The sequence below is a fragment of the Xyrauchen texanus genome, chromosome 45 (genome assembly GCF_025860055.1).
Source record: "Xyrauchen texanus isolate HMW12.3.18 chromosome 45, RBS_HiC_50CHRs, whole genome shotgun sequence".
In the NCBI taxonomy this organism is placed as follows: Eukaryota; Metazoa; Chordata; class Actinopteri; order Cypriniformes; family Catostomidae; genus Xyrauchen; species Xyrauchen texanus.
In genome coordinates this window covers 13,643,108-13,787,286 of record NC_068320.1, presented here as the reverse complement: position 1 = coordinate 13,787,286, position 144,179 = coordinate 13,643,108, and the positions used below count along the sequence as shown (strand labels likewise).

General features: G+C 38.2%; 5 protein-coding genes across 14 annotated transcripts in view; 3 read left to right on the top strand and 2 right to left on the bottom strand.

Annotated features, from left to right (window-relative positions):
- Window positions 1-842, bottom strand: part of LOC127637408 (transcription factor SOX-5-like) — a 257,911-nt gene extending 257,069 nt beyond the window's left edge. For 2 of the 3 annotated variants that reach the window (XM_052118443.1, XM_052118445.1), the window contains exon 1: window positions 513-672. The gene's annotated coding sequence lies outside the window, so the exon portion shown is untranslated. Of the gene's footprint in view, window positions 1-512; window positions 673-761 lie in introns of those variants that run through there. The other variant, XM_052118444.1, reaches the window with a different exon arrangement.
- A 30,244-nt stretch (window positions 843-31,086) lies between these two features.
- Window positions 31,087-40,256, top strand: LOC127637469 (dynein axonemal intermediate chain 7-like). Its single transcript, XM_052118558.1, has 16 exons — window positions 31,087-31,102; window positions 31,632-31,649; window positions 31,769-31,850; window positions 32,308-32,399; window positions 32,820-32,924; window positions 33,058-33,195; window positions 33,332-33,466; window positions 34,921-35,024; window positions 35,207-35,498; window positions 35,594-35,711; window positions 38,157-38,320; window positions 38,408-38,591; window positions 38,864-39,078; window positions 39,264-39,422; window positions 39,777-39,890; window positions 39,979-40,256. Exons 1-16 carry the CDS (start codon window positions 31,100-31,102, stop codon window positions 40,252-40,254), a joined length of 2,199 nt encoding a protein of 732 aa, XP_051974518.1. The 5' UTR covers window positions 31,087-31,099; the 3' UTR covers window positions 40,255-40,256.
- Window positions 40,257-41,978: 1,722 nt separating this feature from the next.
- Window positions 41,979-84,245, bottom strand: LOC127637468 (inositol 1,4,5-triphosphate receptor associated 2-like). Its single transcript, XM_052118557.1, has 37 exons — window positions 83,624-84,245; window positions 83,082-83,192; window positions 81,113-81,293; window positions 79,933-79,991; window positions 79,754-79,829; window positions 78,622-78,780; window positions 78,305-78,422; window positions 77,389-77,439; window positions 77,141-77,218; window positions 76,998-77,054; window positions 76,033-76,092; window positions 75,881-75,945; window positions 75,682-75,775; window positions 73,530-73,667; window positions 73,260-73,361; window positions 72,177-72,328; window positions 71,382-71,493; window positions 70,149-70,464; window positions 66,249-66,301; window positions 65,542-65,629; window positions 63,879-64,035; window positions 63,393-63,474; window positions 57,418-57,464; window positions 56,892-56,959; window positions 56,567-56,766; window positions 55,233-55,311; window positions 52,429-52,489; window positions 52,282-52,309; window positions 51,293-51,433; window positions 50,533-50,667; window positions 50,272-50,419; window positions 47,049-47,092; window positions 46,886-46,954; window positions 46,742-46,794; window positions 46,229-46,315; window positions 45,931-46,047; window positions 41,979-42,237 (listed from the first exon to the last, which is right to left on the bottom strand). Exons 1-37 carry the CDS (start codon window positions 84,219-84,221, stop codon window positions 41,985-41,987), a joined length of 4,437 nt encoding a protein of 1,478 aa, XP_051974517.1. The 5' UTR covers window positions 84,222-84,245; the 3' UTR covers window positions 41,979-41,984.
- A 2,635-nt stretch (window positions 84,246-86,880) lies between these two features.
- LOC127637710 (branched-chain-amino-acid aminotransferase, cytosolic-like) lies at window positions 86,881-103,048 on the top strand. 8 transcript variants are annotated; one of them, XM_052118933.1, is made up of 14 exons: window positions 86,927-86,943; window positions 87,691-87,735; window positions 88,127-88,233; window positions 92,493-92,825; window positions 94,251-94,451; window positions 96,710-96,820; window positions 97,089-97,208; window positions 97,670-97,830; window positions 98,253-98,395; window positions 99,586-99,671; window positions 99,752-99,892; window positions 100,850-100,924; window positions 102,597-102,663; window positions 102,869-103,048. In XM_052118933.1, the coding sequence occupies exons 5-13, from the start codon at window positions 94,341-94,343 to the stop codon at window positions 102,633-102,635; spliced, it is 987 nt and encodes a 328-aa protein (XP_051974893.1). In that variant the 5' UTR covers window positions 86,927-86,943; window positions 87,691-87,735; window positions 88,127-88,233; window positions 92,493-92,825; window positions 94,251-94,340; the 3' UTR covers window positions 102,636-102,663; window positions 102,869-103,048. The 8 variants fall into 8 exon arrangements, with proteins under 8 accessions (XP_051974891.1, XP_051974893.1, XP_051974899.1 ...); XM_052118934.1 differs by lacking the exon at window positions 86,927-86,943 and adding an exon at window positions 87,312-87,557; XM_052118939.1 differs by lacking the exon at window positions 92,493-92,825.
- A 9,599-nt stretch (window positions 103,049-112,647) lies between these two features.
- Window positions 112,648-140,819, top strand: LOC127637477 (insulin-like growth factor I, adult form). The gene is made up of 5 exons (XM_052118567.1): window positions 112,648-112,891; window positions 114,418-114,577; window positions 132,301-132,482; window positions 133,146-133,181; window positions 135,909-140,819. The coding sequence occupies exons 1-5, from the start codon at window positions 112,838-112,840 to the stop codon at window positions 135,966-135,968; spliced, it is 492 nt and encodes a 163-aa protein (XP_051974527.1). The 5' UTR covers window positions 112,648-112,837; the 3' UTR covers window positions 135,969-140,819.
- The last annotated feature ends 3,360 nt before the right edge of the window (window positions 140,820-144,179 follow it).

The window sequence follows — 144,179 nt, the reverse complement described above, 5'->3', positions numbered from 1 at the left end:
TGCATTTAAAAGAAACAACTGAGTCATAGCTATAACAGAATTTCCTGCTCTTGTTAAAACATCAGCAAGTTATTTTTAAAATACTTGAAGGTTTAGCCTACTAAATAGAAGCATTCCTTGTGCAATTTCTGGTTAAATAAACCAAACTTTTAGCTATATATGCATATTCAAAATATAAACATTCGATTAAAGAAAGCACTCTATAATTCGAAAAGGTGCTGTTGAAATATGGTTAAACTGACAGCATTTGAATTGAGCTATGCTGTGGACTAGCACAGTACTTGAAGGTAGGAATGGATGTAGTAGCTGTTGATTGGACGGGAACGCGCTCTAATCCCCGCTGGATTACTATGCCGATGGAATGGGAAAATATCCCTATAGTGGAATGAGAACCCTCGGGGAGCTCAAGCCCCATCCGACGCCTCCAGCGCTGCCCGTTTACAACAGGCTGTCATGCGATCGCAGTTTCCCCGCGCGCTAACTTAAAGTCAATGTGATGTCAAATTACTCACCTAATGTTGTATATACCGCGTCGTCCACGTGTCTCGACGGGAAACGACCCTCAGTGCCGGAGAGGTGAAAAGGGTCGAGATGTTTTATTGGGGGTTGATTTGCGCTGGTCTCTCAAGGACGAGGTGAAATCCCAGGGCTGGTCACACACAAACAACAACGCCAGAGCAAATTACAAAAGGCACAGACTTGGGGGAGGAGAAGTCAATTTGTTTCGTGTTCACAACCAGCTCTGATCCTAGAGCAGTTACCTTAGCGCCAATACTCTGTTGAGCAAAACAAATGTGTCAAAACTGGACAATATAAATCCAACAAACTAGGCTTGCCTATCCGCATATTAACATGTGCGCGCGCTCTACCTGAGGCGCATCGCGAGCTACAGGCGACAAGACACTACGTGTATATTTCACGAGCTGTCAGACTATAAGCATATAAGTGTTTCCAATCGTTGAGTGAGTTTCTCATTCAGGGAATGTGGTTGTAAGAACATTTCCAGACTATGCTACAAGTATAGGCTACCGCGCGCGAGACGGGCATTTTTTTTAAACTTGAGTGTCATTTTTTGACACACTTTATTATTTATTCACTGTTCTCTAATCAGAGCGAGCCCCTCCAGGTGCCTTTTAACAGCGCATGCAGCGCGAGCGCTTTCTAAATGTCAAGAGCAATAACCGGGTTGTCTTCTCGGGAGCAATGCTAGTTTATCTAGGTACAAATTGCTATAATCCGGGCTAAATACTGTTTGGATGGGAGGTAATTTATTATACCTGAGCTGGGATGCGGACGTGTGAATCGCGCGCCTCAAAACTATGCGCGCGGGGTGCGCTCGTCGCGTGACCCGTTTCCTTTTCTTACTTTTTTTTTTTTTTAATGCACCTGTCAAGTCACGCGCCGGGTTAGAGGCATCTCTTTTACACAACACACGCGTGCTTGGAAAAGTCCTTTAAAGTACATACACTTTGTATTTGCTTACAAGCAAATATTAGAGTAAACATGAAACAACTATTGCAGTTAGGCTAGTTATCCAGAATAATTGACCAATGTCTTTTGAATTTAATTGTTTTATTTAACATTATAAACAAAACAATAATTGAACAATGTCTTCTGAATTTAATTGTTTTATTTAACATTATAAACAAAACAGAGTAATTGACACATCAGTGCATTTTCGGAAATATTCACTTAACTTTCATTGCTTGCAAATCTGCAGATGTTTTGTTCCTTACATGTAATTTGCTGTTCATGCTACTCATTTGATCTCATCTATCCACACAAATATCCGTGGTTTATTTAATAAGGTCTACATTTAATGCAATTCATTTATAAGTGAAAAATTTAATTTCATGGAGCTTTGGTCAGCTCTATTCAATTATTTATTTATTTTTTTCATTGTCTTTGTGTTCTTGTTATGTCTGAGATTATCTATGGGCTCTTATTGTGTTTAGGGTCTAAATAAACGTTATTTGCTTTATTTAGTTCTTCATGGATGACTTTGTTTTAACTATAACTGCATAAAGCATCTGTCTTCTCAAAAGAGAGAGATACTTTCTCGATGATATGAGTATAAGTTTGTTGAAGTGGGTTATCTGTCAAAAGTGTGTCTCCATGCACGCCACAGAACCCGCACTAAGTGAAAAGGCTTCTTTCAAACAAAAATGTATAAAATCAATTAATACAAAACACTTTTATATGTTTTAGATAATGCAGCATGTTTGCTGTACCCAAAGTCCTCAATTAATTCAAGTCAATCTGACAATTTCAACAAACAAATAAAAGGGGGTCAAAGTAATGAACTTGAACTCAAAACAGTTTAGATTATGAGGAGAAAGTTGTGCATAGAACTTAATTGAATAACTGAACGTCTAGTAAAAGTGGACATTTCAATCAACCACCGTTGCTAAAAGCTGAACAAAAATGTATGTTTTTGTTTGTTTTGTAAGTTGTCATGAAAGCACTGGTTGTTGATATTTGCCAGTAGAAATGAAATTGCTGTTATTGTTCAATGTTCTTAGATGAACACGAAAGTCAAGGTTTAGAAAATAAAGTAAAGGGAGCAAGCATAATTGAGGTATTTTTATTATGTTGTAGGTTCACAAAATAAGAATAAGAGAGGCTGTTTCTAAGTATATTGTTAAGGGCAATTATTCAGGTTGAAATCACGGAACCATGTGACAGTTTATTTAATGCAAATAGGGCTAATGCTACTAATGGATGTCACATGTTCTAGTTTACATCTTAGTTTATTGCAGCATATAAAAAAAGTATGCTCAATCTTTACAAATGTCTACATTTGAAGATGGGAAATGGCAAAACATATTGCATTCTGAAATTTCTCTTATAGCTACCATTATTAAGACATATCTAAGCAGCAATATATTATCCTATATTATATTATACAACACGCATGTGCATTTGTAAGGCAGGAAGGTACAGAAAGAATGGTAACTCACATTTAGAAGCTTGAATGGATATTTTTATACAGACTTCATTGCTCAAAAATTAGCATAGCTGACCTCTAGCGGTGGATAAGTATTATTGCAGGTAGTGAATAGTTATTCTCTCTCTCTCTCTCTCTCTCTCTCTCTCTCATGAAACATGGATCCGTCTGTTCTATTCCAAGAAAAAGAATGAAGGAAGCAGTTTTAAAAAGGTACATAAAGTTATGCATCCTGTGTCCTGTTCATGCTCAACCATATCAGCGTTTTCCATCCGAGAAAATGCATGGAATTAATTCCTCAATTTCTTAGGTCACTGACACCCACGATTCATTCCCTTTACTCTTTCCTGTGAAAGTCAGAATAAAAATTCAGGATGGTGATGTAATCTAAAACCACCTACCTTTATGAATAAATAAATAAAATATATGAATCAATAGCCTATAAATAACACAAAAAAGGTTAGAAATAAGTTTTCCTAAAGGCCTATTAGAAACAACTGTTCCTGCACAAAAAGGCCAGTTCAGGTTCTCCTAGTAAGTGAATGCTGGAAATTAACACATTTTGTCTCATATTGTTATAAATGCCCCTGCTGAAATGTTCATTTTGGGTTCATTATTGGATGTTTCACATTATTTGTTCTGGTTTAAAGTCTTTTGGGTTTTGGGACCTACATTTGTCTTCACAGAAGATGGGAATTTGGTAATCTTCCAGACCGCCTTTCTTCTATATCTAAATAGCCTATCTGTGTTATAGGCACAGTGATTAATGCTGAAGGGATTTAGAGAGGAGGATACAAATGCAGACAGCTTCTCATCAGCCAATATCAAACAGCCAAGGAGATGTTTAATATATGGGTGTATTTGGTCTCCAGCTTACAGCTGTCTGCTTAAAGCTTTATTACTAAAGAATCATTTGGAGGGGGTAGAAAGCATCTCTTGATAGAGTGAGTGACTAATAACTAAAGCTGTCATCAAGCGCAAAAAATGCGTGCTCTCTCTCACACACACACACACACACACACAGGGCGAGTGACAAGACCACTATGTGCGCACAACAGACAAGTCAAAACCTGACATATTTTAGCTGGCGGTGGGATAAAACTCAATCAACCTAAACTGTCTTTGTGGGTGCAGGCTCAAGCATATGCAAACTTAAAATTTTCACCCAAAAAGGAAAATTCTGTCATGATTTGTCATCTAAATCTCATGTTTTCATCTGCAGTTAACAAAAGCAGAAGTTTAGCAGAATATCCGAGCTGCATTCTTCTGTATCAAGACAGTGGATTCAGTGCAAAAAAATCCAAGTCTTTTGAAAGCATAGCTTTGTGCAAGGAAAAAAATACAATTGTATTCGATATTTACTTATAAATCTTGCCTGATTGTCATAGTCACCAGTCACTTTCACTGTATGGAAAACAGCAAACTGGATATTCTGCTGTAAAGGACTACTTTTGTGTTCTAGAGAACACATATATGTTCAACAACTTGAGGGTGAGTAAATAATGAGAATTTTGATTTAGGCATGAACTATTCCTTTAAGGTGATCTCACACAAATAATAACAAAAACAAACATTGTCCAGGCAGTGTAGAGTATTTAGTCCTGATTGTCATCAACTGATCAGAAATGAACTAGAAGTGTGCAAATGCCACCACTAAACCAATACCTCACCTCTCCAGGTAAAACAGCAGCCACACAGCCCTATGTGCTGCATCAGGGAGCAGCAGACGCAGAGAGACAGATTGTGTGAGAGTTCTGTCTAATCCCCATAAGCATCATGGCAGCAGCTGCCCTGTATAGAAAGGGGGGCTGAGGGGGGTTACAGTTTGCAATAGAGAAGCACACTCTTCTCCAGGCGCATCGCATTCGGTCTTGTTCTGAACAAATGCATGTGATTTAGCATTGACCTCAAGGCTACTGCACACTGGGAACAGTAGAATACAACTTTATCTGGAGAATCATCTGGACCGTACTATATACTTACATAGTACAGCAGTAAGGATTATGTATATAGCATATAGCAGTAATGATTTTGATCCAATACAATAGGGTAAAATAGAGGTATGATAGATTTCGGGTATCTTAGGTCAAGGGTTTTTTAAACTGTTTAAAGACAAGGACACACAAATATGATAATCCTCTTGCAAGGGACCCCCTTCCTAAAACATAAAGGCAGTAATATATTTTCATGTACACATGAAGTTACTGTTTACAAGCAAACTTCCAGGTTCTTTTGACACAGCAGAAAAGAACTGCTGTCAAAGGGTGCTTCGATCAAATTGAGCTCAAAATGCCCAAAAAGTGTTGTTTGTGAGTTGAAACACCCCATTCCCTACAGATTATTGGAGATTTGTGCTGCTTTATATTTCTATCAGGATTGTTGGATCCAAAAAAACACATAATTTATGATCACCTACATTGTTATTGCATCTGTTCAAATAAAACCCAATTCCCCCGCAGACCCTTTTGGTGGATTTGAACTTTTTGGTGTCTTTAATTTCCAAAGTGCATTTGCTGTGGCAGATATGAGGTAAAATATGATCCAACAATGATCTTATACAACCATCTAACGGGACGAGCAGGACCCTTTCTCCAACACCACCACAGCACATAGGCTACTGTTTGTGAAAGGACACGTGAATAAAAGTAATGTAATACTTCTAAAATCATGTCTTTGCATTTTTTTGACTGTAGTAAGCAACGCGTTTAATCGAAAGCAAATGTTATTAAGTTTAAATATTCAATATGATGATATATGAAGTAGAACATTATTATTTACTGTATGCAGACCAATAATTTAAGCAGTTAAGATGCATATTGCATGCATCATGGTGGTTTTCATTTTTACTTGTCACATAAAAGTGTGTTAAACGAGTGAGGATGTGTATTCATCAACTTACCACATGACTTTATCATTCAGGCCTACTGAACCAAGTTACAAAGTTAACACTTCACAATGGGGTTCATGAACAAACAATGAACAATATATGTTTTACAGCACTTATTAATGTTAATACAAATACAAATTGTCATTGTTAGTTCACGTTAGATAATAGTGCATTAACTAATGTTAACATGTACAACCTTTGAAGCTTTAACCAAGATTACTAAATGTTGTACAAGTATTGTTCATTGTTAGTTCACGTTAACTAATGTTGTTAATGTTAACAAATGGGACCTTATTGTAAATTGTTACCATTAAAACTTGTTTTGCCCATTGTTCAGAAAACACTGACATGTATTTCTTAACTGTAAAAAGTAGATGTCCCTTTATAATAATTTGTATCAATTTTGACAAACATTATATAATACTTAAAATATTACTAAAACTGCATCGCTGCTCATATCCTCCATTGATATCTGCTGCTCAAAAGAACCCAGAAGCTCGGTTGCCTGCAGTTTGATGTCAGGGTAATTTCATCAATAAAGATCCATTCATACGGTGTAAGAAAAATTGTATGTTATGAATATATAATATTATAAAACTTTTATACTGTCTCTCTATTGTACTGAAGACAAAATAAATTATTATATGGAAAATATTTACATATTTACTCTTCATTAAGATGAGTGTGTTTCTTTTTAGAGTAAAGTTACATTTATAAACAAAGTTCAAATGAAATTTTATAGAAACCAATTGGAACCTGAATAAAACAGTGATGTTAAATTTGGTAAATGCTTAGCTTTTTCAATATATTCTTTTTTTTCTTTTTTCCTGTGCATCCCCCATCAGCCCCTTGCGGCCTCCAAGTTTAAAAACCCATGTCGTAGGCTATGATCTGTCCTGTGACAGACAGTTTTGGCTCAACTATGCTCCGATTAAAACAAAATGTAATGTGGCATTTTTTTTTAACCCACATTTGGCTGGACAATCAAACCATTTTTAACAGTATTGCTGTAGTTTTTGTATGCCAGTTGATTTTATTTGGGGGAAAACATGAACTTTAGCTAAAAAAAAATTTTAATCAATTTTCTCTTAACATATTTTCTATCTTCAACTGATGAATGTTGTAGCAGCTCAACTTAATCTCAAAATGAACATCTTTTAGTCCCAAGCCAGTCTATCAACTGTTAATCTGCCAAACTTTCAAAGCATTGAAACTGACTTGCACATGACAATGGAATGGCTGGAACATAATGTGATTCTGTAAACATCTGATAACTTCCACCCGGTCTGATAAAGCGAAAAGGCCCAGATAAACAACCCTGTTTACGACCTGGGCTCGTTCTGGCCATGCTAGGCTTTTTTGTTGCATTCTGTTTTTGTTTGCACTCCTCGGCGCCGAGGTCTCGTCAATCTTTCACCATTCAAGCTGTTTAAAAGGTGGACGATATATGATTAAGCAAGGCATGGCAGACGGAGCTGAGGTCACACCATATCAGCCAGTGACAATGGCCATTGTTCATGCGTCCAACAGGAAGTGGCTCTGTGGGACTTCCTGCGACTGATACCTAGGACCGAGGCAGGCGAGATGGGGGTGGGGTGGTAGCCAGGCAGCCCATGGTTGATCACATTGTTCCAGGTAGTATCTCATAGTTACGTCGGTCCCTTGGGACCATGTGTTTTCCACCAAAGAGCCTCAGTCCCACAGCCTTAATTTAGAGCTGAATGCAGTCCAGTCGGAACCAACATATTCTCTCAGTATGAATGTGTCTACAGGCGAGTCAGAAAAACAAGAGGAGGACGCAAATACACAAACATGAATTCAGACAAGCTTTGCAATGTTCTGTCTGCCTCAACAGAACATCAGAATGTTCTCTGCGCACAAAAAATATTTGTCTACATCATTGTTTATGACGCTTGAAGGTTTGTGTTTTCATTTTCCTTTATGGTGAGAGTGTCTATACTATGAGAAAATATGGAAAGAAACAACTTTGATTATTCCTTTCAAAGGAATTTCTACATATACACTCTATATGTGTAACAAGGGAATAATGTTCCGCATTCTTCTTAAGTGATGAAGACCCTTTGACCGCTTAAGTGTGTTCTTTAACAGCCGAAAGGCTGTGACCCACAAAAACTGGGTTTTTGTTGGCACATTGCAGCTTTTACACCCACATTAGCTGCAGCATGCGGTTATTTGGCAGATCCACTTGAGAACAAATGTGAATTTTACAGAATAACCCCTCTGTCTAAAGCCATTCCAGAGGGCTATCACAGGGCTCCAAGACATATTTACTCGTATTCTTGCAGCGGGGCTCGTTTCTTCAAAAACTGCACCCTTTGTGGCATGCATTTTTCAATTAACCTTTAAAGGATGGAAGAGGATATAGACAATAGGACAAACAGTCTGTGTTGGCGGGCAGTGTTAGCAATGCGCGACAGATGTGCAGATGGAGTGTTACAGTAAAAGATCAAGGCACGAGAGGGGAGCTTTTATACACCATTCAAACGCTCTTTTTGCCTTTAAAAGTCCTCCAACCCAGATTCGGCACACCAGACCAACTGATATCCGGCGCTGGAGATTTAACGCTCAAGTGTGGCCATACTGACAGCAGTTTGTTCTCGAAAAAAGTGCAATCTTAATGAGAGGAATGAAGCACTTTGCTAAAAAAACACAAGTAGATGTGTTAGTGTCTGACAAAGGCCGTTTGAGGGAGACATTTTACCCCCACACCATCTACTGATGAAAACTGGTTACACACGCTCGCACGGAACTTAAAAATATCTCTAAATAGCCATTTGGCTGATTCATTCGACACAAAGAATGGAATATTTATCTGTCAAAACCATCCACATCTGATGATTACTCGTGAGTCACTCAGCTTTGACTATATATAGTATTGCATCTGACGTTTCCTAACATAAACATCCATTGGGTTTGTTTGTCATATCTCTAGTCTAAATGGGGGAGAGCTCTTATGAGGCAGCCTGTCCTTCTTCTCCCTTTGGGATAACTGCCAAGCACAGGGAACTAAATATGGCTGGCTGCAGTGACAGTAATTCAGTTATGGGTGTATTAAAATACAATCGGTGTGATTCACTTTGGAGTGCCTGAACTGAGCAAATCAGCATGATTCGCTTGTTCTCACGTGTTTTCACTTATAAACCCAGAGAATTCTAAATTGGTCTGAATGGCAATCAACATTTGTTTAAAGAGACAAAACTGAGCAAAGGTCTCAACAGCTCAGCTTGATTAAGAAATAATGCAGTATAAACATTCCCTATTTTATTGTATAGCAGGACAATTCCTCTTTAGTTTTATTTGTAACTGTATCTAGTTAATAAAAACAAAAATGCTTAGTTAACACTTCACATCTTCACTCTTGACTGACTGGGTGGAAAGCAGGTCCAAGAAGTTTTAAAATGATTATTTTTCATTAATTATTATTATTCTGGTGTTGTCATCCATCCAGTCTTTTTCATACAGGATGCTGAAAATTAACAGAGCACACTTATAGACGAGTCTTAATAAATTTGTCGCTGGTGGTTGCTTACTGATACAGGGGCCAGATTCACAAAACATTCTTATTAACTACCATTTCTTCTTATTTTTACTAATAAAAATATTTTAATATTTTTTATTCCTGAAAATAATCCTTTTCATATTGTTTTCTTAAAGGAATATTCCATGTTCAGTACAAGTTAAGCTCAAATGACAGCATTTGTGGCATTATGTTGATTACCACAAAAATGTATTTGGACTTGTCCCTCCATTTCTTAAAAAAAAAAAAAAATGCTGGGTTACAGTGAGGCACTTACAATGGAAGTGAATGGGGACAATCCATAAAAGTTAAAATATATATTTTTTCAAAAGTAGAGTTACAAGTCTGCAAATCTGGCCCCAGTTCTCCCCAAATCTCTTTGATATTCTTGTCCCTTCATATTGCTCATGTCCATGGGTGTAACTAAAGGGAAGGGCAGGGTGGGCAGCTGCCCTAGTGCCCAGGGTGAGAGGAGGCCCGCAACTGTTGACCAAAAGGAACCATAAAATGACTGCAGGCCCGATAGGTGACGATAAACGAACCAGGCACCCCAAGGAGTTGGTCCGACAGGCTTTTTTGCACTGGGGTCCGTAAGATCCAAGTTACATCACTGCTCACATCACTGTTTTAATGTAAGCCTGATTATTTGTGTTTAATTGTCCTCCAGACAAAAATTATACATCCGATTGCTTAGAAAGTAATAGCAGAGGCCTCCTAAATAAACAGCAGAATTTTATCATCTCAGTCTTATCATGTGCATAGCACAAACAGTGTTGGGCACTTTATGTGCTGAAATATCATACTTTGAATTAAGCGTTTTATTTCTATGAGCAATAATAATAGTGATGCGTGACTTAGGAAACACCATTAAAAAAGAAAATGTAAGCATGTGTTTTCTGTGTATTTTTGGGTTTAAGAGCATTAAACTATTCGCAACTAATCCAGTGGTGTGTGCGTATTTTACCTGATGTAAACTTTTTAGAAGTTTTGCTTCACCACCCATCTGTTCTGAATGAGCAATAGCTGCTTTTTGCCTCAGTGTATTAATAGTTAGTGTCAAGTAAGTGTAAGTGCCCTGTGAGGACGTGGAAATGTTGTGTCCTATGTTAGTCTTTGGCTGGGTCTCTGTGACTCAGGCAGACTGGTGTTGGGGGCATGGAGAGCTGCTGCAAAAGGCCGCCCAGTCCCTGAAAGAGCTCTTTGTGTGCCGCTCTAATTTCACAGGAAATGGCTGCCCTTTTTTGTCTCCTATGGGGAATATGTAACTGTGGTCACCTAATCAAACTTAACACAAGGAGAGAGAAGGAGAGGGGGATGGAGAGAAAGACAGAGTGAAACCGTCAACCCAGCAGTTACAGTTTAGCAAAACACAGACACACAATGGTTTGTTTATGTCTTTCTACAGCACTTTTTCTCTTTCTTAGCTTTCTTCTCCCTCTGTCTGTCCTACTTTCATAAATCCATCAATGATCACTGCATGCTGTTTTAATGGCATAGAAGATAGATATGCAGTCTTAATTTAAACATCAGGAAACACTGGGGAGGGTTTAAAACTTATCCACCCACCTACAAACACACACAAACACACTCTTATACATTTAAAGAAGACCGAAAGAGAGACTCCCTCTGATCCAAAGCAGATCCAGACATTCAGATTAACACCTGGCCAATCTAGAGAGAACGATCATATGAAAAAGAGGGGAAAGAGAGAGTTGAGGAATGAGTGGTCATGTGTAGCCAGACATTTCGATTTGCGGCATCAAGTCTGGTCCTCAACCTCAGCTTATTCTAGCTAAGTACTGCCTGGAAACCATTTGATGACATGTCAAGTGACAAACCATAGTTCGCTTTGTTTTTTATGTGCTGTTTAGCGGCAGACTAATCTAAAGGATTATTCCACAATAATAGATGGTGCAAAAAAGTATTTGAATAATGCCGCAGCAGTCTCTGTGAACAATTATATGGAAAATGCTGGAATCAGAATTTCTCCCTGTCCAAAAGTAATAAATACAGACTATTTCGGGGCCTGGGTTGCTCAGTGAGTAAAGACGCTGACTACCACCCCTGGAGCCACAAGTTAGAATCCAGGGCACGCTGAGTGACTCCAGCCAGGTCGCCTAAGCAACCAAATTGGCCCGGTTGCTAGGGAGGGTAGAGTCACATGGGGTAACCTCCTAATGGTCCCTATAATGAGGTTCACTTTCGGTGGGCCGTGTGGTTGAGTTGTGCGTGGATGCCGCAATTATTTAAAATGTATTTGTATTTTTTTGAAGTCCTCGTGTTGGCGTAGTGACTTGCATTAATCCGGGTGGCGGAGTACGAATCTCAGTTGCCTTCATGTCTGAAACAGTCAACCCGCGCATCTTGTCACTTGGCTTGTTGATTGCGTTACCATGGAAACATGGCATGTGGAGGCTTCACGCTATGTCACATGGCTTGTTGAGTGTGTTACCACGGAGACAAGAAAATGTTTTCCAGACCATTTCACACAGTGAAATATACAGAACAACATTAGAGTCCTGGCAATTGAAGATAAAAATGCTAAGGCAAAAGGAAAGCAAGATGCTTCTAAAGTCACAAAGAGAAAACCCTGACGCCCTTGAGTGAGCGACACCATAGGCACCCACAGAGTACACACTGGACAGATGTTTGTGAGAAACAACCCTTGAAAACATCATATATCACCAAGCCCTGGTAATTTAAGTATAAGGCACCTCTTCCGTACCCCATCCTAGCCGTGGCCTTGATCTGCTCCACTGTTCACTGCCTATGTGTTCGTCAACTCTCTTCTTCTAGAAGAATACTTTTCCTCTAATGGATAAAAGTACCAGGAAAGCTGTCTGAAACAGGGTTATGAGGGTCATTCTTCAAGCAATTAAATGCTTTTTATTTAAACAGCGATTATGGAAACATTCGCTATACACTAAGCCTTGTAAACCGATTCTTTAGAAACCTGCTGGCATTGACTACTTGTAAACACGGAGTCAAAATATTGTGGCATAAGGGTACAGAGGGCAATTACTCTATTAAGCTCACGAGAGGAAAAAGAGATGGAAAGAGAGGCAGAAAAAAATACACAGGAGTTATTGATGATTTCCTTGAAGAATAAAGTGGAGAAAGGATACAAGGGAATGAGAGTGGAAAGAAGTTTTGGGAAGAGATGACAGCAAGTCTGGAAAAAGGAAGCAAGAGGGAGAATGAGTGGTGGATGAGCAAATTCAAGAGGAGAGAAGAAAGTTGGTAGGATGGAGAGAGAGAACGAAGGAAACACAAAGTCCCACAGCTGCCTCGGGGCATTGTGCAAAATTGATTGAGTGGATGAGGGACCTCACACACACACAGAGCACCTGGGACTCCAATCTCAGACCTCTATCTATGCTTTTCACCCTCTATATAACTTTCCCTCCTTTAAAACAGCAATACAAGGCGAGAACTTTTAAGGCTCAGAACTTTTTATCAAAGTTGAAAAATGTGGTTCACCCAAAAATGCAAATTCTGCCATTATTTGCTTACCCTCATGCCATTCCAAACCCATACGCTGATATTTTTTTTCATCAAAAAATTTGAAGTTTTAAAGAATGTACATGTAACAGCCCTGTTGAATCAAGGAAATTCGGTCTCACAGATGCTGTCAGTTTATTGTCCTTAATACCTTCACAACACCATCAAAACACTGTAAGAGCTAGAACAGATGAATTAACATTACTGGAATTTGTAAATAATTCACATACATATAAATTAAACAAACAGAAGACTATATAGCAACAAAATTACGAGATTAATACAGTTAATTAATACTATTAATCTGTATGCGCGCTCTCTGTGCGTGAGTGATCTGTTCGTCTTTCCGGCATCGGCCTTTCAAAATAAAGGTCTCTATAGGTTAAATAACTAAGAGTGCAAAGTAAACTTCCAAAATATAATAAACACAATATTAAACTAATATTAAGAAATATAGAATTATGATAACATCAGAATAATATATTAATGCCCAAAACTAATTTAAATAACTGAGGGTTATTTACAGTACATGCTCCTCTTTTCCAAACAAAAACAGCAGTAGTGTAGTCTAGGGCATACACAGGCATCCGCTGTATGCCTACCTATATTTCTTCGGATTTTTCCCACCTAAAATAAGTGATGATACATATGGCTGCCAGATCAACGAGTGAATAGTTATTTTTATTGTTTTAAAAAGTGTACAGTGATTTTTTTCTAAATGCACACAGAGCAGCATTAGGCGGGAGCGCAACTGACGGCACAGGCAAGACAGACAGTCCGATTAAGCTAACCGATCATATTTTCTGTTTCAGTAAGGGACGGGACATTTACAGCCTCCAATGCTGATGCACAAGCATCCCTGGAGTAACCAAAATTTGCATTGTAAATGTATTTCCACACACACAACGGTTAGTTCCGGTCCTCGAATCTGATTGGACGAGAGACGTTCCATGAGCCCTGATGGTCTGACACCATCAGCACTCCTACGCTTCACATGCTGTTCTAAACTTAAGTGTAAGAGCAGTGCATATGTGTTAATAGCTACTGTGTATGTGTCCCTTACATGTATTTTTTATTTTCTTTTTTTTTTTACATATGTTAGCCAGCAGGTGGTGGAAAAAGATCATTTTTGTGTGTAATATGAGCCAATTAAGTCATTTGAAGTGATCCACATCAACCAGTGATTACATACAACAGCACACTGTGATTGCTTGTATTACTACTACATGACTACAAATAGAAAATAGATTAAAATGGCTTTAAACTAACAACTTCAGCATTACGGCTCATCACAGCTAAGACACACAACAGACAGATTAATTACAAAACTCAAAGTGCTTGCCTCTTACTGGAGTTTCCACATTGGAGCATAAAAAATGTTGGTACACATTCACTTCCATTGTGAGGACCTACAAAGCTGAAAGATTGTTCTTAAATGAAAGAAGAGAGAAAGTAATACACATCTGGGATGGCATGAGGGTGAGTAAAGTAGATCATTTTCATCTCTTTAAAGTGAACAAACAATGAACAATAGTTTTACAGGATCCATCAAGATTCCTTCATCTTGGTTAATGTTAATTTCTACAAATCCAAATTCCTTTTTAACATTAAAGTTGTATATATTAATATTAGTTGCAATGCAATATGAACTAACAATGTATTATAATATATACACATATATAGTTGATAAATTAACATTAACCAAGATTAATATATCATTGTTTATTGTTAGTTCATGACATCTAATGCATTAATTAACATTTATAAAACCTTATTGTAAAGCATTGCCATTTAAAAAAAAGTAGAAGTTAATTAGATTCATACACTATATTTTAAGTTTTCTGAAGTCATATAATAGTTTTATATGAGGAACATTATTTTTGTTAATAGTGTTCCCCTCACTAGCAGCAGTCTAAGCCAAAATTCTGTCAACATGGACCATCAGTTAAATAGACTTAAATGAGAAAGAAGGGAAAAAAAGCTGGTTCTTGATTCATTTCCTCTCCCCTTTCTCTGTACCCTTAAGTGTGGTGTGGCACACAATCAAATCCTTAACTTTGTCTCTTCACTGTCTCAATTAGTTTTTTGTGTAGACTTGATCAAACCATGTTCTCTACTGAGAGTGAGTTTCAGCAAAAACTCTTTCATAACTCTAATAGAGAGGTCAAACTGCTGCAAAACTATAGCATAAGAAGTCAGTTTGTTATCAGGGATATTGCAGTAAAAAAAATCTAGAGAGAATTTGCACTAAACAAACCTATTGACTGTGCCCTCTGCGACTGCTAGGCAATAAATCAGCGTAATGCTAACCCGAGGTTTGAATTCTTTAATTTCCCTCCAAAAAAAAATGGTTCTGATTAGATCACCACCTTGTTGGTCACTGCCACAATAAGCATTTGAATGAATGCTCTCTTTTAAAACACACAATAAATGTAGTTGACGTGTATATTCAGCATCACATGGCAGTTCTAGTGCTTAGCATTAGCAATTAGCAAGCTGTGTAGTCTCTATGCTTAATATGCACACAACGTGTCAGGTCATGTAAATGGTCTTCCTTCATCGGGGTATAGATTTTTGCCCATTACACTGATTTCACGTTGCATTTAAACACCTTTACCACCGTTCTTAGAGGCTTATCCAATGAGTGCAAGTGTTGTGTGCATGACTGTTTACATTTTTACATCAAAGTAGAGAATAACCAGATGAGTTTGAATCTTATTAAAACACAGTTGTCTTGCATAGTAGTTATCAGCATATTAGTGTGCATGTAAACTCACTCATTAACTCATCTGCACAATGAGAGAATGGGATCACGCTTCTGTGATGGTGTGTCCAGGCGCGCGATAATGCCCACTGGTTGAAATGTGCCATGACTCCTTGACTGACACAGCAATGGTTTGCTGGATGGCTGAGCTGGCACAGAGATGACCAATCTGAATCACACAAATACACAGAAAGAGAGAGACTAACACACAGTCACACAGTGTTTACACACCCACCTGCAGCAAAAGTGGCTGTGCTAAACCCCTGAAGAGGCTTACTCACCAGTGAGACTACTTTTCTTTCTTTCTCATCACAAGCTCATTCATTCAGCCAGATCACAGGCAGAGGTTCCCTGACATCCCCCTTCTCTCCTTGGCTCCTAAACCGAAACGGGTCCTCCATCTGTTGATGGAGGTGATTGGGAAGAAGGTGAAACGGCTACACTCTCAGGAAGGGCCAGGAATGTAGAGCCATACCAAGTCATCTGTAAGAGCAATCGGGGTCAGATATTAGAGTCATTTGGGTCACAGAGAAATGGCTCAACGCCCCATCAGACACCCAACTGTTTCAAGAGTGTACTTTTCCAGCAGCAAATACACCCTCTGAGCACTTTATTAGAAAAACCTGTACACCTACTTATTCATGTGATTATCTACTCAGCCAATCAGCAGCAGTTCAATGCATACAATCATGCAGATATGGATCAGGAGCTTCAGTTAATGTTCAGTCACCAGAATGGATAAAAAAAAATAAGATCTCAGTGATTTCGACCATTGATGATTGTTGGTGCCAGATGGACTGGTTTGAGTATTTCTGTAACTGCTGATATCCTGGGATTTTCACAAACAACTGTCTCTAGAGTTTACTCAGAATGGTGCCAAAAACATCCATTGAGCAGAAGTTCTGAGGACAGAAATCCCTTGTTGATGAGAGAGGTCAATGGTAAAATGGCCAGACTGGTTCGATCTGACAGAGAGGCTATGGTAACTCAGATAACCACTCTGTACAATTGTAGTGAGCAGAATAGCATCTCAAAATGCACAACACGTCCAACCTTGAGGTGAACGGGCTACAACAGCAGAAGACCCCAACTGGCACCAAAGTGTTCCTAATAAAGTGCTCAGTGAGTGTATATGCATTGAGGTATTGAAACACCACCAAAGCACTATACAATTGGGAGAAAGACTTCACTAATGGCATAAAGGTCATTATGGTACCAGTGGGTGAATTTTCAAAATTTTGTGTGTTTGTAAACACATCTATGTATCCAAGCAGTACTGAAGAAGAATGCTTTCAGACCAATTTCTGATGTGTGATCCAAAGAATATTCAAAGTAATTTTGTGTCCAGACAGAAGAAAAGAGTAAAAAGACGACAGGGTGGAAAACAAAAATCACCATAAATGTGACAGAGAATTTAAGTTGCTGTCCCTGACATGACTTTATGGAAAATGACTGAGGCATGATTCTTTTCCTACATTACTGCAAGGCTACGTTAAGCCTTTAAATGTGCAGAGAAAAAACAAATGTGCAAAAAAGGCTAAAACTTTCATAAAGGCAGATAATGTAAGGGAAGAGCGAATAAACACCGATCTAATGTCACAACAACGCAACACAAAACCGCGTCAGGGGTCCAAAGCCGCTCTTCGTCAAACCCTGTTATTTACTCATTTAACGCAACAGTGGAGGGGAGCGGCAGGAGATGATGATGATGATTTGCGATTTAATGATTTCATCACTGTATTAGGGGATTAAGACATCCATGGAAACAGATTAGTTCTACATCCATTTTCACTCTGACTGGCAGGGACCCAAAAAGCTCAGAGATGGAAATATGAAGAATGAGCCGTGTTGTGTGACAGATGGAACAGGAGTGAACTAATGACTGCCAGTTAGAGCACTACTGCCACCTGTTGGTGATGGGAGGAACATATCACTCACAGTCCCTGAGTTTAAGTCATACTGTAGTTCACCTCAAAAGGAAAATTATGTCATCATTTACTCACCCTTATGTTGTACATAGCTTGTAAAAGACATTTTGTAAAATGTTTAACCTGTTTTTTTTAAATGACTATCAAGCTCCATAAAGAACGAAGACCATAAAAGCACCATCAATGTAGTCCATATGACTTGTGCATTATATTGCAAGTTTTCTGGAGTCATACGATAACTTTTTTTGTGAGGAACAGATCTAAGTTTAAAGGGATAGTCCACCCAAAATGTTTAATTCTCTCATCATTTACTCACCCAAATGCCATCCAAGATGTTTATGACTTTCTTCTCTAGAACAAAAACGAAGATATTTAGAATAATATTTCAGCTCTGCAGGTCCAGACAATGCAAGTGAATGGTACCAAAAATTTGAACATAAAAGCAGCATAAAAGTAATCCATAAAACTCCAGTGGTTAAAACAGTCTTCAGAAGCGATATGATGGGTGTGGGTGAGAAACAGTACAATATTTAATCCCCTTTTGCTTTTGGTGATTTGCATTGTCTGTACATATCACCACCAACTGGACAGGGAGGAGAATGAGGACTTTCCTTTTGTTCCGCATGAGAACATGAGGTTGAGTAAATGATGACAGAATTTTCATTCATTGGTCAATTAATGTTTTTTAGATTTTAAGTCCTCTGCAACATAAAAAAACAGAATTACTCTTTAAATCCAACAGATACCCCTTTGGAATGGAAATAATTTAGCATGCATCGTACTCTCTAGACTATCAAGGTAATCCTAATAGTTCATTTGTGATCATTTTTACAAACACTTGTATTGAGCATTTTAACAAACCCAGATCAAATAATTAAAATGAGACCGCAAAGTGTTGAGGAAGTGAGGGAGCTGTTATTACTGTAAAATATCAAATAGTCAGTGCGGACTGCCTCTCTTCTCAATGCCACCAACTACAGGAATCTCCAGTCAATAAGTCTTTGCTTATGCAAGGTTTAAATTACAAGAGCATGGCCCTTCTTCTGCTCTTCCTGATAACATCAGCAATGTGGCGAGTAGAGTCAAATGCTCAAACACACTGGGGCTCAAAAGTAAATTAGTCGAGAAAACAAAGACAACATAAAAGGATAAGGAAAAGACAAATAGAAGACAAATTCTGCAAAGGAAATAAACAGCAACTTGGGCAAATTAAAGGGGGAAAACAGATGCAAACAGCAACAATGCAAAAGTGGCTGCAAGATCATTAGTTAGAATTTCAAATGGGAGAAACTTGAGATGACAGCAGCGCGCTTGTCAAATCAGATCATGGCCTAGCAGAGCGGAGAACCTCCCGGTGCTCGGAGCCAAAAGCAGGAGACAGCTCATCGCAAACCGTTTCCTGAGGACTCTGTGTATGTGTGTGTGTACACGTATTAGTGTATAAGTGTGTGTGTATATTTACTGCAGCGTGTAAGCTGTCTTCATCGCCTCTGATTACTGTGGCCCGCCTTTTTCCCGCCTGTCTGCCCTGAAATGTCACTCTCCCTCTAAATGAGAAGTGACAATTAAAACATTCTCTAAAGGCGCTCCAAATCAAGATGTAGCTGGAAAGGCTGGCGGAGTGCTGCTCACCACAGGGCCAGACCGAACTGTCTGATTTACCCCCCAGGCATGGCATCAGGGGTTAAAGTGATGATGGCCCTCATTAGGCACAGCACCAGTGGGTAAGACAGAGTAACACACCCTGTTAGGGCACTGGAGGGCAAGGAAGGAAACTAGAGAAGGCAGAACATGTGTCTTTAAGGGAAAGAGAGAGAATATTCAGGACTAGATGGACAGTGTTCTACACCAGACCATACTGCAGGCTAAAGAAAGACTGAGACAGAAAGTGAGAAAGACATTAAAGGCTTACAGTAGCTGTGTCTTTTGCCAAGTAGTGGGTCCCAAACCAAAAATGTGTTGCAGGTCTGACCTGATAGGGCAGCAGGGGAAAGCAATGCTAGATGCAAAAATTAACCATATAATAATGCATAATTAGGATAGCAACTTTAAAAGTGATGTAAAAACACTTCAGATATCTTTTGTTGATGTTGGACAGTCAACAAAGTCTGTGAGTCAAACAGCATGGTCTCATGAACATTATGTGACCGTGGCAACATTTTTGCTAAATGAAATATTGTGCCTCATTACACTTTTTGCTGCAGTTTCCCAGTGAAATGTATAAAAGTAAGTGAAATGGTGTTGTAATAAGACTAGGTTTTTAAGCTGAATATTATGGAGGTTTTAATGGGTAAAACGTGCCTCCTTAACCTAAAACTAACTAATAGTGATCTAAAATCAAATGAGAGGTATACACAAAACAAACATCCTTACCCTTTAACCAACACCTAAACCTAACCGATAGTGTCCATAAACAAAATGAGAAATGAAAAGCAGATGTTCTGAAGCAAACACTTAAATCTCATTTCGCTTCTATGACACTCTCATCTCACGTGTCAACTTGCGTGCTTGACTGGTTTGACTTGCAGTCTTCAAAATCCAATGTCCAACACTCTATTAGGTGAGTTACGACGGAAGCTAATCACATTGTGCGATTATCACAAGTGTGTAAATGTAGATGAGTCTGTAATATAAGCATTAAAATGTATTATTTTTAAAATAATGACTTTTAGTAAAAGTGTTTTGATATCATAACATAGCTGTGTGTGAGCAATAGTGCGAAAAATGTGTTTATAAAGTCATAATCATCCATTCAGAAAGTGAATAAATGCATAGTTGTTGTAGCACCTCTAGTGTTCATTCTTTTAACCAGGAAACTGCAACGAAACGTAACATTCGGCTCGTAAAAGTCAGTTCGCAAAAATATAGTTATAGTAAGTAACATCCATTCTTTCAGACTGAGTAACTCTATATATAAACACACTGATAAGTCACAACATTAAAACTACCTGCCTAATATTGTGTAGGTCCCCTTCATGTCGCTAAAACAGCGCCAACCCGCATCTCAGAATAGCATTGCTATTCTTCTCACCACAATTGTACAGAGCAGTTATCTGAGTTACTGTAGCCTTTCTGTCAGTTCAAACCAGTCTGGTCATTCTCTGTTGATCTCCCTCATCAACTAGGCATTTCTGTCCACAGAACTGTCGCTCACTGGATGTTTTTGGCACCATTCGGAGTACATTCTAGTGACTGTTGGGCATGAAAATCCCAGAATACTCAAACCAGCCCGTCTGGCACCAACAATCATGCCACGGTCGAAATCACGGTGATCAAATTTTGTTCCCCATTCTGATGGTTGTGTATATTCTTTTTTTTTTTTTTTTTCACATTTTAGAATAAAAGCAGTCATCAAATCTATGGAATAACAAGGCACTTAACTCCAGATTGCTCCAGGGGGATTGTCCCTGTAATAAGTGCACTGTAAGTTGCTTTGGATAAAAGCGTCTGCCAAATGCATAAAATGTAAAATGTAAATGTATAATGAAATAAATTAATATGAATTAAATTAATATTATATTTTTTTCTTCAAAACAAATTTCAATTATTTAAGCATATGCCTTCAGGTCAAAAGATTTTTAAGATCATGAGAAACATTTCAGTCAAGTTTTTCAAAAGTTTTGATCGACAGTGTGTGTGTGTGTATATATATATATATATATATATATATATATATATATATATATATATTATATATAGTATAATCTTAATAAAAACCATGAATCTGTATTTCTTTCAACAGATAACATTTTTAATTATTCTAACTACCATCTTTTTTTTTTTAACTCAAAATAAAGGGTTTACTGTATATCTTCTGTAAATGAATTGCACCATGATCCATTGGCAGTGTTTTGTGTGAAAAACAAACATATGTCAATAGTCTTGTTTATAATCAAAGGTAGGCGCTGTAAAGCTACTATACTCTACTGGGTCTTTTTTGACCCGAACAAAACTGAATTTTTGGTTTGGAATTTTCTCCTGAAACAGAAGGGTTAAATACAGGTTCACAGGTAAATCACCTTTCTGCTGTTGTTTATGTATTTATAATCACTGTTGGGTAATTATTCAAAAAAGTAATCCACTACAAATTACTTCTCTTAAATTTTAATCAGATTACTGACTTTACTGATTACTTCCAGGGAAAAGTGATCACATATTTACGTCATTTTTTTCCCCTCACTCAACAAATTAAAAATAAATGTCTATATTTCATACACATTTCTCCCTTACATTGACTCGATATGGGGCCCATCAGCTGTCACAGAACACCAATACACATGCTGTACATACATAATACATAATTTAGTTTAAAAATGTATTATACAATATTATTTTTGAAATATCTGTGACCCAAGTAATGTACTTAAAATTAACTACATTGAAAGTAAATGTAATCTGCTCATTTTTTTATCTTAATTTAAAATGTAATAAATTAAACTAGTTTGACTGAAAAGTAATTGTATTACAATACTAATTATTTTGTTATCAGATTACACCCAACACTGTTTATAATATAATTTCCTTCATTTTCCTGTTCAGCCTGTATTATATTAATACATTTGTATATTGTTGAGTCTATGCAGTTCATTGTGATATTGATACATTCAAATGCCTGATTCTAAGGAGATTTTTGTTTACGAATGATAAACAAAAATCTTTTTGGGTTGGTAGCAACTTGATGTCCAAAATAAAATCTGGGTCCTGACCTCTGAAAGAGCACAAAGATCCAGACCCCCACCCAACAGAGACTAAAGTTTAAGAAGCACAGCCAATGAGGGGCGGCCATGAGCAATCCATCTCTGATTTAACTCTTTAATTAGAACAGAGGTCAACGGTTTGATAGGTGTGAATAAAAGGGAGTTAAGTCAAGGTTTTATTGTTGTTGCACTGTGAAAGTGTAAGAAAAGTAACAAAATATAATTCCTATAGCGACCTTGGGGCATTGAGTGAGCAATATAGGCATTCAAATCCATAATATAGTGGCCACCAAAATTTATTATGACATTTTGGACACTAAAGTCACACTAAAAATGTCTGAATGTCATTGCATTCAAGAACAAAATATCAAACCAAGTAACATCTGCAAACAAATAATGCAAAACCTGTTTTTAGAATAAAATAACACATTTTCTTACATTTCTTTTAACCACCTGGTGTCAAGATGAGTTTCAGTGCATGTCTCAGTACATTTCCACTTAAACTTGTCATAATTATATACAAAATATTGTCTGTATCTTGTTAATATTTGAAACCTAACAAACGTTGTTCTGTTTTGATTATAAAATTGTACTTGTGCTATATTTCTTTCAAATAAATGCCACTTGGTATAATCTTTTGTTATATAATGCAAAGGCATGGATTCATTCTTAAGTGTAGCTTGAGTGTCAAATATATTTTGGGGCAACTGTATATGAAGAAAATAATCAACCTGACGTCCCATGCCCAAAAGGAGTATGCGCAACAACGAAACACAAGTTTCTGGATGCCGTCCACATTACATTGTTTAAGCCGAGATTTACAGGAGCATTTAGACGTCGAGTGCCCACTGGCTTGGCACTGTCAAGCACTTCCAGCTTCAATCTGATCTATTATGCTGATGACTTTGACTGCGTTCCAGAGCCTTCAGTGACTTCACACTCACACATCGAGCTGGCAGCCGACTCCATCACCTGCGCTGGTGAACACACCAACACTTTGTCACTCACTCACTCACACCTGATCCAAGTCCAAAATTCGTTTGTTCACACCATTTCTAGTTCACATTCTCTCCTCTAGTGTGCCAATTGAGAAATTATTTTGTCTCTGGAAATTAAAGGGATAGTTCACCAAAACATGACAGTTCTGGCCCAACAGCTTTTGTGATCCACAGAAGAAAGTCATATGTGTTTGGAACAGCATGAGGGTGAGTAAATGATGACAGAACTTTTTTTTTTTGGGACGAACTTTCCCTTTAAGTAAGAAAAGGTACACTTCTCTTCCTTTCAGGGATCTTACATGTGTGTATTTGTAAGAGAGGCATGAATGAATTAATGATGTCTAAAGTAAGTAGGGCATGTTATAATGATGAATGTGTGTGAAGTGTTTTCATAGGACAGTTGAGTGTGAGAGATTGGAGCTCAGCTTCAGCCCTGCAGCTTCTAAACTCTAAGAGACGCTCTCTAACAATCCCTCTCATATATCATTAGAATCCACAGTCCCAGCACTGTTCCCCCTCATCTCAGTGAGCTCTCTCTCTCTCTCTCTGTTCAGCACAGAAACACACCTAAAACATATAACGGATTTCCTACAAATTGCCTTAGGAAACTGAATGTTATTAACAAAAAGCAGAATAGTAAAGCAAAAGATAATTTAAAGGGATGGTTCTCCCCAAAAATTAAAATTTTGTTTAACCCCTAACCCAAACGTAAGCCCAATCCCTTACTCAAACCCTAAACCTAGCCATGATTTTCAAGGGATAGTTGACCCAAAAGTTCACCTCTCATATCATCTAAGATGTGAATGACTTTCTTTCTTCAGAAGAACACAAACAAAGATTTTTAGAAGAATATCTCTGCACTGTAGGTCCTTACAATGCAAGTGAATGGTGACCAGAACTTTGAAGAAGAGGTCTGCTCGGTATGGATTATTCAGACCCGCTACCACAAGATTCTGTACCTCTCCTGCAAAACTATGTCATATTTTGTCCCGCTCCCTCCCGCAACTTTCAAGTTTTGTCCCATTCCCACCGGCAAAAGCCCGCAGGTGAAGGCCGACCTGGTGTCATAGGCTATTTTTTCCAATTCCCAGCGGTAAAAAAAAAAAAAATGGAAAAAGAGAGAGAGAGAGAGAGAGAGAGAGAGAAAGAGCGAGTGTGTGTGAGAGAGAGAGAGAGAGAGAGAGAGAGAGAGAGAGAGAGACACACACACACATTTTGCAAACACATGGCCAAATATCTGATTTACCTGTGGTTGGTTTCAAAGTTTTGCATGTACCTTTCTTTAATAAAGCAGTAACAACAGTACTTAGGAATCTGCCTTCATACTCAGACATTTTGCCTCAGAGTGGTACTTTCCACCGCATGGAGCACGAGGAAGAATTTGTATGAATTAGCCACCAACCCTGTGCCTGTAAATCTTTTTCTTTTTTTTTTTTGCTCTTGCGCAATAGATGAACAACACAAATAAAATTCAGTACTTTAAAACATCAATTAAATTTGAGTAACTTTATTTTTAGATATTACAATTTTGCGGGACTACAGCAAGTAATTTTATTCCCCCAGTCCCCGTGCACACATCAGTGTCTTTCGCCCACACCCGCACTCTGTTGCGCCGCGTCCCACAGAAGTGCAGGTCTCCACTTTAAAGGACCAAAAAAGCATGTAAAGACAGCAGAAATGTAATCTATACAACTCGAGTGGTTAAATCAACATCTTCAGAAGCGATCCAATCACTTTTGCCCCAGTAGGTGATCATATGCCCAAAGAATGCAAATAGCCAAAAACGAAGAATAATGTGAAAGTTAAAGTGGAGATTAAACTAGTAAAAAAGGACTTGGATCTGTTTCTCATCCACACTTATCATATCGCTTCTGAAAATATGGATTTAGCCACAAGAGTTTTATGGATTACTTTTATGCTGCTTTTATCTGCTTTTTCAACCTACAGATTTCTGACCACCATTCACTTTGTATGGATCCGCAGAGCTGAAATATTCTTCTAAAAATTTTTGTTTGTGTTCTGCAGAATAACGAAAGTCATACACATCTGGCATGAAGGTGAATAAATGATGATAAAATTTCAATTATTGGGTGAACTATTCCATTAACAGGAAAATCACAAGAAAGAAAAAATAGAGGGGTTTTGAATGAGCATTCTTACAATTTAAGTTTAACCAAACTTGTTCACGGATATTTCCTTTCTTAAAATAAATTCTTAGATAGAAGGACAATATGGCTAACATTTGATGCCTGTATTGTATCGATTTGAATATATGCAAATGCATTACATGGCTTCATAAGAACCAGGGCCGTAGCTAATAGGGTGAAAGGTGGTAATGAAGGTGCCCATGGCTCTTGGGGGGGGCACAACAAATTTTAAACTGTATTTTATAATATGAAAGTGGCCCAGACCAATATACAGTCAGGAGGCCCAGAATTCCTTTCTATGGCCCTGCTTGGAACACTTTACTTTTATGGTACTTTATTGTCTTTTTGGAACTCGACAGCACCCATTCCCATTCACTTTCATAGAACGGAAAAGGGCACCCAAGCATGTTACTAAAAAGAAAGTCTAAGATGAAGAGTTTATGAAACATTATAAATGGAAGATGATCAAGATGAGAACAAGGTCCCTTGAAGGTCACCAACAGACCTCACAATCTTTTCTCTCCAGCACAGCAGGACAAAATATCCAAAGGCAAATCTGCAAACTCAACAACAGGAACAACAAAAGCAAAACATCCCCCGTTCACGACAGCCATGGAGACAAATCCAGTTATTTGTGTCTCATGTTGCAAATTTGTTCTAAAGGATGGAATAGGAAAATAAATAAGTGCCTGCAAATGGAAACAAAGGGATGCAATTTCTAATTAACATGAAAGAGAGACGAAGAGACGTATTTGTAAAACCATCTTTCATCCTTCTCTGCTCCTCATAACCGGCACATTTGTTTGTGCCCAAATGTTGTCTTTTAGAGGGAAGTGTGATTCTGTTTCGCCACCAAATTAAATGTCAACAGATTTAACATCGGCCCCAATCTCGCTTTTCTTTTTTTCTGGAGCATTTTGTCGATTTTATTGTTCATTAAGCTTTTTTTTTTTTCATTGCTTGTGCTCAAGCAGCTTTATTTGTCACATCTTAGCGTTGAAGATCACAAAAGCCTGGGACAATAATTGGGTTTAGTGTAATTACGAACCGGGCATAATAAGAGACTTGAAGGAAAATGTATGGCCCTATCCGCTCACTCGCTCTCTCTCTGGATAACCATTAATCCCACATTAGCCCTGTGCTGTCACTCAGAAAAAAAACAGCTTTACGAAAGATGGTATGATCAGATGACCTGACCAGAATGTCGGTAAGTTCAGCATACTGCCTGCACTGGCCCATAAACATCAGAGATAAAGAGACAGGGGGAAATGGAGGCAGACAATGACCAAGTCAAACACAAAGTCAGTAAGTAGTGATGCAAATAGCACATTCTATGCTGATCTGACCCTATAACATATCAAAGACATAGGGAGAATTCAGTTCACACTGCCTGCTACATCACTGCAGTTTAGACGCCACACCAGACTTTAAACGACAGTGATAATGAGAGACAAAGAGGTATCCATCCGAGCTAAAAGTCAATAGCGATGCAAATAACAGCTTCTGTATTGACTTTTGACCAGAGAACTATAAAGTGAAGGGGGTTGGCATCACAAAAGCCTAGACCAACTGGCTTGCTGTAGTTACAGCATTAAAAAGTTAAGAGTTTAAGAAACACATTTTTTTTTTTCAGTTACTATTTGAAACAACCAAGTAATATGCTCAATTTAGGGTTTTTATACACTTCATGCTGTGTGTCAATTAGAGTGTGAAAATTCTGGTACCACATCTGAATATCCGTGAGGTCCTTCAGCAGTCTGGACGCAAGAGGAAGGCTGCAAATAAGACAGAATTAATACACTGATCAGCCACAAAATTAAAACAACTGGCAGGTGAATATTAGGCAGCAAGTGAACAGTCAGTTCTTGAATTTCATGTGTTGGAAGCAGGAAAAATGGGCAAGCGTAAAGATCTGAGCGTCTTTGCAAGGGCCAAATTGTGATGGCTATACGACTAGGTCAGAGCCAAAACAGCAGGTCTTGTTGGGTTTTCCCCAGTATGTAGTGGTTAGTACCTACCAAAAGTGGTCCATGGAAGGACAAACAGTGAACCGGCAACAGCATCATGGGCGCTCAAGGGTCATTGATGCACGTGGGGAGCGAAGGATAGCCCATCTCCACCGAACCCATAGAAGAGCTACTGTAGAACAAATTGCTGAAAAATGTAATCCTGGCCATGGTAGAAAAATGTCAGAAAAAACAGAGCATCACAGCTTGCTGTGTATGGGGCTACGTAGCCTTAGACTGGTCAGAGTGCCCATGCTGACCCCTGTCCACCACCGAAAGCGCCTAATTAATATTAATGAGCACAACACCCTGCCAGGCAATCTACTTTCGACATGACGTGAGCAAAGAGAGAAGCCATCTTTGACTATAGTATGTTAATGTTGTTAAACAGATTTAAACATTTTATATTTTTGGTAACATTTAGTGAGTTTTAAATCTCTGAACTATTTTCAGTCAAACACTGAATGACCAATAATGTCTCATGTAAAACCACCAGCCAAAAAACTGAAGGGGACAGACATTCGGCATTTATTTCAAAGAGTCATGTGTGTGATATATTCTAATGTCAGGTAGTATACATCTTCTAAACAATGATACTGATCTTAGATTTTTGTATGTTTTTTTGCTTGGCTATTATACAAAATTTAGAAGAATGGTAATGGTGATGTTTGTGGTATCTATATTTTAGAAAAAAGTTAAGTTGTTCAAGTTAGATCACATTTGACACAGGCAGGGAGGGGGAGAGAGAGAGAGAGAGAGAGAGAGAGAGAGAGAGAGAGAGAGAGAATTGGCAGCAAAAAATATCAGCTTCTGCTGTAACTTACATTTTTGCCAGAGAACGTATGTTTCTGTGAAGCAAACTAAACGAAGATCATAAGAGACAGTATATTTTTTACAAATTACACATAACCTAAACATCAAGCTAACTGCAAGCCAAGCTAATATTCCATGGCAGTTAAAACTGTAGATCACAGCTTGGGACTGCCTAAGGCAGTAGTATTTTTCAAAAATTAAGAGGAGCTGGAGATAATATATCCAGCAGAAGTTAAATCAAACAAAGAAGAAGATGAAAGAGATGATCCTGAGTCCAATGTAACCTGCTCGTCTTCACTGATCATCCATCAGCCTGGCACAGCATTCTCATAACTGCCATGAACTGCAGCAGAAAAGGTAGCATCATTAAAGGTAGACAAATCACGCTGGGAGGCGAAAAAGAGATAAAGCTGACTATAAACTTATATCACAATGGTACAGTCATGGTCCAGGGGTCAGAACCCAGCATTGATGAATTGCATTATAAATTCATGAACTTTAAAATGGAGGTTCAGAAGTTAAAGAAAGATCCTTAGGTGAAGAGCAGAGTCCTGCTCCACAATAGTCACAAACAGAGCACTCAACTCAAGCACCCCTGTAACACACAGACACCTTGTCTTTCCTGCATCTACAAAGTTCAAGGCCTTGAGAGACAACATCGCTGAGCTGGAGCAGGACTACTTCCTGTTTTAAGTGGAAACTACCAACAACCTCTGCCAGCTCCAAAACAGACCAGACAACTCAGCACACAACAACTTCAACAGATCTGCATTTATATAACCCAATAACCCAAATTATTCAATTTGCTCTTAAAATAAGGACATTTTCCTGAGAATTGGAAAGAAAATCAAATCACTCCAATATTCATACAATGTGACAAATTTAGCCCAATCAACTCAAGGTTCATTGGATTCATGCCAAAACAGAGAACACTGATCACATCTACACACTGAACACACTTATACACAGACATGTCCACCAAATAAAACAAGGTAAAATATTAAGCTGCTTTATTGATTTAAAAAAAAACAAAAAGCATTTGATTAAGGCATGATGGATTGATCCGAAAACTGATCCAGAGTGGATTAGGGGAGAAGGTTTCTGATTTAATAAAGGACATGTACAAAGACAACAAATGCTACATTAAAATAAACAACAGACAAACTGATTATTTCAGCCAGAATATGAAGTTCAACAAGGCTGCAGCCTATGCCCAACATTATTTAATATTTATATCAATGAATTAGCCACAATACTTCAAAACTCATGTAGCTCTGGACTCACACTAGAGGGCAGAGAAATTAAATGCGTTCTGTATGTAAACGACCTGCTGCATCTATCACCTACTGAAGAGCATCTCAATTCTAGAAAATGACTGCAGTAATTGGGCATTGCCAATCAACATGGACAAGTCAAAAGTGTTAATTTTCAAAACTGAATGTATCAATTCAATTCAGGAAGGCAAAGCTAAGACAAATCAAAACAGAACCCTAGAAGAATACAAAATTAAGACAGAATATAAACTGGCACCATATCTGAACAAAATGAAAGACTACGTCACAGGAAGCTCCTTAAAAAGGATTGTGTGAGTGAGCACAGTTTGGCGGTAGAGACGGGTAGGCACAATCAGAACTGGAGACCCAGAGAGAACATACTGTGTTCACACTGCACTCAAGGAGTCATAGAGGATGAACCCCTCTTTCTCATTGAGTGCAATAAATATGAGAGCATTACAAACACACACACTTTACACTCATAGATCAGAGACATCCTGAATTCAACAGAATGAGTTATATAGAGAAACTCGCATGTGTTCTTGGAGAGAATGCTGAATGTATAGATTTAGCTTCTTGTCATAATGAGGGAGAGAGGGTGACCCCTAACTAAATACTGAATGTGTTGGTTTAATTTACTGTTACTCATTGTTCTCTGTAGATAATTTTCTTTAAATGTTTTAATAATTTTTTTATGATTACTATTACAGAATGCTTTGGCAACACTGTACATTGCATGCAGTCATGCCAATAAAGCTAATTTGCATTTGATGATGGATTGATAGAAGAGAGAGACAGACATACAGACACACAGATCTTTAAAATAATAAGCTTTAAAACTGAATTATCAGACAGGAAATTAACTACTCTACTTGTATTACATGCCTGAACATAATGGGCACTACATAGATTAAACCAGATTATATATATATTAAATCAGATTATATATATATATATATATATATATATATATATATATATATATATATATATATATATATATAACACACACACACACACACACACACTACGTTAGATAAATGCGTTATTGATGTTTCAATATGATTTCACTGTGCAATCCAGAGTACAATCACAACAATTTGCAGTTTGGTTTGGGATGAGGGTAACAGACAACAAACAGCATTTGGTCTTCAGTAAAATGTTTGAAATAGTGTTAGCTTGGCTTAGCATTAAAAAGTATTATGCGACCAAAATGTAGCACCCTAAATGAAGTAAAGGGAAAAAAAGCGGGTAAGTTTGTTTACCTTTGTAGACGTTTGGCAGTTTAATACACAGATGCAAACGTAGTTTATCTTTGGCGCCATCTTGTGTTAAAGATGCCATTGCAATCCTCAAAGCGTTGTTGATATTATAAGTGATCACAGAACGGCAATATTAACACGCTTTCATACAAGCTTACGTTTACACAACATAAATACTCAACTACTGCATCAAGACGGCGTATGGACTGTTTTTTCTTTTATTTGCTTGTTGCTTGTTAGGGTGTTTATTGTTGTATTGCGTACTCAAGCTTACGAGTACTCGTGCACATGCGCGGTTACGTTGCTATGGTGACAGGACGCCAGAGAGCTCGTGAACATGGTGAGTGAAGTTTCGCTAATGTTTCGAAGGACAAAAAAACAAATACTAATGCTAGTGAAATAACTTACATAACTGCACGTTTCTTAAATATAATAGCCAATATTTATATGGTTCCATTTTTAGTGGAATATTTATACAAGTATAAATGTCGAAAATGCATCAGTGTCGAGCAAAAATGTCACAATAGTTGGATATGCTGGAGCTATATGGGGGTACTTGACGCATAACATGTCTTTTGACAGATTTTTTTTTTTTAGATCAGCATCAAGGTTAAAATATTATATATAATATAGTATAATATATATTGTTAAAATTACAAAAATTAAATGTAGTCTCCCAATTAATATGAGGTCATAAAAGCTCCAAAGATAACAATTATAATTTCTGAAATGTTGTCTTTAATAGCTTTAGATTGAGTACAGCGACACACCACAGAATGTCAACCACCATGTTCAGTGTTTATCTGATTTATTATTTACCTTTGAGCTTGTTTCTTTCATCGTTTCTCTTTCATATCTATTTTTAATAGCCACCTAAGGAAAGAAAGGTATGATAATGCATAGAGGTTTGAAATTTACAGCTTTAAATGTATTATTATTATTATTCATTAAAAAAAAAGAATTTATTCATCTTTCATATAATAAATCATCTGCATTTTTAATCCAGTCTGCAAAAAATAAAGGCGGGGGCAAAGCTGAGAGGGAGAAAGTGCAGAGAGAGGCAGATGAACAAAGACTGAAAGACGAAGGTACCTGCACAAGAAAATTCTGTTATTATTCACTTATTTCATTTATTAGATTATTTTATCCAAACTTACAAATGAGTTACACTACAACTAATGAGATTTGGCATAGTGTCAATCATAATTTCCAACTACTCCATCAGATGTAAAGCTTTAAAGGTTCACCCAAAAATGTAACTGTGATATTTACTCACCCTCATGCTGTTCCAAACTTGTCTGACTGTATTTCTTCTGTGGAACATAGGTAGAGATAAAAGGAGATGACTGCCTTGTTCACCTTTCACTTTGCATCTTTTTCCATACAATACAATTGAATAGTGACTGTGGTTGTCATTCTGCCTAACAACTCTTTTGTGTTCCTACAGAAAATCCTCAGAGACTCATTCAAGTGTATTTCATTGATTAAACAACCCATTGTTTAATTGGCAATAAGTCTGCAAACAGTATTTTTTATCCTGTGCAGAGGAGGCACGCCTAATTGCTGAGCGTGAGGAGAATGAAAGGCTGGAGAGAGAGCAAAAAGAGCAAGAAAAACAACATCGACTTGAGTTAAAGGTCTGCGAAATGTTAGCTTTTGAATTAGTTCGGTTGTATTTGATTTTTAAAGGAATAGTTCACCAAAAAAGGAATATGATGTAGTCATTTACCCACCCTCTTATTGTTTCAAACCTATAAGACTTCCTTTCGTAGAACACAAAACGAGGTGTTAGGCAGAATGTTAGCCTCAGTCACCATTTACTTTTATTGCATTTTTTTGTTTTACACAATGCAAGTCAATAGTTAGTCACCTAACATTCTGCCTAACACCTCCTTTTGTGTTCCACAGAAGAAAGAAACATGAGGGTGTTTCTGAGTGAACCATCCCTTTAAGCATATGAGTAGCAGTAGTGCAAATTGAGCTGCTTGTACTGATGATTGTGTGTGGCATGTTCGAATGTGATGATTTATTGATGCCCGTCAATGTCTGTGTCACAGGACAGAGAGCGCAGGGAGGATGAGCTGAATGAACTGCGGCTTATTTTAGATGAGAATCAAACAGCGGTCGTCAAGTGGGAATCTGAGTGTAGGGAGAAAGCTAAGGTACAAGACTCACATAGCAGTCTGAAACCAGACTGAAATCAGTGTTGTGAGACAAATTGTGAGATTATTATTTGTTGTATTAATATTGAGGACCTGAAAGACTGGATTTTAAATTAATCTGTGATCTTGACAGTGGAATCGTTATATGCGTTGTGACGGCAGTCCAGACCCATCTGTGCAGCAAGATATCAATGCCTTCATCACTTTGTGGAGAGAGGACTCAGAAACCCAGATTCAGCAGATCTTGGAGAGCTGTGCTTTGGCTCTTCAGGTGAGACCAGCACTCTGGATATGTGATCAATATCCAGTTGATTAGTGAGAGGATCCTTTGTGAAAATTATAAGGGGTATTCTCTTTGAATGTGATGAGATACTTATTGACAACAGTTTTTGATTTCTTCTGAACAGCTGACAGATGAACTGGACTTTCTTATGAATGATGGTCCAGAGCCTTGTGTTGCTATGCAGTATCGAGAAACATTGCTGTCACTACAGAGTCTCATTCACTGGAAACTCAACCTAGCCACTGAGGAACTTCTAAAGGTGAGAGTTTTGCTGTCTCAGAGACCCAGAGACCCTTCCTGTCCAGCCAGGGTCCAAAATGTACATGCTTTAAAGTGGTCATGACATAGTCTGTTTTTATAATTGTGTTATCTTCTCTGAGGTCCAATGATAATTGTTTTTTGCACCAAAATGGAATAATTTATTAATAAATGATAATTTTACACCCTGTCTCTGGCCCTCTGTCTGAAACACTCGGTTTTGGCCTAAGCACCTCCTTTAAACTTCAGCGTAAATGCTTAATGTTATGAATGGCTAACATTGTGCAGCCCCTCGAATACAGCCATATTTGAATCTCAATCAGAAGCTCCACAACATTATAAAACAAAATATCTGGGTTTACACATAATGCACATCCAACACATTGCAATAGATTAAACTATTCACTCAAGCACAGCAGCACCACAAACTTTCAAACAGTCATGACAAATGAAATATTCACGAATGATTCGGTTTACTTATGGTTTGCGATCAATTCCAATAGTGTTTTTAACTGCCCCATTCTTCAATAAGTTCCTTTGCTAAGCTTGAATTGTATCATTACTGGTTTCACAAGCAATCCACGCTGATATAAGCCAAAAACATGCACATACATAGGGTCAAAGCCTGGTGAAACAAGATGAGCACACAAACAGTATCATCCTGCACTGAGGCGCACATAGCCAGAAACACATACAAATGGTCAAAGACATCCATCTAGTGTACGTTTACATACATCAACAATTAAAAATAGTGCAGATGGGCACAAGGAGGAGTCCAAGATGCATTTGTGCTCAAAACAGCAAGAACATCTCAACTGAATGAAACAGAATGAGGTCTCCTTTTCAGAGTTGTACCTTGCCACCGCATCTTTTAAAAGTGCCACGACATATGACAACGGTCAAAGACATCTGTCTAGTGCATGTTAGTATACAAAAATTATTCAAAAAAGTCCTGATGGGTTTCCTTTTGGTGTTTAAGAACAGATAGAAGGCCATTAGGCCCGTTTACCCTGCTCTTTCTCTCGGATTACGAACGAAGCACCAGTGGGTGGGGCCAAGGGTGCGATGATGTACATTAGGCGTTAATGGGCTCCCTAGTGATGTAGGGAAATTGTAAAATGAGGCATTTTTGCATCTTGGTTTCAATAAATGCTTTTATTGCATTGGGGATTAAGTTTTGAGTTATGAAATTCACAGTTTTTATAGTAAAATGACCTCTTAAATGTCAAAATATCAAGGATATAACCCCTTTAAATCGAATATCAAAATTTTATATCTGACCCTGTAAGTGGCATTCACGATTTACATCAAAAGACATACAAACTGCCTACAAACTAAAACATATTCTAACCATTAGCTGGTGAAGCAAAAAGTACATTTTGGATCCTGTATGCAGCTCAACTCTAATTTAACACAGATCGGATGTAATCTCTGTGGTTTTTGCTTTCCATCCAGCACGCAAATTCTCATTCTGACATTGAGACTGGCAACATGCAGACTGAAGTCAAAGATGAAAATGTCACTCTTTGTCTGTGGGCAAACCTCAACAAAAACCCCAGGTTGGTCAAATTGCATGTCTTAATTTATTACTTTATTGATGAAGCACTGATAGGAATAATCTCTGTTGGTTTATTCTTACACTGTCAAGAGTTCAGTTACGCTTTGGTGTTGGATTGCATAACCTCCCGGTTTTCCAATGTAAGATAATAAGATAAATATTCGACTTTCATGTGCACTGCAGGTTCAAAGGTTTCTGGTTCCAGGATTTGGGATTGGGCTTTGAGCTGCCCAAACCACTGGCTGTATGTGACATTGCTGTTCGGATCCTCCACACACGTTATGACCACCTGTCCCACCACAGTGAGCGAGCACAGATCCAGAGAAAGAGATCCATGTTGGGAGGTGCTGTCACTCCCCCATCTGAGAGCCCTGCAGCAGTGCAGGATGGGAATATGGAGGGAGAGGATGATGAAACAGAAATCCCAAAGCAGGTGGAAGAGGAGACTCGTTCGGTCAGATCAGAGGGCAGGAAGGTGATGACTATAGGTTTGATCGTGCATTTGAATGTTTTCTAGTGTGTTCTTAAGTTTATTATATATCAATATGTGTGTGCGTGTCTGTGGGTCAGAGCGCAGTAAGTGTGATCTCACTTGAGGAAAAGAAGAGTTCTTCTATCAAGCAATTAGAGGAAGGAGACAGTCAGATGGAGACCACCATGGAGAGAGTCAGCTCAGACGTAGAAGCTGGTTGGGTTATTCCTTTCCTTCATCTTCCTCCTCTTATTCCTATTAGGTCAAGGTTGAGCAGTTTACCACATAGACCCCATTTACACCTGGTATTAAAGGAATATTCAGAGTTGAATACAAGTTAAGCTCAATCAACAGCATTTGTGGCATAATATTGATTACCACAAAAATAATTTAAACTTGTCCCTCCTTTTCTTTAAAAAATATGGGTTACAGTGAGGCATTTACAATGGAAGTGAATACTCACTGTTTCAAAAGTATTGACACAAGACATGTTAACATGATTTGTGTAACAAAATCGCTTGCTAACCTTTTCTGTGTAAAGTTAGAGCCAATTTTACAACTTCGTTGCCATAAAGATGTTACACCATAAAACCTAAAACGACTGTAAAAACCACAATTTAAACAACTTTACAGCTTAAATAATACACAAGGTTTAACAGTAGAATTAATGTAAGTGTTTTTATAAAATTATAAGCTTCAGATTTCAGCCTTTAAACCCTCCAAAACTTATCACTATTCACTTCCATTGTAAGTGCCTCTCTGTAAAGAAATGTAAGGGCGAGTCAAAATAAATTTTTGTGGTAATCAATACTATGCTAAAAATGCTGTTGATCGGGGGCCTGGTAGCTCAGCGAGTAAAGATGCTGACTACCACCCCTGGAGTTCACGAGTTTGAATCCCCAGCATGCTGAGTGACTCCAGCCAGGTCTCCTAAGCAACCAAATTGGCCCAGTTCCTAGGGAAGGTAGAGTCACATGGGGTAACCTCGTGGTCGCCATAATGTGGTTCACTCTCGGTGGGGCACATGGTGAGTTGTGCATGGATGCGTGAAGCCTCCACACACGCTATGTCTCCGCGGTAACGCACTCAACAAGCCATGTGATAAGATGCGCAGATTGATGGTCTCAGACGTGGAGGCAACTGAGATTCATCCTCCACCACCCGGATTGAGACACTACGCCACCACGAGGACTTAGAGTGCATTGAGAATTGGCCATTCCAAATTGGGGAAAAAAAAGCATAATCATAATACTGTTGATCAAGCTTGACTTGTATTGAACCCAGAATATTCCTTAAGATGTGTCTCAGGCGACCCAATCAAAAGTGGTCAGGCGAGACACATTGCCATTTACAGCTGGTATTCACATGTGTCTCAAATGTTCACATGCTTCTTGTGTTTAGATTGCAAGGGGAGGGTATTTGATGTCATGATGATATACATCAGTCACTACGTCAGTGTATTACTGCGTGATGATGAATATGGATACAGAATGATCTCAAAAAGAACATTTTTACAAAATACAATTAATAAATGCACAGCACAATACACATTCACAAAATCTGATTCATAAATCCAAAATAAAATTAATAAATATACAAGCGAGGGCACAAAAAATTTCACACGTGACGATTTGCAACTGCAGATTCAACGAACCATAAATAAATATCTAAAATCTATCAACATTCACAAATGTTTTAATGCAAATTCTTTTTGTGCCCTTGTCTATTTATGAATTGTATTTTAAATGTATTAATCAGATTTTGTGAATCTGAATTGTGCTTTTTGAGATCATTCTGGCTCCATAGACAAAAAAAGTTTTAGACAAATAAAGTTAACAAAAAAAAAATGGTGCATCGTTTCTCCTTAATATCCTTGCATCTCAATTTAATCTAAGCACAAACATGACATTTTGAGCAGAATATTTTATTTTAGAATTTTATAATATGTTATTTTAGTGGAGTATCTGTATTAACACAAATTTAGATGATTTTCTGATTAGACGGTTATTTCCTTTTAAAAGCAAACATAACTGACTTCTTAATGGAGTGGTTGTTTGAAGTAGGCAGTGCTTGGCTGTTGTCCGGGACGTATCAGGACATATTAGCATTTTACACTTCAAGTGTGATCACATGCATTTTTGACTACCTACCTGTATTTTGCACTGGCCACTGATCAGTTCACCTAAAACACATCTTAATACCAGGAAAAATTTGGTAATAAAATATCAGTATGCAGTGCAGTATCATTTCCTTTGTAGGAGACGGAATGTTTTAATTAGTTATGATCATTAGGGAACATTTGTAGAATGCCCAATATACACATTAAAATGGATAGTTACAGCTCTAAAATCCAGTTGGTTGAGCCAATTTTGAAGCTGTTTAAAAATAGCCGGTCAACACATTAAATTGTAAATCAATGCACCAAGTCTACTGTATATCTACAATATCACCTACATTTAGTCTAATGTACAATATTACTTAGTGGAAAAATGTGTTATTATTATTATTATTATTGAGGAATTTAATTGTGAATTATTGGTCTCTTTTTCCATGTTGCTGTATGTGATATTATAGTCCAATAAGAATTGTGCCTTGGCTTGACTTGAAACACTGTTTTATTATATTCTGTAGAATATAATATTTGATTATTTGATTCTCTAGATCAAAATGGCTCCACCTCATCACTGTCTAAACCGGTCATTGACAATGCTGATGTGCATATAGTGGACCTGCAACAGTACACACCCCTGGGTGGAGTCTTTTACTTTGATGTGTTCCATCTACCACCACAGTCTCGCATAGTGAAGGGCTGGGAAATGACACAGGCATGTCTTTAGTCATAATTACGAAGAGGCCTAAAGGCATAAATGAGAAAAGCATGCATTAATCTTAATCTGTTTTTGTGTTTCTAGTTATTAGAAACAGGTCTCCAGGTATTCCACTATCCTACAGAGCAGTCTTGTGTTCAGAGCTCTACCTCAATAAGGCATGATGAAAACGGTGCTGTTGCATCCTTGCCTGTAGGGGTCTCTGTAGCTCTGCCTGACTCAGTATTGTTCCTAGAGGATCCTCAAGTGGCACGCTGGGATACGATTGGTGACCAATTCACACAATTAATGTGCTACATTGCTCTAATAACAATAATAAAGTTTGGTTTGCTATATAGTCTTTTAAAGTAATAGAAATATCATACTTTCTCTATTATAAATTAACTGCTATAAATCATCCCACCTACTAAATTCTTGTTATAATTATACCCCATACCTTAAAGTGATTTAAAATGTCCAGCTATCTTGACTCTGTGGTGAGCCTTTCACGTCCTGTTTAAAGCACTGCTAAAATCAATGTCTGGTCACTGGTTTCTGCAGGTCAGCAATGGAGGACAGACTGCATGTCTGAGACAACTTATGACGCAGAGGCCCGCAGACTCTCCTTTCAGATGAAAGCATTTTATGCCTTCACTTTACTGCAGGAGTCCTACGCTAATATGCCTTTTCAGTCATGGGAGCTGAGGCCTCTGGGCCAAGACTTTGCTTTGTTCACCATCACTGGAGCTCTTACTGAAGTCAGAATCACCATCAAGGCAAGAGAGGCCCTCTCTGATGATAAAAGATACATTTAAATGTACCCAAGACCAATATCATCCCTTAAATCTTGACCTTCTGTGTTAGGTCATTTTCATCACATATAAAGTTCACCGCAAAATAGGGGACTGTAAAATGTGTAGAAAAAAGAAAGTATTGAAACATCTAGCTGTTTCTCTCATAGGGTAAGCTGTGTATGCTCCACATGGAGGCAGCAAAGGAACTGGATCAACTACATGGGAAATGGATGAGCCCCCAAATGCTGCAGAAGGCTATGATAAGAGCTGGGATCAATGTATTTGTGAATGAATATTCAGACAAATATGTCAGCATCAACCCAAAGGTGATAGTGGGTTAAGTGAGTTTATAACAATCAGGGCCACATTTTGAGCAATTACGCAACTGAAAAAGGTAGAGGACCCTCACTGATGCATGGTCAAATAGAATGGTTACTCTTTATTTTAGTGTCCTTGTTACAGTGTAATTACCAAGTATTTACTAAATAACAACATGTACTTACTGTAGGTTTAGTTGCATGTAATTATGCACAATTGACTATTACTACTTATTCAATACATGTAATATGTATAATATAAAACCCTAAAATAAAGTGTTACTAATAGAATTTATATTTTTAAAACATAATTGATGATGACATTACTTTTAGCATATATATCATTTTTTCCTCCATCTCTAGGACCCATTAATAGAGCACACAGTGTATGAACAAATGGCCCTCATGTCCTCAGCTGTGGCTTTTTCCTGGAGCCGCTGGAACTCACAGTGTGGCCAAGAACACCTCATACTTCAGGCATGTTCCCTTAATGCACCAAATTGAATTAAAACATTGGACATGTTCTTTCTTTGTACTTCTGACCTTTAACCCTCCTCCCTTGCAGGCATGTGAACAGCTTGAGATGGGGCCTGTGGCTGAGGAGGCATGGTCTCTGTACCTACTGGGTGCGCAGAGGAATCAGCTTCTGGAGGTGAAAGAGCATGATGACAGCTTCTCCCCGGAGTTGGCCGAGGGCACGGAGTTCCACTCCACATTTGTGCACTTGCTCAGGCAGGACATGAGCAGCGAGGGCCAAGCCAGAGTGCACCAGTCTCACAGTCTCTACACAGACACCATACAGAGGCTCCTGTGTGCCACACGTGTGCTCACTTACTCCTGAGCTGAGACACTACACACACCCAGAGACACACATACAGTATCACACATATGAATGCATCATACATCTAAAACATCTCTGGATACCTGTTCTAATATGGTGATAGTCAAACACCATCTATGCTGAGTAACTCAAAGAAATTATAAAAATATGACAAGTCATTAAATAAAGTGTTTTTAAATAAGTGAGATCTGTTATCCCTGAATTAAGACCCTGTATACTGACCCATATGATCAGCAAGTGGAGCAACTTGATAAATCTTGGATGATTGTTTATTGCAGACTTCAGCATTAAAATGTATAACAAATGCAATCAATATGAATTGACTTTAAAAAATTAAAAAACAAAAAACAAACATTTAGAACAATTATTAGTGTCATCATGCAAATGTTTATAAGTTCTAAATGGGTGAATCGGTCAAGATGATGCCTGGGTAATATTTCACCCCAGAAATGAAAAGAAATTAGAAATGACATTTTGCTTAAAGAAAAAAACCCTATTGTTGTACCATTAAGACTTTTTGCATTGGGATATTATTTTCCTGTTCCAAATACAAAACAAAATTTGCTGACAAAAACAAATACAATTGCGAAAAGAAAAAAAGAAACTGTATGTAGGTGATCATCCAAAATTGGGGGTTGGGCAAAAATGCACCTTGACATTACATTGTCATTACTATAAAATGGGAAAAAAGATTTTGTCCTGTTTTAAAATATTTGTTTATTTATTACGGTACTGAAAGCTCAATGAAAAACATCATGGACAATAATGAAAACCCCCCAAAAATAAAATAAATGTCATGATACATTAACTTTCTTGAAAATTCTTGTTACTTTAAATGTCACAATAATGGCATGATGCAAAAAATCTTAATGCTTGTGAAAAATATACTTCATTTAGAGCTGAAATATAACAGGCATATTTTTGAGAGATTCACCCAAATTAGATTTATAGTCTGATTTGGAGGACATAAGAGATTGATTCCATTTTATTTCACCACCTTTGACATGCAATCAAAAAGTCAGGCATGTGTTTATGCAGACTAACTGAAGCCTCAGGATTAATTGGATTTGTTTTTCTTCAGTAAATACTGAGATCAATTAAATCAGTTTCTTTTATTGTGCAAAGTTTCTCTCCCCCTCTTTGGAACATTAAAAAAAAAAAAGTGTATGCATTTATAATAAACACCAAACCAACAGCTCCAAGAGGATTAAAAACCATGTGTGTGTAACAATATCAAAAAAGAACAACATATCTACAGCAGTAAAACTGTAAAATAATAAATTAACTTAACAAAACATTTTTTTTAAAAAGGGCATCTCAATATTCTTTCAAACTACCCATAAAAATATATTGATCAATTTCAAGGAAAAGTCTTTAAAAAGGCAGCCTTTTTGGGCAACCATTGGGTGATGTACACAACCTCTATGGGGCAGTCTGCACATTTCACCCAAATGCAAATTTATAGTGTGATTGGCCAGCATTGTCATACAACAAAATATATATTATATACATGGCCAACACTTTCTGTACAAAGCATCTCTACGAAGCTCCAAGCAGACTGCTGTTTTAAGCTCACCCTTGAGAAGCTCAAATTTCTCTTTCCCATCAGAAAGAAATGCTCAAAAAGTGTTCTAATGGAAGTATAGGCAGCGTGTCTTTATGTAAGTGCGAATAGGTCAAACTCTCATTCACCGGAAGCTGACCGGCTGCTGCACTCGCTAATTCCGGTGTCACACAGGAGGTTGGGCGTTGTGCCTCAGCCCTGTGTAGGGCCACAGAAGCTGCTGGATGGTCATCCAGGAGTCCCCGGTACCCACAGGTGCTGCGTCTACTGCTGGCTGTAACATCAAGTTGGCCAACAGGGCCAGGAGAGCAGCTAGCACTACGAACAAGGCCACCCAAATCCAAACACCCCTGGTGCCTCTGGACACTACAGGCCTTGTCTCCGTCAGACTGGGAACAGTGTGATCAGTTGGGCTGGGGCTGGGAGGGAAAATTAAATAAATGTATATAGTGGCAAGTACAACAGCATACCTACAGCAACAGGAAGAAATATGTTTTATATACTAAACCAGGAAGAACAGAGTTATACATGTTATTGTAATCATGCAGAACTCTCAGCTGCAGATGGAGGAAAAAAAACATGTTATATATCCTTAGGCCAAAAACATGCTGTGTAAGCAAGCAAACACATATGCATAGTCCACGCATTGCAAGTGCAAGTTCCTGTAGTACTTACATTTGATTAAATCCTGAATATTATTTTATGCTCAATCAACAGCATTCGTGGCATAATATGTAATAGGGCCATTCCATAAATGTTTTTTATATACAAAAAATTAAACCCTTTTCTCCCAATTTGGAATCCCCAATTCCCACTACTTAGTAGGTCCTCGTGGTGGCGCGGTTACCTTAATCCGGGTGGCAGAGGAGAAGTCTCTGTTGCCTCTGCTTCGGAGACAGTCAATCCATGCATCTTATTATGTGGCTCACTGTGCATGACACCACGGAGACTCCGCATGTGGAGGCTCATGCTACTCTCCACGTTCCACGCACAACTTACCACACGCACAATTGAGAGCGAGAACAACTAATCATGACCACGAGGAGATTACCCCGTGTGACTCAACCCAACCTAGCAACCGGGCCAATTTGGTTGCTTAGGAGACCTGGCTGGAGACACTCAGCATGCCCTGGATTCGAACTCAAGACTCCTGTGGTGGTAGTCAGAGTCAATACTCACTGGGCTACCCAGGCCCCCGTTCCGTAAATGTTCAAATACTCAACATTTCACATGTATAGCCACAAGACAAACAATAAGGTAGAAAGCATGTTTTTTTTTTTTTTTACAAATTCATTGCCATGACGGTGTTATGTTAACAAACCCTAAAATGACTGTAAAAACAATGATTTAAACAACTTGACAGCTCAAATAATACATCCGTTTTAACAGAAGAATAATGCAAGTGCTTTTATAAAATTTTAAAGGTTCACATTTCTGCCTTTAAACCCTCCAAAATTTAGCCTAATTTGCTTCCATTGAAAGAGCCACACTGTAACCTCGATCACCCCCCGGAGTGGTAATAATTTTTGTGGTAATCAACATTATGCCACAAATGCTGTCGATTGAGCTTAAATTATAAGAAGGCATAGGATTTGTCCAGGTTCAGTATGTTACTTTGGCATTAAAAATATTCTTCAAATGTCTGTCATTAAACGGGTCACGTAATTATTCAGGTAGCAACTATAAACTTGTCAACAGTCTAACTAGCTTTAACTTGCTCAGCAATATTCTCTCTTAACTGTTGCTTCTCCATGACAGTAACTGAGCACATTTACATGCACACCAATACACTGCTTACTCCCAAAAATCAGCTTATTGAAAAAAATCTAACAAAGCAAGAACACTGTGTTTACATGACATTTAAATCATCAAACCATGAAGAGGCATGCACTCAACATGTGTGCACATTGGATAAGCCGGTGAGAACATTTACATGGCATCGCCGTAATTTGTAAAAATCTAAGCCGACAATGCAGGCAGGCATGTAATAAACCATGTTCCTTTATCGGCATAAAGGCCATAAATGAATAACCTAATTGACACAGGAAAGATTTTTGCCCATTACACCAATTTCACCTGCCATGTAAACAACCTTATCTGGTGTTCTTACAGACTCATCCAATATGTGCACGTGTTGAACACATACCTCTTTATGGTTTGATGTCAAAAGTAGAGAATATCGTGATTATTTCAAATATCATGTAAACACTGTTTTCTTGCCTCGTCATATTTTTTAAACAGATTTTAGAGCGTAATCAGCATAATGGTGCATGTAAACAGGCTCATTGACATGAAAGAGAAAACTGACCGTAGACAGTTTACACTAAAGCACGCTACAGCACCCCTTGTGGCAACGATGAGAATGCAACATCCTTGTATTGCGTTGTACTATGCTTCCAAATGTAATAATGCATAAATTCGAGACTACATAGTTTGAAGCATTCACATACTTGCATGGTGCATGTTTTTGGCATTAGAATGTAAATGTGAAAATATGCAAAGCTGGTCTCCAGTCAACAAAGCAAAATACATTAGGTGCCGGATTCACGAAAATGTTAAGAAAAAATTAAGAAAGTTCTTAGGAATGTTCTTATCCTAAGTGCAATTCTTGAAAATTTCTTCATAAGAATAAAAAGACTTTGACACTTTCTGATCAGCCTGCTCGTAGGCTTGCCTTGTCTAATAGCCTACAGCAAATTCAATACATCAACACTGGTAAATAAATAAATAAATCTATAAATCTTAATGCTTAATGATGTGGATAGGAGGTGAAAAAGATCTTAATTGTTCACCACATTAAGAAGCTTCAAAACAAGATTTATTGTTTGAATTTGGTGATAATAATTTACATGGTTTACAAGCTGAAAATAAAAATATAATTAAACGAATGTCAAAAATGATTTTAGGTCTAAAATAATATTTCTACGTAAACAGCTCACAGTGACTTCAGACTCAATATGAAAAACCCAGTAAATTAAACATCTTACCTTTTAGAATTTAAGACAACTGTGAGGTTATCCTAACTTTAAGAAGTTATTTACGATATATTGAATCATTTTTATTTTTTTTATTTGAATGCTTACAATCTTAAGAGTTTTTCGGGAATCTTAAGTTTATTTATTTTTTAAGTTACAAATTAAGAAAAAATTGTAGATAAGAAGAAATTTCTTCTTAAGGTTTGTGAATCCGGCCCCAGATTTGTAACATTTTCAGCACAGACAGTTATAAAATGATATTCATGTCTGCATGTACAGTAGAGATGGCCGAGGCAAGAGTACATTGTTTCACAGCAGAAAGCAATGTTTGACAAAGTATGTTAGAGCTCATATCAAAGACATGGAATATTTCTCAGAACAGGAAACACTGTGGATGAGCATGATAAACATTCTGAAAGTTAGTGAATATGTTCTTACAATTCTACAGATTCCTGTTTAAGAAAATACCACAGAGAATTTCAGCACACTGTGGGATCAGGACACTTTGCCAAACCTGACTATTTCCAGTTGGAATCTACAACTGTTTTTAACCAATTTGTGGGGGGAAGGTGGGGAGAATATCTGCAAGGGACAGTTCCCCCAAAAATGAAAATTGGGTCATAATTTTCTCACAATCATCAATGATTTTCTTCCCTGGAACAAAAATGGAGATGTTAGGCAGAAGGAAAGCATCAGTTACCATTTGCTTTTAATGCAACTTTTTTTCCATGCATTGTAACTGAATGAAGACAGAGGTTGTCAGTCCCTAAAATTCAGCCTAACATCTCCTTTTGTGTTGTACTGAGCTAATAAAGCTGAGAAAAAAAGTTTTCATGTTTGGGGGAACAATGCCTTCAAGAACTTTGTCTTGGGCAAACTGCATCTATGAAACCACAGCTGGGCTGCTTATATTATTTACTGCAAACCAAAGCTAAAGACATGCAGAGTTCATTTTGTGAATGTGAAGCTGAAGAATTATATAGGCGCCCCATTTCCAATCATGAGGTTAGATTTCCTTAGCTGTAGGAGCGAAAGGCAGCAACAAAATGAACAAAATCCTCAATGTTTAGTAGTTAAAGCCTGAACTTTGAAGCAGAATAATTAATACTGAGACAGGGAGGCGGCAGGCACACTAACATCTTGGCTGGCATTATGAAGGAGGTGATTTTGATGCCTAGGTCAGTTAGGCTACTCCTTCGGTCCTCTGGTTCCTCTTTCCGCTCCTCTGAGTGTGAGTCTCTGTCACAGCCATACCTGTGCAAAGTTCACAATGCTGAAACCCAGCACTGATCATGCACCATCTTGGCTCAAGGCCTCGATTGTGGCTCAGCATGCATTGAGCTTTTGATGGCACATTTAGTTTGTGTCTGTGATATGAAACTGGAATAGTGGGCAAAAGACGAACGGTACACACGTTCTTCACGGGTTACCTTACCTACTCATCAGAGTGGGCTCGTCAATGTCGGCCCAAGTACCAGAGCTAATGAAGCGCTTTAGGGGTGGCCTCTTGGCTGCCATGTTCCTGTAAAGCGGTCGACACACATCCATGACATCCTTTCTTACAGTGCTGAGATGTGCACATTATTAGGTTTGAGTGATATAAAAACAATCAGTATGAAACCTCACCTGGGACCAAATGTCTACCTTAGTCATACAGTACCAAAAATTCTGTAGTTTTGTTATATTATTAGTAGCTCTACTGGTAGAAAATGATGCTGGCAAAACCAAGGTCATGGGTTTGCTTCCCAGAGAACACACATACTGATAAATGTATACAGTGCATTGAAATAATGCACTTAAGTCACTTTGGATAAAAATGTCTGCCAAATGACTAAATGTTAAGGTGTCACCTTAGCCATTTTTGAGATTTTAATAGCAACAGGGGACAAAAAGAAGGTGATTTGTTGACCATTTGCTCACAATTGCCTGTTCTTTTGCCAGTACTTACCATGGCGACCGACGGGAAAGTCTTTCTGCCTCTGTCTCTGCTGTGTCTTTGGGCTGTGAATTAAAACAGAGGTTGTTCAGATATTTCAATTCTCTTTGAGCAAAAGTATTTCTCTGTGACCCTTTAACAAACTGGACTCCTCACCATGTCAAAATGGGCATTTCCTCCAACGGTGCGGGGCAGAGTAGCTATACTAATGCGTCGGCTAGTGACCTTAGGGCAGAACACACAATCAAATTGAGTAAAATTGAGCTCTGTGAGACAATTCATAATATTAACTGGGTGCGTTTTCTGTGCCTTAACCCACTTTGAAAAGTTGTGCAGTTGACGGCTTTTTGTTCCTAAAATCATCTGCGAGCACAAAAGAAAACAATGAATTCAAGCAAACAGCCATTGTTGACAAGTAGATTCCATGCCATGTTTTTCACACTGTTTTTCAATTAAACACAAGGAAGAAAGGTTTTTAATCATTGTCACTATTTTTAGTACAACAATACAGTAGAAATAAACAACTTTTGATTTTAATGCCGCAAGGGGGCTTCAATATACGGTACAATGTGCAATTTAAACAGATTTAAGGTTTAAAAAGCTCATTCACAGAGATTAATTGTACATATTCATTCTAGCACCATTGATGCTACTCAAGTTTAAACCAGAGACACGGTTACAAAAAATATCTTTCTTAATGCTTTTGGACTAGCATGTCACAAGAAAAGGAAAGATTGTGGAACTAATGACATGGTTTTTGGGAAACATAATGGTAAAGAAAAACTGGAAAACTAAAATTAAAGTGTGTTATTTTGTATACGTTTTTTTATTTCAGATCGCCAGCAAAATCACCACAATCATATTCAATAAACCCTCCCTCAGCACCATTTTGTAATACTGTTGAGTGTGAACAGATTAAAAAAGAATGAAAAAGAGAAACGGATTCTATAATTTCATGTGTAATCTCAAGTCATCAGGCGGCGCTGGAGATACATGATCAGTAGTGGGCAGTCGTGTCTCATTCTATGAACAAACACTGATTTCTAACAGTTTAGTCAACCAGATAATACGAGCTGTGCTCATCTGTCTTTCATGTATGACATTGGGTTCGGGTTTGTAATTACTGAAAACTTAGGGCCACAAAAGTTAACATACGTGAAATTTAAGTTTAAAAGCTGTAACATTTAAAAAAAATTATGCCATGTGTAAAGTGATCACTTTCTTTATTGCATTTAGGTATATCTTAAAGTATTCAACAGCTAAATTTAAGACAACTTGATAATTATTTAAATTCTAAGAACGAACGACAACTTGTTAATAGCTCATCACATGATATATAGACATACAGTACTGTGTAAAAGCTTTAGGCACTTAGGAAAAATGTTGCATAGTGAGGATGTCTTCAAAAATAATGCCATAAAAATTTTCATTTATCAGTTAACATCATACAAAGTCCAGTAAACATAAAAAAGCTACATAAATTTTTGGTGCGACCACCTGTGCCTTAAAAACAGCCCCAATTCTCACCAGGTCACCTGGACACAGTTTTTCTTGATTGTTGGCAGATAGGATGTTCCAAGCTTCTTGGTGAATTCGCAACAGTTCTTCTATCAATTTAGGCTGTCTCAACTGCTTCGGTCTCTTCATGTAATCCCAGACTGACTCCATGTTCAGTGAGGGGCTCTGTGGGGGCCATAATATCTGTTGCAGAGCTCCCTTTTCTTCTATTCTATTCGCAAAAGGAATGTTCGGGAGTTTATGTAATGTATATTTCCTGTTGACACACTAAAGCTGAAAATATATATAACCATCTTAAGACAAATGTTTTTGTGAAACATCTTGTGACTTTGGCACAGTACTGTATATACATACAAATGGCCAAGGTAAGCATGCTTATCAAACTGAGTAAGCCAATCAGAAGCTCCTTCCTTCAGTCACGCCATCTGATAAGCTAGATTTGAGTTAAGTCAACACGTTCAAGTTCGCAAAACTAATGTGTTATTAAGCGCTAAAATGGATATCTGCAGTTTAGGTACTGACGACTTATGCCGATTGATTTCAAATAAAAAAAAATTAAGAAAGAGGTGCTATGGAAACTTCAAGCAGGCAACTTTTACAACAAAGTGAGAGATGTTCATTCAGACGGAGAGAAGCATGGATTTTGTGATCAAGCAAAGGGAAGTTAATATATTTATTAAAAATGTGTTTTTGATACTAGGTCATTGTTTCTGGTTAGTCAGAGGCTATGAAGTGGTGATCTGGCAGTCATGTCCTTCTTGTGTTATGTCTGTTTTATAGTTCAAACATTAGGGTGCAGTGCCTGTGATGTAATATGTAGGCCTGTAGACCGCCACGTCTACATTACATTTGCCTTGTGCATTCAGATTAAGATTGTGGTCTTTGGTGGTGACGATTATTTCATTGCTGCGGTCCATTCTAGTGGTTCTGAACTGTGGGAAGAATGATGTGTAAGGCCTAGGATGTTGAAACATAAAACCTGCTAGTAACTGGCAATCTTTTATTTTACTTTGTGTTGTATGAACTTTTGCACTATGCAACATTGCATAATTTAATGGACAAAAACATGCTCGGCTCAATATATGACAATATTTAATTTGTGTGATGAGCAATATTATGGTCCTAAAGTGAAAACAATTTGGTCAAGAAGTTTGCCACTGTCACACAATTGTTTAAATTGACTGGTGGGTTCCAAGTCAACGATTTACATCTATAATATTTCCGCAACAGTACTCTCCCGTATAATGTTATATTGATGAGGCTCTAAAATGTAAAGTATCAAAATGTTAGTGGCTTATTTTGAGTAGAGTTTAGAACCGGCAACACACTAATCTAGAAACTGGTTATTTTTGTGTTAGTTTATTTTCATCTTTTGTACTCTATATTTAAGTTTTTTTTTTTAAGCGATTATTCATGGAAAGGTATGATACCTGAAAGATGTCACTGAAATAAGTGTCCTGAGATCACTCACTGGGACAGTTCTAAACTCTGTAAATGGCAAATGAAATTGTGTCCGCGTGCTGTGGTCTCTGCCGCTTTCTGCAGGTCAATAATTTTGTGCGTACTCATAATATTGTAGTTGCAGAAAATTAAGGCTTAATGCCATTTTTATGCCATGTTGTTCATAACAGTAATCAGTTGAGGGTGCTATTTTGCTGCTGTTGTTTTCGACAACCATTTCTCTATGTCCATCTCAATAAAGCTAATTTGGTAACTTTGAAGTGCAGGGTTTTGGAATGAGGGGGCATGGCTAATCCAACAGCTCAGCTTGTTGAAATTCTAGAATGGCCAAAATCGCTTGGAGCACCTTTAAGTTTAACCAAATATAAAGTTTCTGTATACTATTACTGTACTAACTACTGCTTGCTGTTTCAGTTGATCTAATCAATCTTCCACCTGGTGGATATTGTGAGAAGCGCAACAAATTTATTTCAATTCCAAGAAATCCGCCAGATTCATCCTGTGCGAGATTGCATGATGGCTTGCGTGAAGGCCACATCTGTTTGTGTACAAATGAGCATTACCCCTCTCAGTGTGAGACCCAAAGGACCTCTCATTCGGTGTGAGGTTCTCCCTGAGCTCCAACAGCTCTGTATGCTCCTTGGTGTACATCCTCCTCAGGTTCTCCACATGCTGAATCATCACCTCCACTGCTTTACCCACTCTGCTCTCCTACACATACGAGGAACTTTGAGGTAAAAAAAGCAAGCTGCTGTGCTGATCTTGACTTAAGCAAGCTCATTTATCACTTGAAGAATCTTAATAAATCGGGAGACAACACTAACTTGATGAATGGCCCCAAGCATCTCTGAACGGCTAGACACTCTGGTCATGGACTGGATGAGGACCTCCAGATTCTTCTGCAAGCGATGGATGATCTCCATGGACTGGTTATCCTCCTCACACCGTGGAATCAGGGCCTATACAACACAATAGTTCCCAACATTTTAGTCAGATTAATTTCAATTACCTTTCCAGTCGTTTGTTATAACAGATTATGAAATGTAAAAAATCTATTTGATTCAGGCATTAGATTTTCAAATTAATCATTTAAACCATTTTGTGAAACATTAGACAATTTACTGAAAAGAAAAGAATGGAGTAAAAAAAAAAACTATTTGCTCATAAATCGAACATCACTGTGACTTGCAAAGCAAGTTTTTCTCTACACAAGAGCAATATCTAACTGATGAAATATTTAAGAGCAAAGCAAAACTAGAAAAATGTAAGTTGACTACAGAAATATCCATGGAATTTTCCAGGCTTGGAAAACACAATAAATTCCATGATATTTCCAGGTTATACATGAACCCTGTCTACAGAATTCGGACTTCATTACACCTTAGTAAGAATTTGCTTTTGTAAGATGAAAATGACGTTTTCTACACAGGAGAAAATTACTACACAGATGAGTCTGCCTGTGCAATGCAATTTCAGCTTGCATCGAGAAAATACAACCCTGAAATATACGCTCTAAATATATTTTCTAAAGAAACAACTGATTTCATGCTTGTACTAGCAGAGCGTGCATTAAATGACTCAAACCTGCAGTAAGCCTTGACAACTAGTCACTTCCTTGCGGACATTCTCCTCGGCTAGATCCCGAGACCGTTCCTCCATGCGGAGCCTCTTTTCTAAGGTGAAAATGTCACACTTGAAGCCTAGAGAAAGACGGTGGAACTCAGCCTGGAAGGAGAACACAATAAACACCTTAGAAACATTTTACATTGAGAGTCTAGAGAACCTGATTCTAAAGCCCAACTGCACAGTAAATATACATTAATGCATCTTTAAAATAGCTGAGACTAATAAGGCTATGTTACTTCATAATTGGTGATTTTTACACTGCATCCCTTGAGTTTTCATTATAATTTTAACTAATTCAACTACCAATATGAGGTTAGTTTAACTTGGTATAACACCATATTTAAATTTTCCCTGAAAATCAACATACAAACTGTAAAAAAAAATTGCAGATTCTAGGGGAGTCTAGTTATGAACTACCAACATATATTAAAAGGTCCATTTAGTAATTTTAAAATACTAAACAAAATTATGTACACTGACAAGAGACTGCAGTCATTCTGCTAGCTGCTTTATTAAACATGGAGCTGGACTGCCTAATGGCCACCAAGTTGAGATATCATGACCAGCCAAATACTACTTGCTATATCTCTGTTAACCCCCCTGTTATTGGACACTTTCACCGAATATATTATTTCAAGGATGACTGTGAATGGCACAATGTTTTGATGGCATATGTTACCAAAAACTATTGCATGCTGCTGCTGCATCCACATCACTAAATGTCAGTGTAAATGACAAGACAACTGCCATATTTTACAGCGGAACAATTACAGAGTGCACCTTTAAGATACCAAGACTCCATGCATAACAATCCCATTTCATATGTAGCCAAACAACAGGAACAAAACTTGAACGTTGTTAAACAGAAACACTGTCTACAAACTAAAATGGAATTAAGTCAATTGGCTGGAGTCAATAATAATATATAAAAACAAATAAAAACTCACCTCAATCTCTTTGTCACTTGGCGACAGGCTGCAGATAAAATGCACAGATCTCAGATTTATATGAACATGAATATGTGAATTGAGTCATGTAAAGACTAAACAGATTAAAACGTATGGATATCAAATCAGTACACAAAGCATTATAACCTGTTCTTCTCATCTTTGGTGGTGGAATCGCTGACATTTTCAGAGATGACAGATGAGTCACCTGAGGGATGGTGTGAGACATTACAGAGGAAAGACAAGATCTTGAAAGACAAGATCTTAAAAGGCACCATTTCCTCATCCTCATGCTGATCACTAGTATGACTAACTTCCGTGGAACTACAACCGTGGAACACCAAAATTTACAGTAAAAATTACAGTAGAAACTCCAAGCTGCTCTTTTCCATACAATGAAAGTTAATGGTGACCACAGTATTTAAGCAAGATTTTCTCACAAAAAGCCAATATGTGGCTTAAGACTTGAAATATAAATGCACAAGTCAAATTAACTACTTTTATGATACTGTCAAGGCTGGTTTATACTTCTGCGTCAAACCTAAGATGAAGGCTCCTCGTAGTGGCCAACATGGTGGTTTGCATTTATAGTTCTGCATTGGTGTGTCAACATCGTTGTGTGAAGCACTGTGAGGCAATGTAATTTGTGGATTCAAAAGTATTTATTAAATTACTGAAGCATTAAAAACGATTTCAATGTATGAAGTAATTAGGACCATATTTATTATAGATGTTGCCTGCAATGTAGAGAGAAAATATATCGGCATTGACAATGTGTTTGCTTTTGAGTGGCTTAAATAATATATACAAACTGTAGAATACTTTGATGCTCTGTGCTGAACAAACTATTAAAATTTGATAACTGCTTGCTTGACAAACAAACAATGGGTTGTTTTAAAGCTTAGAATCCTTACAATGCATTTAGGCAAAATAACCAATTCTTTACAAGTGCTTTTTTTAATTTGCTGATAAATTAGAAGAGTTCCGTTTTCATAATTTCTGAAATATGATTATTAGTGGTGCTTGCAAAGCATCACTATTGTAATCTCACATACTTATTAGTGGTGCTTGCAAAGCATCACTATTGTAATCTCACATACTTTGTACTCCGTACAAAACTTCGGCACCTAACTCGTCCCGCACCGTTTGGCGTACACCCACGAATGAGGTGTCAAATCGAACGGCCTATTGAGGACACGTGTGCTATGACTTTTATAAGCGACCGGGGGTACGGTTTTTACCCCAGGGGCAAAAAAGCAGCCGAAAAATCCCATAGACTTAACATTGCGTCAAACTTTGACGCGTCACAGCTCCGAGCGAGGATGTCGCAGAAACGTGTGATTTGCCACATTTGAAGAGGCTGGCAGGCTCTGTAAGAGCATACCTCAATATGGGGTAAATTTTGCACCCCTGGGGGGCAGAAGCCACCCAAAGTTGCCCCCATTGACTTACAATGGTGTAGGATGGCCCATGAAATGAAATTGCATAGGGATTTTGTATTGAACATAGCTCTTGATCACAGTGTCATAGAGACAAGCGGGCAGGCTCATTTTACTCAGACGATCAATCAGTCTCTCGGGATCATTGTGAAGCTATCAAGCCACGCCCTAGCAACAATTTAAAGCACCTTAGCAACAAGTCCCATAGACTTCTAATGAAACACATCAAAGGGATATCTACGGATAGAAGTGTCATAGAAACACAAGGGTGGTCTCGTTTCACTAGGGACAACAAACAGCCAATCATGAATCACCTCAACACTTCCTAGCCCCTCCCTAGCAACCATTATCGAGCACCTTAGCAACCAAAATCCATAGAGGGATATCTTCCATTCTGAATGTCACAGAGGCATGGGAGTTGGTTTATATCATTCATACTGACAAGCAGCCTTTGGAGATTCATGATTGGTAGCTGCCAAGCCACTCCCTAGCAACTAAACAGAGTACCCTAGCAACCGAGTAACAAATCACGTATTTCTGCACCAGAAAATCGTACAGACTTCCGGGTTGAATTATTTCAACCAGGATGGCAAGGACACTTCATTAGTATCACTATGGTGACTGCCTAGCAACCAGATGGGGTTACCCTAGCAACCGAGCAACAAATCATATATCTCTGCACCAGAAAACACTACAGACTTCCGGGTTGAAGTATTTCACTCAGGATGGAAAGGAGCCATGTATTGTATTACCTTGGTAACTGCATAGCAACCACACGGGCTTACCCTAGCAACCGAGTAACAAATCGCATATTTCTGCACCAGCAAATCATGATGATGCAGAAATGATGATGTTGATTTATTTATGACCGTGATTTTTGTTCTTTTCAAGTTACAACAAGCTGTTTGACGAGTTTTGCTACGGCAAGCACCACTCACATTTTCTTCAGGAAATGTACCCATCTAGTTTACTATACAGTTTACCATTAAACATACGGTCAAAACATAATACTGCTTTGAAAGGTCTTGATTAGAAGTATTGTTTCATTCACATATCAGATATATATTGGATTAAAGACCAGGGAAGAAAGCAGGGAAGAGTTTTTAAGTTGTAAACGGTGGATACGATGCATAGATAAAATTATATTGGAGAAAATGTGACGCTACCTCAGAAAATGTCTTTGTTACCAGAGACCGTCCCACAGCATGGCAAAGTGGACCATTGTGGTCTGAGTCGCCACACGTGTGGTTACATTTTTGAAGAGGTGCATGCCAGTAGGTTTGACGCAGAAGTATAAATCAGCCTTTATGGTGCTTTTTTGGTGCTTTACAGCCCCTGGTCCATCTGTATATACTCTCAATGTACAAAACAATGCAACTTGGACATTCTGCTAAACTTTGAATGACATGAGGATGAGTAAATGCCATAAAATGTATTTGTAGGTGAACTATCCCTTTAAATACAATTTGAAGTGAGAGAGAGTCAGACAGGTAGAAAGTGAGACAGTTTCACCTTTTTCTGTGGCGACTGAAGCCTCACTGTCCTCTTGTGTTTTTTGCTCCTCAATGGCTTCCATACTGTGGGTCTTTTCCTGAAAGAGGAGCATTTAGTTCAGGAATAGTTTGTTCTGGTCCCATGCAACCATATACACCTTTAGTACACCTAAACTTGTACTTTACACAAAGTATCAGATGACAAGCCAAGAATGTAAATTAAAGGTGCAGTATGTAAGATTCAGAAACCCTTGTTATTAATGACACTTGTGGCCATTAAGTGAACTGCAGCCAGCTACCTGTTGCTTGTGCTTGTGCACACACTCCATAGGGACGCAAGCAAGCAAGCAAGCATCGACCAAAACAATGACGTAATGTTAACAGGATTCACCGGCATCATGCTGACAGATGAGGTAGCATAATTAAAATTACACAGTTATGAATGTTTTACTACAAACTTTGAGACTAAACAAAAACTACTTATCAGCTTGCACAGCATACTGATACACACATACAGCTACATACTACCGAACTATACCAGACAGTTTACAGTTATGTTGCACTATTGTAAGTTTTGTATGTCATATGTTGTACTATGAATAAGAAACCAGAGTATTTGCTTAAGTTTATCCTGTATAACTTACCAAGTATAAAGAGAAGATAGTTGAAATGATTTGAAAGTTACAAAACAAGGTAGCTTGCAATTCGTGATAGCAGGAAAGATCAAGTTAGCTAAAATTACACGGATCAATCCTTATAGCACTATTTTTCACACGCTTTGCAACTACGTAAGCTTACCAGTCCAATAAGAAGAATGCCAATTCAGGGTCGGAACGAAGGTCCCTCCAGGAATCAAATACCCTGCCGATGTTCACTCTAGTTTTTGCTCGACCATGATCACGTTTCCGCTTAGCCATGCAGGATTCAGTAGATAAAGGTTTTTGGGGTTTTTTTTTGGGCTTACTCCGATTTTGTTAGGAGTCAGTGTTGTGCTGGGATCAGATGTTTGCTGGATTCCATCTCTAAGATAACATTACCTAGTGTTGCAGTTTGTTGTCGCTGTTGAATAGCGCAAGAGAAGCTATTACTGTGAACATAAACGTCACATCCTTTGTAGGTAACCTAGGAAGTCCGGGAAGGGCTAATTTTGTAAGTTGCATTACAAGCCGTTCACACACTGGCAAAAAAAAATATTACATATTGCACCTTTAAGAAGAAATTATTTTCCTTGACAGTACAAATAAAATGAAAGTATCTTTGAATTATCAGGAACACCAGGTAGGACTACATTCTCTTGGTTTTTGTTTAATTTTTTTATGATTAAACGTACAGTACTGTATGAGTATTTCATACCTTCTTGAACTTGTTAATCAGAGGTAGGGTGTCTTTATTGGAGCCTTGCGCAGCAGTGACTGTTGGAAGATTACCCTTATTGACAATGGGGTCAAGGGTTACATCATTTGTCTTGTCAAATTGATCCTTCGTTTGGTGAGCTGTGGTGGCGGCTGGGTTTGATCCAGGTGTGGTCACTGTACCTTCAGGCTTGTTTTTGTCTGCAGAGGGGGAAAGCGAGAGAGAGAGAGAGAGAGAGAGAGAGAGATCCAGAGTTATTATAGGCACATCCTTCATTGCTACAGTGTCAATGGGTAAAGTCTCTTCCAAGTTTATTTCCTTCTACCTGGTGAGTTCAAACCCACTGCCTCAGGAACAGCCTCCTCTTCCTCCACTACTGGCAACAAGAGACTCCTAAACACACAAACAAATGTAAAAAAAAAAAAAAGGATAATTAATGGCATTAAAGTAATTATGCAAACATGAAAATGGTCTCATGTCTTTTCAAATGTGTGTAGTTGTTCTTATTTCTTCCATGGACCACAAAAGGAAAAGTTGTGCAGAATATTGGGGATTGACAACCTCAAGTCACAAATCACTCTTTATTGTATACAAATAAAAAAAAAAGGTTATTTTTGTACGGAAGGAAGAAAGTCATACAGTACAAGTTTGAAATGACATGAGGGTGAGTAGATGATGAAAATATATATTATATATTATTATTTTTTTATTTTATTTTTTTTTGGGGGGTGAACTATCATTTTAAAATGTACTGAATGCCATATGGAATGCCTCTGTTCAGAAGCCCCTATGATTCAAGAGTCTAATGAATGATCAGGTATACTCAAGCTATGTAAATAGAACATACTCACCTCTCAGATTTTGCAGACACTTCAGAAAGCTTGCCCTCACTCAGTCTCTACAGAAGACAACAACATGGTATTAATGACCCAGTGACACACTCTGAACAGCAACACATACACACACTTCTGAAAACTACTGTCATTTGCAAAGCATCATACACAACATGGCTCCATACCTGTCCCATGACATGCCGGATGAAATATGAGAGGTATACTCTGATACAAAGAGATAGATGTGCTAGATTCTTACATAATGTGTGTGAGAGCCCTACAGCTGGCTGAGAGAGTGAGAGGGAGTGTGAGAGAGAGAGAAAGAGAGCATGAAAGCAAGGGAAAATGAGCGCAAACAAGAGAGTTAGAGAGAGAGGGTGGTACGGACAGGAAGAGAGAGAGAGAGGGAGGGAGAGAGCACTTGTACTGTCAGAGTTCATAGAAGTGGGAGTGAAATCCAGCAGGGCAACACTATACTTGTTGCAAACATACTGATGGAAAACCACACACAGCCACGGCACGGAGCAAATAAATTTCTTAGCAAACAATGGTATGAAGTAACACCTTCACAAATGAATGTTCCAGGTTTATTACAAGTTAAGCTCAATCGACAGCATTTGTCCAACAGAAATGTGGCTCATCACTCATACAGTAAATTTTTTATTACAAAGAAATTAAATAAAAATAACGCTATTACAGTAAGGCACTTACACTACAATGGTAGTGAATGGAGCCAATCCATAAACATAAAATACACATCGTTTCAAAAGTATAGCCACAAGATGTGAACATTATACAGGTTGAAATGGTTTTGCTGCTAAAATCACTCACCTTGTATGTCTAAAGTTATGTTGAATATTTCAACTTCATTGTCATGACGACATAATGCAGATGAACCCTATAATCTGATTAACGCCAGTACATTCCTGTTTTTACTCACATTAAAACCATGGTAACACTTATAATGTTTATGTATTGTGGTTATACTTTTAAAACAGTGTTATGGGCTGTTAATGGACTGGCCCCATTCACTACTATTGTAAGTGCTTTACTGGAACCACAATTTTTGCTTTTTTAAATAATCGAGTCTAAATAATTTCCTGTTGTAATCAACATTTTGGCACAAATGCTGCTGACCGAGCTTAAAGGGATAGTTCACCTAAAAATTTAAATTCCCTTATCATTTACCCACCCTTATGCCATCCCTTATGTGTACGACTTTCCTTTGCTGAAAATAAATAAATAAATAAATCCAAATGCTCCAAAAAGAAGATAAAGTCAGCATAAACATAATCCATAAGAATCCCGTTGTATAATCTATGTCTTCTGAAGCAATCAAGTTGTTTTTGAATGAGAACAAACCAAAATGTAACTCCTTTTCACTGTACATCTTGACACCAGTCTCATGTAAATCATGATTTCAAACTCGAATACACTTCCTAGCGCCATCTAGCTCCATGAGCGCACGTCAAGCACTATGAAGTGTAATCGAGCTTGAAATCATTTTTGTGTCTAGAGACTGCACTGGCAAGATGTACAGTGAAAAAAGGAGTTATATTACATTCTGTTCTCACCCAAAACCATCTGAATTGCATCTGAAGACACCACGTTTACATGCATGCAGGAGTAAGGAGTATGCCGCATATACGGTGCATGTAAATGAGAACGCTGCTGTCTCATGATTCGCCGCTTTCTCGCAATAACCCGCTTTCTGGTGTCCATGTAAACGTACTCACTGACTAAATTACTGGAGTCTTAAGGATTACTTTTATGCTGCCTTTATCTTCTTTTTGGAGCTTCAATGCCTGGTCACCATTCACTTGCATTGTATGGACCTACAGAGCTGAGATATTCTTCTAAAAATCTTTGTCTGTGTTCCGCAAAAGAAAGTCACACACATCTGGGATTGCAAGAGGGTGATTAAATGATAAGAGCATTTTCATTTCGGGGTGAACTTTCCCTTTAACTTCTACTCAACCTGGAACATTCTTTAACTGCTTTAACTATTCCCCATCTAGCAATACCTGGATTTCCTGACTGGGATCATCAAAGTCTTGTCACATTTTGTTATCTAAAGCAGCCAGCTTCTCTGTATTCATATCTGACTTGTGCACAATCAGTGACAAACAAATATATCAGATATTTGTTAGGGATGCACCAATTTATCACCCAAACATCGGTATCGGACGATATTCACCTTGTTGACTGCCATCGGCCTATTGGCAAATACGATGTCATTCACCGATGGCAGTGGCAGGATGTTTATCAGTTTATATTAGGGCTGACGATTTAACGCGTTAATTCAGTGCGATAAATTTGACTAAAAATGATGCGTTAAAAATAATTAACGCATTTAAACGCAATGCCCCCCGGACCATAATAAGGAAGAGTCCTGAGAAATGCAAGCTTGTAGTACCACCTGTATACAGAGGGCAGTAAGTGAAATTTCAGCTGTATGAGCAACGCTCAACGCAGTTTATACAGTGAAGAAAAAATCTTCAGTAGGCAGAACAACACGTTCTTGCGTTGAAAACACTTGAAGGAGCGCAAATGCAAACTAAGGGATCTCAAGATGTGTTTGAATTATTAAACTATATTTAACTTGAAACAGTGACCTAAACATTTTATGTTTATGATGCAATGCACCCAAGACACTACACAAGCATGTCTGACGCTGGATTGAGATGGTACAAAATTTGGAAATTAACCATAAATATTTAATCACGAAAAAATTTCCTTCAAACTTATAAGTACTACCTCACCAATTATTTTCTTGTAGAGAGATTTAATTGTGATTTTGGATTTGTTCCTATTCGACTTGTTTATGGTCTGATTTCTGCAAGATTGTTAGAGATCATATTATTCCCAGCTTTCAACTTTGTTTTGAAAATGTTTTATTTGTTTTTTTTACTATGACATGTCTCTTCAGAAGGAATATTATTTGATTCAATGTTCTGCTTTTGTTGGCAAAGTTTAGTATTCATAAAAGTATGGTGGTTATAAACCATTAGATTTAATTTTTAATTCAGAGGTTCAGCAATACCTAAGAACAATTTCCAATTTGAGTAACAAGAAAGCTGTAAAGTGTATTGAAATATGTAAACAATTTGATATTTTTATTAAACTATTTATTTACCTTTTTGTTGTTGTTTGTTTTAATATACCTCTTGGCTCTAGATATAAAATTTTGTAAGCATTAATAAAAATAAATCTCTTATGCAGGTGTAAAATGATGGGTCCTTAAACAAGCACTCATAATAAATCTCCAACTGACTGACAAATTCACTTGTGAAATGGATTGCTGTGAACTGTAAATATCACTGTAAACTGTAAAGCCGCTTTTTGTATTGTCTTATCAATGATTAAGAATGTAATGCATTTTAATTATCTGAATATTTTATATATATATATATATATATATATATATATATATATATATATATATATATATATACACGTTGGTTACTTATGGTCGACTTGGACAACAGTTGCCTACCCAGCTGCAGATTCGGAGAAGATCCAACAGGTGGTCCTATAGTACAGCGCCAAAGCATTAAATTCTGGTGACTTTGAGATAAGCATTTATTTATTTTCTCGAGTATAAGTAGCATTCATGTAACTATTGGCTAAAGCAGTTCTTACAGTAACCGTTCTGAAAGATGCTTTTTCACGCTTAAAAAAGCCAAACGCACCACAACACAGAGCAGAACGCAGGAGTTTCGAGACGCGTTTTTATAAGTTGAAGATGTTCAAATTGAAAACATCTGCGTTTGGCAGTGTCTAAAAATGCTGTGCTCTCATAAGAAATGCTAAAAACACAATGAAACGTGATGCAGTTGTCAAAATTCAATTGTAGTGAATGTTTACATGGATGATTGAAAAACAGCACGAACAATTTCAGTTTGAACAGCCCCTTGTTCACATGACACAACACTAGTTGAAGTTTCTGAAATGTACTTCTTAAAAAGACAGCAGGTAAATATGCAGTGTATCCAGCACTGTATTCGTAAATATCCAGAAGCTGTTTTACTGTGTGAAAAACCTCTCCAAATGATTCAGTGAGAGAGCACTCTGAACGAATTGTACTGAATCACGAATCAATTCAGACAATTTTGCAAGCCTGTTTGGCCAATTCACTGAAAAGAACCAACTCAAAAGAATTATTCATTTGCAAATTGGCATTGCTAGTTCTTTTAGACCCAACAGAAATACGGGGCACATTTCATTATTGGTGAAATATTCTGAGAGTAAACATTTCTCAGGTCAGTCGGAGCGTTCATGGTATGCACAGTGCGTACAGCTGCAGGCACCACTGGGCGCTCGCTTGCAAAATATGGGAAGGTATTCCCAAGAAGACAATTTTTGTTTTGTAAAGAGGCCCATGTTCAGCTCCATGTTTCAACATACTGCAAGTTTGTGCTTAATGGAACACTAAAACTTTTTATTCTGTAGATAAAGATACCCCTTATTTATGTTTCTATTTATCTTTTATTCCTTTTATAATCACTTTTAGATTTAAATTTATGTTTCACAAAAAAAAATTTGTTCGGCTATGTACTGAAATTCTTCACATTGAGTAGGCAGATGTAGGCAGGCAAAAAAGGCTCTTGAAAAAAGAAAGAAACTTTGTCATGCAAAAGAAGTTTATATTAAATGTTGTTTCATAAATTTGTATGATTGAATTTTTGCTCAAACATATGATGTAGGGCTCATTTATAAAAACAGCTAATTTATTTTTATAATGAAGATTTCTTTAAATCACTGGCACAAAAGTGGGATTATTAAAAAACTGTAATCGGCCAAATTGTTATTTTAAACATCGGTATCGGTCAAGAATTTCACAATCGGTGCATCTCTAATATTTGTCCATTTTGATACAATATGCATCTGTCGATAACTGTTGCTTGGCTCATTAACAGATTTGGAAGTTCCCCTCTATATCAGTGGTAGTGCAAATCTACTGAAAGCCTTGTCAACAGATAATAAAACATATTCGGTTTTCATTTTTACTTAGGCATGTTTTAGGGAATTTTTAGCAAATATGGTGTAAAATGTAACAATTCTGTCTGTCTGATTTTCCATTGTTTATTGTCCACCCTGCTCTTAAGATATCAACATCAGATGTTAAAAAAGCCATACACTGTACTGTAGGTCAGCCACTATTAAAGCATTTCTATAAACCACACATAACAACATATTGTCTATAGACAAGTCTATGTAGCCCTCATCTACAATACTGGAATAATACAAAAATTATTAAAACTAGACACATTGCACAAGATGACATTACACTGATGTTCTGCCAGATCTCTAACTATTACTGGTTTAACACTTACCATCTCTTTAGCTAACTGTCAATTAACTGTAATGGAAAAAGCCCTCAGATAGTAGAGTTCATTTTGGTTGCATTCCAAGTTCCCCTGAACATCTCCCGTCTTATCATCATAAATAAACAATGGTTATGAGGCAAGTCAACAATGAGCCAATTAGCATGGCATACATTCAAATTTCATCTGACTTTGCACAAAAAGAAAATATACCAAAGTAGTTTGTATATGACTACGGACAAGCAATTTTGCAGACAACATTTACAGAAATTATTTTGCCAGACAACCTTAGTATGTGCTTATATTAATGGATTTCTCTGGTTCTTGCAAAGTGGCACGTACAGAGCTATCAGAATAAACAACCATAGCCCAAGATCATCACATTCTATATACATGGTTTGCACATCCTATATATTTCTGCTCACCGCCATCCAGACCCTTTCCGGCCACCAACTGCAGGCCCACCTCTACGGCACAACAGAAAGAAGATCTACTCTCTCACAACAGAGCAGCCGATCCGGAAGTTTTTTGCAAAGTAACGTGACGAGAGAAAAGGGCAACACAAGAAAGACCAAGAAACACAAATGGGGAAGTGGAGAGAAATGGCAAGCAGCACTACAAACGCAACAAGCTTCCCCTTGGTTTCCTCAGTTTCCTCAAACTGACCTGTGAGTCACTCATGTCGGCTGTGAAGGCCGCACTTTCTTCCTCAGTTCCTCGGTTTGTGGCTGCCGAATGCTGCTGGCTCCTGACCCGACAGGAAAGAGAAAAGACTGTCACTTTATTGTAGTTTTGTTTTTCTGAACTTTCAGGATGCAGCTGTACTCCATACGCTTCAGCAGAGCGCGGATGGTGCGTCTGTCCGAGCCCGGCCACGCAGGTGCATGATGAGTATGCAAAGCGGGTTTGGGTAGTAGTAATTATTCCTTACTAAGTCTATACAAAGCAACCCCACACACACACACACAGGAAAGACAACACACATTTGACTAGCAAATGTGATAATGGGGTGTGAGGGTGGCTTTTCAAATGGAAGTAGACCATAATTTCATTTTGGTGAATCATTAACTAACACTTTATAGCAGTGAGCCAAAGCAAATGCTGACGTATGGAAATTGTACACATGCGAAAAAGTGGGGTGAAGCGCCTCACCTTCCAGTCAAAGAAATGGATTCACCCACTTCAGGCTGCGCTGTGGAGGGAGATACCACCACAGATGTAACAAAGGAGGAGAGTGCAGGACATGAACTGAGGTCTGGGACTGAGGTCACCTGCTCATTTAGCGTCTCAGACCTAAGTGATAGGTCATCTGGAGAGAAAGAGGGAGGCGTGTTTGGTCATTTGGTGGAGATTAATAATAATAAGTCACATTATATTAAAGGAATAGTTTACCCAAAAATGAAAATTCTGTCATTATTTACACACCCTCCTGTCATTCTGTTTCAGGATTTAACATGTACATTAAAAGGGTAATTTTTGCCCCTGGAATTTGATTTACAGGGGCACTTTTTACCTTTATGATAGCATATTTTTTCTAACCATTTGAAACAAACCATTTCTCATCCTTTTAGATCAAATACTTCAATAGTTTTTCTCATATGTACACATATATACACACACACAAAATCTTTAAAATAATTAAACCAACATTATTAATTCATATTTTACAGAACTATATTTGTCCCTAAATTTCTGACCCTGCTCCAAACCCAGTTGTCCTTCTTTTGTGGAAAACAAAAAGACATTTTTTAAAAATGTTTTACACATCTTATCACCATATAATGAAAGCGAAGTGTCACTGAGCTGTCAAGACAAAAAAAAAAAAAAAACGACTTCATAACACCACTGTGTGGTCGATATGATGTGCACCATTTTAGAAGTCTTCTGAAGACACACAACCACATTGTGTGAAGATTAACATACTTTAAATTTGATATTTACTCTCAGATCAAATCACTGAACAACTCCAAATACGATACACATATCAAACATTGCAATAACATCAAACATCATTGATTCTAGTGTCATGATGTTTAGTCACAAGACACATAAGATTCAATGAGGTTTGATCAATTATATTGACACATATGTACATGCACTCATTGAGTACTTTATTAGGAACACCTGTAAACCTACTTATTCATGCGATTATCTAATCAGCCAATTATGTGGCAGCAGTGCAGTGCATAAAATCATGCAGATACGGGCCAGGAATTTCAGTTAAAGTTCACATCAAATATCAGATTGGAGAAAACATTTCTCAAATTTTGCACGTGATCACAATAGCATTTTGAACCTTGAGGCAGATGGTCTACAACAGCAGAACACCACATAAGGCAATTTATTATGACCATAGTGTTTCTAATAAAGTGCTCAGTGAGTGTAGTTGCTCAATTACTTGATTTAAAAGTGAATAGAGACTTGAATTTTGGTTTGTTCATCAATCAAAATGATCGTATGACTTGGAATATGACTACTTTTATGACACGTCTTAGTGCTTTAAGCTTTCAAGTGAGTCACTATCAACTGCCATTTTATGGATATCAGCGATCAGACATTCTGTAAAATATCTCCCTTTGTGTTCTGCAAAATAAAGAAGGTCAAACTGGTTTGGAGCGACATGAGGGGGGATAAATTGACAATTTTAACTTTTAGGTGAACTTTTCCTTTACAAAAAGTTAAAAAAGGACCCTTGTGAAATCTTTATTCCATTCAAATGAGAGAAAAAAAGAAAAAAGTAATCCCGTGTAGTATGTTACTAAAATGATAGAGAGCACAATGCAGAGAAAGATGAGCAAAGGGGAAGAGCTCTTACCAGCACACTGACTGTGGGTGTGAGGCAGAGCAGCAGCCTGCTCGTGGGCGTCTTCAGGCCCAGTGCATTCTGGGAGTCTGGATTCCTCCTGCAGTGGCCAGAAAAAGATTCAGAGGGCCAGCAAAAAGTAGCTTCTACTCTGCCAGGGAGAACAACTTCCTAAAGACGGCATATTGTGCTTGGCTACTTATGAATACTGATGGAAGAAAATCCACACACTAAATATTTGCAAGGCAAATCGTGACAAGTTCACTCAGGTGCTATGAAGACTCTTTCACTGTGTGTTTGTCTTTAAAGGTCACTCCATTTCCTGCAAGCATTCAGGAAGTAGCATCCCCTAGTAAAACTGTCATCGTCCTGGCAATATGAGCTCACATGGACACACTGACAAATAATGCAAATTAAGAGTACATTAAATTGCCATGACAATGATAAAAACAATGTGGCTTGGCACGCCTAACACATGACAAGGTCAAATAGAAACAACTTGTTTTTGAATTTCATGGTCAGCCACTCTGCAGGCTTTTAACTGTGAATCAAAAGAATGAAAGGCTTTGAAATCAGCTATCAGTGTACATAAAATGGCAACTCTTATGCCACTGCATCATAAGACTGATATTCAATATCAATAGTTACACAATAAATTCATTTGTTTGCTTGTATTTTGTAGACTACGGGACATGGAGGCGAGAGGAACCCAAGCATACCTTTGGAGATGTGCAAGGCCTCTGCATTCCTCCCTTATCCACAAATGGAGTTTCTGAAACAGAACATAAAATGTCCCCATAAAATGCAACTATATGCAAACCACTTTATTTCCATAATGTGGCACATTTCTGAGTAAACAAGACACTCCACTCAAAATACAAAATAATGTGTGTGGGCCATGGTTTCATCAATCAGGAATTGATTGGTTAGTAAAAAGTGGGCATTCCATACCAGAGTTTGTAGTCAAATGTGGAGGACAACTGCCCATCTGAAACACCTTCTGCACCTACTTTAAAGGAGACTTTTTGACTGGGATGTGGAGACTGGAGGTCAAGTTTACTTTCACAAACACTTCATTTTCAGATCTGTTATTTGTTATTATTACTATAACCTTTATAAATTAACTGGTATTAAATTAGTGTAATATATTGCCAAGATTTTAGAAAGGCTCCATTTACTACAACATAGGAATCGAGCCTAGTTGAGGTTATCTGAAAAAGAATTTAGTTTCAGGGGCAGTGCAAGGTATAACATTTTAAATGAAAGATTACGCATAGAAACATTTTTCTTGTGAATAAAATGCACTGATTAATCTGAATTAGTATCAACCTTGTGCGACGCCACATCCTAATCCATGGACATTGTATTCTGGCTTTGCTATACGCCCCGCCAAATTTCATTTAATTTAAACACTCTGGGCTGTCAGTAACAGGTTAAACATTCCACACACACACACACACACACACACACACACACACACACACACACACACACACACACACACACACACACACACAAGAGAGTCATGTGACAAAACAACATGGCACTGATCACAGCAGAGTTAGCTGTGTCTAGTTTCAAAGGCAGCATGCTAGCTAGGATGCGTCCTTTGAAGGCTGCAGTATACTGAGCATTCTCCTTTAAACAAGACGGCCTTCGTAGGACAAATGGAAACAGAACTTGGTTGCTATGACAGCACGCCACTTTACCAAGCACGAGCGCTTTGACAAGGGAACAAAGTCGCTTTTGGTTATAATGATGTAAAGAGAAAAGCAAATAGATTTTACAGGTGTACTTCTAGTCTATAATACTTTATTTTAATTATATATTAATATACATATTATATACTCTGCACCTGTCTACGCAGGTACTTCATCTTGTGAATTAACATAACTTGCGTTTGAACAGTATTTATGGGCTAATTGTAGTCTTTTTATTTTTGACATTTTGTTGACATTTGTGACAAGATTTGTGGGTTGAGAGTGCCCACGAAGGCTACACCTCATTCCCGTGAAAGAAGGTCGCATTCATAGGCTGCATTCAAAGTGTCCTACTCGCTTTTTTGAAACGAGACAGCCTCGATGTCATTTGCTGCCGACAAATGCGACCTCCGGAGGACGCAGCCTTCCAAACGAGACACAGCCATTGTCTTTGGGAAAACCGCCAACAAAACGACATCTGGTAAGAAACTTACATTTTTACACTGAAACCTGTTTGAGTCAAAAGATTAAAGTCTTTTGTCTCATCCGATAAGCCATTTTTTAAATTGTAGTAATTTATCACAAAATTCTAAACACAATGTACACTATTGTGGAAAATATTGCTAGTTTTTTTTATTAGAAATCCTATATTTAAAGTCCATTTTCACATTTAGAAAAAATTAATTGCTTTTAGAGGCTTTATATGGAGTTAGGATAAAACAGCGCATTTCAAACTGCTCAGACCAATGCAGACAGACAGCACAATGGAGGTAATTCACTAAATAGGGAGCTTGTCTATGAAGCCAAGTGCATTCAATTCAAACTTTCAAATCAAATGTTTCAGGCTGTAGATGATGTAGATGAAACACTCAATGTTTGGCAGATATGGGACAATGGTAATCAGTACATGGATTCAGAATTTATAATGTATACATTTATTTTAACCTGGTTGTCAGTGACTGCATGATGCTGGCCATTACTTGTATCAGAGTTAATTATGCTATATGTGGACATACATTTTTAGTAGGGCTGTCAATTTAACATGTTAATTCAGTGCGATTAATTTTATAAAAATTAACGCATTAAAAACTTTTACATAAATAAATCGCAATGCCCCCGGACCATAATAAGGAAGATTCCTGAGAAATGCAAGCTTGTAGTACCACCTGTTTATTCCAGAGGGCAGTAAGTGAAACTTCAGCTGTGTGAGCAATGCACAGTTTATACGGTGAACAAAACAACCCTTCAGCAGGCAGCACAACACAAACATGCTTTACCTTCTTGCGTTCAAAACACTTGATGAAGCGCAAATCAGAACTAAGGGATCTCAAGATGTGTTTGAATTATTAAACTATATTTAACTTGACACAGTGACCTAAAAATTTGATGTTTATGATGCAACGCACCCGAGATGCTACATAAGCATCTGTCTGACACAGGTGTAAATTCACAGGTCCTTAAACAAGCCCTCATAATAAATCTCAAACTGATTGACAAATTCCCTTGTGAAATGGATTGTTGTGAACTGTATGCCAATGATTGACTTATGATCAATAATATGGTAGTAAACAATACTTTGGTATACTAAAGCCGCTTTTTGTATTGTCTTATCAATGATGAACTCTTCAGACACAAGAATGTAATGTATTTTAATTATTTGAATATATATAATTTTTTAATATTTAAAAGATAACTATGTATAATTATTTCATCATTATATATTGAATTATTGTTAAATGAGGGGCTTTCTCAGCAAATATTTGTATATGCGATTAATTAATCGGGACACTGTTTAATTAATTCGATAAAAAATAATTTGCGATTGACAATCCTAATTTTTAGGAAAACTATTTTCTGAGAATGGTTTTTTTGTTGTTGTAGTAGTTGTTGTTTTTGCATGTAGGTGAGTAAATAAGAGAATTTAAATTTTTGGGTGAACTATCCCTTTAATGTTGATTAAGTTACATATGAAACAGTCCTATTTTTATGTCTTGATTTTTGTTACTTTAAAATGCCCTCACTGCCATGCCAAGTTGTAATGACAAGATAATGGGGTTTATGAAGTGACCAGCCTCTGGTGGTTATAGTCTGCAGTCATGTGATGAAGGATGGAGATAAGGTCACAAGGTTCATTATGCATTGCTGAGTGTGGCCAAAGATGGCAGAACATGTGGGGTGGAAAGCCAAATAAGGTAGCTTCTGTAGCTAGGGTGACCCTGCATTTCCAAAACCTGTGTTTAAACTTCAGGCATGGCTGCCTGCCCTGTGCCCCTAGGGATTAAGGAAGGATTACACACCCTTTGACACAGGCTCATTGTCCTCTGGATGTACTTTAGAATCAATGTAACCATTCACAGCAGACATCTATGAGGTCTTAAATGCACACTAACATGAGACCTGAACAGAGGCAAAAATTATTCTTCATGAACCAGTTTGGAATGGGAAAGTAAACTGTAGCGGGGTCAATTTCAAAAGCAAAAAAAATCCATCATTACATTTCTATGGCTTTCAAAATGTGGAAAAAAAAAAAAAAAAGATACCAAATTTACAGTCACTCCCGCAGCAGCTGTATTTGAAACCCCATTACAGCAATGTTGACTAGTTTTTAAAATCAATGCCAGTGTAATAGAACAAAGTATAGTGGTATAAATAATAACTAAATAAAATTAAAAAGTCTTCAAGATTTACCCTTCAGAAACACAATCACAGTCTGACAAATGATACATTTTGAAGAAAAACTAACCATTTAATTTTTTTAAATTTCATGTTTTTTCACGGTTAAAATCTTAGATTGGTATCTTGTTGTGTTGTGTACAGTTTAAGACTATGACTGGAACTTCTAGAAAAAAACTATGTGCAAAGAAAATTAAAACATACCATGGAAAAACATGCCTAATTAATTCATGATGCATTTCTTACTTTGCAATTCTTCGTCAGTGATGTCGTCTGGTAGAGCTCTCTGGGAGAGCGCAGAGTCTCTTTGAAGCTCCTCAGTTTCTACTCCTGAATCCTGCGTTGCTTCACCTTCTCCCTCAGTCCTATCCATGACTACCTGGATCTTGTCACTTATGGTCTCAGTCTGGTCCTCCTCCTCTTTCAAGGCCTGCAGCTCTTCTTCATCTTCCAGTTCCTGGAGCATTTCCTGATCAGGTCTGAGCTCTTGTAAAGGAGGTGACTCAGACAACACATATTCTTCGTCCCATTCAAGACAGGGGCCATCCAGCTCTTCCACTACCTGAAAACATATGCACACATATACTGTTCACAAGATACAATAGTTCACACCAAGTTCATTCCAAACCTGTATGCGGTTATTTATTATATTATATTACGATTATATTAAATTACATCATTAGATATTATTTTTCATTCAAACTGACTCAGCACATTCAAATGCGACACAAAAGAACCAACGTAACCTGGCACAACGCATTGATATGCCATTTTCTACATGCCAGTCGCAAAAAATATCAATGAAGAACAACTTAAAGTTCTGCCTGCTCCACACATAAAGCCACAGTATGCTTCAGACGACTTGTATAATGTAGCACACAAGTAAAATGGACCTTTTTTATGGTGATTTTAAGGTGGGTTTTTGGAGCTTAACAGTTGTGGTTACCAAGAACTGTCACTGTATGGAAAAAAGCAGTGTTAAGATTCTTCAAAATGACTTCACAATGTCATACAGGGTTGAAAATTGATAAAGAGTAAAATAAATTGTTGTTGGGCAAACCATTCCTTTAAAAATTATTCCTTCAAATCACATGTAATCAGTGGGTGACAGCAACTCAGAGACTACATAAACACTTTAGTAAAAGTGACTAAAACTCCAAGATGAAGCAAGTTCTGAATCCAAGAACTTGTGGGTTAGTCTGTCAACGCTGTCTAATCTCTTGAGATGAGTTCAAGATAAAGTCAAGTTTGGAGTGCGTTTCATACTGGCTAAAAAAAAACTTGCCTCCTACACACATAGCTCCCAGCATCTTGTAATGAGACTGTAAAACTCAGCCCATCTGTGATCTGCAGAAACTCACAAAAATCTTTATTTTTGTTTGTTTGAAGGCAGAATCAAAATCTGTTTTCAGTTTTTATGCACACATATGCCGAAGCATGTCCAGACACTGAAAGCAGTATTAGATTATATTATTGTACCTGCTGTAGATGATCTGGTGTTTGGCTGCTGGCCTCTCTGTTGTCCAGCGGTGTCTTAAGCCGGTCGAGTTCCTCCCGCAACTGCTGTTTCTGACTCTCCTGCTCTTGCACCCTAAAAAAAAAAAATACATACTACTCACTGAATCCACTGCAAACTCCAAAAATTATTTTCCTGACACTGGGTCTGAAATAAAAGGGGTTCAGGGCCAAAAAGATACTTAAAGCAACAAAAATACCACCAAAATGTAAAAATGTAGGACCAAAGTTCCTCCATAATGAAAATCTGTAACATCTGATTTTTTTCTTTAAATTCTATTTCAGGCTTTGTTAATTATTCCAATTATTCAGATGGAGAATATATTTTAATGAATAAAATGACTTTGGCATAAAAGAATAATATGCAGTGGATTTTTTATATATAAAAACAAAAATTGGTAAAAAGTAATAAATGCCTCTGAAAATCATTGATCCAGGGTGTGAAATATTGCTTATATATATTAAACTAAAATGTATTGCACGTTATGCATGGACAGGCCAAGAAGCCGAAAACCTGACAAAGCTGAGATATTCTTATAAAAATCTTTGTGTTCAGCAGAATAAATACTCTCATCATTTACTCACGCTCGTGCCAGAATGGCACGAGCGTGTGTAAATGATGAGAGTATTTTCATTTTCATTCTTGAACTTTCCCTTTAATCGAAAAAGACTATGTTTATTCCAAATGTAAGTCTACCTAACAATAATAGTAAGATGAGAAAACATTTCCATAACCATCTCCTGCATCAGTTCACTTACTTGACAGACAAGTGCAGAATCTCCGTACGAGACCGTCTCATGTTGCTGGCCATCTTCAGAAGCTCCTTCTCTAGAGAGTCTGTGTACTGGTCTAACTGCTCGAGACTGCGGCTCCAGTCATTTCTTCTCTGCTCAAGCTGCACCTCCAGGCCCTGCAGCAGTTTATCACTTCAACAATGGGGCTCATTGAAACAAAATATAACACAAAAACTCCCACAAGGCACAGGTAGATCACTAATACCAGTAAAATGTGACTGGATAGAAGAAAGATAAAAAAAATAATTTCCCTCCCCTTTTTCTCCCCAATTTGGAATGCCCAATGTGCTTTAAGTTCTCATGTTGGTGTAGCGACTCGCCTCAATATGGGTGGTGAAGGACGAATCTCAGTTGCCTTTGTGTCTGAGACCGTCAATCTGCGCAGCTTATCACGTGACTTATTTAGCACGTTACCGCGGAGACATGGCGCGTGTGGAGGCTTCACGATATTCTCCGCGGCATCCAAGCACAACACACCATGCGCCCCATTGAGAGCGAACCACATTATAGCGACCATGAGGAGGTTACCCCATGTGATTCTACCCTCCCTAGCAACTGGGACAATTTGGCTGCTTAGAAGACTGATTGGAGGATATGAAAGTTGATTGATTTATACTTTAATCACCAAAATTCTGCAAAGACCTCAGAGTATCTCTGACCCAGCACACTGTCCCTGTGCATCGTGGGAATTTGAGAGAGTGTAATATCGGCCTGTATTGTTGACTGCACGTACTGATGCGGTCCAATGAGCACACACAAACACAATTGCCATGTTCAGCGAGGAAGAGTTATGTAATGTCCTTGGTAAAAGCTCAGAGAAGGGAAAGGGAGTGAGTTCTTGTATAATTTTCAAAAGCCCACGTATATAGCCAACACTGATGTGACTCAGCACTGACTCTTTCCTTTTATATACAGTACATATATGTTCATGTAGGTATTAATATAGCTTACCGTTCCTTTTCTTTAAACACACGGAGCATGTCAAACTCTCATCAGGACATAAAAAGGCAAGACTAAAATTTGATTTAGTGGAACTAATCTTCTCACCTGCAGCTTGAAGTCAGAGTTGGCCTCCTGAGTTTCAATGCTCTCTGAAACACCTCTAAGTGCTGTGAGAAAGGTCACCCCGTCCTGCTTGAACTCCCTCTTCTGGAACAATTAATGTTTGACACACAATGAACATTCTAATAAATTATGGACCAATATGATAATAGTGATGGAGACCTAGTACATTTAACATTAGTCTAACTGTGGTTGCATATCAGTAGTTTTCTTTCAAATAGTGTGTATTGTGGGATGAGCGGGTAATTTGGTTACTAGTCTGCTGATCAGAGCTTTAAATTCCAGAGACAGCTGCTCTGGCGTCGGGCCTTGGAGCAGCAGAAGGACTTCACGATCTAGAGTCTCATCCAGAGAGGACGCAAAACAGACAGAGGAGGAGAGATGCTCCAAACCCTACACACACATAATATTAGCTTTATTTAGGAGTACTCCATATGTGAGAGCAGAGACAGCTTAAATAAAACGAGACAGACCACATGTAGAAAAATGAAAGGAAAAATGGTAACACTAAATACAGTGGCTATAGGAATGGAAGTCCTATGAAAGAAATGCTTTTTTGATCATTTTTTGTTTACTGTTGAATGAGCATTTTTAAAGCTTGATTTGTGTAAAAGCAGCTAAATTTACCAGTGCAAGATTTTATTGTTGATTGGAAATATGTTATTGAAATGTTATTTTGACAAACAGTTTTACAGATTTTGGTCCACATATAAATAGGAACTGTTCTTGCATACCTATTTGCCAACACAGAATATGGTTTGTTTGTTTGTGAAGTAATGCCATGCCAACTTCCATGGCTATATTAATGTCAAAAAACAGATTAAAAAGTAATAAAAAGTAGTGATTAACGCTGATGAATGTAATTTCTGTGACACTAGTGACAACAAACAGAATTGCAAAAATAAACAATGTTTTAAAAACTTGTCAGCTGTTGTTGATAGTCCCGCCCCTAACCCACACAATTGGTTGAGTAACATTTTTGGGGCGGGTCTAAATGGTTCTCTCGTAACAAACAGGAATTTTTATAGTGCCAGAGACAGTGCTTACAGTTTGAGGAAATTAACCTATGAATGGCTTCCCTAGAGTTGTCTCTGCATTTTAAGCTGGGATAGAAAATTTTAACACTGAAAAAGTTGCTTTTATTAGGTTTTAAAAGGAATGTTCCAGGTTCAATCCAAGTTGAGCTCTATTGACAGCATTTGCAGCATAATATTGATTACAACAAAAATAAGGATTACATCCTTTCTTTAAAAAAAGCAAAAAATCTGGGTTGCACTGAGACACATACAAGGGATGTGAATAGGGGCAAAGTTTTTATTAAAAGACTGACTGTTTCAAAAGTTTAGCCAGAAGTAAACAATGTGCGTTAACATGATTTTAGTTTGATAAAATTGCTTACTTACCTTTGAATTATAGCATATTTTACAACTTTGTTTCCATGGCGATGTAACGTCAACAAAATCTAAAGTCCTAAAACTAAGATTTTTAGATTTAAATCTAAAAATTAAGATTTAAACAAATTTACAGCTAAAAAAAAAGAAAAAATACATGAGTTTTCATAGAAGAATTATTGTATATGCTTTTATCAAATTCTAAGCTTCACAATTGCAGTTTTAAATCCTCCACAAAATGGCCACATTCACTTGTTTTGCCCCCATTCACTTCCATTGTAAGCATCATTTGCTTTTTTTTTTGCTTTTTTTTTTTTACAAAAAGGACAGATGAACATTCCAAATAAATAAAGTCCAAATAAATTTTTGTGGTGATCAACATTATGCCACAAATGCTGTTGATTGAGCTTAACTTGCATTGAACCCACAGCATTCCTTTAAAATCCACTAAATGGAAAATAGCTTTTAGGGATTGCCTACAGTAGATGGCCATGAAGTGGACTGACTTGCCTTGTGGGGATTTTGGTGAAAGTCAAGAAGACACTAGACCCAGATATGGCACATGTAGAAATAATGCCTCTGTTTTTTGTTGGGGTTGGGGGGGTAAGGTTACGGTTGGGGATAGAATACTATATTTGTACAGGGTACAAATCATGTCTATGGAGTGTCCTCATAAACCACCAATACAATCATATATGTGTGTGTGTGTGTGTGTGTGTGTGTGTGTGTGAGAGAGAGAAGTTTGGTATAAAGCAGACAGGGTGTGGATTACGGAGTGCGATCTGTGAAAGTGGAGTAGTAGAAAGAGTGGGCAGACAGAGAACCACAGAAGAGTGCTGTTGGGAGTCGAGAGAAATAGAGACAGTTCAACCATGTATGGGACAAAAACCAACAAGGGAATTACACACACTCACACACACACACACACACACACACACACACACACACACACACACACACACACACACACACACACACACACACACACACACACACACACACACACACACACACACCTCCAAGGGATTCTGTGCCATTGCCAACTCTGTCTGAAGAGAGCCTGAACTCATCTGATTGAGTCTGTACGCCACAGAGAGAGAAAGACCCGGTCTGGCAACACACATGGTCAGAGGAGCATGTAAAAGAACTGCTGATAAAACTGATGTGTCAGCGTCTTTGCCCTGCTGGGTTATGTTTGTTTCAGAGAGGTCTTACATGCTCATATCAGGCTGCATCATCTGCATCTGACACTCCAGTTTGTTCTTGTCTGCTCTCAGCAGCTGCGAAGAAAACATAACATACACATTCATTGAACAGATATTAGTGAGAGAGAACAAGAGAGAGACAGAGAGAACATTTTGTATTACCTCTGTAACTGAGGAATACTCCACAATGACCACCTTCAGATCATCAATCTGTTTATTTTTCTGGAGAAAGAGGGCAGTTATGTTATGATACTGAACAAAGATGGTAAATGGTCTGCACTTACATAGCGCCTTTTTAACCTTAGCGGTTACCAAATGCTTTACACTGTGTCCCATTCACCCACACACTGACACTTATACACCAATGATGGCAGAGCTGCCGTGCAAGGCATTAGCAACTTGGGGTTCAGTGTCTTGCCCAAGGACACTTCGGCATATGGAGTTATGTGGGCCAATCCAGCGACCAGAGCGGTCAATTCACTGCTTTTTTTTTATTTTTTTTATTCTATTCCCAATGTATTTAAGTCCTTGTGGTGGCATTGTGACTTGCCTCAATCCGGGTGGCGGAGGACGAATCTCAGCTGCCTCCATGTCAGAGACCGTCAACCGCTCATTAAGGCTTGTTGAGAGTTACCAGCACGTTACCGTGGAAATATGTTGTCCGAACAACATTATAGCGATCACGAGGCGGTTACCCCGTGTTACTCAACCCTCCCTAGCAACAGGGCCAATTTGATTGCTTAGCATGCCCTGGATTTGAACTAGCGAACTCCAGGAGTGGTAGCCATTGCCTTTACCACTGAGCTACCCAGGCCCCTGCATTTCTCTAGCTTGCATCTATAGCATCCGTTCTCATCAGAATCCAGGCTAACAATCTATCCAACTCTATGTATTGTACGTTGTTTGCAACTTGTATATATTTTTTCATTTTTATCAATTATGGAAGAATATTGTACACGTTATAATATATTCTGGTGGATCTGTTTTGTCTCCCTACTCTGTCCAAGCATAGCTGCATGGATGGGCCAGGAGTTTGCCCAGAACAGAACCATTCCAAAAAAAACAATATGTTTATTAAATATGTTTAATTCCTTCCATTGGTTTGGATATATGAAAGACGGACTGACCTCCTGAATTATTGACTCTTTCTCAGCCAGAACAGCATCAAATGAATGAACTTGGTCCTGAATGTTTAAGAAAACACAAGTAATAAGCTAAATGTTTTACTGAAATACAAGACCAATCAGTGAAAAAAAACAATAGGGCCTACCTGAAGGTCAGCGTTAAGGTCACAGAGGTCACTCATCTTTTTCTGGAGCTCCTCTGCATCCAGTGTGACTTTCATGTTCTTAATGTGGGATGAAGTGGAAATGTGGAGGAAGGTTGTAAAGAAAGAAAGAAAAAGATAAAGAAAAAGAACAAGGTGCAACTCAAAAGAGGACTATACCTCTGGGACATGTTGATAAGTGGCTGGATGGTTGAATGAATGCATGTATCTATGAATGGATGGAGCCATACCTCTTCCTGTAGAGCAGCAATCTTGGATATGAGACTTTGGTTTTCTCGCTCCTTTAGGAAAAATAGGAAAGTAAGGTTATACAAGCTTTCATGTTTGTTCTACCTTCTTCACTAACTGAACTGTGTCGGTGACGAGTAAACCAAGAAATCACAGCTAAATGTCTGTATTAGTATAAAAATACAACTTTGATGAGTGAAAACAGTTTTGTGAAAGATTCAATCAATTTCCAACAAACATTCAATGGCAATATTACCATCTATATTTGAACCAGTTTCCTAGTTTTGATCCTGCACTTGGATATCCTTACTCTGGGTGCACATGCTTGCCTCCTTGATTTGTGTAATATATATTACCATCCTAATATTTCCATCCATTGCATGGTCAGAAATTTAGCACAGCTCTGGTCAAAAATGCTATATAAAAAAAAAAATTACAAACGCCCCTAAAAATATAAATGTGAGGACAAAAACGGTCCACGTAATAACTTCTTCCGTTTGTTATTTGTAACATCTCAAATAGTTCTTAGCATTCTATTAAAGACCTAATTATCCATATAAATGGCATAAAAAAAATTTATTAATGTTGATTTAATTCTTAAGGTAAGAGGTAATAATTCCCAATATTGAGAATTTGTATTAATAAAATGGACTGTATTGAAGTTTTTGATATAAAATTATGAGAAAGTTTGTTTTAAATGTTTAGAAAAAAATATGCCCTCATAAAGGTAAAAAACGCACCTTGAAATCAAATCCACGGGTCAAATATTGCCCTTTAATGTACAAGTTAATTTCTTAAACAGATCCATGTGATTCTGAATATACTGCATGTTCTGCACATTGTTTGCATTAATTTCAGACCTGAGTCTCATTCATATCTAAGCAGCAGTCATAGAGGCGAGTGGGTCTTATGCCTCACCATATACTTTCTCTGAGCTGAGGCCTGAGCTCGACTCTCTTCAGAGGACGTCAGGCTTAATTTCATCTCTTCAACTTCCTCTTTCAGCATCTTCTCCTTCTGTAATAACTGCTGCCCCCTGCAGGAGCAAAGTTGCGGGATGAGATGGACAGGAGAGAAGGGGAAAAAGACATAAGGCAACACACTAGTGCCTTCAGGCATGTTATGTTCAGAGAATGTAACTGTAAAAATGATTGACTCTCAAGGGATATTATTCAGTATTCTAAGGGGAGGACAGGAACAAAAAAAAAAAAAAAAGAGAGAACATATTTCTGTACATTTTAGCCTGAGCCTTGAGCTCTTCATTTTCCTCAATAAGTTTCTGGTTGGTGTCCTCCATGTTCTCTGCCGTCTGTTTCAGTTTACGAACCTCCTCCTGGAGCTTCTGATTATTTAGCTGCAGATCTGCCACACAGAACACCAGATCCGACGTCTCTCTGTACAAAACATAGATGCATAATATCAGAATAAATCTTAGGAAAATGCACACATATAAATAGTAAGTTGACCTTCTATACTTTTGGGAAGTAGAGCTGCAGTGTTGTCCTTAATTTAAAATGATTTGAAACACAATTTTCCTAATTCTTTTATAAGAATGTATTATTATTATTGTTATGCATGCAGATTTTATGATCATATTAACTGAGAGACTTGGACCACTTAAAGGGATCGTTCACCCCAAAATGAAAATTCTCTTTTCATTTACTCACCCTCTTGCCATCCCTGATGTATATGACTTACTTTCTTCTGCTGAACGCAAACAAAGATTTTTAGAAGAATATTTCAGCTTTGTAGGTTCATACAATGCAAGTGAATGGTGACCAGACCTTTCAAGATAAAAACAAAAATCACAAAAGGGCTGCATAAAAATAATCCATATGTTTCCTGTGGTTTAATCTAGGTCTTCAGATCAATATTTATGTCCTTTTTATTATAAATCTCCACTTTCAAATTCTTAATGTGAGAGAGCATATTTAGAGTAAAAAAAGAATTGAAATATCATATGGATTACTTTTACACTGCCTTTGTGATTTTTGGAACTTGAAAGTTCTGGTCACAATTCACTTGCTCATGGCATATGGACATACAGAGCTCAGATATTCTTCTAAAAATCTTCATTTGCATTCTGCAAAAGAAATTTGCACATCTGGGAGAGTAAACGATGAGAAAATTAAAATTTTTGTAGTAAACTATCCTTTTAGTTGGAAGACAAATGGTGCTAAACTTTTTTGAAAAAAGTTTTTTTTTTTTCCTTTCCCTTATACTGTACATTCATATAAATCTAAACCTCAAATCATGTCATCTACCCAGATACAGTCACACAAACCAATAAACCCAACATCACAGATAACATACTCATGCATTTACACATCATCTTGAACATGCACAACACGCACTCTTAAAACTTACAGCTCTGCTCTGGAGGCCTCCCCTCCAAATGCTTCTAGACTGCCTGACGTCATATTTAGAAGAGCACATCTCTTTGCTATAGTGAGGAGACAAGAGAGATGTTTAGAACTTAACACTGCAGCCTTAATATGGAAAAGCCTATGATATTCTACCAAGATACTCCTAAAAAAAAACATCACCTGATAAACTGTCCAGCAGTTTGAAAGATTCCTGATGGGTGTCATTCTTTGAGTCCTTCCTAAAGAAAAAGGAGATGTGTTGATTTCTAAAAAGTGTCATGGGGAAAATGCTGGAAAGTAACTGTAGATTTACAACAGTCTGCTATCAATCCACAATCAATGTTCTGTTTGGCTAGTTTTAAGTTGGAAACAACTACAAAAGACAAAAACTAATTGTTCACAAAGGACACATTCTCTGATGATCACATTGGATTTTTAAAATTGTGTGTCTATACAGTCACTGAGCACTTTATTATGAACACTATGGTCCTAATAAAGTGCCCGACATGGTCTTCTGCTGTTGTAGCCCTTTCGCCTCAAGGTTCGAAGTGTTGTGCATTCTGAGATGCTATTCAGCTAACTACAATTGTACAGAGTCGTTTAGTAGTTAGTTTAACCAGTTTAACCAGTCTGGCCATTCTCCGTTGACCTCTCTCATCAACAAGGAGTTTTCATCCTCAGAACTGGTTCTCACTGGATATTTTTTGCTTTTGGCACCATTCTGAGTAAACTCTAGAGACTGTTGTGCATGGAATTGCCAGATCAGCAGTTACAGAAATACTCAAACCAGCCCGTCTGGCATCAACAATCATGACCACTGAATCAAAACCACTGAAATCAAATTTATTCCCAATTCTGATAGTTGATGTGAACATTAACTGAAGCTCCTGACCCATATTTGCATGATTTTATGCATTGCACTACTGCCACACAATTGGCCAATTAGATAATTGCATGAATAAGTAGATATACAGGTGTTCCTAATAAAGTGCTTTACGAGTATATAGATGTGCTAGACGGACATTGCGGCTTTTGGGTCATGACATCTCACGCCATGAGTGCTACAGTTTACAACACCATGTCAAGTTGTTCTAAACTTAAACAACTTGTTGTCTCAAGAACCCTGTTCCATTTCTGTTCCGTTCTGTTGTGTTACATCTAGTTGCATGTCTGTGTGAACAGCTACTTCAAATTCACCAAAAACCTTAGAATGCTAAACACATATCAAATATCTAGCGGACTTCTTTGTTTTTCGTGTAAGGAAGTGTTGAATTTATAAATGGAAACTCTTCGGCCTACAGTTTATTTCTTTCTAAAGCAAAAAAAAACTGATTTGTCAGATATGGGTGTGTGTTCATACTCCTGGTTGCGGCAGTCATCAATCCACTCCTTCATGATGGCATGGTACGTGTCTAGGTCTATGGAGATGTCCTTGTGCTCTGGATCCAGCATATTGCACAGCTCCTCTAGACCACTGTCTTCTGAACTGCGACAGGTGGTGTGTCTCAAGAAGTCCACAATGTGTGACACATAAACTTTACCTATGGAGGAGGGCTGTGTTACTATGGTTACAGACAGTCGCTACAGTCATTGAGCACCTGGGACCAACTGGACGCCATCACACCATACATAGACCTCTGGTCACAAACAAACAGCAAAAGTAAGTTTACAAACCACATCAACACCTACTCATTCTGAGTCACTCTGTGTCTGAGTATATTCAAGCAGTATATTGAAAAAATACAGAAAAAGCTAGAACAGGGAAAGAAAGAAAGCATGGCTGTGAATAAAAGCATAGGGGTCCAAACATCTGAGAAAGCCCATCAGGCCAGAGACATCATGCAAGGATGTATTCAATGAAGGCTTTTGCCTCTAGGTGTGAACACTGGAAACCATCACTGCTGGTCGAGCTTTGTCAACACAATTTGTCATAGTGGTGATGTCAGTGATTTTTGTATAAAAAGATGATTCAAAGAAAAGTTTAAAAAGATTGAATGAGTCAAAATACTGAGGTACTTTTACAGGCTACTTTGACCAAACTAAAACATAGTTTTTATGTTTGCCAGCTTCACAACTCCGAGAGGAAAAACATCTGTAAATCTGAGGTGGGAGTGAGGAGATAACAATAGTTCAGCCAAAATGAAAATTCTCTCATCATTTACCGTACTCACCCTCATGCCATCCCAGATGTGTATGACTTTCTATATTCTGTTAAACACAAATTAAGGTTTTTAGAAGAATATTTCAGCTCTGTAGGTCCATACAACACCGGTGAATGGTGGCCAGAACTTTGCAGGTCCAAAAAGCACATAAAGGCAGCAAAAAAAAATTATCCATACAATTTCCGTGGTTAAATTCATATTTTCAAAAGATATATAATAAAGTGGGTGATAAACAGATGAATATTTAATTATTTTTTACAATAAATCTCCACATTCACTTCTGTTTTTGGTGATTCACATTATTTGTGCATATTGCCACCTACTGGGTAGGGAAGAGAATTTGCAGTAAAAAAGGACATAAATATGGATCTGTTTCTCACCCACACCATCGTATTGCTTTTGAAGACATGGATTTAACCACTGGAGTCTTATGGATTACTTTCATGATGCCTTTGTGGTTTTTTAGAGCTTCAAAGTTTTGGTCACCATTCTCTTGCATTGTATGGCCCAACAGAGCTGAAATATTCTTCTAAAAATCTTCATTAATGTTCTGCAGAAGAAAAAATTCATACACATCTGGGATGACATGAGTGCGAGCAAATGAGAGAATTGTAACTTTTGGGTGAACTAGCCCTTTAAGTTTGTTGAGACCTACCTGTAACTGTTGTTAACCTATTTAATAAGCTTAACTACATTTTAACATTTTCTTATAAAAGGTGTTGCTATGCTTTTTCCTAAAGTGTACTAAATGGATGTTAGCACATTACTTCATGGTTGTTAGGGTGTTCTGGTTAGTTACCTGGTATTTTATAGTATGTTCTGGTTATTTGCTTCAGTACTGCCCCAAGTCAAAGTCACTTTGATATTCTCATCATTAATTAGTTTGCAACATCTTTTCGATGCAAGTCTATGGTTTTTCTTTCCACAATGAATGAGCACACCTCTCCTGAATAAGCTGCACAACATGAGGTTCCATTCATGTAGACAGCACAAACAAGGTTCAAGTTTGTACCAAAACTTAACACAGAGATAGGGGCTTGTTTAAATCCCTAATCCCAAGTATGAGCTAGTCATTGTGCTGCTTGATGGCCTGCACCACTAAATATTCCTGAATGCATTTCAAATGCACCGGAGCATTAAAGCAGACAGATAGCAGTGTGTGTGTACCTCTGCACTGTGTATCACAGGCCTGGAAAATTGTGTCCAACAGGTCTTCCTCACAAATCAGACTAACCTCTGCCATGCTCTCTTTCTTGGGCTCAGAGGGAAACATAGATCCTGTTCAGAAACCAAATAGATGGACCAAAACTCACTTTCCAGCTCAAAAGTTAATAATCTAAATTTAAAATGGAGAGAACTAAATTTAAAAAGAGCAAATATTTTAAAAGGAACTAAACAGTGGTGATACTTTTCATGCAAATGCTTGTGAACCACAAAAGCAATATCACATAATTCATTTAAATAGATCAGTTAAAGTGACATGCTCCAACATTTTGAATAACTTTGACCTAGAAACACATTTTGAGTTTTATACACTAAAGCAAAAATTCAAGTTTCAGCTCATTTTTCCCTTAGAGAAAATAATTTAAATGTTGGCTGATATAATCCATTTCAATTGCTTTCCATTTCACTGTAGTGCATGAAACTCAAAATGTGTTTCTGGGTCAAAGTGACACAAAATGACAGAACAGGTCACAAAGATTATTTACCCTCGCCCAATGAAAGTCTCTTAACCACAAGGGCTGGGTAGGGAAGTTCACTGTCCATGTTAGACATATCCGAGGAGAAGTTCAGGTTATATGAGAGCAAGCCAGGTGGTTGGAGCTTCCCAGTGTCAGGCTCCTCTAACAAAGTTTGTGTGGTGTAACGTGGGGTGAAATTGAAATAATTGTCTCCAGTCTGGGCTGCTGGGGTGGAACAGTTGCGTCGAAATGGCCGGCTATATGTCTGTGCGGTGGGTCTCCTCTCTCCTAGTGTGCCTAAAGTGCTGGTGATGGTGTAAGTGGCATTGGCAGGAGTTATGGGGACATGAGGGGTTTGGGTGCCAGACCCCGGCCCTGGGGAGGCTGTGGGGGTCAGCATGCCCACAGAGGAGTCAGAGTCTTCATCAGCTCGGACACCATGCTTCTTCAGGATGGTCTCCAGGTTGAGGCGCAGCCCCGAATGAGGGCTGTCGTAGCTGCTGGACTGGAACTTGGGTATCTGAAAAGGAGAGTTAACCTCTTGATCTCGTCGCTGAATGGTCTGCAGTTTGCGGCAGATGCTGTCCACAGGGTTGTGCCGTCTTGGGATCACTCCTACGTCCATGCTGGAACGAGCAAAGAGAGAAAGCCTCGATCTACAGCAGGGAAATTAGTCAATTAATTGTTAAAAGAGATAAAAATACTTCAATCAATTAGCCGTGTCATTCAAAACCTGACATATTTTTGGTCTTTCATACAAGAAAAAAAAATGTTAGGCAGAATGTTATCCTCAGACACCATTAACTTTCGTGGTATCTCTTTTTTTCCATGCAGTGAGAGAATGTGAATTGTGACTGAAGCGCTTATGGGGGTTTGGGGCAAAAATGACCCCCCTCACAAAAAAGTTTATTTCTGACCCTGCTGCCTAACATCTGCCAAACAGAATAAAGCAATATTGCAACATAATAGTGAGTAAAATATGACAGATTTATTATTATTATTTCTGACTGAACTATCACTTTAAGACTAGCTAGCCCATATCATGTAACAAATTAGTGTAGCTAATTTAAATACACTTTACACAAATGTTTCAATAGAACATGCTGTAATTTAAAGGGTCGTTACGTTTTTAAACTGCCACCACATGCTATAATTTAAACGGTCCTTATTTTTTGACAGGGGCGAGGCATGAAATTGAATTAGCCATTTAATTTTTATTTTTTTGTAAACAAACTGACAGTAGCGCATATCTCAGTGTTTTACCTAAAAACTAATCACAGACTATCATCTATAAATGCAAAATAACAATTTTAAACAGTACAAAACAAAAAAAAAAGCAAACAAACCTGTCAGATTTAGACAAATGGGGAACCAGACATCAACTTCAAGCTAACTTTACACACCTGAGAGACGCAAACCCTTTTTTGTCACATTTAAGATCAATATAACACCTTCAAATGTGGGGTCTGTGCTGTCTAAGAAGGTAATTTATATTGGGAGAGCTTAATATTAAGACGCAAAAGCTGAAAACAACTCAAGCACACCTGAATCTGTTCAAATGTTGCCGTAGGTCGAACGAAGCGTTTAACAGTTGATCGAACGCTGTATTAAAAGCTGTGGCGCACTGACACCGTGTGGTCAACCATAAGAACTGCAATATCAGGCAACACCCAAATTAGGTGGACGCCTTCCTAATGGCTCCAATTTATGGAATATTCTGTTCAAAACAAGTTAAGATCGTTCGACAGCATTTAGCGGCATAATTCTGATTTACAAAAAAAAAAAAAATACATAAAACTATTTCAACTCATCCCTCCTTTTCTTTAAAAATGCAAACATCGAGGTTACGTTAAGGCATTTACATTGGAAGTGAATGAGGCCAATTTTTGGAGGGTTTAAAGGCAGTAGCTTACTTTTTTTTTTTTTTTAATAAAAGCACTTACATGAATTCTTCTGTTGAAACTCTTGTATTATTTGAGCTGTAAAGTTGTTTAAATCATCGTTTTTTGCAGTCATTTTAGGGTTTGTCGACATTACGTCGTCAAGGCAACTAAATTGTAAAATTGCCTATAACGTTACAAAGAAAATATTAGTAAGCGATTTTATCACTGCAATACTCGCATATTTTTTTTTATGTCTAGTGGCTATACTTTTGAAATAGTGAGTATTTTAAAGTTTACAGATTGTCCCCTATACACTTCTATTGTAAGTGTCTCACTGGAGCCCAGATTATTTGTATTTATTTATTTTTAAAGAAAACGAGGGGCCAGACAAAATTATTTTTGTGTTAGTTTGCCTCAAATGCTGTCGATTGATCTGAACTTGTATTGAAACCGGAATAGTGGTTGTGGAAAAAATGAAGACTGATGAAAGTATAACTTTTGAGGGCGGTACACACAAATTGTACATAAACATAATATTCATACGTAAACATGAACATGCTTAGAACATGTATATTTAAAATGGGTTTCCTTGGGGGGACCTGCTTATCTCAGCGAGTATAGTGACTGACTACCACCCCTGGAGTCGCGAGTTCGAATCCAGGGTGTGCTGAGTGACTCCAGCCTGGTCTCCTAAGCAGCCAAAGTGGCCCAGTTGCTAGAGATGGTAGAGTTACATGGGATAACCTCCTCATGGTCACGGTTCTCGCACTCAATGGGGGCGCGTGGTGAGTTGTGCGTGGATCGCGGAGAGTAGCATGAGTCTCCACATGCTGTGAGTCTCCACAGTGTCATGCACAGCGAGCCACGTTATAAGAAGCGAAGATTGATAGTCTCAGAAGCAGAGGCAACTGAGATTTGTCCTCCACAACCCAGATTGAGAAGAGTAACCACGCCACCGCGAGTAGTGGGAATTGGGCATTCCAAAAATTGCAGAGAAAAAGGGGAGAACATTCTACACACACACACACACACACACACACACACACACACACACACACACACACACACACACACACACAAATGGGTGTCCTTTTCACAGTTTGCCTCATGTTCATTCAAAGCTTGTCAAAAGCTGTTAAAACCTTAACTTAAGGTCTAACTTATAAAATCAAAAGCAATCATCGCATGAAGGTGCTTACATCAAGACTAAAACAATAGATTACATTAATACTAAAAATATTTCGGTATATCTTAATATTAGGCTATAATTACTACCAAGACTTTAAAATTAGTTATGTATCTTTTATCTCTGTATCACTGATCTGTATATATATATATCTGTATTCACAATAAATGAGGGGGGTGGGGGTTGTGTTTCATGTGGTGTATTCTGTAAGAGGTTACAACACGCGCTGGCAGTGTGCTTGCCGCACATTCATCATGGCGAGCGCACCATCACACAAGGTAAAAGCGCGCGCGTCGTGCCTAGTATTTCAATTGATGAGCTGCATTCGACTGTAATGCATGTGTCTGACTAATAAGGTAAACCACCACACGTTTTTAATAAGACCAAGCATACATCGGAAAATGCAGGCTCTGTGATCATGTGTGGTGTTAAGGAGATTAACGAAATCTTGTCTGTCGCGCGCACATAGATTTTCTCATTTTCGAAAACACAATTTTGTAAGACCAGAAATAGATTGTTGCAGGTGATAGATTGTTGTAAGATGATATATGGCCTTTGTACTACGTAATATCGGAATGTCAATAATGTGTTGGTCGAATGGGTCCCGCACGCGCATCTCACAGTGTTTTACTAGTTTTAGCGTGCGCACTCATGACGCATGGAATAACAAGCATTCTCGATAACAACGAAGCTTAAAAAGAACTCGGTTTATACTATGAGAAAAAATACATTACATAATGAACATAAATCAGAACATGGGAATGTAGCCGTCATTGAATTGATGTGAACCGCTCATCAGCATTTGGCGATATGGATTCCTTCACTTTACTGTAAAGAGTACTAACAACAATAAAGCATTTGTAGCCTATTGTTGCACTGTCAATATCAGAGGGTATTATGATCTTTATCTTCTTTTGACCTTCAAAATGTATTAGATTGGAAATTGATCTGATTCCAATTTTACGCTAGCCTTCATGTATGTTAATACCCTTTATTTTTGTAAAGATGCTTGTTTGTTCTTTTAGGAGCCTGAGAGTAACTGTGTGCCTGACAATGCTTGTAGCTTTAAGGTAAGTTATAGTACTTATGATAAACACTCACAGTCCACTCTACTCACTATACAATGACACTTTTTAATAATGCACAAATGTAAAAGCCAATTTGCCTAAAGTTGCGTAATGTATTTAAATAGTATCACTTGCTAGTGGATTATTTATTTGTTTGTTTTTGTTTATTTCTGCATGGAACACAAAGCCCTTAATCATTATATGTCATATTATTCTCGCACTATTATCGATTTGTGAATACAGCACTTGCCTTCAGTGAAATGTCCAACGGCATCATTCTGATGGTTGATTGATACACCAGACAACTAGAAACTTTCTTATTCAGTCAAAAGCTGCTTCGTCTGGTCTTATGCTTGTTTCAGTGTCCACACATAAGTTCATCTTTTTTTGTCAGTTGGTTGAAGGACCGTAGCTCTTCCAGGAGGTCCCACGGAGAGTAAAAGAGAATCCAGTTTCTCAGACCACCTTAAGCCTTGTCAATCAAGCTTGGCTTGGCTTTAGGTATGCTCTCTCTTATACCTTTCTCTGACTCAGGTAGTGATTACACACCTGAGTACTGTTCAGCACAAGCTAAATCACACATTGGCAATATTTAAAATGGTATCTGCATTCTTGAATCTGGACGCCTGAAATCATGCCTTAGATCCTTAAAAAAGAAAAATCTTAATCAGTATTTTTGTATTGTAAAATGTCTAAACAGCCTTAAAACAAGATAAATAGTCTCTTCTTGTAAAGCCAAATTTAAAAAGATAATAAGACTTGTTTGCAGTTAATGTTTTAGCATGAATATAACAAAATTATATTTATTTATGCTTAAAACAAGAAAATAATGGTTAATGATATTTTCTTTGAAAACAATTTCTATTATAGTTTTTTTTATTATACACACAATTTTGCTTATCTAAGTAAATGTATGTTGTTTAAAGGATATTTTTTTTTACTAAAAACAACCATAATACTGATTAAGAAAATAAATTAAAAAAATCTAGAAAAAAAATGGCCAACTATATTCACAAGATATTTTATATTTTATAAAACACAGTGCATTGTCCTATTATCACATAAGATATCAGAAGTCAGAGAATGATTATAGACTCTTGTTGGCCCATCCATTCTTTCCAACCATATATAAAACACCAAAACTTCAGATCTAAAGTCCTAACATGTCAGCTACAAAAATAAGGCTTCTTGCAGAAGAGTTTATTTTTGGGGTCTGCCATGTCAGAATGCTGCGCATTGTTTGTCTATCGATAAGGATATCACATTGAAGTCTCTTGAAGATGAGCCAGACTGAACAGGTTGTGTATAAGGTCATGCAAGGTAAACTTTCAGATGGCCACACTAAACAACATTTAAACATTTACATTTTCAAGAAAAGATTCAATGAAATAATTATTTAACTTCTTATAAACATTTATGGACAAAACGTATACAATAATGATATTATATTATCCAAAAATAGAAAACATCATCATTAAATCAGAAAATCATGCAGATTTAGTTTACAATCATGCATATTGTCCAACGTACAGTATGAGAGCTGTGATGTTGAACACCTCTGTAGGGCTGACAACGTGATTATTTCTCAAGTTGCAACAGAGATTACAGATGGTTGTTCAATTGGATCTAGTATATTTATAGTTAGGTACTCACAAACCTCTCATAAACTGAGGTGTCAGATGGCACAGTCCTCAAATTAGCACTGATTTAAGAGTGCGTGCCAGGGGACAATCTCAGATCAGTAAATGAAGCACTTCAGATAAACATTGTCTTAAAGAGCTGATATTTTTGACATTCCATTAATTAGATGGGTTGTCTGATGTCCAATAATTACACATCATGTCTGATAAAAGTATTTGGACACTTTAGCAACACTAAACAATACAAATGCAGTTGCATTGCATTACAAAGCATCAATCAAAATGGCAAACCCAGTAAAAAGAAAGCACAAAGTTTTTTAGTTTTTTTATTTTTATTTTTTATATTTAACAATAAATATACTGTTCAAATTCAAGACAAAATAAATTGGACACACAGTATTCTGGTTGTCAAACTTAGTGGAACATGTCCAGTAGTTAATGTGATGAACTACAGTACATCAGCTGACTTTATACTTCCTCTAAATATCACTTTGAGACCTATTAAATGTAATTACAAAATGGCTCAGAAAAGTGAAGTTAGTCCTGAGTTCATTTGTTTGTTTGCAGATGCCATGCAATAAAATTCAGGCAAGTGTCCAAAAGTGTCCAAATTCATTCCTTAAGGCTTGTTCTTTCACTCATAGAGGACTAGATAAAGCTCATTCATTCAGACAGGGGAATTTATGTATTAACGGAGGTCTCGCTGCCTGGGCAGCTGTATTGGAAATCAATAGTGGTTCAAGGTTCAAGGTTTATTATTTGTCACAAACATATTACATGCATGTGATGTAATGTAGTGAAAAGTTTTTCCTTATTTCCTCATCCCACAGTGCAACAACAAACAGAACCAACAACAAACTAAGGACATACACCCACATAATGATAAAAAAAAAAAAAATATAGACTATAAAGGAATTATAGGTAAATAAATAAATTATAGTAGAAAATATGCAAAATGGGTTAGGTTAGGGTTAGGTTGTACAAATGTACACAATACAGAACTATACAGTGTACAATATTTTTAGTTAATTAAAATTAAAATTATAGAGCAAGCTATTTTTTGTCTGTGTGAAGATGGAATATACAGACTCCTGCTGAGACTCTGGATGTTCTCACATTGAGAGTGTAAATGCGAGCCTTTGCTGAGAAACACAGAGAGCAGTGTGACACTCACCTTTCCAGTGTAATCTGGGATTACGAAGGGCTGCTGTAGGAACATGTAATCTGTGAGAGTGTCTAATCTCAGGGTTTTAGTGCATTTCTCTTAGGGAGAAAGATACACAGAAATAAAGAGAGAATGTGAGAGCGATAAAGAGGGCCTTATATGGTCTTAACAATCAAGTACCCACTTTGACCCTGCCAAGTCAAATTTACCCGTTTTTTTTATTATCTTCAGTTTCAAAAGCTTGTAATAAAGGTTGCTGCGAATATGAGAAGAAATATTTTTTCACATTATCTGTCACATTATACAGATCTGAAAGGCAGGGGATACCCCAATGCAGCTTCAAAAGTCTTGTACTAAAAAAGCTTCAAAAGCTTATAATAAAAGCTCCGTTTGCTCTATCTCCCTACTTTTAGTCTTACATCATTCCACTAGAGGGCAGCAAACATCTCAGCGAGTAATCACCTTCTGTCACAATAAACAGATCTGAAAGGCAGGGGGCGCCCTAAGGTGTTTTGCAACTCATAGTTGCAAAACCCATAGACATCCAGTCTTTGCAATGGGAGAAAGTTCCTCTAATCGTGTATGGTACTCAGTCTTAAGGCCTAGGCATACTTAGATTTTGCACATTCCAGATCGCGCCCAGCCCACCGCGTTGCCTTTGTGAGTATACTTTTCTAACTGCAAGAAAACACAAATGCGTTTGATGCAATCTCTTTGAAAAGTCTGTGTGCTGCGCGGCTGTGCTGATGACACAATTTGCGTCACACATAAGGGCGCAGAGCGATCAGCAATGTGGACACGCAAAGTATACTTTGGCCTTAACAGGCTCCATATGGTTAGGATTAGGGTGGGGGTGGGGTTAGGGCATCTGTTGCCTCCCAGGAAGAAACTGAGGCCCCTTTGTACAATGGGTCCAGTCTTTTTTGAGAAGCCCTGCCCTTCCCCCATGTTTTGTGGAATATCTTGGCCTCTAAATGGACTTCAGATGAGATCTTGAACTGCATTTTTTTCTGGACATTTGAGACATAACAGTGGTTATTTACCCAGACATGCTGGAATATGTCAAGTAAAGTAAAAATGTAGTAATCTTGTAGAAAACAACCTAAGGTAAGAGCTAATATAGAGTTTGTGGCTTACAGAAGCAATGATTGGAGCAGAAATTAGACTTTTTTGTTTTGTTTTTTTATTAACTTTTATTCACTGAGTGTAGGTGTGGATTGTGTGTGTGTGTGTGTGTGTGTGCATGTGTTTGTTTGTGTGTGAGCATGTGTAAAATTATGACTATGTGTGTACTTGGTGTAAAATCCCACCTCGTTGGCCCAATGGCGAAATCCAGCGAATCGGTTAAGATTAAATGGTTATTGATGTCTGCATGTTTGTCTATTTTGTGCATGTGTGGCTGTGGCATCATAACTATTTGATGCCCCCCAGATCAGCATATATTTAATTACAGTAACAATATTCTCAGTCAGAGGTAGTACATCTGGTTAAGTCATATCCAGATAGTACTTTGATTAGTCCCCTTAGATTCCTATGCATTCTTATTATTTCAGTAATCAAAGGTAACGACTAACGCTGTTTAGGCATTCTGATGTTCTATCTAAATAATTATATTTAGTCTTTATAGCCTAGGAACAATTAGTTAATGTTGAATAGTGTGAATAGTGTAGCCTTGAGTTCTCTCTGGAGGAGGAAGCAGGAGCCAGGTGAACAATCTAATGTAAGGCACCTTTAATTAACACTTTTCCATGTAACATCAATACTCCCATCCCTCCTCACTGGAAAATGAGACAGGTCATCTCCCCAGCCTTACCCAACCCAGACACTGCTCGGCCACGCCCCATCGCCTGTCTTACACCCCTAAACCCCCCCATCTCTAGAGAGGAAGTGTTGGCGTTTCGACCAACGTGCTGCAGGATGGCTTCTGGGTCATCATTTTTCGTTTCTGGGAACAGGAACAGGACACGGGGAAGGAGAGGGAGAAAGAGAGAGAGAGGGCTCGCCTGCCCCTGAATACACTGCCAAACGGTCCTCAGCTAGCTGGACTGCCTCCATCAGCGACGCCGGGTGATGGCACTGGACCCACTCAGCCATCCCATTTGATATGCTTCTGAAAAACTGCTCCATTACCACCAGATCAAATATCTCCTCGGTGTATCGATCTTCAGCCAGCAACGAGGACTCCACGACAGCATTTTCTTTCTCCAAATCCCGGGTTTCGGCACCACTGTGACAAATCATGAACTCTCTTCTGAAGGAGGAAGCGGGAGCCGAGTGAACAATCCAGCGTAAGTCACTTTTAATCACACTTTTCAGCATAGCAAACATGGTCAGCTTTTCAGCCCAATAAATAATAACACACTTTTCAGCCTGCTGACATACACACTCGGCATCGTGCGTCTCTCTCTCTTCGTCTGCTGTTGTCTCCTCTCCTTAAATACTCCTGTCACTCCTCACTGGAACACAAAACAAGTGGAAAGCACAGGTGGAAATCATTCACCACTCATTTCCCCCGGCCTCACTCTCCTCAGCCACCGTTCGGTCACGCCCCCATCGCCACAAATAGTAGTCAGAAAGCTAAGGTCCCAGAAGACATGCCCAATGCTTTGTCAACGCAGAGCCGTTAGTGTGCCGCAGATTTGTGGCAACTAGGACTTAACATAATCTACTAAAGGCCAGAATTTCAGAATAAGAAAAAAAATTAAGTTTAACAATTTATTTGTCAGGTGAATATGCACCATGCCATTCACATAACCAATTCAGGAATAATCAATACAAAATATCCATTGCTCAAAGATGAATCTTAAAAGTAACAGATGCACACCTGACTTCAGCAAAGTACAGTATGTAGTGTTGGTACTACAGGGAATTCTTTCTTTAAAAAATTACAATGACCAATGTGCTAAATTTCCTTAAATACTCAGACCAGAGTAAAACACCAAAACCAAATGGTAAAACATAAGGAATTTGGGACCGAATATAATTCAGTGGGTAATTTACATTGAAGACACACCCACAGCAGAGACATAATTTCTCCAAATACCAACATCTTTGTTACTATAGTATTAGTAACACTGAGAACTTATAATTGATACCAAACATGAACATTCAAATTCCTTCCATACACAACAACATTATATTTGTATGCACTCATTCTGAATGATTTGGTTCTAAAGAGAATAGAGTGGAGGAGAGGGGGTAGGGGGGAGGAGAGAGATATGTTGAGAGGGAACTGGGATGAAAAGAACATCCCATTTATTTACTCTGTGGGGTTTGTTATCTCAGATGGGAATGTTAATTTTGTTATAGTGTTTATGTTCCTGTTCTCACAAAGTCTCTTTTTTCTCCAGGAGTTTTGCCCTTTGAATGTAAATACCTTGGCACTTAAACTTACAATTAGTATAATAACAGTTTGAACTTTTCTACCATTTTACAGCTTTCTCGTTAGTTTTTATATGATCAGGGTCAAATTGACCCGTAGGTACAAAGTAGGTAAACAATTAATTGCCAAGGTTAGATCATCTCTGGGGATAATGTCAAGACGTTTCAGGCTGAAAACGTAAAGTTAAGTGGATGTAAATCAATGTTAAAAGTTCAAACGGGTCAAATTGACCCGCAAGTCCATCCAAGGTTTAAGCTTTAGGCTGTTTTTTCATCAGGGTTATGCTATTATGTAACTAGATGCTGATGGTTTTTGGCCACTTTCTGTTTAGGCTGCAGACACAGTGATACAGTTTACACAGAACTATAAGCCCAAACCTGACCCCAATGGTCTGGTGTTTGGGACAGTCTTCACTGACCACATGCTGATCATTGAGTGGAGTCTTGTGGAGGGCTGGCAGAAGCCACAAATCCAACCATTCGGGAACCTGTCCATACACCCAGCATGTTCTTCCCTGCATTACGCTGTACAGGTCTGTGCTCACCATCTGTTTCATCTGTGTGCTTACACACCATGTAAAGAAAACTGGAGCATGATATTAAAATGAAAGAGCAGCCACTTGTTATACAGATGGACTATAACAAATAATATACAACTTATGTGGATCATTGATGATGGTTATAAACTGTATTGTGTAATTTTCTACTGAATGTGCCATACTGTTAAACTATAAAAGGAAAAGTTCACCCAAAAATAAAATTGTCATAATTTACTGACCCTGAAGTTGTTCCAAATCCAAATCATTCTAAACCCTCTTTCTTCCACAAAAGACAGCAATTTGCAGCCTGGTCTCATGAAAATTACGTGACTCTGGTAACATTTTTGCGCCAAAAGTGAGTGAAATGGTTTTTATGATGAATATTAGATGGAGATTTTAATGAGTAAAACGTATCTCCCTAACCTAAAGTATTTACTTAAACCTAACCAATACTGATCTAAAATTAAATGAGAGGTAGACACAAAACAGACATCCTTTAACCAATGCCTAAACCTAAACGATAGTGTCCATAAACAAAATGAGAATTGAAAAGCAGATGTTCTGAAGCAAACAATTCATTTATGACATGCTGTGACAGTGCTTCCCAACTCTGTTCCTGGAGGCCCACCAACACTGCACATTTTGTATATCTCCCTTTTCTGACATGTTTGGAACCACTGTCACAGAGTGTCATAGAAACAAGATGAGATGACGTGGTTGCTTCAGAAAATCTGCTTTTCATTTCTCATTTTGTTTTTGGACACTTTCGGTTAGGTTCAGGTCTTGGAGTCTCCACTAATGAGCTGATGAGTTAAATCAGATGTGTTTGATTAGGGAGATATCCAAAATGTATAATGTTGGGTGGCCTCCAGGAACAGGGTTGGGAACCACTGCTCTCAGACATTCAGAGTCCAAAGTCCAAAGCTCTATGAGGTGAGCAACCGTGGAAGCTGCTGTAATCACATTGGATTAAGTGTGTAAATGTAATGCTTGTAATACAGGCATTAAAATGTATCATTTTTCAAATGATGCATTTGAGTAAAAGTGGTTTGATATCATAACATAGCAGTGTGTATTAATAGTACAAAAAATAAGAGTTTATAAAGTCATAATCAGAGTCATAATCAGGTGTTGAATTAGTGATTTGTGTGAAATAAATAAAACGGACAGTTGTAGTGCCTCTAGTGTTCATTTCACCAGGAAACTGCAGCAAAACGTGTAACGCAGTACGTAAAAGTTAGTTTGCAAAAATTTAGTTATAGTAACATTCATTCTAGGAGAAGGTTGTCAATTTGAATCATTGTATTCTGATTTTGCCCTCCAACTTTGCTCTCAAATCTCATACAGTATTCAAACTTGGCAAGTCAAGACATCAATGAATTAATGTTACATTTATATAGCGCTTTTCTGACACTACACTCAAAGCACTTTACACAGTGAACAGGAGTTCTCCTCAACCCCCACCAGTGTGCAGCATCCAAATGGATGATGCAACGGCAGCCATAATCCACCAGTATGCTCATTACACACCAGCTATTGGTGGATAAAGTTAAGTGATAGAGCCAATTAATGGATGGGGATTATTAGGGAGCCATGATTGATAAGGGTCAATAGGCGCTATTTGGCCAGGACACCAGGGTTACACCCCTGCTATTTTCAAGAAGTGTCCTGGGAATTTTAATTACTACAGAGAGTCAGGACTTCAGTTTAACATCTCATCAATGACAGTGCCTTTTTACAGTATAATGTCCCCATCACTATACTGGGGTATTATGACCTACACAGTCCACAGGGTGTGCACACTCAGCTAGACTCCCTAATACCTCTTCCAGAAGAAACCATAGATTTCCCAGGAGGTCTCCAATCCATGTACTGACCAGGCTCAGCCCTGCCTAGCATCAGTAGACAACCAGTCTTGAGCTACAGGGTGATATAGCTGCTGGCTATAACACCAAACACTGTTTGCTCCCATAACTAAAAGCAATGCACCAAGTTTGAATTTATTGAAGCGAGAATTAGATTTAAGAGCTATGGATTTCATACTGGTTTGGAACTACATGTGGGTAAGCAAATTAATACAGACATTTTATTTTAGTGAACTATTACAACTATGACCTAAGGACAACTATGAGGTGTGTTTAATGTTATTTGTCATTGGAGACATAAATAAAATCAATTAATCAAAGTGTATTTCAGTACAAAGTGTATTGATTTGTTCTTTCAATACAAATATCTATATTTTCCGAGGGCAGCTTTTTGAGGGCATGAAGGCGTACCGGGGTCCAGATAACAAGCTGCTTCTCTTCAGACCCATGCTGAACATGAAGCGAATGCTGAAGTCTGCACACAGAGCATGCCTGCCTGTAAGACTATTGTCTGTCCTTTCTTTACTGCATCAACATTCAGTGTAAAGTCAAGACACAAAATATAGAAAACAAACCAATGTTTCCCTGCACGATTTCTGTGATTAAGCCATGTCATATATATCAACTAAACCATTCTGTAACTTTAAATCTCATAAACGGCAGTGCACTTCATGTCAAAATGTGATGGAGGTTGTAACATCTTCTGTTGTTTTCTCTGCCCTCGCACTTTCTGGCCTCTCTTATGTTCTCTGTATATTTGCTATAGAGTTTTGATGGTGCAGAGTTTTTGGAGTGTATCAAGAGGCTGGTGGAGGTGGATCAGGACTGGGTTCCTCAGTCCGACTCTGCCAGTCTGTACATTCGTCCCACCTTCGTGGGCACAGAGGTAAGAGCTTAACAAGACCCTCATTCCATAATGAACACAGTTGAACCATTTTTCAAACTTGTACTTTTTACATACATTTTTTTTATGTATACTTATGTTTCTAAATATGTCTCTGTGTCTGTCTGCACGTGTTTTAAATTCATACAAAAGTTTGTATTGTGTTTACATAATCTCAGCAATCACAATGCAAAATGCACAGGTATGGATGTTTTGAAAGTTATAGCGATCTTTTGGCCAAATGTAGAAATGTATAAATTATAAGACCCCTGATTTTAGTAATCCTCACCTATGGCAACTCTTTTATCTTCAGGATATTCTATCCAGGAGAAATGTGTTCGAAGTTTATCTCATTTATGAGCCCATCCATTGTCAACATGAAGCCAAAGAAATTTGTTTATTGCACTTATATAGATTATAAGTATACAGCATACAGTACATACAGTATATGTGTGTGTATGCAGCCCTCGCTTGGAGTAAAGAAGCCGTCGCGTGCATTGCTGTTTGTCATTCTCTGTCCCGTTGGCTCATACTTCAGCACAGGAGCCAAACCAGTGTCTCTGTGGGCCGACTCCAAATACATCAGAGCCTGGAGAGGAGGAACAGGAGACTGCAAGATGGGAGGGTGAGTGACTGATGAGAGATTTTCATTGTGTGTGTGTGTCTGTATGACTCAGTGTTTTACTACAAAAAAATTCATCATTGAGGAGCATTGTTGCACAATTGTGAGCTCTAAACCTTGTTCCAAACACAACAAGCATGGTTTAACCAATTTAATGCCTGAATTATTAAATCACAAATAGGGAAAATCTTACTTTAAAATAAGAATATAATCATTCCCATTTTATTTAAAATGTATAAAATATATTTTGATGAAGAAACATATCTGTACACACAATAGAAGATAGTGGTAAATATTCCAGAAACCAGAGGTACAAAATTTCCAGTATCTAAACAGAATATAATGTGTATATATATATATATATATAGGATATAGAGTCACTTGCAGGAAAGGCAGCCAATGTGTCTGACCTCCCATATTTTCAGGAACTATGGCGCATCTATCTATGCCCAGTACGAAGCAGTGGATTACGGTTGTCAGCAGGTTCTGTGGCTGTACGGGGATGATCATCAGATCACTGAAGTTGGCACCATGAACCTTTTCCTCTACTGGATCAATGAAAAAGGGGGTAATGACCATTAAAAACATCAGAATTGTGAAAACATTCTGTTTCGCACTTACGCACAAAGAGGTCCAAAAGTCCCAGACCACGTTGATAATATGTAAACGAACACATTTTTAGGATTTTGAAAAACTTTAAATACTGAAAAGGTATGACATAAAATTGAATGTAATATTTAAGAATCTGTACTATTTCTAGGTTACTAATCAAAAACAAACCACTGAAACTGACCATGTTAACTCCTTTGTATAAAAGGTTAGATTTCCTTGCTTTCATTGAATCACACAATATGCTCTTTGGATAGTTTTACATCAGTTTGTGGAATCCATGCCAACTGGAGTGCATGTGGCCTCACTTGTGGTCTCAAACTTTTAGAACCCACTTATTAAATTTACAGAAAGAATATAAAGTGTATAAGTGGATTTGGATTTTTTAAAAACAGTATCTAATAGCTGAAAGGTGCCATTTATCTGTAGATCTTCAAAAGGCTTGCTACCAGTGAGGATTTCTCTCTCTGATGCAAATCACTAAAGACCTCTAGTGGTCTATTTGTTTGTCCATGTTATTCAAATGATGTGTCTGTCATTCATTATGTTGTTTAGGCCTCATACAGAAAATGTACTATAATGTAGTAAGCAGTTTTATGTGCTATTTCATAGAAACAATATGAAAAAATACTGTTGGACAGTTTTGTCTGTTCAGTGCATACATGATAAATAAGAGGGTAGTTGAGCACAATTTGCTTAAAGAGATAGTTTACCCAAAAATAAAAATTCTGTCATCATTTATTTACCCTCATGTTGCTCCAAACAAGTATGATTTTCTTCTGTGGAACATAGAAGGAGATGTTTGGCAGGAGGACAGCCTCAGTCACCATTAACCATTATTTTATGGACAAAAGATACAATGAAAGTAAATTTTACTGAGGCTGACATTCTATTTAACATCTCCTTTTGTGTTCGACAATTGAGAGAAAGTCTGGAACAACATCAGGTGAAGTAAATAATGACAGAATTTTAATTTTTGAGTGAAAAATTTGTTAAATGTTAACTTTATTTTTGATATTACAGAAAGACAGAAATGTTATATGGCAGTTCAGAATAACTATATGTATAATATATATATGTATTCATAAAACACCCAAATGGAATTTGAGTAAATATTCTTAATATACCGTATACCTTTTTTTTTTTCAGAGGAGGAACTTGCAACGCCACCTCTAGATGGAATTATTCTGCCAGGCATTACAAGGCAGAGCATCCTGGAACTTGCTTACAAATGGGTAAGAACTGACAAGACCAGTGAGAGTTGACTTACTGATGTCTGTAGTGTTGATGTGTAAACAATGCAAATTCTGCCCAGGGTGACTTTCAAGTGTCAGAGCGCTCTCTGACCATGGGCGACCTGTGCCAGGCCCTGGAAGAAAACCGAGTGAAGGAGATGTTTGGATCTGGAACGGCTTGTGTCATTAGTCCAGTTGGCAGGATTTTGTATCAGGGAGAGGTGTGTGTATAGTGTGTTTTGGATGGGCTGCATATTGATTCATTGTCAAAGCATGAAGGGCCCCATATCATGAGAATTCAGCACAATAGTATGAGGTGGCGAATTCATTCAGCGACACAATTCTAGAACATTTTGTTACAACTTAATTTAATTGTGTTCTATCCAATTAAATTTGTAAAATTGAAGTTTACTTAATCCTTTTGAGTCAGAACAACTTACATGATTTTTGTGTTGTTAATGTAGTATTGATGAAACTGGGCTGGGTATTTCTGTTATGCTGGAGTTTTGAGGCTTACCATAGTTGTGAAGAAAGACACTTGTGCTTAGGTTGAGGATGGATTTTCACTTTCAAGTTATGCTTAATTTTGATTTCTGATTGGTCGATGAGCAGTATTGCTTAGCTGGCATATACAAATGATTAATAAAATAAATTAAGTTGAACCAACATAAGAAAATACAATTAAAACATTATTAAATTGAGTTTGAATGACTATTTTAGAATATTGATTTGGCTCACTGAAAATGACTTCATCTGAATTAACAAATTAAATTGCTTGTAAAAACATTCTCAAATTAAATTGAGGAAGAGTACCGGTAATGTGCATTTGTTTTCATGCTAATCCAAAACTGTGTTTTTGTAACTTTAACCCCTAACCCAAAACCCATCCCTAAACCTAACCATAAAATGTAACACCTTACCCTACTCAGAGAATAAAACTATGATATTAATGCTAAAAGTCCTAATGTGCAATGTGGAACAAAGCGACACGTCTGGGTTCTGAATGCATGTTTTTGAAGTGTATGTTATTAGTTGATGAATATAATACTACCACCTTGTAGTATTGTGACACATTCCCATGAGACTATGTTTGATAACCCCTCTGGTTCTATACATTATTTAGTTTTGAGCTAAGGAATAAAAATTAATTGGGTATCTACTGTATATCTTCCCTACAGAATCTAAATGTTCCATGTGAGGGAAACTGCCCTCCTCTTGCCACCAGACTGATAAAGGAGCTCACAGATATTCAGGTGAGGTCCCAAACACACACATGCCCACAGTATGACATATGCAGCTGATGTCAGAAGTTTACATACACTTAGGTTGAATTAATTAAAACAAATGTTTTAACCACACCACAGATTTCATATTGGCAAACAGGACATCTACTTTATGCATGACACAAGTAATTTTTCCAACAATTGTTTACAGACAGATTGTTTCACTTTTAATTGACTATATCACAATTCCAGTGGGTCAGAAGTTTACATACACTAAGTTAACTGTGCCATTATGCAGCTTGGAAAATTCCAAAAAATTATGTCAAGTCTTTAGGCAGTTAGTCAATTAGCTTCTGATAAGAGGTGAACCGAATTAGAGGTGTACCTGTGGATGTATTTAAAAGGTGACCTTCAATCTCAGTGCCTCTTTGGTTGACATCATGGGAAAATCAAAGGAAATCAGCCCTTAGACCTCAGAAAACAAATTGTGGAACTCAACAAGTCTTGTGCAATTTTTCAAATGCTTGAAAACATCACTTTCATCTGCACAAACAATAGTACGCAAGAATAAACACAATGGGACCACATAGCCTCAGAAAGGAGATGCATTCTGTCCCCTATGAATGTAGTTGGAGCAAAAAGTGCAAATCAATCCCAGAACAACAGCAAAGGACCTTGTGAAGATGCTGGAGGAAACAGTTTGACAAGTATCTATATCCACAGTAAAAATGAGTCCTATATCAACATAACCAGAAAGGCCGCTCAGCAAGGAAGAAGCCATTGCTCTAAAACCACCATATAAAAAGCCAGACTTCAGTATGCAAGTGCACATGTGGACAAAATCTTACTTTTTGGAGAAATGTCCTCTGGTCTGATGAAACTAAAATTTTACAGTTTGGCCATAATGACCATCATTATATGTGGAGAAAAAAGGATGAGGCTTGCAAGTCGAAAAACACCATCCCAAGCAGCATAATTTTGTGGGGGGTGCTTTGCTGCAGGAGAGACTGGTGCGCTTCACAAAATAGATGGCATCACGAGGAAGGAAAATTATATGGATATATTGAAGCTACATCTCAAGACATCAGCAAGGAAGTTAAAGCTCGGTCGCAAATGGGTCTTCCAAATGGACAGTGACGCCAAGCATACATCCAAATTTGTGTCAAAAAGGCTTAAGGACAACAAAGTCAAGGTATTGCAGTGGCCATCACAAAGCCCTGACCTCAATCTGACTCAGTTACATCAGTTCTGTCTGGAGGAATGGGCCAAAATTCCAGCAACTTATTGTGAGAAGCTTGTGGAAGGCTACCCAAAACTGACCTAAGATAGGGAATGTTTTCTACAATTAAATGTTAGGAATTGTGAAAAACTGAGTTTAAATGTATTTAGCTAAGTTATTTTTTGTAACAAGGTGGTTTCAAGTAAATACTCATTTTAAAGAAATAGAACTAGAAATAAAAAATATATGATAATTTACTCACTCTTGTGCTGTTCCAAACCTATATGACTGTACATTTCTGTTTTTAAGTAATTTTGCTGTCATGTGCTATCCACTTTTTCCTGCAGTTGTAGATTTTATCCATTTGTCACGATATTGAGAGATGGGGAATTGTGACATCTTTGGTTAACTCATGTCTTGCTGTTCTTATCTTTTTAATATGTCTTACTTTGCATACTTACCTTTGTTTCTTATTTGCTGAAGTATGGTCGGACCCCAAGTGACTGGTCTTTTGTTGTGTAAAGGAACCTCGATGCTGTGGACATACCTGGTAATCATATTTTATCTCCTGGACATACATGGTCAACATACTCTAACACTCTTCAGCACATATGTTTGAAAACACACATTATTTATAAAGGCTTTATTTGTGGCTACATGAAATACTTACTGTGCCACATTGCTATAGTTCTTTGTTTTGTACAAAGTTTGCCAGCTGAAACTAAAACCTAATTCTATGTGATGTTATTTTACAGACTGATGCCTCTTCCTGTTCCTGTTACAAAAGCACAGATTTTATTAAAGTTATAGAGATATAGATATGTGTATAGTAAGAATTATTAAGAATTAATTGCCAAAGTATTTTTGTGAACTAGTGAATATTTGGTGGTGTCAAAACAGATATAAATATTCCACAAAAAAAATCATACTGTATTTTTGCTTTCAAGATAAAACTACACTTACACATACATTTATATTTAGTTTGTTATACTCATCCTATAACATTTAATTCAACTAGTGTTATTCAAACCAAACTGGAGTAAGGAGATTTGCTCTTCAACATTTTGATCTTTAAGGGATGTCTAGTATAGTACACCCTAAGCAAAAATGACCATGATCCTCTTATCTTAATAAGGGCTGTATGCATTCCTATAGGGTTATGATTAGTCAAACGTACTATCCACAAAGATTTTAATCGACATTCACAATAATTTTTTACCTTAGTCTCTCTCATTCCTTAAAATAACTATTTATTTGCCTGGGAGAAACATCAATATTTTTGTACAATAATCTTCCACTTTCACTTCCACATTCTTCTTCTTTTTTTTTGGATAGTCACATTCTTGGTGCATATCGTCACCTAGAGGGCAGGGAGGAGAATTTAAAGTAAAAAATACTTTTTATTTTCTGTTTCTCACACCACACCTATCATATCATCTCTGAAGACATGGATTTAACCACTGGAGTCGTGTGGATTATTTTTATGCTACCTTTATGTGCTTTTTGGAGTTTCAAGTTTTTACACAGTTCATTGAATGAACCTACAGAGCTGAGATATTCTTCTGAAAATCTTTGTGTTCATCAGATGAATGAAAGTCATACGCATCTGGAATGGCATGACGGAGAATAAATGATAAGAGATTTTTCATTTTTGGGTGAACCATTTAGGCACATGAGTCCCATAGGAAAACTTTTGATCCAGTTAGTAATTTTTTATATACCTCTTTACTTTTAGTAACATGTAAAGACCAGCCCGCACCAATGCTTCCCTGCAGTGGTCACTTATGCCACTATGCAGTACCATCTTTCTATACAAGATGGCGCAATATAACAAAAGATGTACAGTGTTTTACAATGGGTTCCAGAAATGGTCCAATTCAAGGTTTCATAAGGGCATGTACTGCTGTGCTAGGAAAATGGGCAGTACACTGAGAATGATATTGATAGCTGCAATTTTTCCAGCTCTAACCAAATTTGCAGTTATTACAGTGTACAACCAATTTAAGTAGCTGCAAGTACATTTTTTAATTATTATTAATATTATGAAATATCAAGAGAGCCATGTGGCAAAAAATAAGACATTTGGGATAGGAAAAAATATGTCATATCCAAGGTGTTGTACTTTAACAGTTTTAACCTAGTTCAAATATTAAACAAGATTTTAACCAAATATGTAGGCAAAAAATTTAAACAAAATCCTTGTTTGTTTTTACATGCCAGTAAACTTTACTCCAGATATATCCCTAGATAACCCCCGTCAAGCCTTTTTAGGTTAACGGCTACATTAGAAAATATCAAATTGACTGAATGCCTGTCAAAACTAGAGCTGGTTCAACTGACCTAAATCACTTCCAACCTTTGAAACAATGTTATTGCCTTGAGAAAAGCAAGACAGAAATCAAAATGAACCTGAAGGAGACTGGATCCAGAGCGAGCTGGGATCAGATCACTTTTTTCAAGCAGAAGCATATTGATTTATATGGAGCTGTAATTGCTTCAATATGTTCTGGATGACTCCCCAGTAATTGAGGCCTGGCAAAGACAAGCTCCTGGAAATGCCCGGTGCCAGGCAGCGGGTAGAGAGTCACCCCACCCACTCCCCTGTGCAAGCAAGTGGGGAAAGCATCCCCATCCACTCTGCCCCATCTTAATCCAATATAGAGTTTTCCATGTATAGAGGTTCACTGAGCTTGACCTGAAACAGTTCAGCAAGATCTACTCATCTGATAAAGAACAAGAATTTGGCAATTTTTGTAGAAACTTGATTCCTTCATTCATTGCACTTTACAAGCTGGCATGGGTTTTTCATAATGGCATGCATTTTCTTGTTGCACTCATGAACCAAAAGCCTGCAAATGCCAAATATGGATCTCAATGACTCGGGGTATAAAGAATTCAAGGTATGGTCACTTCTACAGTGGTTAAAGGAATATACTGGGTTCGAAACAAGTTAAGTTCAATGGACAGCCAAGTTTGACTTGATCCTCCTTTTCTTTAAAAATAAACAAAAAAAAAGCTCAAATGGGGCCAATCAGTAAACACACATTGGACACATCTCCAATAATACACAAGTTTTAAAAGAAGAATTTATATAATTACTTTTATAAAATTATAAACTTCACTTTTTTGAGTTAAACCCTCCTTCCATTGTTAGTAACCTTGATTTTTTCTTTTCTTTTTTTAAGAAAAGGAGGGATGAGTCAAAATAATTTTTCCATGGTAATCAAAATTATGCCACAAATGCTGTCGATTGCACTTAACTTGTATTGAACCCGGAATATTCCTTTGAAGTGCAATTTCCGTGCAACTGACACCACCAAATTAAAAATTAAAATTAAAAAATAGTGATGTTTTCAAACAAGTTCCCCGACCACTTTCCATTTTACATGTATGCATTTGGCAGACACTTTTATCCAAAGCAACTTATAGCACACTTACTACAGGGACAATCTCCCTGAAATGCCTTGCTCAAGGATACAATGGTGGTGGCTGTGGGGATCGAACCGGCAACCTTCTGCTTACATGTTCTGAGTTTTAGCCGATTACGCCATACTTTCCCTGTCTTCCATTATTTGTACAAAAACAGATGGTCGCCCATTGCTTGAGCCAATGTTACTGTGTTGGGCTTTTCGGGATGCTCAAACAAACTTATTGTCTCAGGACAGGTGGAAGTATTTTACACATTTCACATTTAAGAATGCCCTGTGCATTAGCTGTGTCTTTTCCATTTTACATAAAAAATTATATCATATCCTTACTAATCATTATTAATTGTGGCTTTGATTGTTTAAATTCATTTATTGTGTAAATGTGGGCTTTTCTGTCATATCTCTTGGCAAAGAGCAGCATTATATCAATCCATTGTAGCTTGTTTTCCCACACACAATGCCAGAATTCACCTGCACTTAATAACATGAGTGGAGTTTTCTTAATTTTCTTTTTCTTAGGGAACATTTTGTGAACAGGAATCGCAGGCACACTGATATTGAGCTGGGTGTGGAAAAGACGAGTCAAATGTTTTACACAGATGACATTCCCAGTGGTGAGACCCACCATGACTTTGGTCTTAATGCATAAAATAATGGTGATGGGTTTCCCATAAAACTTTCATTTCACCACTCTCTAACATGGAAACCGCACATGAACGTCAATCACAGAAGGATATTTGAAACAGATGCAAAATTTTATTTCACATAGCAACACTCAACGGAAACATATCAGCTCCCCAACTCTCTCTCTCTCTCTCTCTCTCTCTCTCTCTCTCTCACACACACACACGCACGCATGCACACGCACACACACACGCACACGCACTTTAAACCTGCACCACAATGCAGCTCTTTGTCTCCCATATGAATATACATTTGACTGATGACAGTTTGATAACACACTATGGCACAGAGCTGTAAGGTGGACAAACACATGAGCATGCACATAGACACATACACATGCTCATATCCTCTCTCTCTATGTCACCCACCCACAAAGAAGCTTAGTATCCTGTTTATCAAATTCCCACAGGAAGCATTGCGTTCAATCATTATTAATGGCAGCTGACAGAATGATTGCAGTCCATGTCTCACATGTTATATGAAGGACAGAGTTTCCAGAAATGTCAATGTACTACAGAGGTTGACCATATTGGGTTACATAATCTGAAAAATTCATTTGTCTAGGTTTAGATACCTGGAGAGATATTTCATCGACATTACAGGAAAAAAGAAATCCATCTGAACTGGTCCATTAATAAAGAATTTGACAATTTGTGTGGAATCAGAAACTTTTGATTTCTTTCAATGCACCTTTAAGTTGGCAGGGATTTCATAATGCAAGCATTTTCTTGTTGCTCTCATGGACATAAATACATGAGGAGATTGTAAAGATGATATTAATAAATGCCAAATATGGATCTTAAAGTTATAGTTCACCCCGAAAATGAAAATTCTCTTATCATTTACTCACCCTCATGCCATTCCAGATGTGTATGACTTTCTTTCTTCTGCTGAACACAAACTAAGGTTTTTAGAAGAATATTTCAGATGTGTTCTGGCCACCATTCATTTGCAGTAAATGGACCAACAGAGCTGGAAAAATTCTTCTACAAATCTTTGTTTTCAGCAGAAGAAAGAAAGTCATACACATCTGGAATGGCATGAGGGTGAGTAAATAATGAGAACATTTTCATTTTTGGGTGAACTATTCCTTTAAGAACTCTTTAATGGAATATAGAATTCAGGGTAAGGTCACTTCTATATGTATTAAAGGGATAGTTCACTTAAAAATGAACACGTTAAGCAGAATGTTAACCTCAGTCAACATTAAATTTCATTGCTTCTTTTTTCTATACAATGAAAGCAACCTTCTGACTAAGGTCATACAGATTTGAAACAATATGAGGTTAAGTAAATAATGACAGAATTGTATTTTTTGCTGAACTTTTTGGTCTCTTTAAACTATTCGACTAGTAGGGGGCCTGGGTAGCTCAGAGACTACTGACGCTGACTACCACCCCTGGAGTCGCGAGTTCAAAATCCAGGGTGTGCCGAGTGACTCCAGCCAGGTCTCCTAAGCAACCAAATTGGCCTGGTTGCTAGGGAGGGTAGAGTCACATGGGGTAACCTCCTCGTGGTCGTAGCATGAGTCTTCACATGCTGTGATTCTCTGCAGTGTAATTTACGGCGAGTCACATGATAACATGCAAGGATTGACTGTCTCAGAAGCGGAGACATCCTTCTCTTTCATTTAATTTAATATTGACAACATCACGGCTTCTGAATGAAGCAAGGACCACCATCTCAACCTCTGTTCAGAGTCAGCAGGCTTCGCAGGTTGAGCCAGACAGATAATACATTGTCTCGCTGGAGTCAAGTGTGAAAAAAAAAAAAACGTTTTCCTGGTCAGTGGGTTCACACAGACAGGCAGGCAGACGGCTCCACAAAAGAGCCGGCTGGCAGAGGTACAGCGAATTTAGTAAGTGCCAGATCAGAGCAAGGAGAATGCCAGCACACTGCATAAGACACAGCACAAAACCTGCAGTATTACTTTACATGTAGATGTCTCACAGTACTCCATTTAGTAAGCAGGTATTTTCATTTGACCCATTAAGTTGGCTCAAGGCACCACCTTACGTGTTACAGGTATCCGTTTTCCAGTAGGCATCAGTGGGCAGTCACTATACCCATGCTGGATTTTAGCCATGTCCTGTTTTATGATTGGATCTACCCTGATCTCTCTTTTATTGTGATTGGATCAGATCAACTTTCCATATGCCACGGCACATTGTAGCATTTGTCTTTCAGACACTACACTAATCAATGAACAAACCTCATCCTCCTAGCCGACCATCAGTGAGCATTGTTCTTGAAACAGCAAGGGAAAAATATTACAGAAATTTCTATGCCAGTGTTACTCCTTTCACAAGTCAACACTGACCACACACAGCAGGAGGTTTTTCGGGTGGTTTTCATTTCGATTCCAGAAACCAGTAATACTGGCCTTCTATCAACATGTCCTTCAACACTGCCTACTGTGTCCCCTCAATGCTCTTTTCTGTGAGCATGTGAGAGGTAACGTACAATGTAAGCACTCCGATTGGCTCATCATGCACACTACAACATGGTATTAGTGGACAGAAGTCTTCTCCCAAGTCTCAGTGAATGAACTGTCTGTTCATCGAAGCAATGAGAGAACTCATTCCTCTGAGGTCAGCCAGACCGACTTTGACAAAGCTTACCGAACCAGCCAGGCTAAGCATCAATCATTCAGACAGGAATTATATCAAATAAATACTCTACAAACCCATTTTCCACGGATTATGTTATTACAGTGTTATTAAAAATGCATGCGCTGATGAACGCGGATGAAATAGTTCAGTCTGAACTCTGAAAACGCATTTGTGCACCTCAATTATGCATGCGTCAGCTGATATTGGTCTGTTCCAAAACCTAGTGAGTGAGCTGCCTGCAAAGGCAGCATTTTAAAACATTGATTGCATGCTAATGACGCAATGGCTGTTCCAAAAGGTGGACACCTTTAATATGCTGCCTTCAAAGATATCTAATTTCAACAAATTCCTTAAGTGGCTTCCACATGACTTGTGTCAGGCGTGTGTTTTCTGTCAATTTGTGTCTTCAATTAAAGAGCATTGCGTTAAGGCTCGGGTATACTTTGTTTTCCAGCATTCCAGATTGGATCATGCCCAATTGACCATGTTGCCTTTCAAAGTATACTCTTTTGACTGCAAGCAAATTCGAAAGCATTCGACGCATATGCACTACGACCACTTTGTGATACCTTTTAGTACAGTACACAAAGTATACTTCGGCTGTCCGTGTTGCTGATCGCTCAGCGCACAGGTCAAAAGAGTATATTGTGAAAGGCAATGCAGTCGATCAGGTGCGATCCAATCCTGAATGCAGAAAAATAAAGTATACCTGGGCCGTTAGGGTTAGGGTTAGTACCAATACACTTTGACCGTTTGCTTCGCTTCAGGGGATAATCTTTCCACTATATCCGGCCTTGCATTACAAAGGTAGTCTTTTTGAATATGCACATTGTCCGGTAAGCATTGGTAGATGCTTCAAAAGGTCAGCAGAAATGGTGTCAAGTTAAAATTATTTGAACGCTAAAGCTGATGCTTCACTCCATAGATTTCAATGTATTTGGCAATGCTGATGTGTGTCATATGGAAATCCCTTAAGGTAGCATAATATGCATCCTTTACGAGGAAGCATATGGCCGCCATAATAAGGGGGTGCCTTGCTGCTGATTAAAGGAAGTGGAATCGGACACCCCCCTCCCCCCGATCAATGCTTATAAGGGGAACAGAATACATGATATAAAATGTAATTTGTAACGTATTCCGTTAGATTACTCAAGGTCTGTAACGTAATCTAAATACTCTGGATTACTTCTTCACCAGTGGCAGATTTGTTAAATTGTTTTGACAATAAACAAGTAAATAAAGTAAAAAATATATATATTCTCTGAAAAAAAGTCTAAATATCTTTTGCAGTTTTGCAACTCAAATAAATGTATCTTGTTTTTAAGGATTATTCAAATTCTCATTAAGAATAAAATCTTCACAGTACATCTTTACCCTTATATCAAAGGTCTTAAAAGTAGATTAAAAAAATGTATGCTCTAACGTGAATTTTCTTCATAGAATTTTTTATAAAATAGAATTGCGCCTAGTAACAGGTGCATGTACAGGCAGCATTTTAGCTTAGCATATAGCTAAATGTTTGCATAACAATTTACACAAGATTAACTATTTTTGCAGCTCCAAACTTCAAATCCGACACATTGATATCCTTTTATGATCGTATGTGGATTCTGCTCATAGAATGAGGCAGAAAATACATACTAACCGCATAAAAAGTTTTTACATGGCATGTAATGGTGTATTTATTGGATTTATGTTTCATCAGTCAAAGCGTATCTAACTGTTTTTTGTTAAGCTGTAGAAACACGATGTAGCTCCTCTATTAAGCTCCCAATGGAAAGTTTCTTAATTACATCATATCCACTTTTTCACTTACAACAGTGTGAAAGCGCTTGTATGAATGAAACAAATCACAAGTATTTCAACTCTGTTATAAAAGCTCCTCGGATTGCATCATTTATATGGATAAATGTTTTCCAACCGAATAGACTTAAGGCCCAAACATACTCTATGCCGGTACATGAACGCAGACGCATCTTGCTACACAAGATCGATTTCACACATTGTTGCATTGTGAAATGTGTCAGCGCTCAATTCATAACCCAAGGGGAGCTAGATCAGATTTTCTTCTTTCAATCAACCACTGTCATGGCTGACTCGGGCAGCAATTTGAGATTAATCTTTTAAAAAAAATATATATATACAACTTTTTGTCCCCAGTCCATTCAAACAAATAGTTTTTTCTCTGTGTCTCTCCACACTCCTCAACTATCGACTCATCTACCACATCCAGGCGGCATCCCAACATGTAGGCAGCTGAATTGCCGCCTAATAAGTAAATGGATTATTTAACAACTGTTGAATGAATGGAATTTATGGTCTCTGAACAGTTTGAAAAACCCCTTATTTTCATCCTGCCTCTGTATACAGCCTCCGAAGGCAGCATTTTCCTGGTTTCGGACACAGCACCGGTTTTATGGTCACGCCTAAAAATCTATTGCCCCCTTGTTTTCTGAGGTTTGTAACCACCAGAGCAATGCAAGAGTGCACGTAATGTATGCACAACGGGACCACCCGTTGGCCATGTGTTGGCTAAGCACTCGTGTCTGCATTTGGGTAATTGTATGAAGTAGGCCTATGTTTCAGCCTTAAATATATATATATATAAAAAATTAAATATTACAATAAAAGGCAAAGAAAATATCTTCAGTAATCAACATACTTTTTGAACATAACTGTATTCTGATTACCAACTGTTTAAATTGTAACCTAACTGTAGTGGAATAAAGTTACTAATAGCCATTTATCATTTTAAATACATAATCCCGTTACATGTAGCCCATTACTCCCCAACCCCTGCCATTTTATATTCCATTCATATTTAAAAGTATCAATGAAAATAGAAATGTAAGCGCAGCATAGTTCTAGCGGGAAGACTAGCAGCTGTACATCATCGCACCATTAGCTGGGAAATTCCCAGCCAATCACATGTAAGTCATCGCTTTATAAGTCTGCTCACAATCTATCACATTGCTGTTTCAGTGTGCTAACACGGCAACCTCCACCACCCCACCACCACAGGTTGAGTCCCATCCTGAATGGGGTAGGCTCCTTGCCCCTGCCTCCTATCTCGGGCAGGATATAATGGTTCTGAGTACAACTTCTTCAGACCGTCTAACAGAGACATTACTTTTCTGTTTATATTCATCAAAAAAAAATGTCATCTTAAAATTTACTCAAGTCTGAAAGTCTTCCTGATAGAAAACTACGATATTGTGTGCACCCTATGTACTTCTATGATTAGAGTATCGCTTCGTTCCTCTTGCGTCATCTGTATTAAAATCAAATGCAGTCAAGTCTCATGCGCTGCACGTGAGGAGCGCTTTTTGAATGGCGCGCGAAGTTGTTGGCAAAACTCACACTTATGAGGCTCCAATTCAGTAAGGATACTGCTATAGAAGACAGCTTACTAGATTTTGGAACAGACACATAGGCATGTAGCTCTACTGGAAATATGAAGATGAAAAAGACACCGTCCAAATTACGCAAGGGAGTGTCTGCCATCAACTTCTGTCCTTTCTAAAACCTCACCAAGGTTTATCGTATTTTCCCGAGAGAAACGCTTCCCCCCTTTCTCTCACTCTGCATTTTTCCACATCGTTTGTTAAACAGTGCGGGTGGCACGGTAAAACTCTCTTCTGTTTAAACTAAACTCCTAGAAATACAATTCGATCAAAATTCAGACCTTTTCTAAGAAATAGATGACGTTATTTGAAAGGGTGCCCAAAATCCTTAATGAGTAACTTAGCAAGAGGAGAAGGCAAATGCTGCCCCAGCTGTTTCCTGTTGAAAATGTCTCTGTAATGTAGATATCATAAATGTGAGGGATTTTCTCTCCAAATCCGTCTCCTGTTCGCTAAATCTCACTTCTCTACAACGAGCCTGCGCAATGGAACAAATTCGGAATATTGAGATGTGACATTGCCCGCATCTCATCCTCTTTCTCGCTTTTTAATGACTTCAAACAAGTTCGTTTTTGCTAGGCTTTTGCAGGAGACCCATGGGGATGTCTAGCGGTCATTTCTTCCAGGGGCATTGGTGTGATGTCTTTAAGGTAACCTAACCTATTTCCTTTGAAACCGAATAGGCGCCTTGGACTGACAATTACTGATTTTTCACTGAATTGATAGCCTATAATATGCAAACAAATAACAGGGATTTAAAAACAAAAACAAAGATAATACAGTATGCACCAAATTTTAAATGTGATAACTCCTTCAGTATTTCAGACGTGTCAATCTAAATCAGCATCTTAAAATGCACGTTGGTAATTTGACATTTTAAGACCGTGCTAAAAAAAACTATTTGACAGAAATGATCTGGCAGCTATATTTTGTCAAACTTTTGAGACTTTCAAGAGATACGAGTGACTGCATGATGTGCATGGTGAGTCATATCTTGATGCACCAGGGAGTTAATTTGCGCAGTGCACAAGTGTTGAAGTCACCAACTTGTATGTTTCACGACCTTAAAAGTAAATATTGCTGACTCGACATGAATTCGGGATTGGACTATCACATACATTTTCATTTCGAGAGTGATATTAACCCCCAGAGAGGGTTTATGCCGAATACTTGAGATGTGTGGTTGAATGCATTGCGCAAGTGTACGGTTATATACTCTGTATTATGTAAAGTGCTTCCTCTTTGGGTTTGGCGACTTTTCAGCATTCCAGTTCCACCTCACAGATCTGTATGTGAACCACAGTGCTCATATCCAAGACATCCAAATCTGCAAGGTTTACAAAAGCGTTATTCTTTTGCCGGGCACTGAGTGAGGCGAGAAATAAGCGCGCGCTGGAGGCAGTTCGAAAGCATTATTTTTTCGACTTGAAATAACACGCTTCTTTATTTTTTAGTGAGATTGGGTGCGGACAGAGGTAGGATTTTGACCTCTGAGAAGTCACCATGAAAACTGAGTTTAACAGGAATAAAGCGGTGTGTCTGACTGCTAACGCTCGCGCGCTCGCTGTCACTATTCATAAAACGCACGTGTGCAGCCTCAATATATATATAGACAGGTGCATTGAACAGTTGAACTTTTTTGCTTGTACATGTATTGCTCTGTTGTCAAATCATCAATAAGAGATTCAGAGATGCTTAAATGTTAACCTAAAAATTGTGCTTCTTGTGGTAACTTCTAAATTAGTCTATCTGGATTTATGCAAACCAAAATTCACTAACACATTTAAGGTTAGATCAAGCTGTATAAGGTAGGCTTCTAATTTCAGGTACTATTTTTTTTACAGCGCAATGCATAAATATTCAGGCACCTGTCTCTGGGTTTTATATGGAAACGCCTGGGAGTTCCGTAGCAGATGTTACAAACACAACTTATAGTATCTGTGCTGCAAAAAGAAAGAAGCTAAATAAAACCAGGACTTTTTAAAAGCACATCATCCTCAGTATTGCTCAGTAGGACAGTGCATTAACTGTAAGCTAATGCATCTCTCTCTCTCTCTCTCTCTCTCTCTCTCTCTCTCTCTCTCTCTCTCTCTCTCTCTCTCTCTCTCTCTCTCTCTCTCTCTCTCTCTCTCTCTCTCTCTCTCTCTCTCTCTCTCTCTCTCTCTCTCGGATGCAGTGTACCATGCGTTGTCTCTCGTGCACCCACGCCCTCTCGCTGGTGCTGTGCGTCCTCGCGTTGACTCCCGCGACACTGGAGGCGGGGCCAGAGACGCTGTGCGGGGCGGAGCTAGTTGACACGCTGCAGTTTGTGTGTGGAGACAGGGGCTTTTATTTCAGTAAGTGCACATTTTATTTATTCATCAAGTACTGCCCCCCCCCCTTCCTCCCTCCCTCCCTCCCTCCCTCCAAGCACTAATGCGCTACTCATAAATAAGAAAGGGATCAGTTTTCATGTATTCCTGTCCAATTTTCCAATATCTCTACTTTCTGCACATTTTCACTAGTTTTGCTTCATTTGCCTTGGTTGTCAGATAGAGTATTAAATATGTTAACATTATACAACTATTTCCGTTTTACACAATAGAGGATACCATTCATAAATCATAACATTAAATAAAAAAATGACCCTATTTACTTTTTAGATGCACATTTCTGGTCTTATTGCACACAATTCATCTTCGTAACCCTTTATTAAGATGTAATAACTTGTTATGTCTCTAAATTGACTTTCCTTTATGGCTGATTTCATGAATCCCTCTTTTTTGAACCCCTCCCCTCCAACACCTGGCTCTATTCTGGTATGTAAGAGGCCACTTTTCACAATTCAATAATTTCCCAATGGCACCACCCCTATATTATTCTAATTGAATATCCCCTGAAAAAAAATGCTATAGACTGATACTTAAAGGGATAGTTCACCCAAAAATGAAAATTCTCTCATAATTTACTCACCCTCATGCCATCCCAGATGTGTATGACTTTCTTTTTCTGAACACAAACAAAGATTTTTTAGAAGAATACCTCAGCTCTGTTGGTCCATAAAATACAAGTTAATGGGTACCAAAATTTGGAAGTTCCAAAAATCTGATAAAGGCAGCATAAAAGTAAACGGCATGACTCCAGTGGCTAAATCTGTATCTTCAAAAGCAATATGATTGGTGTGGGTAAGAAACAGGTCAATATTTAATTAATTTTGTGCTTTAAATCTCCACTTTCACATCTGAAAGTCACATATGGCACCTGTTTAGTTTCACTTTCACATCTGAAAGTGAAAGTGGAGATTTATAATAAAAGATTTGTTTCTTACACACACCTATCATATTGCTTTTGAAGACATGGATTTAAACACTGCTTTTTGGACCTTCAGAAGTTTGGCCACTATTCACTTGTACTGTGTGGCCCACTTTGTGTTCAGCTGAAGAAAGAAAGTAATTCACATCTAAGATGGCATGAGGGTGAGCAAATGAGGAGAGAATTTTCATTTTTGGGTGAACTATCCCTTTAACATTCAGAGTAGATCAGCAAGCAGCTTTGCCACCAAAAATGAGGTTGGTGGAATTTGGCGGAGAATTGGAGAATAAGAGGGCAAATGAATGTAGTGCACATCTTTTTTCCAACAGAGAAGGGGGAATTACCCAAAGAAAACCACTTTGAATCCTACACTTAAATCTCCCATTTTCCATGGGCCAGCAGAGTTGCTGAGTCTTGGGATGTCCCAGTCAGCTTTAGGCAGAGAGATACTGGAGTTCTAGAACTTGATGGAACTTTCTTTTTACACTTTTCACATTTTGGAGGATGAGATAACTGCATTGTTCCTATCTTGTAATCTTTATTATTCAATGTTGATGTGTTTGACAGTGTCATATCTTTTGCTTACTACTAACTAATACTAATAACAGTGTAAATCCGGCTCACTCTTTCTTGAGTGGAAAACATCTCTAACTGGCTTTCACTTTTCTTACCCTTATGTAATCTAAAACTGGTTTATATTTATATATATATATATATATATATATATATATATATATATATATATATATATATAATCTGAGGATATTTAGCAGAATGTTCACACAGTTCTTTTCTATTTAACGATAGTGGATGGTGATTTATACTGTCGAGCTCCAAAAAGGATTAAAGCTCATTATATAAGTAGTCCATACAACAGAATGTTGGAAATATGCTACATTATATTGCAAATTTTCTAATGCCATACAATAGCTTTGAGTGTGGAACAGACTTTTTTTTTAAAGTTAGCAATTTAATTTCTGTCTGTTCCTGATACAAAGCTATTGTATGGCTTCAAAAGACTTGGACTATGGACCTTATTCACATTAGCACCATCATTCATTTTTGAAGGGAATGACAATGAGGATGTGAGGAGTAGAATTAGTCTCTTCAATGCTTTTACTGTTGTGTAAAGTGTTTTGGATCCTTCCACTGAAAAAACATTTACAATTATAAAATTTAAAATATATATATATTTTTTTGGAAAATTAGATGTGATCTAGGAGTTTTAAACAAAATTTTACAATGCATGCCATTGAAGAGACTGTAAAGGCCCCGACATACTTCCTATAATTCGAAATACGAACAGGTGTGAGGTAAGTTAGAACTAAATCTGACCAAAAAAGAAGGTGTTTTTGAGTTAGTTTCGGTGGTTCATAACAGTTCGTCTGGGCAAACTTTTAGGAAACTTCTTACCTGCGGCTAAACACCTTACTACCATTGGTCCACGTCATCAGTAGGTGTGATCTGAAGCTCCACCTACCTTGAGGTTGACAGCTAATTCTGTTTATGTTGTCAGTCAGTAATGATCAGTCAACATTAGGCTTGGGATCGATGCCTTTTTCCCTGATGATTGTCGATATATATCAGGATATTTTTCTGAAATAAATAGGGTTGCTCGTTGCACAGTAATCTTTATCTTCTTATAAAATATTCTGAACACAACTTTTGTAAAGTGTAAGCAGCAGGGTAAATAAAAGGGGGTTGCACACCGAACACATCTGGTGGACAACATGGCGCATTGTAAAACTCAAAACAATTATTTTCTACGAAGGTACGGATATACCGCCAACGCTCAGTATCAAAATTCTGAAGTGCCACAGAGTGCAGTATTCTATTAAATTCAACCCAAATCATTATCAAAGGACAAATAGTATTTATTCTAGCCATCAGTGGATGATATTGATATATGTATATTTTATGTAGCCTACACAATGTATTTTCAATTACAAGTATGACTTTTTATGGGTTGGCATCTTGAATGAAAGACCAATTCAAGCCTACATTCAGAGAAATTGCATAATAATCCTCACCATTTCTAATCATTCAGTTTCTGCATTTACACTAGTTTCATACACTAACCAACAAACTCATCAACATCCCTTTGCTCATTCTTGAAGAAGTTCAAAAACCTTCATAAATTTGTACTGCCAGCTGTGTGTGATACCAGTACTTTTCCAACCGGCTTCAGTAAATGTTATATCACCCTCTTGTGGTCTCCTAATGCTATCACGCCAGACTGTTAAACAAAAGGCCAACTGAGTGAATTGGAAAGCACACAAATTAGGCTACTAATTTAAATGTTGGCTAATTTTAATATATCGATGCCTCAAAAATATATAGATAAAATAAAATGCCGATCAGTAATCTATATTTTATGATATCTCTAGGCAACATGACCACCGGCTTGTTGAGTTATTAGCAAGCTGATGCTGTTACGATCTTTCACGTAGAGACATTTTCCAAAGCCATGTCATGTGATTATTTTGTTTTTGTTTAATTAGTCTACTAAAGGAATCAAATCTACTCAAATACTCTCAAATGCCTATTCGCTCAAAGTCAATGTGAACACATTTTCATGTCATATTAGTTAAGGTTTTACATGTTGTCTTGAGCATGTCCTCATATTTAAATGTACTTCTAAACGTTTCCCTCAGCGGTATCGCAGGTGTCTGAATGTTCACAAACAGTATACCATTGCTCGGCTGATTCAAACTTCTTTTTACCCCTGAACGAATAATGAAGAACTTCTCCTTAAGTGTTTTCATTCACTTCAAATATCTAATTTGCGTTACTGTGAATAAGGATAAAGACTATTTTTGCAGTGCTTTGTTTGGATCTTGATATCCATAATTCACCATTCACTTATTTAGATAAAAGCAGCTTGGACATTCTGCCAAATATCTCTATTTGTGTTCCACAGAAGAAGAAAAAAAATATGGGTTTGGAACATCATGAGGGTGATTAAAGGATAACAGAATCCTAATTTCTGCTTGAAAGACCAGACAGCTGGATTACTCAAGTTGTATTATGTGCAATGTCCACTTAGTAGTAACCCAATTCCATTTGGCCCAGAGAAAAAGTCTGTAATCTTAGACTATTGCAATTATTCATACAAATCAATTGCTCTGTATAACTACATGTCATTTTATTTCAGTGATCAGTTAAGTAGATCAGTTACATCACATTGACTCTGCTGTTTTCATGCTTATACATATATTGTTATGTGTAAAAATAACCCGTTGAGATATTTATGATGTGAAAATGGCTCGAGGAAGTATATGAGTCTCTGGCCACTGACTTATGGTTGATTATTTTGACAAGTGGATACAACCCACTGATTCTAACATTTTATTCCCTTACTTTAAAAGTGAGGCAAAATTGAACTTCAAGTTAGAGTAGACATGTGAAGTTTCCAGTCAACAACATTTAAGCATTTAGTGGTCACAAAAGGAGCTGGCTGGATCGTTTATAGCTTTCAATGGCCATGTGTTTGTTTTTGTCAGAACAGAGCCCAAAATAAATAGGTTTATGCTAATCTTAACTTTCCGTGAATTCATTGCATCATCATGACAGATTCAGTGAAGAGCAAATAGTCAATTTTATACAGATCTCCTGATGTTAGTAGATATAAAAAACTTGCATGGACATAAAGATGCATGAACCAAACTAAAACTAAGATTCTGTTTCTCATCATTTACTCACCCCAATGATGCTTCAAAACCGTATTACTTTCTTTCATCTGTGGATAAAAAAAAAAAATAGTTTTTCACCATATAATGAAAGTAAATAGTTGCTCCGGGCTGTCAAGCTCCAAAAAGCATGAAAAAAACCCCAAAACAAAAGCACAGTAAAAATAGCCGATACGACATATTCACTCTCAAATCTAATCACTGATGTTGTTTCAAAGCATGGAACATAAAAGGAGATTTCAAGCAGAATGACAGTCTGTCATCATTTTCTTTCAATGTACGGAAAAATGATGTTAAGTAAGACTGTAACTCTGCTTAACATTTCCTTTTGTGTCCCACAGAAGAAAGTCATACAGGTTTGAAACAGCCTTAGGGTGAGTTAATGATGTGAAAATCTTCATTTTTGACTGAGCTACCCCTTTGAGCTTGGCATCCCAAGTAAGCAGCATTCTGACTGGTGTCCATGGTGTAGTCAGTTTTTCCAATTATTAGCCTGACCTAGAAATCCTCAGTTGTCTTTAAAACGCCTCAGCAGCAGCTCATCCCATATTGTCTTCAGTTCTAAGGGGTTACTGGAGAGGAGCGGAACTCCGAAATGAGTGACGATACAGACCATGACGCAAAGCTGGACTACTTTTAGACACTGTGGGCACACAAATTCTGCTTATAAAGAGGGGCACCTAGTGGCCAAGGGTGTTTGTGTAGGGAACAAAGTCTTTTGTCTGTTTAATCTTTTTGCAGTAGTACACCCCTGACTTCTGCCAACAACCTGAGTGTGCACCTCCCATTCTCCAGACACAAACACAGAGAATGGGGAAAGTTTTGGCAGAGCAGGAGAGAAGAGGGACTTTATACAGAATTTATACAGACGTGAGTGCTGACAAGGAGCTGCTCCAACAGATTTAGAAGAATCTACTATGGTCTGGCACCCCAGGATAGTGAGTGAACCTCTGCTACACTACAGTTTTATGTTGCCTCATATAGAATTATGAGCAACTCCTCATTCTGCTTCCGATTCTAGTTCCACTCAAAGGAATATTCCGGTTTAAGCTCAATCGACAGGATTTGTGGCATAATGTGAGGCATTGGCATTGGCACAGTTGTAAAATGTTATATAACTCAAGCCTAAAATGTAGATAACGCAGTAACAGTTTTTGGTTCATTTTGAGATTGACAACCAAATAAATGACTCATGATCAAATGATTATCTTAAGAACCACACTAACCAGTTCCAAACATTAATGCAATAATGACTGATTTGTGAGACTTTTGATAAATTCATAAAAAAAAAAAAATACAATAAAACAGCACATAAGAGTCATTCGTTCTACGTCGGACTACACTGGTTGCGCTGTAAGATTGTTGTTGTGTGCAGTAAGAGCAACTCAGTTGAAATGTGTTTTGTCTATTTATTGTCTTGTATAACTCTATGTAACTAAATTTTTGTTCCTGGGTAGTAAGTGTTATTTCCTAATTGCTTATGCCTCAAAAGTATAGAAAATGTCTATTATTCCCCAAAAACTTATATTTTGAAATAGACCTATTTCCAATGAGAAAACGGGTGAATTTGTGGCTTTTCGCTCACATAAAGTCAGAAAAAACAACATATGAATCCAAATTAACATGTATTTATACTAAAGTAATACAAAATGACTAAGAACGTCACAGTTACTGTTGTAACCTCTGTTCCCTGAGGGAAGGAATGAGACTTTGTGTCGAATGAAGTGACACAAAGGGTCTTCCTTGGGAGCCTCGTGTACCTCTGAACTTGAGAAAAGGCCAATGAGAAATTGGCATACAGAATTTGCATGTCTCGCCCCTGGATATACGGGTATAAAGGGAAGTGGGTGTGCCTCTATCAGATGGGATTTGGCACTGAGTAGCCGAGAATAAGGTACAGCCGTTTTCAGTGGTAGGTCTAGTGGCAGAAGGGACACAACGTCTCGTTCCCTCCCTCCCGAGAGATCCCAGGAGGGGAACAGGCTTGGCCGGGGAGGTTCGTGCTCACCAAAGGACTTGCCGTCCACTGCGTCGTGGTGGGCCGCGATAGTGGCTACATACACCTTCAAGGTGGAGGGGGACAGCCTCCCATCCAGCCTCTCCTGCAGAATGAAAGCACTGAACAAACTGCGCATCTCTGCAGGTCTTCGGCTTGGGAAGAACACCAATTCACGAACAAGCACGACTTCAGGGTGTAAAGTTGCCTGGTGGAGGGAGCTGTGGCTTGGGTTGATTGTGTCTACGACTGCAGGTGGTAGATCACTCAGATTTTCCGAGTCCCATCCAGGAGCCAGACGTGGAGGTTCCAGAGGTTTGGGCATGGGTGCCAGAGGGTGCCCCATCCCTGAGAAAGAAGGTCCTCCCTCAGGGGGACTTTCCAGGGAGGTGCTGTCGCGAGGAGCGTGAGATCCGAGAACCAAGTCCGGGAGGGCCAATAAGGAGCCACCAAGGTGGCTTGTTCCTCGTCCTCCCTGATCTTGCACAGCACCAGTGCAAGAAGGCTCACTGGGGAAATGCGTACTTAAGAAGCCCCCGGGGCCAGCTGTGTACCAATGCATCGGTCCGAGAGGGGCTTCTGTCAGGGAGTACCAGAGCGGGCAGTGAATGTTGTCCTGGTAGGCAAAGAGATCTAACTGTGCCATGCCGTATCATCGCCAAATCAGCTGGACCACCTGGGGGTGGAGCCTCCACTCTGCGCTGGACAGCGCGTCCGCTGTCGTGTTTCGATTTCCAGGGATATGAGTGGCTGCTGAGTCCAAAGGAGGAGATGGCGGGCGAGTTGTGACAAATGACGAGAGCGCACGCCACCTTGGTGATTTATGTACCTCTGCAGGGCAAAGAATACAGCCAGCAACTCTAGGCAGTTGATGTGTCAATGCAGCCAGGGCCCTGTCCAGGAGCCAGTGGCAGCATGCCCGTTGCACATGGCGCCCCAACCCAGTTGAGAGGCATCTGTTTTGACCACGACACGTCTGAACACCTGCTGTAGGGGGACACCTGTCCACAGAAAACAGAGGTCTGTCCACGGGTTGAAAGTCTGATGGCAGGAGGGGGTGATTATCACACGGCATGTGCCGCGGCACCATGCCTATCTCGAGACTCGAGTCTGAAGCCAATGATGAAGTGGTCTCATATGCATCAACCCGAGCGGCGCAACCACGGCTGAGGATACCATATGCCCCAGGAGCCTCTGGAATTGTTTTAGAGGAACCGCTGTGCCGCTCAAAGAGAGCGAGGCACCTGAGCACTGACTGCACACGCTCGTTGGTGAGGCACGCTGTCATTGAGGCTGAGTCTAACTCCATGCTGAGAAAAGAGATGCTCTGAACCAGGGCAAGCTTTCTCTTTTCCCAGTTGACCTGAAGCCCTAGGCTGCTGATGTGCCTGAGCACCTGGTCCCTGTGAGCTCATAGTAACTCTCGAGAGTGAGCCAGAATGAGCCAGTCGTCAAGGTAATTGAGTATGGGGATGCCCACTGCGACCTTGGTGAAGACGCGAGGGGACAGGGACCGGCCGAAGGAGAGGTACCAAAAGCGTACCGTAGAAAGGGTCATGTCGAGGCAAGATGAAGACGTTGAAGTACACGTCTTTCAGGTCTACCGCCACGAACCAATCTAGCTGTCGAACGCGGGTTAGAATCTGTCTCTACGTGAGCATTTTGAACGTGAGTTTGTGTAAGGGCTGGTTGAGAACTCGCAAGTCAAAGATTGGTCACAACCCACCGCCTCTCTTGGGTACGATGAATTGCTTGACGCTGGAGCAGAGAGCTGGGCCCGGGTTGAGGCAGAGCTGCCTGTTGTTTGACCGCAGGGGGATGCCCTCTGCGGGCAGGCGGGGTGCACTGGTTTGGCGACACCGCGGCATGATGTGAGAAATCGCCTCCGTCTGCGTTTTCACTGCCAAAAACTGCGGGGCGAAGCAGTCGATGGTGTGGGGGTGGCGTGGCTGGGAGCAGCGCCCTGAGCCGAGGTACCAGTCGTCGAGCCGTGAAGGCCGTGGGGATGACGGAGGGTTCCAGTCCAAGCCTACGCTCACGGCAGCCTGCGCAAGCATATTGGCCATCTGCGCATCAGCCTCAGACTGGGCGTGCTGGCCCAAAGTCGGCAGCCAAGTCGAGTCCTCTGCATCAGATGCCTGGATGCTCTCCGATGCAGCGGCGATGTCATCATCCAATTCCGGTGGCTCAAGGGAGAATGCCGGCTGGCCACGAGGCAAGCTGCACTCATCCCGAGCTCGGATGGAAGCAAGCAAGCTGGGGGGGCTGGTGGTTCGTGGGGATTTACCCGGCAAAACCAAGCCTGTCGTCATCCCCAAATCGCCTTCATCGGCAGCCGGGTTGTCCTCAATCCCGGGGGAAGAAGGAGCGACGCGGGGGGCGGCTGAAGTGGCGTTCACCTTAAGGAAGGAGAGCCGTGACTGCAATGCTGTCATGGTCATGTTCACGCAGTGAGTACATGAACCATCCACAAACGCTGCCTCAGTGTGATTGCTGCCCAGGCACACGAGGCATTATCTGTGGCCGTCGGTCTTTGAGAGATATCGACCGCATCCAGGAACTACACAGAGGCAGAAGGGCATCTTTAAAAAGACGCGTCCTGAAAAGGATGTTCAACACCTGCCTGTGTATTGCTCATTTAGAGAAATTTAAACTCTTTTAAGTAGGGGAAAACACTCTTTCATGCAGTGAAAGCGCTGTCGAAGCGCCCAGGGGCCTGGACTGCACAGCATACAGAGAGAGAGAACGCCGCTGGAAACGTGCTGTAAGATCCAACAGCAGTGCTTCTTGACAACAGAGGTGAGTGGAACAGTGGTGAACTTCAGCTTGCTGTTGCACAACGGCTCTGAAAAAAAAATCTGACTGACAGACGCATGCCCGCTTCCCTTTATACCCGTATGTCCGGGACATGCAAATTCTGTCTGTCAATTTCTCATTAGACTTTTCTCAAGTTCAGAGGTATGCGAGGCTCCCTAGGAAGACCCCTTGTGACACTTCATTCGACACAACGTCGAGTGAGTGACAGAAGGGGAAATGAGATTTAGAGATTTAGAAATTAGCAGTTTTTCGAGATTTATGAATATACTGTAAATAATTTTCACAAATCAGCCACCAAATGTAGTCGCCCATCATGTTGTCATTATACTGCCCTTAGTTCGACGTTCAAAGTCCAGTATATCCTGATGGAAGCGCTTGCCTTGCTCCTCAGAGTACACTCCCATGTTCTCCTTGAATTTATCATGATGAGCATCAAGGATATGCACTTTGAAGGACATCCTACAGCCCATTGAGTCTCAACTAGCTCCACATAGTTTTTGGCCTTATGATTGACCAGGAAGCCCCGAACCACAGCGACGAATCTGTTCCAAGCCACTTTCTCCTTACTAGTGAGCTTCTTGGGGAATTCGTTGCACTCCAGGATCTTCTTTATCTGTGGTCCGACAAAGACACTGCCTTTGAACTTTGCCTCAGACAGCTTAGGGAAGAAGACTTGAAGGTACTCGAAGGCTGCCGACTACTTATCTAGAGCTCTGACAGATTGTTTCATAAGGCCCAATTTGATGTGCAGTAGTGGCATCAGCACCTTCCGAGGGTCCAACCGTGGCTGCCACTTGACATTGTTCCTTCCTACGGAGAACTCGGTCCGCTGTGGCCAGTCCTGCCTGTGGTAGTGCATCTTGAGGTCCCTGTTGTCCCAAAGGCGTTCTAAAAAAAACTTTTAAAATTAAAAACTTTTACAAATTAAAAAATTAAACAATTTTATAACATCCGAGCAACAATTGTCCATCTTACCATCCAGAGGTTTTTGCAGTGCTCGCAGGTGAAATGAGGTGCCCAGGGTTTGTCTTGATCCCCAACAGGTATGCTGAAATATGCCTTGTAGGCCTCACACATCTTAGCAGATGCTTCCACGGAGTACTTTTTTTGCTCTTGTCTTGATAAATTGGCCAAAGACATAGCAAAATGTGTCTGCCGGATGCTTGCAGCCTCTTGATGCCATCTCAGAAAAATGCAGATATGTATCCACTTAGGCAGCTGGAACTAAACTGAACTGGTCCCTTAAGGCCCCTGTATATATACTACTATTTATATTACTGGAAAGTTCTAGAAGTTATTCCAAGTTTACTCAGCACTGAATCTATCTGGAAAGTTCTGGAAAAAAGGTACATTTCAAAGTATCACTGTCCTGGTCACAAAAGCAAAGTTTGTGGGGAAGAATTGCCATTTTCCATACTTTTGAAGGATATGCAATTAGGAAATAACACTTACTACCCAGGGACCAAAAAATAAATAAAATGATTTGTTACACGGTGTAATTACTCGGTACCCAGTCTTTCTTTCTCATCACATTCAATTCATACTGCAAACTCACATATCAGCAAAAACATTATTTATTTTGTCGTGGCGCTGTAGATTTAGTAGTCACGTAGCAGCTGAAGGAGCTGTTCACATAAAAAAAAAACCTCTCTAGATTTGTTTTAAAAAGTTGAAAAACTTTTTAACTTGGCACAGCATCTAAAAAGAGCTGCACTCTTGCACAATATGCTAGTATTTTAGCACAGAGTTCTGTCTGCATCAGTGGGACATTGCAAGCTTTCACAGACTATTAACAGAACCAAACATTATGAAAATCATTGTTTTCTTGTAGTTTTTTACAAGAAATTTTCAACCCTTCTCTTCGGTGACACTTTAAAGGAATTTTAAATAAATTCGCAAGGATTGCTGGTTCAGTAGTAAAGACGAAAAGCAAAAAATCGTCAAAATGAATGGAAGTAACGTTTCATAAACATCACTGATAGGACTGCTTTTCACTGTTTTGTTTGTCTAGTTTCATTGTGTTTGAAGCAGCTGGAGAAGAGAACACATCAACAGCTCAAACACATAATCTTGGCTCTTGTCCTAGAGCAGTACAGGATTATGGGGGATTACAGGAGGATCAGGATGCCCCCTCCCGCCCTGTTGTTCTGCTGGACATGAGTACATTGCAGAAGGCACTGGGTATTCTGTGAAGGCCTCACGGGTGCAACACTTCCCTACTGAGAGGAAGGGTATTGTTTCCCACAAGGCCTGAAATAAAAACCTTTGAAAAGCTCTTCTGAATGCAAAACTAAAATCTATCAAGAATATGTACACATCTGGCAGGACAATGCCTTTCAATGCAAGCAAAACTTTCCTTGGCTGCTGAGAACTTTTATTCTATGGATAGGGAGGATGGTCGATTAGTTGTTCATTGTCCAAATTGATTAATGAGGTAAAATAGTTCATCTAGATCATCCAATCAATAAAAAATACTGTCGGATTTCAAATTGCCTGCTATGAGCATAAAATAATGTTTCTGTTATATGCATATGTGTAACGGTAGCCAGCTGGTAGTTAGCTGTGCAGTGTGTAAACCTCACTCCCCTCAAGAGGCGCACTAGTGGCTGAAGCAAGAGGCTGTAGCCAGGACCGGTTACAGTGGTGCCGTGACCCAAATAGACGTGAGGTTTAGGGGGTGAGTGTAACGGTAGCCAGCAGGTAGGTAGTTGCGCGGTATGTGTAAACTTCACTCCCCTGGCCTCAAGAGGCACACTAGCGACTGACACTAGAGGCTGTAGCCTTTAGCCTCCTCATTAGCATACCTACCTCCCATGCCAGAGACCCTGGTTTGAATCCCGCTCGGAGCGGGCTGAGAAGAACTGGTTACATATGCATGTAAGTCTCTGTTGTTTAGTGAGAAATATATATATGGCATAAGTGGCATTCAGCTGATCACAAAGTATAGTCAGGACATTACTGATGTAAAAAAAGCACCATCACAATTTGAAAAGTAATTTTTATCAAATCTAGACAGGCCCCATTTCCAGCATCCATCACTCCAACACCTTATCATTGAGTAATCATGCTAATTTTCTAATTTCTGTCAAACACTCTTGAAAGCTATTTGGTTGGTTAAATGAAGCATAACTTTGTCTTTGCATTTGTTTTTGATTTGCCACAGTATGCAATAGACTGTCATGTCTTAAGGTCAATATTAGGTCAAAAATGGCAAAAAAGAAACAGATTTCTCTAGAAACTCGTCAGTCAATCATTGTTTTGAGGAATGGAGTCTATACAATGCATGGAATTGACATAAAACTGAAGATTTCATACAAAGTGTACACTACAGTCTTCAAAAACAAAGCACAATTGGCTCTAACAAGGACCGAAAGTGATGTGGAAGACCAGATGTACAAAAAAGAGGATATGTACATCAGAGTCTCTAGTTTGAGAAATAGACACCTCACATGTCCTCAGCTGACAGCTTCATTGAATTCTACCTGCTCAACACCAGTTTCATGTACAACAGTAAAGAGAAGACTCAGGTCTTATGGGAAGAATTGCAAAGAAAAAGCCACTTTTGAAACAGAAAAACAAAAAGAAAAGGTTAGAGTGGGCAAAGAAACACAGACATTGGACAACAGATAATTGGAAAAGAGTGTTATGGATCTTAACCCCATTGAGCTTTTGTGGTATCAGCTAGACTGTAAGGTGCTTGAGAAGTGCCCGAAAAGACAGCCACATCTATACCAAGTGCTACAGGAAGTGTGGGGTGAAATGTCACCTGAGGATCTGGACAAACTGACAGCTAGAATACCAAGGCTGTCATTGCTGCACATGGAGGATTTTTTTTATGAGAACTCTGACACTGAAAAAAATTCAAACTGTAATTGTCCTGACTATACATTGTGATCAGTTGAATGCCACTTTGGTGAATAAATGTACCAATCTCTTTCCATAAGAGCAAAATTTGTACATTATTCCAAACATTTGCCCGCCAGTATGTGTATATATAAAGTAAATATATTTGGCCAATTTTTTTTTTTTTTCAGTCAGATTTAATTCAAAATGAATTTGTTGCTATCTGTGCTATTTTTTAATTGTTAGGGTTAGGTGTGTTGCATTCTGTTGTGCTCCATACATCTGTTTTTGAATCCAAGAATGCACCCTGTGTAAACGCCAAAACATGTCTGATTAGGGTCACCTACTAAAAATATGTTGTTTTTTTTTTGCACATTCTTACTTTCTATACCATAAAGATGAACTATTCCTACTTTCTGTCTCATTGGGTTCCCCCTCAGACCACTAAAGGCTCCCCAGTGAGATCACTAATGCCAGTAAGTGTCAACATCTCATTGCGTAGCAAATAGTGGCAGAAAGAGCCAAGAGGCAAAAAGGAAAAAACTATTTGGGAAGGAAACTTCATCTTGCTATAAACTCTTTGTGGTACCATTGATAAAGAAGCAGTTTCCAGGACTATAGCAGCTTTCATAGTCCCCAGTGAACAATATAATTCCTGACACTCCACAGGCAGTGTATGGCACCGGCTCCAAGTACTCACTGTTCTTTAATAACAAGTGTATGGCTGTAAAAGTCAGCTTCCTCAGAGGAGCAATCAGATCCTTTACAGCAGTGTTCCTCAGAGGAATGTACGCTTTGTGATGCAACTCTTTAGCTAAAAGGGTATTGATATTCAGTTTCAGATTCAACTTATTGTCATTGTGCAGTATATGCATACAGAGACAATGAAATGTATGCTGGTTCACAAGCTAGACCAGTACTAAACCACCTGGACCCCTTTTCAGTGGGGTGAGCATCAGAATAAGCAATCTTAATAATGGAGACGAGGAAGTGTTTCAAATCTATCTCACTATGTTATGAATGGGTTTTATGGTTTTACTCATCTGCTGAGTTGATAGATAATATATCCCTATCTCATAAAGCATTAATCGTAAATACATGACTTAATCTGTGGACAATTAATATGGATGATTGATGAAAATCACATACAAAAGAGTGTTACTAATATGCTCCCCATAATGACAAAAGCAAGAAATTTAAACAGATCTATGACCAATGGCATTAAAGGTTGTGTTTCTGTTTGTTCATGACTGATCCCACAATAACACTTTATTTTAGGATAACAACTAGACCTCTTCAAAATATGTACTTAAAAGCCCTTATAAACTGATTGCAATGCATTATAAGAACTTATCTTGTTGTTTATTGCACCTGTTTTATGAAGGGTCATTTAAGTTATTTTGAGCAGATGTTAATTTGGGAGGCTTTTATTTAGAATGGGATTAGTTAATTATCCAGAAAACTATTTGACTAACTTGTGACAATGCAATTGATTGGTTTACCACAAGATAACTCTTGTTTTTCTTTATCACTGTCATTCACTGTCCTTTTTGTGCAGTACATACATATATAAGAAAAACCTTCATTCATAAGGGATCTTTTTATTTTTCAAGTTGGCTTTGTAGAACACAAAGAGCATCTCTTGCCACTGACATCTTGTTACTGTGAGAGCCTGTGAGTTTAAATAATAATCTGGGTAATAAATAATCAGGTACTTGCTAATATGACTATTACTGTTGCTCATTCATAGGGTTAGGATTGCTCTAATCCCCTCATGGGAAAGATACCTCAATTTATGCTGATTATTGAGGACACTTGTTCTAGCAATTTTCTAAGCAATCTGACTCCCACTTGACAAATGGTCTAAAAGGGGACCCAAGCCATATCTAGGGACCAGAATAGGATAGAAACCTGAGCTCTTTTGACTTGGGCCAGTAAGTAACCACCTTGCAACCACCCAGGCCACTCTGTCTACTGCATACTGCCTTGGACCTTCAACATGATCACACAGCAAATTGACATGCTGCATCCAAAAGTTAATGTACCCTGAAATTAACCCCATTCTGCCCAATTACTGACAAACTACATGACCCATCAGACATTTTAGCATCAATTCAAGCGTGAATACATCTCCTAGAGCTACTGCGTTGCACGAGGAACCTCTGAGAAAGGTTCTTGTCCTGTGCAAACCAGTTAGTAATCGTGTTCACAAAAATGTATTAGCTAAATTTGGAAGTTGCAGTTTCACTCTACAATAAAACATTTGACTGAACTGATGGTTAGGTTTAGGGTTGGGGTTTAGGTTGGGAGTAGAGATAATAAAATATACATACTTATTGACTGCATTATATCATTTACAACTAAAAATAAAACTCACACGCCCTTATGTTCAACAACATTTCCAGTTTTAGCCACTGCGGGAAGTAATTAAATTTGTTGGACTGATTTTATGTAGCAAAATGTTCGACCTACTGTTACTGAATTCACAGTGTGATAAGTCTAAAAACCTTAAGGGGGTCGCACATTGGACGTATCTGGAGGACGAAACGGCACATTCTAAAATTCAAAACAATAGTTTTCTATGAATATATGCACACCGTCTAGCAACGACTCTTATGGCAGCACCACGGAGCGCAACTTTTCATTAAATTCAACCCTAATCATTATCAAAGGACATTGTGTGGAAAAGGATTTGACAACTTGAATTAAACCTATTCAATGCTACATATAGAGACATTTCTTAATAAATGATGGCATTTCAAATCATCCGTGTTTGCACAGTTGCACCTGTTTCATACACTAGCCTCAAAACTCTTCAATGTCACTTTGTAAATTAAAACCTTTGTAATTTTTTTGCAATATGGTGACTAGATTCTAAACTTTGGATTTCCACCTGTCCTGCACTGATGCCACCTATGTGCGATACCTGTGCCTTGTGCTAACCGTGATGCGGCATGGCGCTTCTCATCCAGTGTGCAGCCGGCTTTAGCATTAGACTAAAAATTATTCAAACACAATTCCACCACTACAAAGTAAAACATAAAACTCTCCGGATGCTTACAGCTCAGTCATACTGGCTGAAGATAACAGCATCCCCTAGATCTCAGAGAACTGCTCTGCACCCAAGAGTTATGCAGTCTGCAGGGATGTACCTTTGTCAGAATTAGAGCCCCTCTCTTTCCGAAAGAACACTGTCAGAGTGCAGCAAGTGCAAAGCAGAAGTTAATGTATTTTGTCAGCGCTGGCAGCCCTGCGAGCCAAGAGCTATTAACTCTGAAAGGGAAAGGCATTTCCTCCTTGTAAATGCCATATTAAATTATTATTATTATTTCATTTGGTTACAGGGAAAAGCCTATTGGAGCATTATTGCCCTAGGTGAGTTGTGACTTGTAAAATGGAGAGTGGGATATTTGTTAAGGCCACCATGAGATTGGGGACAGGGCAAAATAATTACTATGTTACTCAGGTGTCTATAGACTACCTTCAACATAAATCTTTGGTGCTACAGAGCTCACATCTTGGCCTGGAAAACCCAAATCTTGAATTATACATTTAAGTAGCCTAACCCCGTAGTTAAAAATAATGTCTGAGACATAATAATGCATTGACCTCATTGGCAGCACACAAAATGTATTCCCATGAGGCCTTTCTATGTTTACATTTTTTCACATTGAGTAATTATCACCTAGTTTTGTTGCAACAATAACAGGATTGTAGGAAAACATTCTTAGTTCATCATGGTCTTCTGGAGATGTGGTTCTTCTCAGCAGTGCTGAGATCTCCAGGGCTAGACCGGGTTTGCCAGGTGCGATTTGTAAAGCAGGGGAGATTGCTCTGTAGGTCGATTTGACACCATAGGGGCTGAACTTGGCATCCCAATATATTGGACTAGTTTAAAGATATAACTGCAAAACGTGATATTCTCAACTTTTGGGTTAGTGTGACCTCCATTTAACTGGGGAGCTTGCCAAAAATGGTCTGCTCTGTGCAAAGTGATACCCTGTAAATTTCACTCTGAAGAATTGCATGTCATTAACACGTCCATATATCTGAATAATTAGAGCCACGGTCTGGCTACTATACTGAGCTTTTCTAGCACCCATAACTGGGCGCTTAGCCAGGGATTATTACCGAAAGTTTTCGAGATTTAGCATTTTGTTGCATGACCTTACAGGCCATAATTGTTCCTCGCAAGCTGGTATGATGCCAAAACAAAAATGGATAAGGTGGATAACTCATAGTGATGACAGGCTTTATTTAATGTACCTGGGGTAAAATCTAAATTAAGCTCACCATTAAAGCGCAGGTCCTCCCTCATTGCAAAGATTTAGGAATGCTTGATGTCAGAATCAGATGATGCTTTCTGTAACGAAGGCTGTGATTCATTAAAGTTTTTCAGAGGTTCCTTTTGTGTGCCCAACAGGCAAACCGACGGGGTATGGGCCTAGTTCGAGAAGGACACACAACCGTGGCATCGTGGACGAATGCTGCTTTCAGAGCTGTGAACTGCGACGGCTTGAGATGTACTGTGCACCTGTGAAGTCTGGCAAAGCTCCACGATCTCTGCGAGCACAACGGCACACAGATATCCCAAAGACACCAAAGGTGGGCATTAGAAATATACAGATGGATACTCAGCTACTGCGGTCACATTGATTTTACAACAATAGAACACCCTCGTGGGGGCTACAGTGGGGTCCAAAAGTCTGAGACCACATTGAAAACCTAGGATTTTTACATCTTTTTTAAACCTGGCAAAGTTTGAAAAGTGTAAAACAAATAAAAGTTAGGACATAAAATGTCAGAAGGTCAGATTTCTTTGCATCAATTGAAGCACACAAGAAGCTCTTTGGAGCATTCATCAAATCATGCTAGCTAACATAGATCATAATTTCTTGCACAAACTTGTGGAGTCCATGTCAGCTCGAGTACATGCCATCATGATGCAAAATGTGGACATACCAAATACTAAGAAATTCATGTAAAAAAAATTTAATTCAAGTTTTCTCTCAAATTTTTGTGCAGAGGAAAAATGAAATGAAAATTTTAGTTTTAAATTAGAAAAATGCAAAACAGGACTATTTTCACCAGTGGTCTCAGACATTTGGACCTCACTGCACATACTTGTGCAACCCTGAGGCAAATGCTATAATATTCTTAGTGGATGCAGGTTGCTACATTTACTTATTAATTAATAATTTAGTTATTTTTATAAAGAACAAATGTCTTAAGAAATGTATGAACTGTGCTGATTTCATTCCTCTGCAGAAACCTATAACTGGACATAGCCACTCATCCTGTAAGGTATGTATTTCCTCAGTCCGAAAGCGAGCCAATGACTATGTTTACATGCATTTAAGAAAAAGTTAATTATAGGGTTTTTGCAGAAACGTCATTTAAAAAAGATCACAGATTTACTTTTGCCGCTTAAGGGTTTAAGAGAAAGCGGTTTAACACACCTAGTTTTCTCCTTGAGAACGTGGCTTAATGTGACTGCATAAGCTACGTTCTGATGGGTGTTTAAAGAGTGGACATGTGCGAATATACTGAATAACAAACGTCATGGGATGGACCCCAACAACAATTCAACACATTGGAAAGAATTGTTATATTTCGCAGAGTACAGTGGAAAAAGCACATACACTATAAATTAAAAACATTTATATTGGGGAATTCCGGAATTTTCCGTAAGAGGGAAACCCCACTATTGCATCGCAATTCCGCTGCAAGTCTCAATGCAAGTTAAGGAAACAAAAACAGAAACAGCTCTGGAATATCTGGAAGTAAAGTGAAGCAACCAAGAATAAAATAGCATAGTCTTTCTGGAATGCCATGTTTGTTATTCACACAAGTGTCACTGGGAAATGACGTTGCTGTGGAGAAGGCTGTAAAGTGTTTGCCACTTATACAGTGTAATAACAGGAACACTTCTTTCTCCCAATAAGCTGCTTTCTGGTGTCCATGTAAACGTTGTCATTGTTAACTATGCTGTTTCTGTGGATGACAATCTTATTGAGCTTGAATGCTTGAATAATAACTCTTAAGTGCAGTGCAGTTTCTCACATTGTGTCTGTATTAAAGGAATATTTCAAAAATTTTAAATAATTTACTCACCATTATATCATTCCCAACCCATATGGCTTTCTTTCTAATGCGCAACACAATGGAAATAACTTGGCTGAATTGAATACAATGGCAGTAGACAGCACTTAAAAATGTCTTAAAAGTATTTCATGCATCCAAGTCTTCGAAAGTCTTACTATTACTTTGTCTAATAAACAAACCATAATTTAAGTTCTCTTGCAAATCAATTCAAAACTGCGAACAGCACTGAAATCCAAAATGACGGGTACGACAATAACAAAAAAATGTGGATGTTATTGACGTGTTGCCATATTGGATTTCAGCACATTTGTCTGTGCTGTTTGCTGTTTTGATTTGATTTAAGAGTGAATAAGGACATCATACAAAGTGATCGTATGCCTCCAAAAGACTTGGAAATCTGGAGCATGGACTACTTCTATGATACTTCTGGGTGCTTTATTAAGGATTAAAATGAGTGACTGTCTACTGCCATTGTATTGAATTCAGCCAATGTGATTTTCATTCAATTATTTCTTTTTGTGTTCCATACACTCAAAAAAATATTTTAGCCTATTATATTAGATGTATCCATTTCAATTTAATAAAAAAATTCCATCTAATTGAATTGCCTAATCTTTAACCATATAAAGTGTATACAGTAAATCTTTAAAAAAGTTTTATTAATTACATTTTCTTCAAGACTATTCAATTCAATTAGATGGAAATGTGTTGTTAAATTGAAATGGATACATCTTAAAAATAGGCAAATTGTTTTTTTTTAGTGTATAAGATAGTCATACGGGTTTATAACGACATGAGGGGGAGAATTTTTAGTTTTGGTAAAACTATGACTTACTCATTTCAGATCTGAGAGATTAACATCGGTACATTGTGCTGTGATACGTTCGCAAGGAAAAAGCAACTCATCTCTCACCTCAGCTGCCCAAATGTGGGCCATCCTTTTAAGTGCTTTCAGAGTTCCTGTCTCACAAAAGAAAACCATTAGCAAGTGAACTGCCTAAGTGGTTTTTGTGGTAGACCTGCATACGCTCTCCACAGACATATTTCTGCACCCATACGTCATGCGCTGGAAGCGGAGTCTAAGGTCACCTTAGATTTCTGCAAGCTAAGTTCAGAGGGCTCACGTACTGGCCTTTCTCTTTCACTTCTTGCATGCGGTTTCAATCTGAGCTTAGCTTTCGTGAATTGCACTTATTAATCTTGCTGCGGTAAAGGCTTTTCATGTGTTGCTTTGACAGTTGATTTCCTCAGCATTATGAAATAACAATCCCTTCACCAAACAGCTGTGTTGTTATGGGCACAAACGGCCAATTTGTGACCCAGCGCTGTTCGCCTCTCCTTTGTCAGCTTTCTCATTTCTGTCTCAGTTACTTCTCATGATCTGAACCAACACTAGTTCAGATTTCCCATGGTCATGGAAGTTTCTATGGTTAATACACATATTTCTAGTTTTGCTTTGCTCTAAAAAAATTATTGGCTATAGAAATTGCTCTTTTGTAAATTAAAACACAATACAAAATGACTTTCCATTTTTGATTTTCATCCAAAAGTGGGAAATCTGTCATACTGTACTCACCCTCATGTCTTTCTTATGCAGAAATCAAAAATATACAAAAATATATTTTTAAATGAATATCCAAGTCCAGTCCGGCTTTTCAAAGCAATGGCAGTTGATAGTGATTCATTTTTAAACTTAAAAAAGGAGGCAAAAGTACCATAAAAGTAGCCCATGCAAAGTCTGAAGACATATTCATTTGGTCAGAATGGTTAAAAGTCTAAATGATTCATTAGTGAATTAGTCTGAATCAAAATTATTTAAAAAAATGTATCTACATTAATTAAAAACAAATGCAAAGCTATAAAATGTATTGATCAAAAAGGGTAGGGATTGTGCTTATTGGCTTTCTTTCTCTCATTCAATTTCAGGAGGTTCATCAGAAGAATTCAAGTCGAGGAAACACAGGGGGCAGAAACTATCGTATGTAGAGGACAGCAGAGGGACTGGTTAAGAAGGATAAGTGAAATTACTGGACAGCAGAAAACAGGGGAAGAGAGAAAGGGTGTGGACTTACTTGGTCCTCCATGGATGTGCTCCACTGTAAAAAAAATCGAATTAACAACAAGATACTGGACGAATAACCCCAATGTAAGAAAAACAAACTTGCAACTAAAGAGAAAATCTGATGATTTTATAGACTGCACCATTCAGTTCCAAACTGGGGGGAAAAGATCTAATGGAAAAACAAACTAAATTAGCTGCTATATAAATCCAAATGATAACTGTTCTTTTACATCCTTGTGTGAACTGTGGAACCCAGTGGATGCTGATGCTTCTTATAGTGCCATTGCCAAAATATTTACCCCTCTCAATTGTCCAATTGTCAATATTCCACTAAATTTGAATGGCAGGATAGCAACTGGAAAAGAGGTAATAGGTGACTAGAGCACAGGTAAAGGCCTTCTCTAAAACAAGTACCCACATCAAAGCATTGAATCACTCATACAGAGAATTATGAAAAAGTCAGAATCTAGTGCAAGAAGGTTTCAATAGTATTTTTATCACACTTATCAAGCTAATTTGATCTCAGACTTGTTAGATGTCTTATATGGTCATGTGATACAAGCTCCACAGCTGAGAAAGGAGTTTGCAGCCAGATCGTGTTCGACAGATCACGTTGACAAGAAAGGCTGTCTAGACAGTTTATACCAGATGGAAGTCTTGCAAAACAGATGCACAGAGAGATGATTGTTTCATAGAAACAATTATATTCTTATTTGATGTAATGTGCAAGACCAGATCAAGGGAGATTATACAAACGCCTTATGCAGAGGTGCTCCAAAGAGGCTGAGAGCCACTACATGGCAATTTAGGATTGATTGAAAATGGCCTACACCTTATTTTTGTGTGTTTGATAGCCTGGGGAGGATTTTTTTTGTGCTTTTTTAATCATTTTAAATGAATGGTTTTCCTTCATTAAAGATGAAAAGGGAGGTGAAAGCCATTCAAATGAACAGTTATCCACATGCATATACACCAGTGTATCAGTACGCACAGGAAGGACAGAGGGAAGACTAAATCAACCACAAAAACTGCTACTAATCATAACGTATACACACAAAGAATAACATACAATAAGTAAAGCTTATGACACTCATCTGAAACCTAACATGACAAATGGGATACCCTACGGTGTTGTGGACTTCACGGCTTTGCGCAAAAAACACTATGAGGCTTTAAGTCAACATGAAGTGCACCATTTGCAACAGTGCCTGAGTCGCAAATGGTTATCATACAGGAAGATGCATCTTTTTGGCAAAAGACTGGTCAGATGAGGTGGAGTGATACTCCCCAGCTTCATTAAACCCCAATCCAAGCCACTGCCACAGGGGTTGTGGAGTGTGACCTGGCTGTTTGCACATTTCCTCTGCATGGATACCCCACTCTCTGACCCCAACGGATCACGTCAACCCACACTGTCTACTCTGTAACTCTATACTCTACCTATATTAACCTTTGCATCCTCTAACCATAATCATATGTGATGGCATCATATAGCTGAACCATATAAAAGATCAACCCACTGTATAATGGTGCTATTTTGTAGTTTGTTACTTGCAGGGGTTGGCTGACATCAAAGATGGCTTAATGTTGGAAGTCTTCCCTTTTGCACAGCCTTGTGGCCACCATTGTAATAATATTCTCTTTTTATTTTTAAGCTATTTCAAAAAAGGTAACTCGAGTCAACGAGTAAAAGTATTTTTGAGAGCACTGTTAAAGCATGGAATAAGGAAAGAACTAATTATATTGCGAACCCCTGCTGGTTAATTGCTCTTTTGTTTTCTTTAATGTTTCTAAATTATTCTCATTCTGAATCATTAATCAAACCTATGCCAAATACAGTTGTGGCCAAAAATATTAGCACCCTTGGTAAATATGAACAAAGAAATCTGCATTGTTTATCCTTTTGATCTTTCATTAAAAAAATCATACAAATCTAACCTTTAATTGAAAACAATTGAAACGGGAAATATCTAATTATTAAATAAATATTTTTCTCCAAAGCATTGGCCATAACCATTGGCCCCCTTTTATTCAATACTTTTTGCAACCTCCCTTTGCCAAGAGAACAGCTCTGAGTCTTCTCCTATAATGCCTAATGAGGTTGGAGAACACCTGGCAAGGGATCTTAGACCATTCCTCCATACAGAATCTCTCCAGGTCCTTCAAATTCAGAGGACCATGTTGGTGGACTCTCCTCTTCAGTTCACCCCACAAATGATCTATGAGGTTCAGGTCAGGGGACTGGGAGGGCCATGGCAGAACCTTGATTTTGTGGTCAGTGACCCATTTTTGTGTTGATTTTGATATTTGTTTTGGATCATTGTCCTGCTAGAAAATCCAACCAGGGCTGATTGTAAGCTTTCTGGCACAGGCAGCCAGGTTAAGATTTTCTATCTGTTGGTATTTGATAGCGTCCGTGATGCCATGTATCCGAACAAGATATCCAGGACCTCTGGCAGAAAAACAGCCCCACATCATTAAAGATCCACCACCACATTTAACCTTGGGCATTGGGTACTTCCTCTCTGTGTGCGCCAAACCCATCTCTGACCATAGAACCCAGTCCCATTTGAAGTTCCAGTAGTGTCTGGCAAACTGAAGATGCTTGAGTTTGTTGTTGGATAAGAGCAGAGGCTTTTTTTTCTTGAAACCCTCCCAATTTATTATATATTTTTTTAGACTTTCTCAACCTAAGACCCAACTAATTTCTGCAATTCTCCATCTGTGATCCTTGGAGATTCAATGGCCACTTGAACCATCCTCCTCACTGTGTGTGGAGACTATATAGATGCACATCCTTTTCCAGGCCGATCCTTAAGATATCCAGTTGATTGGAACATGTTAATTATTGCCCTGATGGTGGAAATGGGTATTTTCAATGCTTTAGCTACTTTCTTATGACCACTTACCATTTTGTGAAGCTCAACAACCTTTTGCCGCACATCAGAACCATATGCTTTAGTCTAAAACATTGTGATTGATGATTAAGGGAATTTGGCCTGTGTGTTACCTCATATTTATACCCCTGTGAAACAGGAAGGCATGGCTGACCAATTTCATGTTCCTAGTGACCCGGTTGCACTAAAAAAATCTGAAATATGAATGGGAATATACTTATGATATGTTATACTCACAAGAATTTCTAGAGGAGCCAATACCAACAGTAGGGGTGTAACCCCAGTGTCCTGGCCAAATTCCCCCTATTGGCCCCTATCTATCATGGCCTCGTATTAATCTCCATCCCTGAATTGGCTACATCACTCTACTCTTTCCACTCCACCAATAGCTGATGTGTGGTGGGCGTTCTGGCGCACTATGGCTGCCGTTGCATCATCCATATGCTATGTAAAGCGCTTTGAGTGCCTAGAAAAGCGCTATATAAAATGTAAGGAATTATTATTATTATTATTATATCTGTGGCTAATATGTTTTGGAGAAAAAGAGTTATTTCCCCTCTTTCAGTTAGTTTTACTTCAATTAAAGTTTAGATTTGTATGAATTTTGGAATGAAATATCAAAAGGAAAAACAATGCAGATTTTACAGCCATCTTTGCTCATATTTACCAAGGGTGCCAATATTTTTGGGCACCAGCGTAACGTTCCACACAGTATTGTGAACTTTACCAAGATTTCCATGCTCTATTTTCATTTATTTAGAGATTTTGGCACTGATTCTGTAACTTATTATGGATATGGAAATGATGCAGAACAGTCATCAATGTAATACAGAGAAGAGAAAGACTCTTTCCCTCCCTTTGAGTAATGACAGTAATACAGTATAGTTCAACCAGCTGGTTATAGTAGTGTGATAAGGCCAAAGTTGATGCCTGGCTGACATAAAGTAGTAAGAGTCTATTCAGGACATTTGTTTTTATTTTCCCCTGCCTATGTTTATACTCATCGATATGCCTAGGGAGGTTTATTAGGAAAATTACATCATTAGTGCGATGAAAAGGGATATTTATGTTTTAAATAGCAGCACATTATCCATGTAAAGAGAAATCATCTATCAACAGGATGATACAGATGGCTAAAAATGGCAACTAGCTTATGCTTTTTCAAATTCTCATCATAAATGTTGGGGTTTAGTGTGTTTGTATGATTGAACTGAATGCATATTATCTATTCCATTATCATTAAGCAACAATAGGAACAAAACTTGTAGAATCATATTCAATAGCTTCAGTCCACCCACCCATCTATATCATGTGCACATTAAAACTGAAGAGGTTTTAGAGGTAACAAATCTACAGCAATAAATGAGGTACCCGTATGAGATACTCGTGTAATACCAAAGACTTTAAATATCTGGTTATAGATTTGTTAGATTAATAGCTTTATGGCTGAAATCTGGGCAGCATTGCCTGTACTTGTTTAATCTTCAATTTGAATGACACACTAAAGAACATATTGTTACAGAAATAACATGCTTATTTTGAAGTCTGTTTCCTCTTAAATTTAATCTAGGACTGGGATTTAAGAGCTTCTAAAATGAGGTTCAGACAGGGGTGGGTAATGTATATCACTGTTGTGTTAGATTATTTTGCTTTTGATAGTTTATTTTACTTGCTTTTGATCATTTTTATCTGAACATGTCACTACATAAATTCTGAAACATTAACAGAATGGAATGGTAAATAATGGAACATTCTGGGCATTTGTCACTCGCATTGATCATTTCATTAAGCATTTTTTTTTTTATTGTAAGGCTTTCATTACTGGTGCTCTGTAAAAAATATGAAAATACTGACAGATTGTTCACCATTCCTGCTGAATAAACCACTTGTCAATATCTAAAGTCTAATAGAGTGATTATTATAATATAATGAGAAGAACTAAATATAGCAGTACTTTATTTAACCCTAAAATGTGTACGCGAATTCAAGTGTGTATATTTAAAATAAAAGATGGAACATAAAAACAGCTTTCTACCAGTTTAATAGAATTTAATACCATGGTAAACACATATGGAAAATGGAAAAATAGTAAGTTCACATGGTCAAAGACACCTTAATTGAGGCATTCCAGGAGTGTTTGTTAAAATTGATAATAGTTCAAAAGACGACGAGCGGTTCATTTTTGACCCACATTCTGTATGTTTTATAGGGTTAAAGATGATGTGTGGAATTTTTTGAATGTTAAAACATTTTATTCTTTCCCAGTTTAAAATGCAGAGACAACTACAGTGTAACTAAGCCATTTGTTGACTTCATGCAAAGTGTAAAAACTGTGGCTCTGCCATTTTTTTTAAAACATTCCTCTTTTTGTTCAAGCATCCTGACATAACAACATTGACTTGACCAGTAATTTGAGTTAGGGGAGGGTCTATTTTTTGGTTGCACCAATGTAGATGCGGAGTGTTCGGGAAACCTCTTAGAGTTTTTTTTTTCTTTGAATGATAAACTTCAACTTTACAGCAGAGAAGCAATATTCCTACCCCCTTACAAAGCACCCTGGATACTTAAAGGTATTGAAAGAAGAAACGTGCATTGACCAAAAGTTTCATTAATGCATTAACACAGCCAGGAGATCCTTTCAGCATTTTAAAACTACACATTCACCGCATGACAAAGTGATACTTCCTAAAAGATGCCATGTTCCGCCAAGACAAACAAATGAGGCTGTGGCTTTACCGACGAGAAAGCTGCGCATTCAGCTCATTCTGGGATACACACAGTGACAGGACAAAGCTCTTGTCAGCTGTCAGCTTTTTAATGGATATATAGTGGAACAATCAAGCCTTTTAACAGATAAATTGGCCACCTGACTTGGGTTCAGCAGACATAACAATTTCAAACATGGAGCAGGACTTTGGCAGGCATCATCTACAGTAATTTTTCTTTCCTTTTTTCCTTGTAGAAATACTAAATAAATTATTATCCCCAATTAGACAAATGACGATCTGCAAAGTCCTATCAGTAGTTGAGTGGATTTGTTGTAATAGATTATCCAAACCTGACTTCAAGCCATCTCCAACTTGGTACTGCAAATAAGAAATTACCTTTTTGTAAGTTGTTTTGGTAAGAAACCATCTGCAAAGAATATAAACAATTAATAGAAACTGGACCTCTAAACCACAGTCCACGAATATACTCAGTGTACTTTCACTCCTCTTAAATCTTATAGCTCAAGTGACGTTCTAGTCTCTTAAAGGGATAGTTCACCCAAAAGTGAAAATTCTCTCATCATTTACTCTCTCTTTGTTTCTTTCATGTCCGTATGACTTTCTTCCTTCCCAGAAACACAAAAGGAGATTTGTTACATCAGCATTACAGTATGTTAGCCTTTCACTTTCATTGTATGAAAAACAATTTAAGTGAATGCAGATTGAGACTAACATACTGCCTAACACCTCTTTTTGTGTTCCGCGTCATACAAGAAAGTCAAACAGGTTCGAAACAACATCAGGGAGAGTAAACTATTTTTGAGTAGTGAAAGTACACGGAGTGTCTTCGTGGACTGTGGTTGCACTGCACTAAGATGATCAACACATATTACATTTTGTTACACCATATGCCATTTAGCAATGGTAACCAAGGACAACTGTATAAAGAAGCCAGCTTCCCCTCTGCTGATCAAGTTCAGAGGGATTCAAGCAGAAAGCTCATGTGTTTCCCCCCTGATTGGGCCTACGGTAGCTCTCTGAGAGCTGAGTGCATTTAAGGACACTGTTCCTGGACCAAACCCTGAAACTGAAGCTCCAAGCTCATAAAACTTATGTGCGCTATTGTCTTTTGAATGACCTTGTGGTCTATTTCAATGCTTTCTTTCATTTCCTAAGTTTCCCCACAGTAGTTTGAGAAGAAATATAATTACTGTAGGGCTGAAAAAGACATGTTTTCACTGTTAATGAATACAAGGAATCAGTTAGCCTGCTGGAACAGCTGGCTTTTGATAATAAATTATTAATTTATGTATCCTTAAGGGAACAGCAACTACTAAAACATAGTCTTGGCAGGTTTTTGGACAGGTGCACTACAACATCTGTCATATTATATAGGTTTGAGGACCCAGACAGAAATCTAGAAAAGGTCATCAAACTCATGTTAGTACAGGGACCTAATTGCTGTTGTTTTGATTACTAGGGAAACACTTGAGTGACAGCTTTACCATCAGTCCCAAAATCAGCCACACTGTAATGCTTATTCCTAAGAAAGTTTGAGCTGTTGCAGAAAAAAAAAGGTGAATTCATGAAAAACAGTTATAGAAAGAAAAATGCAATGAGTGCTACTTGGGTATAAAGTCCATATCTGCTGGTGCTCTTTGGAAAAGGCATAATCCATATCACGAAAAGGATAAGTCCAAGGCACTCAGACTTAAGTATAAAATTTCAACCATGGCCAAAATAATAAAAACCCCCGAACTGAAATGTTGTGGCCCAGAAAGCCTTCAAACACTGAGAGTCCTTAAATAATGTGACTAATTTGACAAAATGGCAAACATCAGTACCAACAAAAATACATTAAAGGGAAATATTTCTGCATCTATTTCCCTTTCATGGATTTTTGTTGGTACTGATGTTTGCCATTTTGTGTGTTGTTCTCAAGTGTTTTATTTAACACTTAGGTGTCACTGTCAGGTGATTGTGTCATGTGGTCCTATCATGTGACAATGTCACATGACACAAATTAGTCGCATTATTTAAGGACTCTGTGTTTTCTCCCCCATACCCGGATGAAGGCTTTCTAGCCGCAATGCATCTGTTTGAGTTTTTTTTTATTATTTTGGCCATGGTTAAATAAAGGTATTCTTAAATTGTATACTTAAAGACTGAGTGCCTTTTACATGATATGAAAAGGATATATCAAACAGTCTGTAGATCCTCCTGTTGTTATCGTAAGTCATTCATTGTGATTTGCCATAGTAAAATAAATGACTATAATTGCGGTCATTGGTAACCTGTTATTATCCTCAAGCAACAATAGTCCTCCTATTTCTTCCATTTGTGTCTTATTTCTATAAATATATAGGCAAAATATTTTAGCATTTAAAGACAACATGAAATCAAAATTGACCCTATTTACTTTCAATAAATATGCTTTACTATGCACAATGCATCTGAGCATGTTAGTTTTTCATCATATTATAATACATTTTCCCACCTTCGAGACAAACATTCTTTTTTTTTTTTTTTT

Bases quoted from the DNA above. Each gene is read 5' to 3' on its own strand.
- LOC127637710 (XM_052118931.1), top strand. From the start codon at position 86,920: ATGGCGAGCGCACCATCACACAAG. The intron at 86,944-87,690 runs GTAAAAGCGCGC...TTGTTCTTTTAG, and splicing joins CGAGCGCACCATCACACAAG to GAGCCTGAGAGTAACTGTGT. The intron at 98,396-99,585 runs GTAATGACCATT...TTTTTTTTTCAG, and splicing joins CTGGATCAATGAAAAAGGGG to AGGAGGAACTTGCAACGCCA.
- LOC127637469 (XM_052118558.1), top strand. The intron at 35,712-38,156 runs GTTGGGTTATTC...TTGATTCTCTAG, and splicing joins CAGCTCAGACGTAGAAGCTG to ATCAAAATGGCTCCACCTCA. The intron at 39,079-39,263 runs GCAAGAGAGGCC...TTTCTCTCATAG, and splicing joins AAGTCAGAATCACCATCAAG to GGTAAGCTGTGTATGCTCCA.
- LOC127637477 (XM_052118567.1), top strand. From the start codon at position 112,838: ATGGGGATGTCTAGCGGTCATTTCTTCCAGGGGCATTGGTGTGATGTC. The intron at 112,892-114,417 runs GTAACCTAACCT...TCTCGGATGCAG, and splicing joins ATTGGTGTGATGTCTTTAAG to TGTACCATGCGTTGTCTCTC. The intron at 114,578-132,300 runs GTAAGTGCACAT...TGTGCCCAACAG, and splicing joins AGACAGGGGCTTTTATTTCA to GCAAACCGACGGGGTATGGG.
- LOC127637468 (XM_052118557.1), bottom strand. From the start codon at position 84,221: ATGGACGTAGGAGTGATCCCAAGACGGCACAACCCTGTGGACAGCATC. The intron at 65,630-66,248 runs GTATGCTTGGGT...TGGCCACTGCAG, and splicing joins GGCCTTGCACATCTCCAAAG to GAGGAATCCAGACTCCCAGA. The intron at 46,316-46,741 runs GTAAGTACTGGC...ACCGCTTTACAG, and splicing joins CTTTCCCGTCGGTCGCCATG to GAACATGGCAGCCAAGAGGC.